The sequence below is a fragment of the Ochotona curzoniae genome, unplaced genomic scaffold (genome assembly GCF_017591425.1).
Source record: "Ochotona curzoniae isolate NIBS_2020 unplaced genomic scaffold, NIBS_Ocur_1.0 scaffold_4505, whole genome shotgun sequence".
In the NCBI taxonomy this organism is placed as follows: domain Eukaryota; kingdom Metazoa; phylum Chordata; class Mammalia; order Lagomorpha; family Ochotonidae; genus Ochotona; species Ochotona curzoniae.
The window spans coordinates 1,622,497-1,764,033 of record NW_024467118.1 but is presented as its reverse complement, the minus strand read 5'-3'; the positions used below and the strand labels follow the sequence as shown (position 1 = coordinate 1,764,033).

Below are 141,537 nucleotides of genomic sequence, written 5' to 3'. Positions count from 1 at the left end.
AGGTCTCTCAAGATAACCAAGATATAGAATCAACCCAGATGACCATCACCTAAAGAAAAAATGTAATCTGTACACAATGGAATACTAACCAGCCATAAAAACAACAAAAGCCTATATTTTGCAATAAAGTGGATTCAGTAGAGACCATCATGCTTGATAAAATCAACCAGACCCAAAAAGCCCCGTACCGTGTCCTTCCTTGGATTGGCTGCAGCTAAGCTACACCGCCCCGACTGTGTGACGAGCTGAGCTGACAGCCTGGGAGCTGGCTGCCGTCTGCAGCGCTGGCCCACCCCTGTGCTTCAGAGCTGCCAGAGGAGCACGGAGCCCGTGACCGTGTGAGCACAAAAAATCAAGGGAAAGGACGGAGGAAGGGGTGTGGCTCTGTACCCTAGTACTCTGTCTATGAAACTCACGAAATCTGCAGTCCATACGGCAATAATAAAAAGGTCACAAGATCGACGTTTACAGAAGGCAAGTGCAGGGAGCGCCCACCTTTGGCCGACTGCAGCCTCAGCAGAATGTCGGCTATCACGGCCTTCTTCTCCCTGACGGTCGAGGTGAGGTACTCATGGTCCAAGAGCTCCAGAAAGAGACGAAGTTCAACTATTAACTCCTCCATCGCTGCAGACAGAGGACACAAGAGGGTGTTAGGCCACTGGCCTGCACATTCACAACATCAATGTCCACATTTAAAACACTTCACGTTTAGCTTGATTACTGAGTCAGTTTTCTAGCATAAAAATGAAGTCTGCTGAAACCAGGCCAACTAAGATTCACCCATAATCTTCATTAAAGTCTTGCTTTCACTTCCATTCTGAGACAGCAAAATCTAGCTGGGGAAAGTTCCCAAGCCAGCTGCCAGCAGATGGTGCCATGCCCTGAAAGCCTGGCATCACCATTTGGCATCCATTGCACCACATTAGTCCTCAATGCCAGAGGCGGCAGAGGCACTGGGCACCCTTTCAGAAGGGCGCTCAACCTGCAGCCTGCTTCCTCAGGACTCATTCCACCTGAGGCGGGCCAGGAGCACCAGCTCGCAGGGGGTGCTGGGGCCCCAGGAGGGCATCAAGGCTCATCTGCTGGCTCCCCAGCACAGTTCTCCTTCTAGAATCACGGCTGGCTCTTCCTCTGACACCCACATGACAGGAATAGTGGACTATGTCACCAGCTTGTAAGTGACAATGTGAGTAGGTGGGGAATTCCAAAATCCTTTCAGGAAGTTCATGAGGTCAAACTGTTTTGACAATATTAAACCATCATTTGCCATTTTCTGTATAATGATGAAAAACCAAGACTAAAACAGCTAACTTCATAGCACGCACAAGAGCAGTGCCACCAGACCACACGAGAGGTCATGGGATTCTTGGCCAAAAAGTCACAGTAAAAACCAATACAAAGGAGCTGGCATTGTGGTGTCGTGGGTTAAGCTACCATTTGTGATGTGGCATCCCATACAAGAACCAGTTCAAGTTCCAGGTGCTCCGCTTCCGATGCAGCTCCCTGTCAATGACCTAGGAAAGGCAGCAGAGGACTGCCCAGGTGCTGCCCACCCCGCACACGTGTAGCCTCAGGTGCAGGTGTGGGTGCAGGGAGCGCTCACTGACCCTGCGCCGACTCTCTGTGCTTCGATTCTAACCCCTCGTGCCTTCTACCATTCCTGTGGGCCCCTGACCTGCCGGCCATCATTGGGTTTCGCATCTGTGGCCCTCTGGCACCCCTGCTCCACCTGAGCTGGGGTGGCCTAACCACAGCCATCCTCCAGGGCGCACTCACACCCACTCTGGCTTCCCTATCCAGCTGAGCCGCCTCCTCAGAACCTCTGCCACACCCCTCTTTTGGTCTCAGCATGCCCTATCCCTTAGAAAGCCTCGGCCTAGCAGTCACACATACTGGTCCAACTCTTCCTCATTGTGTGATCTGGGCTGAGGAACGCCCCAGGCCCACAGGTTACCTCCTCCTAAAACAGGATGAGTGATCCCTGGGTAGTCTGAGATGAGGACTGAACAGGCCAATGGGCACTTGAACATGGCCAAGCACTCAGCCCTGAGGGCCCTGCTGGCCTCTCTTGAGAACCTTCACAGCGTGGGAGCCAGGAATGCAGCGGGTGAAGCCGTTGAGCTATGGAGTCCTTTGAAGCCCCCACAGCAAGAGGCGTCCTGGAAAAGCCGGCTGCATGTGTCCATGCCAGCCACCCGGAGCAGGTGAGGGGTGAGTCCACGGGGGCATCTGAGAACATTCACACAGAGCAGCCTCCACAGGCATGCCAGGGGAAGGTACCAAGTTTTGTTGTAAGGAAGCAAACCAATATACGAAGGATCTTTCCTTCATGTAAATACATAAATACAACACATAAAAATATATATACTTTAAAGAAATCACAACGTCTTAACAAAGAAACACCTCAGGGATCCCCATAAGGTCAGAAACAAGTCAAGGTGGCCACTTTCTGTCACTTCGACTACTGTATTACATCAGCCAATGCAACCAGGAAACTGATTAGAAAGTTCAGGATGCAAAAGACAAAAAATTATCTCCACCTGCAGCTGCTGTGAGAGCATAGCTAGAAAATTCCAGAGAATCTTTGGGGAGGGGAGAGGGGAATCCCAGTGCCTATAAAACTGTCACATAATGCAATGTAATCAATAAAAAATAAATTAATTAATTAAAAAAAAAGAAAATTCCAGAGAATCAAAACAAAACACAAACAGAAAACGGAAACAGCGGCGGACAGGAGAAATGAAAGCTAGCTTATATACATGTTTATTTTAGATCCAACAATAAACACCTCGAAGCTATAACAGAAGACAAGATCCCATTTATAAAGCAAGAAAACAGCCAAACTCTCCTGACAGTGAAGTAACTGGACAAACGGGAAGTGTCCTCAGACGGACAGCCTGAGTGTCAGAAGGTGTCCCTTCTCCTCACGGGGACGGACACAGCCAACGACCCCAAAAATTCATCAGAAGATTTCGTTTCATTTCTGGACCTCGACTAGCTAACTCTAAGCTTGGCTAGCAGGGCAAGAGTGCAGGGACGCCTGACAAGGACGGCCAGGGACTAGCCATTCTCTCTGCTGAGACACGATGCTACAGGTCCTGTTACTGAGACAGGTGACAAAACCAATCACGTCCTAGAAGAAATGCAGGGTGAATGCCCATGACCTATGTGTGCAGAAACTGTCCTAGGACCCAAACCTGGACGTAAAAGAGAGACTGTTCCAAAAACCACCTGATGAGAACCCACATGCTGAAGCTGGGACTCCAGGTGCCCCCAGGGAGCAATCGCACTCAGGCCCAGGGCACCTCCCTGGCATCCCTGGGCAGTGGGAAGCTCGGGCCCCAAGCACCTGCTCCTGCTACAGGCTAGCCAAGGGCTGGGCCCAGGACAGAGCAAAAGCAGGACCCGAGAGAGAGAAATGGCCTCACCAAACCCCATCTCACACCCCCGCCCAGTGCTGGCTGCCAGGGTCAGGCAAGCAGCTGCTGAGCTGTGATCAGGCCCCACAGCCACCTCCTGCTTGCTCTGCACACTGGACCCTCCTCCGCAACTCCACTTCCTGTTTGCTCTGCTGCCAGGGGCCTCAACATGTGCTGCCAGGTATGTTAGCCCCTGGGCGGCCTGTTGCCCCCGATGAATCCTACAGGACCCGGCAGAAGGCTGCCCCGCCTGGTGGCCACCTTCGCACTCCGCCCAGGGCGCCGTGAGGAGGGGCTCCTGCCTACCGCCTCCGCCAGGCAGCAGCAGCTAGAGAGCGGGAGCCACCGCCCCACCGCTCTACCCTGAGCAGCACAACGCAGATGGAATATATTTCATGGTTTCATGAATGAATTCACCTGTGTGTTACTGTTTCTCCGGGACAAAGTCCGAGACAAAGGACAAAATGGAGGGCCCTCCTAACAGCCACGCCCTCACGACATCCCCATGGAAGTGACAGAAGATGAACTCGGCAGTCAGCCAGCCACCACCTGCCAGGGCCCTCTGCGGGGGGAGAGGGATGACATGAGGGTCAGAGGGACACGTGCCGCAGCGGCTCCTCCAGCCAGACACCCGCAGTTTCCCTTACAGGGCCACAGGCTCTGAAGGAACTGCACCAGCCCCTGCCCGCAGCTAACAGGCTGCTTAGAGGCTGAGCTAAGAAATGGGAGAACAGCTACAGTTTTGGACACCCTCAGGCTGGTGACTCTCGCTCTGCTGGGACACGTCTACAAGTCTGTAATAGCCGAGATGACCCAGGCCACAGGACGGCCTCCGTGTGATTCACTGAATGCCTCTGGCTTCCATGGGCGGGGATGGCCACAGCACGCGCCAGGCACCATCCTGGATTACACAGGGTCAGCCTGGAGTCCCCAAGGAACAAGGTCAACATTCACAGGACACATTTCGTCAGCACACAGTGCAACTAGCCCTGACACGTCAGACTAACGCAAGGATGGACAACAGAGCCCTGACAGCAAATAGCCTTCCAGTGCTTGGAAGAAAGTGGAAGACCAAGCCAGGTCTGGATGTGGATCTCTTTGAGATTTACTTATTTTTATTGAAAAAGCAAATTTACAGAGAGCAGAGACAGAGAAGATGATCTTCCATGCGCTGGTTCATTCCTCAAGTGGTTGCAATGGCTGCAGCTGAACCAATCCACAGCCAGGAGCCAGGAGCCTCTTCTAGGTCTCCCATGTAGGTGCAGGGACCCAAGGCTTTGGGCCATCCTCCACTGCTTTCCCAGACCACAAGCAAGGAGGTAAATGGGAAATAGAGCAGCCTGGATTAGAACCAGCGCCCGTATGGGATTCCGGCACATGCAAGGCGAGGACTTTAGCTGCTAGGTTACAGCACTGGGCTCTGAATGTGGGTGATTATATTAAGAAGCCCAATGTGACAAAGTGGCTGGCATTCCTGCCTTCCAGAGTAGGAGACGACTGACACACACGAGGAAATTCCTCACAAGCAGCACACCGCCACTAGGGACAAGCTGTCAACACCTGTGCTCAAAGTTTAAAGACAAGCCAGATGTCCGGGGCTTACGGCACAGGGCATGGCATGCATGCTGACTCTTAAAGCCATCATCTAGAACAGGGAGACTTAGAATTTTTTAAGTGGCTGGGGGTGGGGGGAGCAGCGCTATGGCATGGTAGGCTAATCCTCCCCTTGCAAGCACTGGGATACGCTATGGCACTGGTTCGACGCCTGGCTGCTCCAGTTCCCATCCTGACGGCCTGGGAAAGCAGCAGAGGACGGCCCGAGTGCTCGTATCCCTGCACCCACATGGGAGACCTGGAGGAAGTGTCTGGCTCCTGGCTCCACACTAGTCTAGTTCCAGCCTTTCAAATAATAAAATAAACATTTTTAAGGGGAAAAAAAGAATCAGCCCAGACTTCATGGTGCTGCTCAGTATTAAAAAGGAACCCAGCCCGGCGCGGTGGCGCAAGTGGTTAAAGGTCCTCGCCTTGCACGCCCGGGATCCCATATGGGCGCCGGTTCTAATCCCGGCAGCCCTGCTTCCCTTCCAGCTCCCTGCCTGTGGCCTGGGAAAGCAGCAGAGGACGGCCCAAAGCTTTGGGACCCTGCACCCGCGTGGGAGACCCAGAAGAGGCTCCTGGCTTTGGATTGGCATAGTATCGGCCCATTGCGCTCACTTGGGGAGTGAATCATCGGATGGAAGATCTTCCTCTCTATCTCTCCTCTCTGTATATCTGCCTTTCCAATAAAAAAAATAATAAAAATAAATCTTTAAAAAAAAAAATAAAAAGACAGCACTGATGGGGCTGGCATTGGGGAGCAGTGTTAAGCCCCCACTTGGCAGCAGTACCACCACTTACTGGAGTGCCAGTTTTATTGCCAATTTGAGTCCCAGTTGCTCCACTTCCAACCCAACGTCCTGCTGTGGGAAATGGCGCAAGCCCTTGGGGCCTGCCACTCATGGGAGATCAGACCGGAGTCCCCAGCTCAGCCCCGGCTGGATGGAGCAGCAGATGCAAGTCTCTCTCGAACCCCCTCCTCCTCTCTGCCCTCCCAAACTTTGTCACTCTGCATAAAAAGATTTTGTTGAAGTGGAACCGGCGGCTGTCGAGCTTTGAAGACACTTCCAGAAACTGCACCACAGAGGGACAGTGGCGTGAAGACCGGAGCGAGGCTAGACATGCTCAGCGGGGAGCAGAGTGGTAGGAGGGCGGAAGCAGAGCACGCTCTGTTGATGTGAGCTGAGTACGTACTAAAACAACAGCAACACACTCAGGGCACAGGATCTGCTCTCTAAGTGCTGGGTGTGTGACGATAAACAACACAATCCCACACACTCCAGTCACAGGGACCAACTGCAAATAAATAAGACAGCCAGAAGCTGCGACGGGGGCTGCGGAGTTAAAAAGCATGCGGCCAACAAATCCATGCTGCTGATTTCAAAGTGCCTAACAGAGCAGACAGACCCAGTTGCTTTTGTTCTGAATAGGGTTTGCAGCAGTGTGACACCAACGGAGCCGACACTGTGACAGTGCTGCGACGGCTTGCAGTGCGCACTGGGAAGACTTGGAGGCACGTTCTGGCGTCTGTGTTGGGGATCCCACACCTGCTCAGAACACACCCACATGCGCATGTCTTCCTGGCAATGCCAAGACACGTGGGAAGGTTTTCGTTTGGGGGGTCAGAACTTTGAGGGTCCATTTAACTGCACTACTTGTTTTCACCCCACAAAGAACAGCTATTAATTTTAAGAATACTTGACTTTAACACAAAAATCTGAATTTTCACAAGTTAGATGATGAGCCTCTACTTTAGGCCACAGAGCCCTGTACCACACAGGCAGCGTTCACACCACAATCCCCAAAGCAGCAGTCGCTTCACGCCCGCCACGCTGTGACCGCCTTCCAACTCCACGAGGCCACTGGCCAGTTCCTCCTGGATCCCTCCTCTTACTGGCATCAGCAGAAGACCCTGAATTGGCACCCAGGTGTGGATATCAGCAACAACCTGATGCCAAAAATTCAACAATTAGAGCAAACAAATTGTTTTAAGCACACAAAGTAGAAAAACAGAACAATGAAGTACTTGCTAGCGTGACAGCTCAACCAGCTAATCCTCCACCTGCAAATGCCAGCATCCCATATTTGTGTCCCAGCTGCTCCACTTCCCGTCCAGCTCCCTGCTGATGTCTGGCAAAGCGGGCAGGATGGCCAGGTGCTTGTGTCCTTGCACCCACAGGGGAGACCTGGAGGAAGCTCCTGGCTCCCAGCTTCAGATCAGCTCTGCCCCAACCATCCTGGCCATCCGGGAAGCAAACCAGCAGATGGAAGACCTCTCCCTGTCTCTCTCTCTCTCTGTAATTCTGACTTTCAAGTGAAAAACAAGGAGAAGAAGCAAGCTACCCAATGCGGAGGTAAGAGGACAGCATGGAGGTCTGACGGGCCTGGGTTCCGAGTTCAGCACAAAGAGGCACAAGCATTGCCAGGCAGTGCTGGGGTTAGGGCAGACAGAGACGGAGCGCAGCCCAGGGATGGACCCGCAGTGAGCCCTGCCAGCTCATCCATGCCCTCACTCTCCTCTGCAGCGGTGGGCACCCCAATTTAGCCATGGCCTCACCCCTGAACCCGCCCCTCTGGTCTGCTCACCTCTGCCCTGGGTGGTCAAGAAAAAAACCTCTAAAAAGCAAAACCTGAAAACCTAGACAAATAAGGAAAGCCTAACTGCTGCGCAACACTTAGCACCGTGTAAGTTTCAAGGTGGATGGACAACTGCTTCCACACTGATTTACTGATTTCCAAGCACTTAGAGAGATGGTGGGAGGGGGCTGCGAGACGGAGAGAGCTGCTGGTTCACTGCCCAAATGTCTGCAACAGCCAAGGCTAGGCCAGCCAGGAGCCAGGAGTTTCATCCAGGTCTCCCACGTGGGTGCAGGTACCCAAGCACTTGGACCATCTGCTGCTGCTTTCAAAGGTGCATTAGCAGGAGCTGGATCCGAAATGGAGCAGCCCAGACTGGAACCTACATCCTTATGGGATCGTGGGCAGCAGCACTTAACATATTCCCCACACTGCTGAGCCCAGCAACCGTGTTTTCCAGAAATCTTGGTAAAATCAGGGAGCCACATTTGCCACAGGGGCCTAATCCACTTGGCGTGTGCAATCCCTTTTCTTTAGGAACGCTGAACCTGCATTTTTCCAGACCCAAAGGGCAGGGTCTCCGTGGGGCCTCTGCTGCAGCTGTCTAGCCCGCTGGCTCTGCTGGGACCCCTTCCATCAGGCAGCCTATTGTACCCCATGAGAAAGCCTCAAGTGGGGCTCCCATCACTGGGGGTCAGGAAGGACAGAGAGGGCAAGCTTGGACCATGGTGTGTGATGGCGGCCACAGGCTGGAGGTTCCTGTGGGGCGTGAAACTAGCAGGCTGACCTCCCATACACCGCACCCTGCACCCCAGGCACACGGTGCCCACTACCATGCATGTGGGCACTGGAACCCAGGGGTGGGGCGGCAGGGAGCACGCTGGGCGTCACAGGACTCCAGACAGCTGCTCTTGCGGTCCCACCACAGACTGTGAGCACCGGTGTGTTCCTGTACTGAGGCAGCGCGGCCTGCGAAGCTGTGGGCCGGGTGCCTGAGGAAGCCTGTAGCTGCGACCACTCGTAACAAGGCTGCCCAGAGGCCTGAGCGCCGTGCTCAACACGTGAGTCCCCCAGGCTGCTCAGCAGCAGCGTCACGAGTGCCCGCGGAGTCTCCCCTTGGAAGCCCCACACTGACCATCCACTCAGCTCCACGTGCACAGCTGGCCCGCCAGTCTTCCCTGTTCATGTCACAGAACACCACCCAGCCCCACAAGAACAGCTCCCCCAAAAGCACCACACCCAATTTCCAGATGATACAGTCTGCGAGATTGTCACTGCACAGAGGAGAAAACGGACCAACTCCAGGATGACCAAGTGCTAGGGGACAGGCTTTCTCGGCAACTTCAGGGGGCATCAGCTCTGCCACCCCTGCTCCAACCCCTCCAGCCCACACAGAAAAGTCTGTGGCCTCTTAAAATGCCTAAGGGCTCCATTTCCACGAAGAAAACTTCCTCTGTGAAGCCTAAACTCCAGCACAACCCAGTAATGAAAAACGTGCTGCTGTGCTCCCCCAGCAGGGCCCCCCATCACCGTCACCCTCACTCAAGCCGGGGCAGGCCCTGGCAGCAGTTGACATGGCAGGCGATGCCATGCTTCTAGAAACAGCTTCTCTGCTCTGTCACTTCTGAAGGTCCAGCAGTCCCACGAGCTTTTATTCCGTTCCTCGTGTGATTCCCCACAACCCAAGAGGTGCAAGGCCTTTCTACAAAAGCCCCCCCCACCAATTGTGGTCTGGGGTGCAGACCTCTGCCCTCGGCCCTGTGTCACCTGCCTTCTGTGTGTACTGAAGTCACTCTCAGCTTGCTAAGAATGTGGAGGAGGCGACTTCTCACACGCCTGCATGCTGCCAACAAGCACGTGGTGGGCCCCGGGAAGCCATCTAAGAACCCGGGATCTGACACATAGAAGGGGAGCGCGGGTCCCTCAGGCTCACTTACACACACACACACACACACACACACACACACACACACACACACACACACACACACACACGTGTGTGTATGCATACATTTGCGTATGCCCATGTGCGTACACAGGCTCAGGAACTCAAGTCTGACAGACGAGTGTAATCAGGAGTTGACAATGAATGTAAAACAGCCCTTCATGTGCAGGGCCAACCTGCACCTGACCCCCAGGCTTCCCCTGCGGCTACGCCACACCAACAACTCCACCAGCCTGCCAGCAGCCTGGGCAACATACATCTGGCTGGAAATGCAGCAGTTTTTAGCAAATTCACATGGGATGGACTCTGAATTTTGACAACATGTAAGAATGACATTCTTGAGTCTACAGCCCCCAAGCCACACTGGTGCAGAGCACCCCGCAGCCTGCTGCGTAGCAAATGACCTGGGGCCTGCGGGCGAACATTAGTGATGCTGTTCTTTCCCAAGCATCTCTGCTAGATGGCCAGCCTGTCTCCCAGCCTGAAACTGCACAAGAAGTAACTCAGGAGGCCAGACAAATGCAGTTGGAAAGTGTGTGCACCACAACCAGCACCGCCAGAGAAGGCCAGAGGCTGTGGTTGCAAAGCGGCTACAATGGTCTCCCTGGGCCACGAGGCCTTCCCCTCAGGTCTGGGGACAGTGGTCATGAACTGTCACTTCCGTGCGCCCCTGCCCACAGACTCCAAGTGGGTTCTAGCCAAGTGGGCCTCTGATGCATCACCACTAGCACACAGCTTCTGAAAGGGGGTCTGCCACCAATGCCAAACCCGCACACGTCAGCCTTGCACATGAGGAGATGTTTCCGCCTGGACTCCACAGCACGGCTTCCCGGGACAGTGCAGGCACCCACTGTGATGGAAGAACGAGTGGCAGGACCCAGAGGAAGGATGGCTACCATCAGACCAGCAGGGCAGAAACGTCATGGCTCCCAAGGGATGGTGACCTCCCTCGTCACCAAGGCTCGCTGTTCAGAGCTGCGTACGCTTGGAGTTACGCAATCCCCACAGTGCAGCGGTCAGCAGAAGTTCCCTCCACAGCCTCCCCGGCCTCAGAACCGGCCCCCAGATGGGAGCCCGAGAGGACAGGCGCAGGCGAGAGGCCGTGCGCTCTGAGTGCTCCGGCTCAGGATGGAAGAGTGAGAGCACATGTGTGCGCTGCCGCTGCAAGACACAAAGTCAGCCGAGACACACGCACTCCCCGGCGTCGGTTCTGTCCCCGGAACACAAATCCCACCCCAGGCCTCACATTCTCGCACCTGGGAAAGTCCAGAGACTGCAGTGGAATACAGCTCCCGTTCCTGTTGGTAAGGTACACAGCCATTAAAGACCTTACGTTAGTGATGTAATGAAAGAAGAAAGAGCCCCAGATTGTAAAAACAGACAGCAGAGAGGACCAGCTCTCACTGGCCTGGCTTCAGGGTTAGACGAGAGCTGACTGGCCACAAAGGGACGATCCTCTGCGTCGGGCACGAGAGGGGCCCAGCTGGTGAGGGAGCTGCAACGAGGTCTCCATGGGCCTCCGCAGGGCCAGCTGCCCAGAGTGCCTGGGCCTAAGAGCCAGCAGGGACCGAACTTCAGGCCCTGGTCCCCTCGCCATCTGCTCTGCCATCATGGATATTCAAAATTCATCAGCCACCTCGGAGGAGCGGTCCGGGAGGGCAGATGAGCACTGCCCCACCAGCCTCCCCCACCCGGGGGCTGCCCCGCAGACAGGAGGCTGCAGGGCAGCAAGTCAGTGGAAGGGTCCGGTCTCATGTTCTGCCTTTTGCTAAAACGGCCAGCTCTACCACTAGCACTGCTGCCTCAATGTTCTATGAGAGCGGGAAGTGGGACACACTACACTCACCGCCCCTGGTCTGGAAGGCCGCCCTGGGAAGCATGACTGTCAGCGGCTGGATGTTCTCCACGCCCACCACCCTGACAGACCCATCAAAGGCACCCTGGAGACTGCTCACGGCCGTAAGCAGAAAAAAGCGCGAGAGAGAAGGGAAAGAGGTGCCCACCGTATTGCTTCCTGATACATGAAATTAAAGAGGGCATGGGATACCGACAGAAGAAGGGGAGAGGCTAATTTGGACAAAAGCTTTGTAAATTAATACTTCCCTCCCCACACTTCACTCCTCATAAGCAGCAAAAGATGGGGTGTCAATTACTGATGCCCAAGGGCAGCAGTCAGAGAGCCACACTCGGACAGGGACTGGGAGGAGAAGTCCCGATAAGCCACCTGCCCATGGTGCCATGTCTTAAATACAAGTAAATGTGTGTGTGTTTACATGCATGGTCTGCCCACGCAAGTGAAATCATGAGAACAGATTTTTCTGTTTTCTGAATTTGCCAGCTTGCCATAAACAGGCTTCCAAGTCTTTTCTTAATTAATTATAAATAGCACAAACACGCCAAAATGCAAATCAAGGCCAGCTGTCGCTCCAACTGCTGTGCTGATGACAAACCACGGCAGGCGGCGTGCTGGGGAGAGACCAGGGCCGCCAGACAGGCCCACAGGGCCCGGCACTGCCGACACCGGTAGGCGCACCCAGGGACCACAGCCAGGCCCGGCTCATCCCTTGCTTGTCACACGGCACGTGACCCCCAGACCCCCACAACACGGAAGTGCTGCTCCTATCTGACAGCAGGAGACCGAGGGCGCCACACCAAGCCCAGGCGAGGACAGCATGGCCAGTGAGACAGCCGCGCCCAGAGGCTTTCTGCAGCTGTCAGGAATCCGAGGGTCGGCCAGCGCCACAAACCAGCACGGTGATATTTATACTGCATTACATCATAACAACCGAGCAGCAGCCGTCCCCTCGGTGCGTGGGATGCGAGCCGCGCAGTCGTCCGCTCCACTGTCCTCACAGCCCCGCATACTCGCGACCACACAGCCCCAGAGGAGACTGAGCAGCTTCCATTTAAATCTTCAAAGCTATTGCTTTAATTAAATGTTTGAAAACTTACAAGCAATTAAGATCCATTAAACAATAAAACAGCAATGACAAAAATAAAAGTGATATGAAACAGAAATTGCCCCTTTACTGTAGTCTCCACTTCCATAGGCTTCCTGCCAGAGAGCCAGAGAGAGCACATGATATACACCTGCAGGGCTGCCTGTGCGCGCACACACACGCACACACACACACAGGAATGGGATGCTCCCTGTTACCGTTCATGACTTGCTTGGTTTTTCCCTAGCAGCAGCTGTTTCTGGGAGAGCCTGAGTGGGGAGCACTGCTGTTGCACACTGCCATCAGACCCTCTCATTGCACACTGCAGCCTACAGAGGACGGATTCATCCACACAGGTGCTCACCATCCTGCCCTCCCCAGCAAGTACCATCGCACACCGCTAGCCGTGGCTGCCTACCAGCTGCTAGAATGACTGCTGCGTGGGGCAGCACAGGGCCAGCCCAAGCCCTCTGAAGGTAAGGCTGTCCTATCCTGGGCAGCCTTGCACAGCACTGGGCTGGCATTGTGGCGCAGCAGGCAAAGCCGCTACTTGCAACAGCAACATTCCTTCGGGCACTGGTTTGTATGCTGGCAGCTTCCTGATAACGGCCTGGGAGAACTGTGGGGGCTGGCTCCAGTGCTGAGCAGCTGCACCTGGGGGGAGATCTGAGTGACGTCCTGACATCAGCCCGGCCCAACCCTGGCCAACACGGCCCTCTGAGGAACACACACACACAATGATGTTCAAACCAATAAATCTAACAAGATAAGGTTAAGAGAATACGCCTAATCTACGGGCTTGTGTTGCTCATCAGACTCCTGAGGGCTGTGCCAAGGCTCCAGCAGACACTGGACACTCCAGGGCCATCACCCTCTGAAAACAAAACATCTGCAAGTTGAACACTCTCGACCCGAGTATGTGGACTGTCACCAGAGTCACTGACGCAAGCTCCCCGGTGGCCGGAGGCCAGCGAGCACGAGGCGCCAGCCAGCATTGGTCCAACTGACAGTCTACAAGGGTCCCACCTGCTGAGGACTCAGTGAGTCGGTGCTGCTCACACAGCAGGGAATTCGGCATCTCGCTCAGGACAGCAGACAACCATGCCTTCCACCTCGGCATGCTAGAACACGGCCAGAAATGCATGCAGGTGTACAAACAAGGACTTGTTTTTATTTGTCACACCAAGACAAGCTGTAAAGCTCAGACATCCAGCACCACTGAACAGTCACGACATAGTTTAAGATAATTTTACAGCATGCTATAAAGACTACTTAGCACTCACTGGCTTTTATTTATTAAAGATCTCAAAAAATGTAACAACCACTCTACTACAAATACATACATATTTATCTCTGCTGAGGAGAAGCCTGGCTTTGGGCAGGGCTCCCAGAGACCCCAAGCCCAGAGGCTGGCACCGGCAGAGCCCACAGCCCCGAGTGTGAGGGTCTCAAAGCATGCTTTGGACAGGGAGAGGGGGCAAGGTCCAGGAAGGCCAGCTTGAGCTTCCGGAGTCCCCTCCCCATGGAAAGTCCAGCTACGAGCACTGACCACGCACAGAAAACGCTGCCCAGCCGCAAAGGCCAGCAGATGCACTGTGCGAGGTTTTATGGAGAGCTGGTCACGCGGGCAGCCGCTGCACAGTGTGTCCCTGGAGAACAGGTGCTCGGGCCGACTCCCATTGCCTAGACAAGCAGCCGAGGCTCGCAGAGCCCCTCCTTCCTTCAGGGAGGCAGGCACTCCACCTGGCATCCCACACAGCCTCGGCCAACTCTCTTCTGCACAAGACAGAGATGGGAGCCAGCGGGCACCCATGCCAGAGGCGGTCTCTGCCATTCACATGGGAGACCAAGGCCAACTTCCCTGCTCCCAGCGGGGACAAACAGGCAGTCTCTGTTTCTGCCTCAAAAACAAATTAATGTTTTTAAAACCTGTTTCACCGGTGATCTACATTGTTTTCAGATATCACATGGGAAAAACACCATAAACTTCTGTGACACTCAGAAATAACATTAGAAATGAACACAGATCTAGCTAAACAGGGATGCGTCAAAGTAAGGATGTGAGTGAAAAAAATTCAGAGCCACATAAGCATGAAGGACAGGTAAAAGATCAGAGACAAAAATGTGACCCCCGTCATCAACATTCCCAACTCCATCCTCCAAACAAGCCCTTCCGGAGGCCCAGCCTGTGCTGGGGGGCACAGCAGCTCTGGGCAGCAGAGAGAGCCCTGTTCCGTGTGCTGGGGGGCACAGCAGCTCTGGGCAGCAAAGAGAGCCCTGTTCCGTGTGCTGGGGGCACAGCAGCTCTGGGCAGCAGAGAGAGCCCTGTTCCGTGTGCTGGGGGCACAGCAGCCCTGGGCAGCAGAGAGAGCCCTGTTCCGTGTGCTGAGGTGGGGGGCACAGCAGCCCTGGGCAGCAGAGAGAGCCCTGTTCCGTGTGCTGAGGTGGGGGGCACAGCAGCCCTGGGCAGCAGAGAGAGCCCTGTTCCGTGTGCTGAGGTGGGGGGCACAGCAGCCCTGGGCAGCAGAGAGAGTCCTGTTCCGTGAGGACCCAAGCAGACACAGCGGGGCCTCTGGCTGTTGGGACTGCTCACACTGCTGCTAACCCGGCACCGCGCGGAAGACCGTGCACACTGCTTATGAGTAAGTCTAAAACAGACTGGAAACACTTGGCACATGTAAGAAAAGCTCGGTCTGTGGATCTACCATACAGAACGTAAACGGGTGTTTGTGCAACGGGCGGCAGCTCCTGCCTGCTGAACAGCTCCAGGCTCAGCTGACGAGATGGAGTTGCATACACTATCTCGCATTAGCAAATCCTTACATATCCCCTTCCTAACTTTTTTGTTGTTTTTACTTATTTCAAAGGTGAAGCTACAGAGAGAGAATGAGTAATCTACCTGTGGGTTCCCTTTCCAAAGTCCCCAGCAGCCAGGGCTGCGACAGGTAAAAGCAGGATGCCAGAACTTGACCTGCGTCTCCCATGGGGTGACAGGCACCCAAGTGCTGAAGCCATCAGCTAATGCCTCCCAGGGCGGTGTGAGCAGGGTGAACGAGGGCCTGCAGCTGGGACCTGAGGCCAGGCATGCAGCACCCCCAGAGCTTAACTGTCACCCCGAATGCCTGCCAACCTCCGCGAAAAGCAGGGCACAGGCCTGGGCCGGAGCTGGGCTCCGAACCCTACGGTCCCCATGCTGGCCAAGCGGCCCCCTTCTCCGGGCCTTGGGTTCTTGGCGACAACGAGGACAGCAACGGCAGGGCTCCAGTCCTCATGGTTGTCGCTAAGAACCAGACCATACAGACACTCCAAGTGTAGAGAACGTTTGCAGAGCGACACAAGTGGAGAAAGTAATGAGAGGAAGCAGGAAGGAGCGCCCACTCCCCACTGGGGCCAGCAGGGCCCTCCTCGCCCACCTTCCTGTCCCTGCCAGAGCAGTGTTCACACTTCAAATCCCACAGGCGGCAGCAGTGAACGGGCACCAGGGCAGGGCAAGGCAGGGCACAGCGTCCAAGCACCCACAGCTGGCCGGCAGCCAGCTCACAGCCACCTGCTGTTGTAGCAGAGGTTCAAAGGGCACGACACAAGGAAATGACAAATGTATAAGGGGAAGGAAGCGTTAACTGCCCTAACTTGTTCATTACACTTTTATAACTGGAGGAAACTATTTTAAGATTTATTTTTAATTTAGAAGGCAAAGTTACAGAGAAAAGGAAAGACAGAAACAGAGTAATCTTCCATCCACTGGTTCACTCCCCAAATGGCCGCCACGACTGGTACGGAGCGATTTGCAGCCAGCAGTCGGAGCTGCTTTCAGGTCCCCGGCAGGTGCAGGCTCCCAAGGTCTTGGGCTACTTGGGCTACGTTCCGTTACTTTCCCAGGCCATTAGCAGGGAGCTGCACTGGAAGCGGAGCAGCCGGGACACGAGCCAGTGCCCACATGGGATGCAAGCGCCACCAGGTGGAGGCTTAGCCTACAGAGCTGGCCCCGGATGAAACTTTCTAAAAATAATGACATATTCTTCAAAAGAACACATTTTTGAAATTTAAAAAACACAAAATTTTCAACATGTCACCTTATTTTAAAAGATTTATTGATTTGAAAAGCAGAGTGACAGAGAAGAAAAGGGACAGAGGGAGCCTCCAACCACGAGTTCACTCTCCAAGCAGCCGCAAGCACTGACGCCAGGGCCCTGGGGTCCCACGTCTCCCATGAGAGTGGCTCGGCTCCAAGCACTGGGGTCATCTCCCGCTTTCCCAGGTGCACAGGCAGAGAGCTGGACCCCAAGCGGAGCAGCCAGGAGTCAGACTAGGGTCTGGTGAGGGCGCTGACGTTGCAGGCCACAGCTTAATCTGATAAGCCACAATACTGGCTCACACACATACTGAGAAAACCACTTGCAGTGGCCCAGTACAGCAGCCTAGTGGTTAAAATCCTCATCGCGCATACACCGGGATCCCATGTGGGCACCAGCTCATGTCCCGGCTGCTCCACTTCCCATCCTGTCCCCTGCTTGTGGCCTGGGTCCAAAGTTTTGGGATTCTGTGCCTGTGTGGGAGACCGGGAAGAAGCTCTTGGCTCCTGGCTTCAGACTGGCTTGGCTCGAGGCATTGCGGCCACTTAAGGAATAAAGTTTCAGTGGATCGAAGATCTTTCTCTGTCTCTCCTTCTCTCTGTGAATTTGCCTTTTCAATAAAAATAAATCTTTTTTTTTTTTTTTTTTTTGGAAAACAAAAGTGCTTGGAGAGATGCTTTAGGGAAAGGAAGGGTCACTGAGTGACCTTGATCCTAAATCATGGAGGGGCTAGACACAAGCCAACAGAGCCCGGCGCTCCCGCCTGCTAGCACCCCACCTTCCCCGTGCCTAAGGGTGCACAGGTATGCCTCGCTCCTGGACGGGGTGAGCAGCAGTCACGCCGATCAGTGCCCAGATGGGGCTGCTCCAGCATGGAGCGCCTCCCCCGTCAGCCGCCCAGGCCGAGCCGGGGCCCAGGGCGGAGGCGCTCGGCTCTTGGCAGGTACTTTTGGAAGATCACCCAAGAAAATGCGTGTTACACTGCTCAGAAAGGAAGTGTGACTTTTATAGAAAAATCTATTCCATTTGGAAGAACGGTCTAACAGACCACAGAAGGATAATGTACTCCGAGCAAATGAAATTCATCTGTCACGCACTGAAACCCCACGGCCTCCTGGGCAAGCCGCTGCTTCCCGGGCTGAGCGTGAAGGAGAAGCAGGCAGCCGTCTGAGGAGCCTTCACTGGCAACCTATGACAGCAAGTTCCCTTCAACCCACTCGCCGCTTTCCAAACCGATGCTGCGGCCAGCCTTCCTCCCACGAGGGAGCCAGCAGCGAGTCTGTCTAGTGCAACTGAGAGAAACGGGGAGCGCAGCAGATGCATGCGGGCAACCCCGGACTCCACACACGGAGCCTCGCACAGGACCTGCCTCTCACGGCAGGTGGCCTCAGCTCTCTGAAGGTCCACCTCAGTGAAGAGGCTCTCCAACACTGCCCTCCAACGCTAGCGTTTGCACACTGCATGGCAGAGGCTGGTACAGGACAGCACACTTCTGTTGTCTAAGCCAAAGGATCCAAAGACGAAACCCGCGAGAAACGTGCTTAAACAGAGGCCGAAGCCCTGGCATGGCATACTGAGCCTCCACCTTCGGCAACAGCATCCCATACGGGTGCAGGTTCGTGCCCGGCTGCCCCACTTCCCATCCAGCTCCCTGCCTGTGGCCTGGGAAAGCAGTAAAGCACAGCCCAAAACCTTGGGTCCCTGCACCCATGTGGGAGACCCAGGTGAAGCTCCTGGATCCTGGCTTCAGATTGGCTCAGCTCTGGGCATTGCAGCCATTTGGGGAGTGAACCAGAAGATGGAACTTCTCTCTTTCTCCTTCTCTATCTTCATTTTTTAAGGTTTATTTTTATTGGAAAGGCAAGATATACAGAGAGAAGGAAACACAAATAAAAAGATCCTCCATCCACTGACTTACTTCTCAAGTGGCCACAATGGCCAGAGCCGAAGCCAATCCGAAGCCAGGAGTCAGGGGCTCCTTCTGGGTCTCCCACATGGGTACAGGGTGTCAAGGCTTTGGGCCATCCTCTGCTGCCCTCCCAGGCCACAAGCAGGGAGCTGGAAGGGAACTGGAGCAGCTGGGATACAAACCAGCACCCATATAGGATCCTGGTGCACGAAGGTGAGGACTTCAGCCACTAGGCTACTGTGCTGGGCCCCTAGCTCCATGTTTCAAGTCAACATAAATAACTCTTCAAATCAATGTACTCGTAACAAGGATCCAGTGAGTCCTGCTTCAAGCTTCGGAGTGACCACATCCGCCCACCTGCTCCTCCCAGCCAGCCTCCCAGACACACTCCTCCACGCACCATCGGCCCCCCAGTCCTTCCTGCTCATCTGGGCACGGATGTGCGAGCAGCAGTTCCCAGGGGTCCCTGCTGACAAAGCACGTCCCTGCCCCAGGCTCCTGGCGCGCAGGGCATCCTCCCTGGATTGCTGCTCCTGGATTACGGCCCTGATATGTTCCTGAGGCAGAGCTCATGTGTTCTCTTCCCGTACTTGACGTTTCACCTGTAAAAGCCTCAGTGAGCAACAAGCCCAGTGAGCTCCTAAACCATTTTAAACTGGGATTAAAAACCGTGAGCAGTGGATGCGGTGGAGGGGGAGCCGCTGCTGGCTGGGACGCACCCTCACAGAGTGCCTGCCTCAGGCTCCTCCACTTCCACTCCAGCTTGCTATCAACGTCCAGCCTGGGGCAGCAGATGGTGGCTTGGACACGTGGGACCCCGCCACATGGAAGCCCCTGCGGAGGGGCCGGCTGCGGCCTGCAGCTGTCGCAGGCCTTCAGGAAGTAAACCCAACAAACAACCTCTCTGTGCCCATCTCTCGCCCACCCCCACCCCATTATTCTGCCTTTCAAATAAAAGCGTTTTCTATTTGAAATGATCTGACCAATTTTGCCAACGCAGACTTCGGGCCAGGGAGCTTGAATCTCAACCCAAGACTTAGCTTGTGTTCTGCCAGATTCTCATTGCTGAATGTCCGGTGGGAACCCGGTGCGTGCCAGACCTTGCTGGGGGCTGGGATGCTGCTTGTCACACGAGGGGACAGCCAGTCCAGGCCGGGAGGAGGGAGGGTGCTGCCACAGGCCTGGGCTTCGACGGCACAAGAGTCTGTCTCCCAAGGAGCTGGCCAAGTGCTAGCAATGCCCACAGTACCAGAGCTCAGCACAGGGAGCACGCGGCCACAGGGCTCCTGCTTGGGGGGCAGAGCACTGAGACTGCTGACACCCACAGACAGGGCAGGCGGGCTTCAGGGGCAACGGACCAACCGGCAGCAGCTGGCTACACTCACGGGAAACTCAAGGCACAGAAGAAGCCAGTATTCTAGGGGTATATTAATGCTACAGGTTAAAGCGAAAGTTTCTGAATATTTGAATCAAGCATTTATGTTTAAAAGATGCTAACAATGATGAAGACAGCTTTGCTGAGTGGGTGTGAGGCACTGTGCCAGGCACCTGCCACCCAGGTGTACACTCACACCTCGCCACAGCCCTCGGACAGGACACTGTGCCAGGCACCTGCCACCCAGGTGTGCACTCACACCTCGCCACAGCCCTTGGACAGGACACTGCCAGGCACCTGCCACCCAGGTGTGCACTCACACCTCGCCACAGCCCTCGGACAGGACACTGTGCCCTCTGCTACAAGAGGAACAAAGGCAGATTCACACCAACATAAACACTTGTCTAAAGTCCTACGGCGAGCAAGACTCAGAGTGACCCCACTCACATTCACAGAGCACAGAGTGACCCCACTCACACTCACAGAGCACAGTGACTCCACTCACACTCACAGAGCACAGTGACTCCACTCACACTCACAGAGCACAGTGACCCCACTCACACTCACAGAGCACAGTGACCCCACTCACACTCACAGAGTGACCCCACTCACACTCACAGAGCACAGAGTGACCCACACTCACACTCACAGAACACAGAGTGACCCACACTCACACTCACAGAGCACAGAGTGACCCCACTCACACTCACAGAGCACAGAGTGACCCACACTCACACTCACAGAGCACAGAGTGACCCACACTCACACTCACAGAGCACAGAGTGACCCCACTCACACTCACAGAGCACACCGCTGGTGCAAAGAGCAGCATGCGTTCCTAAAGAACGTTTCCTACCATCACTTCATCACTTCATGCCAGTCACACTGTGTTTCTGCATATCTAACTGTTACATTGCTGTCCCACCAAGACAAGGCAGAACGGGTCAGGAGCAGTATAAACAGAGGGACTAGCAAACACTCCTTCCGGCAAACTCAGCTCACTCAGCTGGGCGGCATCTAGCTAACTCCCGCTCTGCCTGCATGATATTCTTCAGTCACCACCAAAGCACCCAAAACCCACTGCCAGTGAGCGGGAACAGACGCACCTCTGCTGCCTGGCACTCCAGCCCATCTCCAGCCGCCTGGGGTCTTGGGGAACAGCTGCACCTGCTTTGTAAGCAGTGGGCACGCCTTCTGCAAAGATGCAGCTGGGGCTTTCAACCACCCGACACACAAGCTCTCATTGAGATTCTGAGCACTGGGACTGAGCCCGGAGCACCGCGTCAGCTGTCCCCCACAAAGCCTGGAGCTCTCTCTGCCTTCACGGGAAAGAAATCCAAAGCAGAGACTTACTCAGGCCAAAAAAAATAAGCACTCAGGTAAGCAAATATGCTGGTACAAGTTTGCACAACGAGCAGCTTCCTGCATCTGCCCTGGCAGTGGCCTAGGGGAATAACTCCGGGGAATTCTGAAAGGAAGAAAATTTTAAGTCTACAACCATGGGCCCTAAGGAAAGCGCACCCCTCCCGCACTGCCCAAAACAACACATAGCTACATCCGGGACTGCTAGGCAAGGACAGAAACGGGCAAGGCAGTGTGCAAGGGAGCACAGCTCTGTCGGAGGGTGAGAGGCCGTGAATTCCAGTCCTCGCTCTGCTCCCAGCTGGCCACGTCGTTCCCTGGACTTAGCTTGGGAACAGTCCAAGGACAAGGGTAAAGAAAAAAATAGCTACTATGCCAAACTCCAATCCCTAATATCAAGATAAAAGAATAAAAGGCAATCCCACGGAATTTCGGGTACTTTTCTGTTCTCAAGAAGTCAAAAGCGAAAGAAATTCTGTCAGCAGCACACTGAACAGAGGCCACAAACACTGCGCCTGCCCGCCCGTTCACTCACAGGTCCCCAGGAGGGGAAGTGACCGTGCCGCGCTATGAGGGCCCCCATGCCCCCGGTGACGCCCCTTTGCTGTGGGCGATGCTGCTCCTGCCCCACCCTCCCCGCTCTCCCGCAATCACTCCCCGCGGGGGATTGCTACCCAGCCCTTCTCAGGCCCTCACTACCCCCGCATCCGCCAGACAGTGACCAGTCCTGCCAGCGCCGTCACTCACTGGTCTGGGGCCACAGAATCATGAACGCACTGGCTTACTGCGGCGGCCCTCTGTCCCTAACCGATCCTGTGCTTGTCATGCTGGTCACTCCTGCGAGCAGACGGCGAAGAAAGGCCACCCTGACACCACCGCCCCATCTGCCAAGCAGAGCAGCTGGACTGGCAGACAGCATGGCCAGCCTTCTCCGCTGTCACTCCCTATGCATTCCTGACCCCGCAGCCCTCGGGGACAATCCCACCCAACATAGGCAGGAGACAGCCTCCCGCACCAGCAGCTGGGGGCGGGCGGGCTGTCTCAGGCATTGCCAGCTCGGCATTCAGACAACCCGGAGCTGTGCCGAACAGGCCCAACCCTGTCGCAGGGTCCCCTGGGCAGCGTCTGGCAGAACCACGGAGGAGCCTTTGTCTAAGCGCCACTGAAGAACCTAGGCGTTTCCTGCCTTTTGTGATTCTGCCTCAATGGCTCGGCTGGGGGCTGTGTGAACACCCCGCAGGACACCTGGCAGGTCACCAGGCAGACCACTGCTCAGGAAGGAGGTACCTGGTGTTTGATAAGATTCACAGCCCAATAGCTCATCAATTTGTGCTTTTTGAAAGTTGCTTGTTTCAAACCCACCAACAGAAGCCTGCTAAATCATGACTGTATAATTAATAGCCTGAAATGTATAAGAACTGGGGGGCTTGGGCGCTCTCTCTCTCTCTCTGCTGGCTCGTGCTTCTTTTTGTCCTCCCTGTGGGATCCTAGCAGCTGGGCTGGGGGAGGTGGCTGGGAGACCTAGGTTAACCTGAATAAACCACCTTTATGCCTTAGCATTGACTTCACACTTGATGATTATCTGGGGATTTCGAAAATCCAGCACAACACCACCTCCTCTGCTCCCCCAGGCCTGGCTGCTGGTGCACCTCACTGCCTCCACCGCCGATGATACTGAAACCAAACTGCTCAGCAGTCAGGGACACACAGCCAGCATTAGCAGCAGATGTAAGGCAGGTCACTGACTTCTAGAACCAGTGCATTTGCCAGGGTTCCGCGTGGTCCTAACAGGAATTCTTATTTGGCCTGAGAAATGTAAGCCACGGAGACAGTGTTGTGGCACGTCAGGTTAAACTGCCACCCGCCACACTAGAATCCCATAATGGGTGCTGGTTTCAGTCCCAGCAGCTCCGATCCCAGTCCGGCTCCCTGCTAACAGCCTATGAAGGCAGCAGAAAATGGCCCAGATGCCTGGACCCCTCCACCCACATGAGACACCCAGGTAAAGCTGCACGTCCCTGGCAGGTGCCTGGCCCGGCCCTGGCCATCACAGCCGGCTGGGGAATGAACCAGCGCATCAAGATGTCCGTTTGCCTCTCCCACTCTCCCTGTCGCTCTTTCAAATGAGTAACTCAATCTTTACACACATACACACACAGTGCACACACAGGCTGCGTGGAGACCCAGGGCACTCTCGCCGACAGTGCCAAGCAGCCCTCCTGGCAGCCGGCCACAGCCTGCAGGTGTCCCAGCCTGGGGCCTCCCCACACAGACACGCCCGCACAGGTTTCTGCACATACACAACTCCTCACCTCCCTGGGGAAACGCCACAGGCACAGGCCTGCCGCGGCTGCGTGACCAGATCTTTCAGAAACTACCCCACTGCGTCCCAGCATGGCAGGGTCACTTTCCATCGCCACCAGCCACGTGAGCCGTCAGGTGCCCCACCTGACTCCAGTACCAGTATGGTCACTGTTCACCCCAGCCACCCTCACATACATCATGTCCAAACCAACCCAAAGTCAGAGGCCGAGAGAACATTCTGGAATCAAACAACGTGTCTGACTCAACCTGTGTTTGGCCTGCTCTACTACCTCCTAACTGGGAAGTTTTCTCACCGCTTTGGGCCTAACTTCCTCAACATAAACTGGGGATGGATGCCCCCACCTCCACGGTTCACAGCGAAGACAGAAGGAAAGGCTGCGAGGAGCCGCCAGCATGTCTGACGCATGCCAGTGCCTCCGTCCAGACTAGTGCAGGCGTTAATAACACAATAACTAGTCCAGATATTTAATAACTAGGGCAGAGATTAATAACAGAATAACTAGTCCAGATATTTAATAACTAGGGCAGAGATTAATAACAGAATAACTAGTCCATATTACTAACAGAAGTTGAGAAAAGCTTGTTCTCTCTCCCAGGCTCATCTTGTATTCAATCAGCAAAGAACAGCAAACAAGGCAGCCCAAATGACTGTTCAGTTCCTAGTAAGAGCAGAGACATGAAAGGGGGCGAGGACGGAGGAGGGAGAGGGCCACGGCGCCGAGCCCAGGCGCCTGCCACCCCGTCTCCACGGGGACGCTTGTGGCCGCCTGAGCGAGGTGCGGCCCTGCAGCTCGGCTCACTGCTTGCAGCCTTCTCTGCAGACGGCTCTAAGTCAGTCACCCCTGCTAACGGGCACTGCGGCCTGGCAGGGCAGTTACACACAATTTTCCCCTGGAAACCACAGCACAAAAGTGACCCACAGGGGAGGGACACACTGCTATAAAAGCTGATGGCAAGAACTGATGTCACACCTCCTACAGGAGCCACTCTAGAACCTGTGCAGATACAGAGGGAGCACACCACAGAATGAACCTGCCAGAGCTAACACGCCACAGAACTAACACACCACAGAACTAACACACACAGAACTAACACACACAGAACTAACACACCACAGAGCTAACACACACAGAACTAACACACACAGAACTAACACACACAGAACTAACACACACAGAACTAACACACCACAGAGCTAACACTCCACAGAACTAACACACCACAGAACTAACACACACAGAACTAACACACCACAGAGCTAACACGCCACAGAACTAACACGCCACAGAACTAACACACACAGAACTAACACACACAGAACTAACACACCACAGAGCTAACACGCCACAGAACTAACACACCACAGAACTAACACACACAGAACTAACACACACAGAACTAACACACACAGAACTAACACACCACAGAGCTAATACACACAGAACTAACACACACAGAACTAACACGCCACAGAACAAACACGCCACAGAACGACCACACCACAGATGAGCACTCCACAGAGGAGCACACCACAGAGGAGCACTCCACAGAGGAGCACACCACAGAGGAGCACACCACAGAGGAGCACACCACAGAGGAGCACACCACAGAGGGAGCACACCGCAGAGGAGCACACCACAGAGAAGGAGCACACCACAGAGGAGCACTCCACAGAGGAGCACACCACAGAGGAGGAGCACACCACAGAGGGAGCACACCACAGAGGGAGCACACCGCAGAGGAGCACACCACAGAGGGAGCACACCACAGAGGAGCACACCACAGAGGGAGCACACCACAGAGGGAGCACACCACAGAGGGAGCACACCACAGAGGAGGAGCACACCGCAGAGGGAGGACACCGCAGAGGAGCACACCACAGAGGGAGCACACCGCAGAGGAGGAGCACACCGCAAAGGGAGCACACCGCAGAGGAGCACACCACAGAGGAGCACACCACAGAGGGAGCACACCACAGAGGGAGCACACCACAGAGGGAGCACACCGCAGAGGAGCACACCACAGAGGGAGCACACCACAGAGGAGCACACCACAGAGGGAGCACACCACAGAGGGAGCACACCACAGAGGAGGAGCACACCGCAGAGGGAGGACACCGCAGAGGAGCACACCACAGAGGGAGCACACCGCAGAGGAGGAGCACACCGCAAAGGGAGCACACCGCAGAGGAGCACACCACAGAGGAGCACACCACAGAGGGAGCACACCACAGAGGGAGCACACCACAGAGGGAGCACACCGCAGAGGAGCACACCACAGAGGGAGCACACCACAGAGGAGCACACCACAGAGGGAGCACACCACAGAGGGAGCACACCACAGAGGGAGCACACCACAGAGGAGGAGCACACCGCAGAGGGAGGACACCGCAGAGGAGCACACCACAGAGGGAGCACACCGCAGAGGAGGAGCACACCACAAAGGGAGCACACCGCAGAGGAGCACACCACAGAGGAGCACACCACAGAGGGAGCACACCACAGAGGGAGCACACCGCAGAGGAGGAGCACACCGCAAAGGGAGCACACCGCAGAGGAGCACACCACAGAGGAGCACACCACAGAGGAGCACACCACAGAGGGAGCACACCACAGAGGAGCACACCACAGAGGAGGAGCACACCACAGGGGAGCACACCACAGAGAAGGAGCACACCACAGAGGGAGCACACCACAGAGGAGCACACCACAGAGGAGCACACCACAGAGGAGCACACCGCAGAGGAGCACACCACAGAGGGAGCACACCACAGAGGAGCACACCACAGAGGAGGAGCACACCGCAGAGGAGCACACCACAGAGGGAGCACACCGCAGAGGAGGAGCACACCGCAGAGGAGCACACCACAGAGGGAGCACACCACAGAGAAGGAGCACACCACAGAGGAGCACACCACAGAGGGAGCACACCACAGAGGAACACACCGCAGAGGAGCACACCACAGAGGGAGCACACCACAGAGGAGCACACCACAGAGGAGGAGCACACCGCAGAGGAGCACACCACAGAGGGAGCACACCGCAGAGGAGGAGCACACCACTCCCAATGGAACAACCTCACACCCCAGATCCCAGCACTGACACAGCAAGATGCAAGACAGTTCTGTCACTAGATCTTCATTTCGCCCCTGACACTCACACCTGCTAACTGCCTGCCTCTCAATCCTTTTGAATTATGGGCAATCTCATGAGTGAAGCATCCCAGGGGTCCAAGTGAGCACAAGGCTGTGTCACCCTGCGATCACGCCCAAGGGTGCAACCACGCCCACGGGTGCAACCACTGAGTCTTATAATAGCTGCATGTTTACACTCAGGAACAAAACATGGAAAACCCCCAATCTCTCCCAGAGCGGCAGTGTCCCCTGACGTGTCCCCCAGCAATGGACGGGGGATTCCACGGCCTGTGCCCTGGCCAGCACTTGGCCTTAGCCCTGCCTTCTCCTTTAACCACCCGGTCCTTTGGCAGGGATGTTTCCTAACGTCTCCATCTACATTTGCACGAAGACCAAGGACGCTGGACACACTTGTCCGTGTTACTTGTGATTTGCACTTCTGAGTTCTAAACTTTCACAGGGTCCTCCGATCTCCCCTCTGCTAAAGTGTGCTGGCTTCGCCGGAGTTTAAGTGTGCTCTTCACTGCTCACCGAGTGGTGCTTACACTCACCGCTCCAGTCTTTGTTGCCCTGCCTGACGTCCTGGCCTCTGTGCCTCTACTGACCACCTTCTGCCACTCAGGCTGGCATTTCCTGTTTATTGACACCTAGATGGTTGGGGTTTATACCCTGAGACACTGGGTCTTCCTTGTAAGGTCTCTGCTGTGGTGGCCTGCCCCTGGCACAGCCTGAGCCACGGCAGTGGGTGAGAGCTGCCTACTGCAGTGCCACAGGGGAGCTTAGCAGCTCGGGTTCCTGCCTGCCCTCTACTGACACCAGCCAGGTGATGAGACACTTTCCATAAGCGTACAATTACTCCCTTTATGAATCACTCAGGGTTTGCGTGATTGATTCCTCCAGCATCTGAGGGTCCAGCACTCAGTACCACTGCTGTGACAGCACAGACAAGGGGACGGCCTCCTCCTTGGAGGAAATGCCAGTCCTGCCTGTGACCACGCTTGGCACTGGCAACACCGCCACTCCAGGGACAGCAGCAGCACTCACACTGGGCTTTGGTGGACTCCCTGGTCCTGTCCTGCAGAATGGGGAGGTGCTTTCCTAGCCTCGCCAGGGTGAAGCTTCCTTTCATTGGAGTCCTGGTCATGAGCGGAACAGCCGACTCCACCAGCAGAACAACTCCTTTGTCAAAAGATGACGTGCAAACCTAGAGAGCGCGGCGTTCGGCTGCCAAGCAGCGCGGCCCATGAGCTCACACAACCCAAGACGCAGGGCGGGCTCCAAGGGCGCGGGACCAAGACTGGGACCACTACGGTCAACGGGCCAAGGGGTGCCCACGTGGCCTAGGCTGGACTAGAGGCTGCTGTGTGCCTTAAGATGAGAGAGGGCAGGGCCCAGCGGCGTGGCCTAGCGGCTAAAGTCCTTACCTTGAACGCCCCGGGATCCCATATGGGGGCCGGTTCTAATCCCGGCTGCTCCACTTCCCATCCAGCTCCCTGCTTGTGGCCTGGGAAAGCAGTCGAGGACGGCCCAAAGCTTTGGGACCCTGCACCCATGTGGGAGACCCGGAAGAAGTTCCTGGATCCTGGCTTTGGATCGGCATTGCATCGGCCGTTGTGCTCACTTGGGGAGTGAATCATCGGACGGAAGATCTTCCTCTCAGTCTCTCCTTCTCTCTGTATATCTGACTTTCCAATAAATAAGATAAATCTTAAAAAAAAAAAACAAAAACATGAGAGAGGGCACACAGACCAGCGGTCATCCTGCACCCCAGTCCATGCAAGCTCACCTTTCCTGTGCTTTACAGGGAGAGAGACATCCCTTCACCTGCCTAGAAGACTGACAAAACACTTGGGAACTCACTGCACTGGCAAGGCATTCTTAGAAAATAGGCCGGCACTCTTACCAGGGCAATGAGATGGGAAATGATGCAACTGATGCAGAGAAAGCCAGTGAGACTAATCCAAGTTCAATGTCATTCCACCTGCATGGGCTTGTCCAGAGAACACATTCACAGAAAGCACAAGGCCGCCCAGTGCCACACTGCTTAGCATTCTAAATGACTGCGGCCCTCGGCACTCGCTCAGAAAGAGAGGGTGGAGAGAGGCGCCGAGACAGGCCAGAGACAGGCCAACGTCTGCACCTCCAGCAACACCGTCGATGTGGGCAGCCAGGCTCGGCCGGCAGCTCTAACCCTCGCACCCACATCAGCACCATCTGAGTCCTGGCGACTCCATTTCCAGTCCAGCTTCCTGCGAATATGCCTGGGAAGGCAGCAGCAGACAATGGCCCTAACTTGTCACCCACATGGAAGACTCGGGTGGAGTCCCTGCTCCTTGGTTGCAGCCTGGCCCAAGCCTGGCTGTTGCAGCCATTTGGGAAGTGAACCAGCAGGTAGAAGATTGTGTGTGTTTGTGTGTGTGTGTGTCCTTCTAACTATGTCATTATACCTTTCAAATAAATAAACTTCAAAAGAATTATAAGCTTATAGCCGGGGGGGACTCACTGTTGTGGCACATCAGGTTGTCCACGTCAACAATGGCATCCCATATGAGCACTGGTTCAAGTCCCAGGAGCTCCACTTCTGTGTTAATGCACCTGGAAAACAGAGAAAGATGGCCCAAGACCTTGGATGCCTGAACCATGTGGGAGACCTGGACAGAGTTCCAGGCTCCTGGCTCCATCCCTAGCTGTGGGGGCCATCTGGGACGTGACCAATTAGGAAGAGGTTAATCAATTCTCTTCTCTTTCTCTAATTCTGCCTTTTAACTAACTAAATACTACAAAATAAGTTCATGGGAAACAGAAGAGAGCAATTTCTTTGGACACTAAGCATGCGCGAGCCGGCCCATTTCTCTCACAGACGCACTTTCCATGCTGACCCACTGAGGTGCCTGTTCATAAACCCACCGCACATCCAAGCTTCCTAAGAACAAGAAAACTCGAATAACTGACCTAACTAAAGAAAAATCTTAACTAAGCTGTGAGCTCTAAGTGCATGAATCTGAACTGACTGGAAAGGGGGTCCATGCTCTCACACTCAAGGTCCGCCTGGATGTCCCACACTTGTGTTGTCACATCTAGGGTTAAAGTCACCAAGAACCAGACTGTCGGCCCTGTCTGGGGAAATCCCTAACAGCTTCAAATGTTGCTCGGAACGTATGGCACCACAGTGGACATTCGGCACAGGCATAAGATGCCACTCGGGGCAACTGGCACCCAACTCTGGGCTCAAGTCCTGGCTTTGCTGCTGGTCCCAGTGCCCTGCCGAGGCATACCTGCAGAGGTGATGGTAAAGCAGCTGGGTCCCAGCCACCCAGGGAGAAGACCTGGCTCCCAGCTCCAGTGGGCACCTGAGGAGGGGCCCAACCTGAGTGCCTGGCTCCCAGCTCCAGTGGGCACCTGAGGAGGGGCCCAACCTGAGTGCCCGGCTCCCAGCTCCAGTGGGCACCTGAGGAGGGGCCCAACCAATGGCACAAGTGTTTGTCCCTCACCCCTCTGTGTGCGAGTGTATGTGCACACCCAGAAGCTTTTCAAATCAGAACCTTTTTTGTATTTTAAATGTAACGCTCGGGGGTGCTCCTCCCCTCCGCTCAGGGAGCACTCAGGAGACACGTGTCCAGTGCTGGAGAGTCCTCTAAGTCAGCCTGGCGGAGGCAGCACACCAGACAACAGCCACGGTTCCAATGACTCTGGATCCTCACAGTCTTAGACCTCATCATCCCCTCGCTTCCCTCAAAAGGAGCCCTCGGCACTACCTGTCCGTGCCACCACCAGGAGGAGCGAGGAGCGCCAGCAGGCTTAGGGACAGAGGGACAGCCACTCCCAGGCAGCCTTCAGGTGAAAGGGGACAGAAACAGCCACAAGGAAGCGAAAGGGCCAGAGAGACTGCAGACTGGCTGCGGGCTGGAGCCTCAAGCAGTCACAGGTAGCTCTCCTTTCCAATCGAGCACTCTCAGCCAGCCAGCCAGAAAGCTGTGAAACTAAAGCTCACGGGCTGACGCATAGCACAGAGGGTCGACCCACTCAGTGCAACACCCGCATGCCACATCAGAGTACCGGCTCAAGTCCTGGCTTCATACTCATGACCCAGGTCCCTGCCAGTGTGCCTAAGATGGCAACACAAGATGGTTCAAGTGCCCATAGCCCTGCCACCCCTGGGAGACCCATGTGGAGTTGCTGGCTCCAGCCTGGTCCAGCCCCAAGTATTGCGGCTCTGTCAGGGAGTGGACCAAAGGATGCAAGATGTCTATCTGTCACTCTGCTTTTCAGACAAATAAATCTTTGCAAAAGAATATTTTAAAAACTTTTTTTAAAAGCAAAAAGGAAAGCCTTCCAGGACAAGCGGCACAATAAACCAAGCCTGGAGCTGCACGGCAGAGCACAGGGACTACAGCTGATAGCGACACATCATGCCCATGACCACCTGCCAACAGGGCACAGACACGTGAGCAAACCACACACTAATTAACCGAGCTAACCACTCCGGTGTGCAGAACGCCACGTCGGCTGCCATAGACACACCCCAGGGGGTCAGCACTGTGGCACAGAGGATGCGGCCAGCTGACACACTGGCATCCCCTGCGGGTGGCGGGCACAATTCCAGCTGCTCCCCATCTGTGCTCACGTGCCCGGGTAACAGCGGAAGAGGGCCCAAAGGCCTGGACCCCTGCACCCACACGGGATGCCGGAGCAGAGTCCCAGGCTCCTGGCTCTGGCCTGGGTCAGCCACCACCGTGGCTATTTACTTGGGGAGTGACCCAGGACGGGGATCATCTGCCCGCTGGGTCTCTGTCGCTCTCTGCTTTTCCCTTTGTGTAAATCAGCCTTTCAAGTTTCTAAAATGATGTTCAAAAGGTGTTCACAATTTTTATCAACTAAAATATAAAGTAAGAGCAGGCATGTGGCTCAGGGGTTAGGACACTGCTTGAGACCTGCACTTTCCATGCCAACAAGCCTGGGTCAAGTCCTGGCCCTGCCCTGGAGGCTGGCCTCTGCGGAAGCACCCCGCGGAGGCAGCACCTCCAGCTCCACCCGTGCGGAGGCCGGGAGGCAGCTCCTGGCTCAGGGCATCTGGGGAGTCCAACAGTGGACAGGAGGTCTGTCTCTGTCTCTCAAATAAAAATCACAATTGTTAAAAATAAAACCGTTCTTAAAAAAAACCCAAGCCTGACCACATCCTTGAAACAGGAAGCACAAGGTTTTTAAAAAATCCTTCCAGGGACTATAAAAAGGAATTCTTGAAATTAAAAGTATTACAGTAACAAAAAAACTCACACAGGGTCTAGAAAAATTGTGGGCGAACACCCTAAAATGGGAAACAGAAAGACCAGAGTGTGTTGGTGCAGCCCATGGGGCACCAGTGTGTGTCCCGCTGCTCCACTTCCATCCAGCTCCCTGCTGCTGGCCTGGACAAGCAGCAGATGCCCAGGTTCTCTGACCCCTACACCCAGCATGGAAGACCCAGAAGAGGCTCCTGGATCTTGGCTTTGTGTCAGCTCAGTTCTGGCTGTTGCAGACACTTGGGGAGTGATGCAGCAGGTGGAAGATCTCTCTCTCTCTAACTCTGAGTTTAAGTTAAGTAAATATTTTTTAGAAAGAGAGAGAAAGAGAGGAAGGACGCAAACAGACGCAAACAGTTGCAGACATTTCACAGGAACTCGTGTTCTCAAGGTTAGGAGCGGACAGGTGAACAGACCCGCTGGCTCCCAGCACGAAGCCCACAGGAGACAGTGTGACACTCGGTGGGGCTTCACACCACGGGGACGGCAAGGGTGCCCTGGGAACAGGTCACACCCCAAGCGGGGGCTTCCCACACATCCCTCCCCACGCTGACGACAGGGTCAGCCTAGGAGCAGCCCCAGAATGCCACACCACAGCAAGGAACCAGCATGCTGTGCCCACATCCCCCCCGAAGTGCCCAACCTGCAGTCCTGGCAGGGACCCCATCCCAGCTCCCTCCCATGAAGCAACAGCCATGGCTCACGTACCTAGACATCCAGGCTGAAATGTGACTGCCAGCCTTCACCTCGACCCAGCCCCAGCTTCTGCAGGTGTCTGGGTTAGCAAATCAGCAGACGGCAGCTATGTGCCTACCAAATACATTTTTTAAAAAAACTAATTCCACAGAAAATATATTTATCAAACCCCAAATTTTACTCAGCCATATGTACTGACCGAATGTAAGAGTAAAATATTCAAATGGTAAATGCTGAATATACTCACTCAAACCGTGGCGAGCACCCAAAGAGGAGTTGGGGTGGGGAGCCCTGGGGGATGGCAGATCCTAGGCAGGCTAAGGGGGTGGGGGGAGCCCTGGGGGATGGCGGTGGGCGATGGGGGCTAGGCTAGAACCAAACAGGAGAGAGGGGTAGCAGGGGCCACAGGAGGCAGGCAGCTGGTGTAGCTCTGGGATGGGAGCTGAGGCAAGACACCACATGCAGTTCTGCCCCGCTGCATGTCAATCAAAACGCCCTTCCCAGGACGCACCTGCTTCGTGCCTGCGACGGGATGCCGTGAAAAGATGGACAGTGATTCCCACGCACAAGCACAGTTCCGGGCAGCTTCCCACCTGGAGAGGCACCCCAACCTCAGGACGCGGCCAGCAGCTGGAAGGTTCTCCCTGTGCCACGGGCCAGGGCTGGAGAGCCACTCTTGCTCCCACTGCCTACTCGGGATGGGCAGTCTCCAAGGGGGCAGCCCCGCCTCACACACAAGCCCACTTTCTCACCTTCCAAATGGGGTAGTTTGTGTCTGCACTTGGAACGCTTGGGAAACACGCACCCCAGGCCCACTTCACAAAAGGCCACCTGACGGGGCGATGTACCCAGAGGGGCGGAGTAAATGACATGGATCAAGAAAACCAGGCCAAACAAAATAGAAAACACTAGAAGAAAGGAGATCTAATCCAAACAGACTTAATATCTCATCTGTAAAAATACTGACGTCACCGTCCTAACGGCCGCTTCCCGTTTACCCAGCAGGCCTTGCATAGGAGGCCACCGAGCCAGCCACCCAGCGGGCCTGCAGGAGCTCCGCAGGGCCCCCACCGTCTAAGCGCTCAGCCCACGGCCTCCCCGGCCACTCCACAACAAACTTCTGACCCGTTAGCCAGCCCTGCGGGCTCCACCACCATCTCCTCATGTCCCCTAATTTACTGTAACAGCTTTCAGAAAACAGAGCAACGCTGCACCTCCTCCACTGCTCCATTTCCATCGCAAACACCTGAGGTCACTTTAGGACGAGGCCTCCTGAGCTTACTTCTGGGGGCTCAGGGAACTGGGGCCGGCATCAGCTGGGCTCCGATGAGGCCCTCATGGCGGCTGGCACCACCACGGCGAGGGCCCATACAGAGAGATGCGGAGAGGATGGGGAGGAGCGAGGCGCGTTCCAACAACCCCTTCACGAGGGGACACACACTCAGGACACCCCACTAGGCCCCACCACATGGGGGACCCAGCTCCCGACATGAGTCCCTGGGAGACATACTCAGACCACACAGAGCACAGAATCCACTCAGCAACAGCCCCATGGAAGGCAGGCCCAGAGCCAGGTCTGGGAGGTACGTGGCACTTCCACGGGCACTTCCACGCAGCACCCTCCTGCCCTCACACACCTGGAAGCCCGGGGTCGCTCAGGGCTTGGGGGCGGGGCTGAAGCCTCTAACCCTTCCAGAACCCTGGGTCTCTGGGGCAGCCAGCCCCCACCTCCCTGCAAAGGAGACCTCACACAGGAGGGCCTCCAGGCCTCTCTCCCACCGCCCTTCCCCCTCTCTTGGAGCCCCTGTGGAGGTGCAGAAGGGCAGGGCGCTTGCTATTTTTCTGTTCTAAACCCTGCAGAACTTTCAGTTCTTAAAACTATGTGCTTGTATAACTTTGTTAAAAATGAGTATTTAATGTTTAAACAAAATCCGACACTTGACCAACGAGAATATCACATAAAGTGGTGTGCTCTGAAACTTCTTGGAACCAACCACTCTGGAAATCCTGTCCCTGGGAGGCGGCCAGGGGCTGCGGGTGGGGACGGCGAAGAAGCTTCTTGCTGGGGACCTGGGGCTGGCAATGTCTGGTCTTCATTTGGGTGTTACTTACAAGTGTGATCAGAGGACAAAAAAAAAATTTAGCCGCATACTTATGGACATTTCTTGGTATTCACACATTTTAATAAAATGTTAACAAAAAAATCCTCTCCCAGCTCATGACACATCGCCCAAGAAACATTTCTACATTCCTGAAGCCTGAAACCAAGTTTAAACTCCTAGGAGTGTATTCTGGGCTTTTCGTTTGCTTAAAAATCTATTTATTTCTATTGGAAACGCACATCTACATAGAAACAAGAGAGACAGAGAGGAAGATCTTCCATCCACTGGTTCACTCCCCAAGCGGCCACAACCACCAAAGGCGAGCCAGTCCGAAGCCAGGAGCCAGGAGTCTCCTCCAGGTCTCCCACGCGGGTGCAGGGTTCCAAGGCTTTGGGTCGTCCTCCACTGTTTTCCCAGGCCACAGGCAGGGAGCTGGGTGGGAAGTGAAGCAGCCTGGATTAGAACTAGCGCCCATACGGGATCCCAGCACATTCAAGGGTAAGATTAGTCAATTGAGCCATCACACTGGACCCCAATAATGTATTTTTGTCTCTCACAGAAAACTCATTTCAAATCAGAGCTTGTTATTTACTAGACAGAAACAAACATTTTAACTCTCATTTATTTTCCACTTAGTTAAAGGCAAAGACAGACAGACCGTTCATCCGGCGGCTCACCCTTGAAACACTCCAAGAGCTGGGCCTGGGCCAGGCCAAAGTCAGGAGCCCGGCACTTAATCCAGGCCTCCCACCTGAGTGAGGACGGCTGGCTACTGAGCCACCAAGTGACGCCTCCAGGAAGTCAGCCAGGCTCCAACTAGGACAATGCCCGCTACAGAGGCTGCAGGAGTCCCAGGCGGTGGTTGCCGGCAGAAACAGTCTTCCTGAAAAGCTGTAAATATCCCCGGGAGCAGGGAAGGCCACCTGACCGGCCGCACCTCTGGGTCCCCTGCACAGGAGCAGGGAAGGCCACCTAACTGGTGGCACCCTTGGGTCCCCTGCCCACAGACATACCTGCTCCCAGCCATCGGTGCAGGTACACATGCTAATAGGACCTCTCTTCTAAACCCAGGCGTGGGAGCCACGGGAGGGCAGGGCGGCGTCAGGCTGCTGCCATTAGACAAAGGCGACGCCCCCAGTCCCCGCAGGGGTGTTATGGTATGGTCTGGCCACTCCAGTGCCACAGTATTCAAGGCTCAGGTCCCCTTCTGGCCACACCACCAGCTCCACCTGGTCGCAGCCTTCAGGGTCTCCTGTTACATAATGTACCTGCTAACCGAGCGTTAGCAGCAGCCTCAGGGGATGTGGTCCTAAGATCAGAACGATGGGCAAGCCTGGAGGGCCGTCACACGCCAGGACCAGATAGCCTGCCTGGCATATTTCGAGCAGGGACTAACAGGCCCAATTTAATCACACCAGCCTTTCTCTAGGGTACAGGGAAGAGGGACTTGGGGGACGTCCTGGTGCTGGAGCCGAGAGGCAGGCAGCTGGACGGCTGGCGACCTGACCTCTCGGCTGTCCACTGTTTCCCCGACCTCAGGGCAGGTCACTTCGACTGCACCACATTCGGATGGCAAGGCTGGGCAGAGCGAAAGTCCCTGAGATGGCAGCGCCGAGAGGACTGAAGGCCACAGCCACTCGGTCGGACTTCTGCTGAGAGACCTGCGCTTTCCCCTCATCAGCAAGGTCTCACCCCCAGCTCAGCCCCCCTCGCTGACGGGGCTGAGGGGCTGAGGAGCAGGAAGCACTGGGGCACAAGAAAAGCCTTCAGAAGGCCAAGTTTCTAACTTAGGTTCTCATCCAAAAGCGCTGCAGCCAACTCTCCTTAACATGCTGTGCACACGCACCTATGGCTTCATCTCCAACACGGCACCTGCACAAGGACAAGCTTGATGATATCAAACACTGCAAGAAAATCTAGCTAAAATTCTACTGGAAAATAACACTTAAAGGAAATGAGATTTACAGGATCATCATTATCTTTTAGAAAAAAGAAATAACAAGTTTTCTAAAGATGTATTTCATTAACTTGGAAGGCAGAGCAACAGACAGAGGAAGTGCAGAGTGATCTTCTACCTGCTACCAAACAGGAGTCATGGCCAGGGCAGGGCCAGGCCGGACACGAGCCTCCCCCAGCTCTCCCCACGGGTGGCAGGGCCCTAAGGACCTGGGCCAACTTCCTTCTGCCGACTCACCAGGTACACTGCAGGGATGGATGGCTGGGGCAGCTGCCCCAGAGCTCCATTACAGCCTTGAGTTTTAATAAATGTTGAATTCAAACTGAACTGGGATATGCTTGTTTTGTCCTGAGAATGTCCTTCATGGCAGGACTGATGAAAATAAATGATTTATGTTTTCAGCTGAAAAGGTGAAGAGCGAGAGCGCCCTCCCACCCGTGGGTTCTCTGAGACACACTTTCCCAGCTGGGCCTGGGCAAGGCTGAAGCCAAGGTCCCCTGTGGGGTGGGAGGGACCCTGGTAATGCAGTCACCCCTGCTGCCTTCCAGGGTGAGTGTAAGAAGCAGGTCTGGGCTGAGCTTGGGCACTCGGATTTGGGCCAGTGGGCATCCCCGGGAGCACGCGTGGAATAAAAGGGAGGGCTGTGCCTCCCAGCAGTGAACTGGGACCCAGCAGCCCTGTGCTGAATGCTGGGGTGGCTCCTGGCCCCGGCAGCCTGCAGGACCTGAGCTTGGCAGTGCTGGAGCACGCCTAGGGCTGACCCCTCTGCTGGGGGATCCTGAGGGGCTGCAGTGGCGGTGGGAGTGGATGGGGTGCTGTGGACAGACCCACAGGTCCCCCACAGGCTCCCTGCCTTCCTGCTGATGCAGAATGAATCGGGCTCAAAGAATCTTACCAGTCCTTCTTTTGTCACCTCATGAAAACCGCATTTGGAAAGAGCTGTGTGACGGTGAGCTGTGGGTGTCGGACAGGTAAGTGGATGGAAGAGCCGTCTCTCCCTCTCTCTGTTTCTCATACACTCCCCTTCCCATAATCAAAAGAAATCTTCCAGAAAGAATCTCAGTGGATTTTGAGTTTTGCAAAAAGCCCCTAAAACAAGTTGCCCTTGCAAAGGAACCCACACAGGGCCCACAAGCAGGGGCTTCTTAAAGAAAAAGATGGACGGAATCCTGCTGAGTCTAGCCAGGACTTGAGCAGCCGTCACCTAGCTCTAGCCTCTTCTCCACCCAAGTGACTAGGAAGGGCAGCGGGTTCCCAGGAAGAGCACAGCAAGCCCACCTGACCAGGCAGGAAACTGCAACGGGGTTAGTAACTCCACTTCAAAGGGCTGACTAGGAGCCAGCTTCCATGGAGCTCACTTAACAGGGCATGATTCTTTACAAAGATGTATTCATTTTGACTGGAAAGGCAGATCATATTTACAGAAAGAATGGGAGAGAGAGGGAGGGAGGGAGAGAGGGAGGGAGGGAGGCAGAGAGAGAGAGAGAGAGAGATCTTCCACCTGCTGGTTCAATCTGCAAACAGATAGATGTAATGATTGGAACTGAACCCATCTAAAGCCAGGAGCCAGGAGCTTCTTCTGGGTCTCACACATAGGTGGTCTTGGACCGTCCTCCACTGCTTTCCCAGGCCACAGGCAGGGAGCTGGATGGGAAGTGGAGCAGCCGAGATATGAACCAGTGCCCATATGGGATGCCAGCACCACAAGTAGAATTTTAGCCTCCTATGCCACAGCACTGGCCCCATAAGTAATAATTCTTAAACTCTGTTGCACATCATTGTTCAAAGCCAAGTATATCTCCACAAGGCACTCCCCAAATTCCATTTATTTCAGATACTCCAAAACAAAATATCCATCAGACTGTGTGACGTAAGAGAGCCCTACATTTGGCAGACACCCAGGACATTTCAAAGAGCCACAATGCTCCTGAAAAGAAAAGGAAAGACCAGCATCCAGGAAAGTTAAGGCCAAAACGGCTTCCGAGGTGAAACGGAACTATGAAGAACGTGTGAGACAGTAGCACACACTTCCTGCAGCCCGTGGCCTTAACCCTGACACTGACACCACAAGCAAGGCTGGACAGCCGCCACTCAACACACCTGCCCCAGTGTGACTGGGTGGGCTCTGGAAGGTTCTGGGCGGGCAGCCGGTTCGTTCACAGCGGCGAGGAAACCCAGGCGCAGAGGAAGGAGCCAAACTGTCCAACTGCGGAGTCCAAGTCAGATTCGAACCCAGTCACAGCACAACCCCACAAACCTTGGCGAGGGCTGGCCACCTGCTGTGGGCCAGCGCCCTGAAAGCGCCAGGTGCCTGCACAGGGGGGTCTCCTGGTCCTGCACACTGCAGCTGCCGCCTCCGGGGTCCCACCCTGCCACATGAGCTGATGCCCCCGGGTCCCACCCTGCCACATGAGCTGACACCCCCGGGGTCCCACCCTGCCACATGAGCTGACACCCCCAGGGTCCCACCCTGCCACATGAGCTGATGCCCCCTGGGTCCCACCTTGTCACATGAGCTGATGCCCCCTGGGTCCCACCCTGCCACCTCAGCTGATGCCCTGGGAGTCCCACCCTGCCACATGAGCTGACACCCCCAGGGTCCCACCCTGCCACATGAGCTGATGCCCCCTGGGTCCCACCCTGCCACCTCAGCTGATGCCCTGGGAGTCCCACCCTGCCACATGAGCTGACGCCCCCTGGGTCCCACCCTGCCACCTCAGCTGATGCCCCTGGGGTCCCACCCTGCCACCTCAGCTGATGCCCTGGGGGTCCCACCTTGTCACATGAGCTGATGCCCCTGGGGTCCCACCCTGCCACCTCACCTGATGCCATGGGGATCCCACCCTGCCACCTCAGCTGATGCCCCAGGGTCCCACCTTGTCACATGAGCTGATGCCCCTGGGGTCCCACCCTGCCACCTCAGCTGATGCCCCAGGGTCCCACCCTGCCACCCGAGCTGATGCCCTGGGGGTCCCCTCTCTGCTGCCCCGCCACGCTCACGGGAGTTTCCTGCACTCATGATGAGCTCTGCTTTTCCAGATGCCCCCCCCCCACTTCTTCCCAACGCTAACGGAAGGCAGACATCCAGCAGCGCCTCCCATCGCGGTGACAGCGCGGCCGACACGCTCACGGCGAGGCCCGCCGGGCCCACGCGGTCCCCCCGCAGGACACACAATGGACCTGCTCCACACACACGGACCCCCACGGCGGGCGCCGGTCACGCGTCCCCCGGCCCAGGCACTTCAGGCCCCCGGCCCAGCCCGAGACCCCCATCTTGTCCGAGAGCTGCGGTCCGTGACCAGGTCTCCGCTGCTCCGGGTTCGAGAACCCGCCCGGCCGCCTCACCTCAGGCCGCCGCCTCCCCGTCGGGCCGTCCGGCAGTGTGCGCTCCTCCTGGCCCGAGGCGGGTCGCGCCCAGCAGCCGGCAGAGCCGCGGCCTCAACAATGGAAGCCCGGGGCGGGGCCGTCGCCGCCTCAGCCGCCGCCTCACCCGCTCGGGCTCGGGCTCGCTCGGGGACGCGGCCGGACACACGGCGCAGGCGCCCAGCGCGCAGGCGCACGCCGCCCCGCCCGGCCGCCCCGCCCCGCGCAGGCCCCGCCCCCCGGCCAATGGGGAGGCGGCGGGGCCGCGGGGGCGGGGCCAGCGGGAACAAAGGGAGCCGGGGCGGCGCCGCCCGGGGGTCGTCGGAGGTCGTTGGGCCCGCCTGGGGGTCGTGGGGGTCCTGGGGGTCGTGGGCCCCGCCCGGAGCTCGCGGGCGTCGTGGGGCCCGCCCCGGGGTCGTGGGGATCGTGGGAGTCGTGGGGCCCGCCCCGGGGTCGTCGGGGGTCGTGGGGCCCGCCCCGGGGTCGTCAGGGGTCGTGGGACCCCCCCCCGGAGCGCGCGGGGGCTGACGTGCCCGGGCGCGTCGCTCGCAGGCCCGGGAGGCAGGCTTGCAAGGGCTGAGCACGAGGCCGACGTGCTCAGCTGGAAGGGAAAGCGAGGCCTGGGGTCGCCTGAGCCACTCCCTCGCGCTCCTCTCCACCCCTCACCGGGATGCGGGTGGCAGCTGCCACGGCCGGGACCCGCGCCGGCACCCCCACGTGGCCCCACGTTTGGGGATGTCCACCCCCGATGGTGTGCATGCACTACCCATGCCCACCCCCCGTTGGGGAAGGGGACGCCAGCGCCCTGTCAGTCAGAAACCTCTCCTTTCCCCAAATGGCCCTGCAGCTCGCGGGCATCCGGGCATCCGGGCATCCGGGCCCCTAAGCAGCAGCCCCAGCCCAGCTTGCTGGGTCACATTCCTGTCCTGCTCTGTAAGCTCCCTCAGCCCTAAGGCTCCAGACAGCTCTACTCACAGGGGTCTCCACCTCAGGGGCACTCACTGTCACTCACTGACCCCCACTCACTCACAGTCACTCACTCACTGATAGTCACACTCCCCCCACTCACTGACACTCACTGTCACTCACACTCTTCCCCACTCACTCACTGTCACTCACACTCCCCCCACTCACACTCACTGTCACACTCACTCCCCCCACTCACATCACTCACTCACTGACAGTCACTGGCACTCACACTCCCCCCACACACTCACTCACTCACTGACAGTCACTCACACTCCCCCCACTCACACTCACTCACTGTCACTCACACTCACTCCCCCCACTCACTGACACTCACTCACTGACAGTCACTGGCACTCACACTCCCCCCACACACTCATTCACTCACAGTCACACTCACTCCCCCACTCACTGTCACTCACTCACTGATAGTCACACTCCCCCCACTCACTGACACTCACTGTCACTCACACTCTTCCCCACTCACTCACTGTCACACTCACTCCCCCCACTCACATCACTCACTCACTGACAGTCACTGGCACTCACACTCCCCCCACACACTCACTCACTCACTGACAGTCACTCACACTCCCCCCACTCACACTCACTGTCACTCACACTCACTCCCCCCACTCACTGACACTCACTCACTGACAGTCACTGGCACTCACACTCCCCCCACACACTCATTCACTCACAGTCACACTCCCCCCCCTCACTGACACTCACTCACTGACACTCACTGTCACTCACACTCACTCCCCCCGCTCACTGACACTCACTCACGGACAGTCACACTCCCCACTCACTCACTGACAGTCACTCACTTTCACTCACACTCCCCCCACACACGCACTCACTCACAGTCACTCACACTCCCCCCACTCACTGAGCCTCACTCACTGACAGCACCTGCTCCCACAGTCACCTCAGTGACAGAGCCTTCCCTTGGCTGGTTCACCCCCCGAATGGCCGCAATGGCTAGGGCTAAGCTGTGTGTCTCCTGTGTGTCTCCCATAGGAGTGCAGGGACCCAAGTACCTGACCACCTTCTGCTGCTCTGCCGGGCCACAAGCAGGGCGCTGCGTGACCCACAGCCTTGGGACCCTGCACCTGTGCGGGAGAGCTGGACTCCTGGCTCCTGGCTTCAGATCAGCACAGCTCCGGCAGTTCTAGTGCTTGAGGAGCGAGTTATCGGACCAAAGATCTTCCTCTCTGTCTCTCCTCCTCTCTGTATATGTGACTTTCCAATAAAAATAAATAACAACCAAAAGAGCTTCTTTAAACGTGTACAAGATGCTTATTTCTCTCCCAAAGCTGTAGTCAGCTGCGTGCCAGGATCGCCGCTGGATCCCACGTTCCTGAATTTCCAGTTTCATCACAAAATTGCAAGGAAGTAGGGGAGTGTGTGGGAGACACTGCCTGTCTCGCCCAGAGCTGCCTTCGGCCAGAGCGCCAGCCTCTGTCTGGGCTCCCCAGGCGGCTGTGAAAGGTTAGCGTAGCAGCTCCCAGTGTGCCTCGCTGGCGGCCTGGTTTAGAGCAAGCTACATGACAGTTTCCTCTCGGCTCTCTGACTGTTCGCTGCTCTTTCACTTTTTTCTCTCCAACAATTATGCGTAAGATTCCAGCTCTATCAGCTCTCCTGAAACTTCCTGTGGCTGCAAGTTGGACTTCATGAGTCTCACTTGACTCAGCAATTTGTCCGCACATTCTCCTTTTGTGTGAGGCAAGCACTGTGCTTTCTTGGGGTTTGCGTGGGATTCCCTCGGCAGTACGGGACGCCGCCGCTGCAGAAGGCAACTCCACCACAATGCTGGATTTTTGCAAATCCTCCTTAAACACACTCATCCCTTAAAGATTACATTACATAAGGTTGTAATTTATGTCAAAAACACATTAATATCTTTACATTAAAATACATTAAAACACACTGTTTCTGAATTATCCGTTCATAGGGAACTTAGATTTGTGTGTGGTGGAAGTGCCACCCCGAGGCTGGCCATGCTACTCAGGACTCCCTTGCGGTCCACACCACTGTCTGTGTGGCAAAGTACCCATGGAGTCAGCTTTGCAAGCACAAGATGTGTACTTCAGGGCACTGGTGCTGTGGCTTAGCAGTAAAGCTGCTGCCTGAAGCATTTGGGCTCCAGGTTCAAGTCCCGGCTGCTGCACTTGGGCGGGCAACAGAGGATGAGCCAGGTCCTTGGGCCCCTGCACACCCGTGGACAGCTGGAAGACACTCCTGTCTCCTGGCTTCAGCTTGTTTCAGTTCCACTTGTGTGGCCATCTAAGAAGTGAACCAGAGAATCAAAGATTCTGTCTCCCTACACTATGCCGTTCAGATAGGTAAATAAACCATAAAAAAGAGACCACAGCACAGGGATTCCCCAGTGCAGGCCCTGAAATGTTTTCTGACAACACTGGTGTGCAAGGAAGAGACGCAGCGGTCTGCTCTGCAGCAGCTGGGCTGGCGACCCGGGACACACCTGTGATACTTGGAGGAGCGGCAGCCAGGTTGCAAGCACAAAAGTAAGAACTAGGACACTCTGGCCCCTGCATCGTGGATCCAGTGAAGCAAGCCCGGCAGTCACCCAGCCCCACACTCCTGTGAGGCAGAAAGCAACAGGGGCTGGCTGAGTCCACACCTGCAGAGGGTCCTACCCGAAGCACCTTGGAATTCAGTGAGAACTCAGCCCCTTAACTTACGATGGCATCACATCCCAGGTAACCCATCAGACGCTGAAGACTTCACGAGCTGACCCTGAGTTCAGCGTGAGTGACCCACCAAGCAAATCACACTAACAGCGTGGTCCGGTGCAGAGGACCCGTTGTGACCCTTGAGGCTGCAGGTGGCCACTTAAGGCCACAGCTGGCCATCACCAGGGGGGACTGCCCTGTGGCTTGCTAACCTGAGTCCTTCTGTGGCACGGCATGGTTCAGAAATCACAGGACAAAGGTGACCCCCTTATGACACCCAGGGCTGACCAACCAATATGGGCGGCAGAGCACCGTCAGACTAGCAGAAGTTTTCCTTTTATGAAAGCCAAACTAACCTCTTGAGACCCCAGGCCCTAAGCCACACTTGTCTTCTCCGCCACAGCCCCTCTGGTGCACACAGAAAAAAGGCAGGCCCACCATTCCAAGAGTGGGGCCAGATGGATTCTGTAGAAGGTGAGCTGGCAGCGCTGGGGACGGGAGAATCTGCCCACACGTTTCCAGCAATGCATCTCATGAGGGAAGTATTAGCGTTCGCTTCATTTCCATGATCCTCTTACGAGGTCACCTAGACTGCGGAGACGAGAGGGAGCGAGGCTGGGCACCTGGGGAGAATTCTGAGCCAGGTTTAGGATGTGATCTCAATCTCCCAGGGCCATGCAAGCCCTGCACAATCACCCACCTTCACCCCAGAGACTAGACTAGCGTTCATGAACTCAAAGTTTCCAGCTTGGCTCCCCCAGGCCCCTGCGGCTCAGTGAGGCCCTCAGCTGGGACTGGGGCTTCATGGGGAGTCCCATGGGGAGGAGCTGTTTCAAAACTGGCTCTCATCAGAGACTGCAGACCTCAGCTCCTCGCCAACCGTCATCTCCCTCTGCTGCTTACCACAGGGGCCTCACCCAGAGCAACTCAGAGCAGAGCAGCTGACACCAGAGAGGGTGAGGCAGCAGGAGAAAGTGCCCACGAGGCAGCCACAGTTCCTAGGCAATCCACTCCAGGAGTCACAGAGGACCAAGCCTCCACCTGCAATGTCGGATCGTGTCCTGGTGGTTCCCTGCTTGGGAAAGCAGCAGAAGATGGCCCAAGTCCTTGGGGCATTGCACCCACGTGGGAGACTTGGAGGACGCTCCTAACTCCTGGATCTGCTCAGCTCTGGCCGTTGTGACTATATGGGGAGTGAACCAGCATATGGAAGATCTCTCTCTCCTTCTATTTATGTAACTCTGCCTTTCAAATAAACAGAATTCTTATTTTGAAATGACTTATTTGTTTTTATTGGAAGTCATGTAAGTCAGCAGACAGTCTACACTCAAAGAGAAAGGGCCGAGGATGAGTGGACCAGGAAGTGGTGTTCATCCCCGAGGCTGCCTGCTGAAATCCAATGGTTTTGTATGTCTTAATCTTAAACGTGACTAAAAGCAAGCAAGCATCCCAGTCTGGGCCCTAGCAAGAGGAGTGGCAGACACGCCCACCTCTCTCCGGGAGCTTCAAATCCATCGACCTTGGTGTCCTTACCCCATGCTTCCTTCTGGCTTAGATGCCACTCACCCAGGTGGGAAATGGGGCAAGGGCGAGGCCTCCATGTAAGCCCCTGTGGAATTTCTGCTCACACTGTGTCTGGTCCAGCCCCTGGGGCAGGGGGCCTCTCTCCCCCAGGCTTGGAGTTTGGGGTGGCCTTTTCCTTGGCCCTTACATCTGCCCCCTGCTGACACTGGCTGGACTGGGAGGTCTCCGGTCGCATGGCCACTGTGACGCTGCTGACCTGGGATGCGCACGATTGCTGAGGGCAAGCTGCTGGGCACCGATTCATCCATCCACCTGGCCACACGGTGACTGGCGTGGCAGGCGAAACGGGCTCTTCACCCAAACTCCCGGGGCCACGGAGACTGTGTGATGGGCATGTCCCAGTTGTAGAGAGGAGACAGAGGAGTCCTCAAAGGCCAGATCACACAGGGTCCCAGAGACCCTGGGCCTGGGCACAGCACCTACCCCCTTCAACCAAGCTCTTGATGTCTCGGTTTGCCTAACTATGGTAGGGGTTGGTAGATGAGGTACAGACAAGGCCTGCTCAATTCTCAGACTCCTAGGTTCACATCCAGCCTCTGCCCATCCCTGCCTCAGTTTGCTCATCTGTAGAATGGAGTCAGAAGCACCTGTAATGAGGATGAAGAACTTGACTGTAACCTCTGGGGGTCCTCTCAGCTCGGCCTTGTCTCAGTGGAATGCTTCGTGTTGGGGCTTTCTTCCTCCTTCAGTGCTTCCTGTCAACCAGTTCTCCGAACCAGTATTCCCAGTTCCGTGGAGCTCTCCTAGCCAGCATTCCCGGTTCCGTGGAGTTCTCCGAGCCAGTATTCCCAGTTCCGTGGAGCTCTCCTAGCCAGCATTCCCGGTTCCGTGGAGCTCTCCGAGCCAGCATTCCTGGTTCCGTGGAGCTTTCCCTGGGGATGGCTGCCGAGGCTGCTGGGCTGGGGGCCGGGTGGGCTTCCTTTCCTCCGTGTGGACCCCTCCCCACCTCAGATGCAAAGAGAGCAAGCCCAGGGCCTGGGGCTGCTGGGGCTGCTGGTGGGAGGCCCAAGGATGGGGAGAGACAAACAGCCCCAGGTGCCCCTGGCTAGGCCTGTGCACCACCCCGACATAGCCAGAGCTGGGAGGTCACCTCAGCTGGGCAACCTGAGGTGTGTGTGTGTGAGATGAAGGGACAGGTAGGCCCCACTCATGTGTCTGGCCCCTCCACGGGTCCAGGGAGGGTGACAACCCTCCCCCACACCAGGTTCCACGCTGGGCCTGGCACAGCTACCACAGCCAGCACCCAGGCCAGCAATGCATCTATCACAACCCAGAATGTGGCCCCCCCAGTCAGACTCTGCACTGGGCAGTCCTGGTTGAGGCTTGAGACACCTGTGCCTCTCTGTGCCGCAGGGACCCCTCTGCAAACCAGGGTGCTGGACAACCCTGCCTCTCACAGCACCCCCAGGCGCTAGGGATCCTGGGGCAGGCCCAGAGCAGGCTCTTGGCACGGGAGGACCCTGTGTCCACCTTGGGGGACCCAGGCCAGCAGTGAGACGGGTCACCCCGTAAGAGTTCTCTGGCACTGGTAGGCTTTTTTAAAGATTTATTATTTTTTTTTATTTATTTGAAAGGCAGAGTTACAGACAGAGGGAGGGAGAGACAAAGACAGAGAGATCTTCCATCCACTAGTTCACCCCTCAAACGGTGGCAACGGCCGGAGCTGGGCCAGGCCGAAGCCAGGGGCTTCAGACCCCGTCTGGATCTCCCCGGTGGGCGCAGGGGCCCAGTCAGCCTGTCCTCCGCAGCTTCTCCAGGTGCATCGGCTGGGAGCCGGATGGGAAACAGAGCAGGACTGCAGGGACTGCCCACTCAGCCGCAGCTCCAGCCCCTCTGCAACTGTCTGACTGAACACCCAAAGCAGTATCCTCCATAACTCAGCTGCTCAGAAGTGCCATATGTGTCAGGGGTGGGGGACGGTGTGGGATTGGGTCCTGCCCTCAATGTGGGGGGGGGGGGGTGAGCGTCAGCCCTGCGCATGGCAGAGATATGGAGGGCCTGGTGGTTGGTCTGAGGCCAGCACATGAGTCATCTGCTGGCCTGGTAACAGCTGAGGAGTGACCACAGGCTCACGGGGCAGGCCACAGATGGACCATGGGCTCACAGGGTAAGCCACAGAAGGACCACGGGCTCATGGGGCGAGCCACAGATGGACCATGGGCTCATGGGGCGGGCCACAGATGGACCACGGGCTCACAGGGCGAGCCACAGAAGGACCACTGGCTCATGGGGGAGCCACAGATGGACCACGGGCTCACGGGGCGAGCCACAGATGGATCACGGGCTCACAGGGCGAGCCACAGAAGGACCACTGGCTCACGGGGCGGGCCACAGATGGACCATGGGCTCACGGGGCAGGCCACAGATGGACCACTGGCTCATGGGGGGTGAGCCACGGAAGGACCACAGGCTCACGGGGCAGGCCATAGATGGACCATGGGCTCACAGGGTAAGCCACAGAAGGACCACTGGCTCATGGGGGAGCCACAGATGGACCACGGGCTCACGGGGCGAGTCACAGAAGGACCACGGGCTCATGGGGGTGAGCCACGGAAGGACCACGGGCTCACGGGGTGAGCCACAGATGGACCACTGGCTCATGGGGCGAGTCACAGAAGGACCACGGGCTCACGGGGGGTGAGCCACGGAAGGACCACGGGCTCACGGGGTGAGCCACAGATGGACCACTGGCTCATGGGGCGAGTCACGGAAGGACCACGGGCTCATGGGGCGAGCCACGGAAGGACCACGGGCTCACGGGGGAGCCACAGATGGACCACGGGCTCATGGGGGAGCCATGGAAGGACCACGGGCTCACGGGGGGTGAGCCACGGAAGGACCACGGGCTCATGGGGAGGGTCACGGAAGGACCACAGCAAGCAGCTCAGGCTGTGTCTAGTTCCTGTCCTCTCCCCTTCTGGGACACTGGGATGCCCACGCCTCCCAGATCCCATAGCACCAGGCAGAGTCACATGACCTGCCCTGGACAGTGGGCCTGGACTCAGGGTAACACGCATCACTGCTGGGCCAAACACAGAGGCCTGTGTGGACCCTGCCTGGCCTACTCCCCGCTACCAGGGCATTTTAGAGAGGGGCCTGGGAGTGACCCTGCAGTCTCTGCCCCCCGGCTCAGTCCATCTGTCCCCATATGGGGCAGAGCCTGGCACAGGGAAAGTCTGAGTCTTGGGGGTGGGTAGGACCTTGGGACGTTTGGGTAGGGGGTCAGGTGGCAGACATGGTACATCTGGAGCCTTGGAGGACATCCAGCCCCTTGCACACCCCCAGGGCCGGGCCAGGCATGAGCGTGGCGGCAGCAAGGCCACCCCAGTGGGGCCTCCCAAGGGTGATGGGTGCCAGGGCTCCCTGTGGTGGGTCCCACAGGGTGGGGGCCGCAGTAACGCTCAGCCCCTGCAGTCAGCATGTTGGCACTTGACGGCAGCTCCGGGGCACTCATGCCATGCTTTGAGCACTGGCAGCTGCCACACTGGACAGTGTGCACACAGCGTTTCCCTCATCACACAGCGTGAGGGGACCCAAAGGCTCCAGGCCAAAGCCTCAAGGACATTCCTGTGTGCAGAGTGCTGCGACGAGAGGGAGGGACAGGGACGCAGCAGAGGAGAGGGGTGCTGGCATGCACGTGCTGGAGGTGCTGGACACCTTCCAAGGATGGGTGGGCAGAGCGGGGAAGGAAGGCAGGCTCAGCCCCTAGTAGGAGTACAGAGTGACACAGGCAGTGGCAGGAAGGAGCAGGGACAGTGCGTGGGGCCACGGCCATGGAAGACGGTGTCAGAGCGTGGCCTGATTCACTCTGGCTGCTGGTGGGGCATGATGTGTAAAGCGGGGGCTGGGGACAGGCGGAAGGGTGTTGGAAAGCTGGATGGTGAGAGAAGGAGGGGCGCACATCCGCGTTTGCCCAGGCTGGGCTAGGCTTGCGCCTGCATCCCAGGGTCAGAGACCATTGGCCCTCCGAGCACCCTGTGTGTGCCCTGTATGGCACCAGGTACCAGGCTCCTGGGGAGCCGCAGACTGATGTCGACCGGGGGTCCCCAGGTCGCGCTGCTGAGAGGTACCTCATCTTGTGGCTCTGCTTGCTGCCACTGAGAGGGGGCATCACGCCAGCCCTGCTGTAAGTGCGCAGTGCTGACACACACAGGCCACAGCCCTGCTGTAAGTGCGCAGTGCTGACACACACAGGCCACAGCCCTGCTGTAAGTGCGCAGTGCTGACACACACAGGCCACAGCCCTGCTGTAAGTGCGCAGTGCTGACACACACAGGCCACAGCCCTGCTGACACGGGCCCTGCCCTGGGCAGCCGTGCACATCGGACGTCCGTGGTTCAAGCATGTAGCCTTTTGTTTTCTTGGCCTCCCTGGGACGGCATGGGACGTGGCGCTGACAAGACAGCGGGGCCTTCTGGGCATTCAGGGCAGACACTAAGGGGCTACCGACTGCCCGGCTCAGGGGAAGCCAGGCCAGCCAGGAGCCGAGAGCCAAACAGGACACTGAGTAAGGTCCCTTTGGGGATGGGGACTGGGGCCACACACACAGAGGCCTGCAAAGCTGATGTGGTGGCACCACCTGTGCCCCGTGCGTGATGGGCCTCCAGATATAACCTACTCGCTGACTCCCCCTGGCCCCCTGCAGTCCGCCAGCCATTTCCACACCACTGCACTAGGCTGTTTCAGGGCTATGCTGGGGCTGGGCAGGGTAATAGCCACATGTCAGGGATACCCTGGCCCCACTCTAAGTATAGAAAAGAACCCTGGACACTGGGCCAGGAGCATGGCAATCTCAGGCCTGTGGCCACCAAGAGATGATGTGGGATCACCACGGTGAGGAGGATGGCAGGACAAATGGGCCCTGTCCCCGGGGCACCTGGGTGACGCGGGCAAGACACTGGACACGGAGGCCTGGCTGCAAGGGGCCCTCCGGGAGCTGGGATACACAGATTCATACTGGGAGGTAAGGCCACGCCCCTTCGCAGGGGCCCGAATGTGACACGCTTCATTAACGCCCTTGCACCCTCTGCTTAACAAAATAAAAACCTCTGTGTTGTGTAAAGACAATGTTTAGGCAGCTAGTGGGTGAGTTGGAGGAAGGACACAGCGCATGAAGGGCACTGCTGGGGCAGAAGCCATCCTTAGAGACCAGCCCAGACCCAGCTGGCAGCAGCAGTTGCCCAGCCACCTACCTACCCACGGGAGACTGCCACAGCGCCATCCCTGCTGTCTCTGTCTCCGGGGCCTGGGCGACTCTGAGGATACTGGCAAAGGTCTGCCCAAACTCCTCCCTGGCCATAAGCCATGGCAGGGGAGGGGTGGCGGCAAGCGAGGGGTGGCAGCCCTAAACTACGGTGGGAACGCGCATCACTGCACCTGCTGGGAGACCTCCTATAGACCAAGGCCCTGGCACAGCTTCCCTCGGGCGCCCGCTGCCCACCCCCACTGACATGGGTGCAGGAGAGGCCTGCCCAGAGCTTGGTTTGTACGTGGCACACCCAGCAGGGCCGTCAGAAGAGCAGGGCCTTCTTCTTGAGGTCATTCCTCTTCCACAGCGCCAGGCGCTCAAACTCCTCGGCATTCATGCCAAACACCTCCTGGAACTGCTCAGGCGACAGGTGTCTCTGCAGAGAGAAGGCGGGCGGGGGTCAGCAGCTCACCAGGCCCCTGAGCCCGGGGTCTCTCTTTGGGTGCAGCAGTGAGACATAGCAGTGACTCACCAGAGCCCCGGACTCCTACACATGTGTCTCCCGGGGCCAGCAGGTCCACTGACACAGCCCCAAAGTCATGTCACATGAGCCAACTCAATTATCATACTGTGCTGTTCCACTGCTATCAAGTGGCCAGAACAGACAAATCCAAGAATGCATGGCGGGGGTGGGTGGGGTGGCGCCGGGCTGGGAACTGGGGGCACAGGATGGAGCAGGTGGTGGGTGGGTAGGGGGACCGACTCATCCAGATAAGCTCGTCTGGGGGTGATGAGGTCTGGAGCCACAGCAGGGTGATGGCCACACAGCATATGCAATGTAAAGACACCACTGGCCACACAACGAACCCCGTGCCACCGACCACGCCACACACTGCACTGGCCACGTATTGCACTCAGCACTGCACCTGGCACCACCAACGCTAGACTTTCAGAGGAGTTAGAAGGAATTGTGCCTTATGTGAATTTTGCAATTAAAACTCTTGTTAAAAACTGCACTTTCGGAAAAAAAAAACCCTGCACTTTCCTCAACTTCAAAACAAAATTGTTATCACTAAAGGTTGTTGTGTCAATCAAGAGAGAAAAGGATGAAGAGCCACTGGGGAAACTCAAAGTCATGCCCACGCCAGCCACTGTCTTCACATGCCACCCACACACCAGCACGGCCACACGGTAGGCACAAGACTGGAGCCAGATGGTGGTGATCTGAAGGGAGGGCACACCAGGCACCCTGGCAAAGGGCAGCTCTGAGGCCTCCTGACCACACTGGACAAACACACACAGTCACACACACACACTCTATACCTGGGGCTTGGCAGTGCATACACACACACACACAAAATACCTGGGTGTGTGCGCATACACACACAATACCTGGGCCTGGACAGCGCGCACACACACACACACACACACACACACACACACACAGAGTCACAGACACACTTACTATACCTGGGCCTGGACAGCGCGCGCACACACACACACACAGAGTCACACACACACACTTACTATACCTGGGCCTGGACAGCACACACATACACACACACACACACACACACAGTCACACACTTACAATACCTAGGCCTGACAGCACATACACACACAGTCTCACACACACAGTCACACACACACAATCACACACACACACACACACACACACACGATACCTGGGTCTTCCCACCACACATCTGCCTCACTACTCCACAGACTGCCTCCTCCTGCAGGTGCTCCTGGGTTTTCACAGCCAAGGCGTGTGCTGTGTGCTCACTCAGCCCCGGGGAAGGAGAGCAGGTGTCCACACGGCCTGCACCCCTGTGCCTGCCTGTTGGGTCAGTCAGCTTCCTCTCACAGGCAGCCACTTGACCTTGCATGGACCTCTTGGGATCCCTGTCAGAGGCCCTCTCCACTGCCCAGGCCCCCACAAAAGCTCTTCCGGGTCCCCTGCTGTCTGCCAACGGGGCACCCTGGACAGACAACTGCATGGCCCACACTCTGTGCCTGCCTGGGGCCTGCTCATGCGAGCTGCCTGAATGGGTGGGCTCTCTTCCTCCTCCCCCTCTCTGTCCTTCTCTCCCTCCCTTCCTCTTTTCTCTGCCTCCTCTCTCCCACTCCCTTCCTTATCCCCCACCTAGGGCTCAGTCTGGACAGGTGCTCTCAGGGACGAGGCCCTGAGGGACGCCTTGCCCCTCCCACCTTGCCATCCCGCTGCCAGTATGCTGTCTCTCCTTCCTTCTCCCGCCCTCTTGCTGTCCCTCCTCCCTCCTCCTTGGTTCTGTCTGCACAAGTGCCAGTGCCTTCTGGCCAGTGCCCCGCCCCATCTCACCTTGCTACCCCGCTACTGCACTGTGCGGCTCATCTGAATTCTCCCTGGTGCCAAGACAAGCACCTCCCCACCCACCTGGGCAGGCAGATCCGCCTCATCGGCACGGCTAGTGTGCAGGGCACGGCCGGACGCCAGCTGCCTGCCGGGCACGTGCCCCGAGGATCCACCCCGGGATTCGCTTTTTGCCGTGTCTGCGCCGAGCTTTCGGGAAGCAGGTCAGCCAGGGTCAGTCAGCTCCAGACTGGTGGGGGAATTCCGAGGATTTGTACGTTCCTTGTATTTGCCCGGCCTCTTCCAATAGGCAGGGTTTGGTTTTGTATCAGAAAAGCAACCTGTTTCTCCTGGTAGAAACACCAGGGGCCATCCCACTGTCGCCTCAGAGTCGGAGGGCAGCACCTACCAGGGGATGTGTCTGGCTCACTCCTGGCCGGCTGCGCTGCAGGAGGAGGGCATGGGTGTGTTGGGGGCCATCCTAGGCTGGGGGACAGACTTCCTGCCCCGAGGTGTTAACAGGGGCCTCCAGGCTGCCCCGGAGTAGCTCTCACCTGCAGCCCGAGGCTTGGGGTCACGTGCTCAGCCCTGCTCCTGGGGTTCCCTGCGGCCAAAGCTGATGCCCAGCACGGGCTCCCTGGAAGGCTCTTAGTCATGTGTCCCCGTCGCCCCGGCCCTGGGTGTCTCCCTGCCCCACGTGGCACACCTCATGTCAAAGGCTCAGGGGTACTTGATCAGGGGACTCCCTGTGCGAGCTGCCCACCCTCCGGGGACATGCCTTGCCCTTGGCTCACAGCTTTGGCCTGGGACACCTGCTCACTGCCACCCTCCCTTGCTCCTCCTGAATGCAGACAATTGACAGGCCCAGCTGTTGCCTGCCAGGCCCCCTGTCTCAGGTCAGTCAGCAAGCCCTGGTCTTGGCTCAGCCTGCCTCCCTGCAGGCCACCCTTCCTGATCGCATACAGTAGGAGCACGCACTCAGATCTCTGCCAGCCCTCCTCAGTACTGACCCCCTTCTCTGGAGCCAGCTGCCCACCGCTGGGCTGTCACTACTGATAAGCTAAGTGCATCCGCACGGGGGCCCGTGAAGTTTGGCCCCTTCTGGAGGCTGTGCAGCTGCTACCATCAGACAGACCCTCACTGCCACCCAGCCAGCGCACCATCTTGCCAAGCGGCCACTGTTGACCACATCTTGGTCCCCCGGGAGACTCTATGGGCCTGACAGTGGGGCCCTCGGTTGAGGTGCCGGCAAGACTCACACAGCAGAAAGTAGCCCTGCCCCCCAGACCCCCCCACCCTGAGTACCTCCAGTCTCGTCCGGTCCACGTCCTTGGGCAGCTTCACGCGGATTCGGTTGGTGACGATGAGGGCGTCATAAGGGTAGACCTGTCCGGAAGGAGACGGTGGGCTCACCTCGGGGTGCAGGCACATGCTGGCACCAGAGCAGAGGTCAGCTCGGGTGCACACTCCCACAGCAGGGAAGCACGACAGAAGGGGCCTGGTCACCAGGGCAGGAGCGGCAGGGCGCATCGAGGTCTTACCTTGTACTCTGTAAGACAAAGAGCCAAGGCAGGTCAGAAGTGCAAGGGATTGTCTCAAAGGTGGGCCTTCCCCACTCCCACCCCTGCCTGCCGGGCCAGGCAGCACCCCACCCGTTACCCCGAGCAGGCTCTAGTCCTGGGCTGCAGGGCGGGGAGGAGGGTCAGGAGGCTGCAGGCCAGATGGGAAGCTGACATGCCCTGCTCAGCTGTGACATCACCGCCTGGTGGTCAGGGCCACCCGACCAAGACGCTTCCTGCTAAGCGCTTAATGTCCAGGCCACTGCCTGATCCCCTGTCCGCTCCTTGCTAAGCTCCTGAGCTCAGCAGCCCACTGGTCACAATGCTGTCTTCCAGATTCAGTGTCTTCTTAAGGTGTCAGGGAGCCCACAGAGCACAGATGGCACACCCCACACCGCATGTGCCCCTTGAGCCAGCTCACGGGCATGTTCATGCAGAATGCCTCAGAGGAGGCAGTGCCTGTGGGCAAGGCTGCTGCACGCTCCAGCAGCGAGCAGGCGTGCGTGGCTCAACCCCCGGCCCCCTCCAGCTCTGGAGGCCACAGTACTACTGGACGGGCCAGGGGCCACCTGGCAAGCAGAGTAGAACATGGTCTGGCCTCATCTGCCAGGCTCACACCCTGTGGCTGCGCCCCATGTGCCGAGTGAGGCACTGTGTTCCTTGGGAGGAGCGGGCGCCCACGCAAGAGGCAGGTAAGCGAGCCGACCTCCAGTGGCATGGCCCGCATCAGAGGAGGCTGAGGGAGCCCTGACAGGCCCCTGCCTCAGCGAGAGACCCTCATGGGTCCCCAGCGTGTGTACCTCGTGTGCCCCAGCTGGAATCCAGGTCTGCTCCACAAGGGGCCAGATTGGCATTCTGGAAGAGAAAGAAGACAGGATGCAGAAAGCGAGAGCAAGGGGCTGGGGTTAGGCAGCGACATCCCCCACGTCCCTCACATGGCCAGCAAGGAGGGAGCAGCTGTATGGTGCCACGCCAGGTGCCAGCTGGGATGGGAGCTCCTGGGTGCCTGTCTCTGTGCTGTCTGCTTACAGTACCGCGTCTCCATGGAGGCTGTGGTTGGGCCTGCTCCAGCACCAACATAGTGGCCACAGGTGGCTGCCTCACAGTTAGACCGGCCCAGCTCTACCACACACGTCCTCTGGGCCCTGCAGCATGGCAAGTGGACACAGGGTCCTGTGTAAGTGACATCCACTTCTGTGACTCTGTTCTCCAAGTCCCTGGATTGCAGCCACAATGCCACATGGAACTGCATGTAAAGACAAAGCACCTCCCTGCTGAGCTCCAGATCGGGGTGGGGTGGCCTCCTCCCTGGGGACCAGGGACACCAGATCGGGGCGGGGTGGCCTCCTCTCTGGACACCAGATCGGGGCCGGGTGGCCTCCTCCCTGGGGACCAGGGACACCAACCGCAGCTCTGAGGAACGAAAGCCCTTGGCTGTGGAGAGTCCCTGGCACGAAGCTAGGTATGCTGCTTTTCAGACTGGCTGGGGGCCAAGTACCCCCGGCCCACCCGTTCTGAAGCCTTCCTCCTCTGCCCGCAGCATGGTCAGCCAGCACTATCACAAAAGGACCACCTGTGCATCCTGCACTCCTCCATGGAGGCCCCTATGCCACCCTAAGGCTTCTGCGTGGCCCCACTGGCTCCTGCTGACCAGGCCCCACCTCTGCTTGCAGCCACCTCCCTCCACCCTTGGTGCGGGGTCTGAATTGGGGTCAGGGATCTCGGCCAGCGCCTCTGACATCAAGTACCGGGCTCCTGTTTCAAGGGAGGGAGCTAAGCAGCCAGAAGGGTGTGGGTGTGTGGCAGTCAGGGGAGGGCTGAGCCTGAGAGGGGCTGAGCTCGAGAGGGGCCAAGCCGCGGGTACTATTACAGAGAACAGCTCTCAGCAGTGGAGAGGCAAGGAGTGGGGCGTCACGGTGCAGCAGCCGGTCTACAGTCCAGCCGCAACAGCTGCGGCCCGGGGAGCAGTCGGCCCTCCTCCTGATGCAAACACAGCCGGTGGAGCCAGGCGCCCAGGGGTGAGTGTGCAGGGAGGGCTGGAGTGGGTCTTTCTTCATGAGTCTGCTGCCTCGCTCCTCACCGAGTCCTGCCCGACTCGGGGGTCTCTGCAAAGGCGACCTTGGCCCAGAATGCAGCCTTTGGGTGCCTGCTGCCTTGCTTTAGCCCTGGACCCGTGCCCTGGTAACCACGGCCTCTCGCCTCTGCCACTTCACCTTTAGAGTTTTCAAGAACGACTCCTGAGGCATTTTGTGCACAAACTCACATCCCCCCCTGGGGGGCGGGGGGCGGGGAGGGGGCTGTTGTCCACTTGCAGGAAGGCCCGCAAACTTGTCCTGGCAGCTTCCTGGCTGCAAAGGAAATGCTGCCCCCTGGTGCCCACTGTCCTGACTCACAGGCTGACCAACTCCAGGTCACCACTTGCACCCTGGGCGGCTGGAGAGCATCTCCCAGCAGCAAAGCCAGCTTCCTCTGGGCTTCCAGGCTGACAGAGACGCCAGGGGGAGTAGAGAAACGAGTCCACTTTGATCTCTGCAGCACCATGTGGATACTGCATGAGCTCTTGGGAGCGGGCAAGGACCACCACATGGTCACCAGCCGAGGCTGGGAGGGCATGAGGCGCTTGCCCAACATCCCAGAGCCAGCACACGGGCCTGGAGGCCGGAGCCCCACTGCACCCTGCTGGAAGTGCGGCAATTGCAGCCTCACACCTGCAGCAGACGGGGGGCCACGCTCAGACCTCACAGCCGGGGACTTGGGGCTGTCTTCCCCGTGTGACACTGACTTAGGAAGATCTTCATAGCCACACACACAAACATGGCTGTGGATGTTTCAGCAACACGTGGAAAGCCGACTCAGCAGGTATCCATTTTCCCATATGTGACTGACCACTGTTGAGCCAGGGGTTGGCACTGTGGGTTAGCCGTTGCTGGCATTGCCTAGTTGCAGGCTGAGTCCTGCTGCTCTGCTGAGGGCCCGGGAAAGCAGCAGGTGACGGCCTGGGTGCCTGGGCCCTGGACACACGAAGCAGACCTGCAGTAGCTCCTGCTCCCTGCCCCGGCCCAGCCCCGGAGTCCAGCTGGAACAGCTGTTCCTCTTTCTCTGTCTCTCCACCTTTCCCTCTCTTCCTGTCAGCCTTTCAAACGAATTAACCTCCTTAAAAACATGTTTTAGGATTACTTTTTCATTGTTGTTCACAGATTCACATGTTCAAAAGAGTGGCATTCAAGTCATGTTCTTGTTTCCCAAGGTAGCTGGCATCGGCACGTGGCATTTCAGATTTGAGTCCTGCGACTGCATTCCTTGATGGTTCCTTCACCCGGAGCATCGATGCCCTGTCCACTGCGAACTCTGCTCCTCCCTCCTGACCGCCACCAGTCGGCCACGGCGCCACGCTGCTTCCCCACCTGCTGTGAGCTTCCCCTCGTCCTTACTGGGATGCGTGATCCTTTGCCAGCAGTTTACTGACTGTGCCGGCAGCAGCCCGTGCGACTCGCTGTCCCACATCTAACCCCAGCCTCTGCCTTTTCCTGGGCAGGGCACACTGAGGGGCAGACTGTCACGCAATGACACTCACCCTGGGAGTTGGCACAGCGTCCGCCCGAGCCAGGGCCCGTCCCCTTGTTGCTGGAGCAGCAGCCGGCTGCCTCAGCCACAGGGAGCGGCTCCCACATTCCAGGTCAGGCCTCTGGGACATGTGGGGCTTAGAGTGACATCCTGGGAACAAGCCAGGTGGTCCTGTGTCTCCCTGTCTCCATCCCATCACTGGCCCTGGGTCCTTCTGCCTTGGCCACCCTGGGGGCTCTTCTCACCCACGGCTCTTTCTTTCCCTACAATTCCCTCCTGTCATTTCCTGCCCTGTGACTCCTGTGTGAAATGGTGCTCACAGGTTCCTTGTCCCTGTGTCTCCTGTCGCCCTCCAGGCCATTCAAGCATCCGTTCCCGAGGTACAAACGGAGAAGCAACTGGATAGGAACTGTAAAGCACCCCAGGCCAGCGGCAGGACCATGGGGACCAGCACCAGGGGCTTCCCGGGCCAGGGCCAGAGTCCAGGGCCCATGCCTCAAAGGTCACTTGAAATACCAGCTGAGAACTAGGCAAACAGCATACAAGGCGGGGACGGGCTGGGCAAGGGATGTTGGCTGGGACAGGAATCCCAACGCGAGGTCATCAGAAGCCCCCGGAGTCCCCCAAGCACCCTCGTGGTGAGCACCCACATGCTGGCCAGCACTAGCTGTACGGTCACCTGGCCCGCAGGGTGGCACTCTCACAGGCTGTGGCTCCCAGGGCTGTCACCAGCTGCTGTCTCCCACAGCTGCAGGAGGGGCAGAGCCACCACCCTGACCCAGGCTGGCCCCAGCTGGCCCGGCTGAGTCTGGAGGCCAAGCCCTTGGCTGGGACACTGTAGGGACAGCCTGTGTCACCAGGAGACAGCCACACAGATCGGAAACGTGAGGAACCCCAGCCTCGCCCTTTCCTCCCGTGCCCAGAGGAGAGCGTCCAGGCCTGGTCTTGGGACAGCGGGGGTTAAGGACTGTGGCTTGGCCCAGACCACTGACCCCCAGGTTAGAGAACAGGCATTCCAGGTGAGGACACTCGGACCTGGGAGCGCCTGCCACGCGTGGAGGGGCAGGGTCCTGGGCACACTGGCCAGCTTCCCAGCCGCTGTGTTCCCTGTGGGAGGGGAAGCAGGCGAGCTCCCGCATGCTCCTCCCCTTGGGCGCAGGGTCAGCGGGTGGGAGACAAGGTTTACCAGGACCCAATCATCCAGAGGTGCCTGTGCCATGGGGTTCCAGGGACCAGGGGGTGCTGGGAGCCAGGCTCTGAGGAGCAATAGGGGCAGTGTGGCGGAGCCCATGGGACGGGAACAGACAAGCGCTGGCCCCCATGGGACACACCACACCTGGAGGCTGACCCCGTTGACCACAACGGCTCAGGCAACCAGGGGCCTCGGTTCTGAGGGCCTTACTGGAGAGGTAACAGGTCTTGGCTCACACAGGGAGACCTAGGGGGCCTCATGATGCTTGAGAGGGGGTGTTTCTGGCCCCACAAGGCTCCCCTCAAGGAAGGGCCTATCGGGGTACAGGGCATAAGGGAGCAGCTCTCCATGGGACAAGCTCTTCCAGGCACAGGGCTGGCCCCCGCAGTACCTGACAAGGCCTTGCTGAGTGGAAACAGGTGCCAGGCCGACTGGGTCCTGGCAAGGGAAGGAGCCGTGCACCCTCAGGACCGGGAGAGCCGGTCCTCCAAACACTTCTGACTTGGGGCTAGTGGGGTCTGGGGACATCGGCCCCCAGGAGGAGGGGGGGCACCCCGCACCCCACACCCAGGCCTCCGTGGGGTCTGTGGCTGGAGCGGTGGGGAGCAGTGGAGGGGCAGGCAAGGACAGGCGGGTGAGCATGGCCACGTGGGCACACACACATGCCCTGACTTGGCGGGTGTGAACAGCACAGCATGGCTGGGGAAGGGTCAGGTACCTACCCTCTGGTCCAAGCCATTCCTTCCATCTCCTGGGAGACAGTCAGATTTGGAATAGGCGAAACCTGCAACAGATACAGCAAGCTCTGTCACCGGGCCCAGCCTGGTGTGGCTCAGGGCTTCCGACCAAGGGAGCAGGGCCGGCCGGGGACTATCAGCCACCTCCTGTCCCCAGGGCAGGAGGAGAGTGAGGGCAGAGTGAGGGCATTGTCCTGAGCCCGCCTGCCTGAGCCCAGCCCCGCGGGCTCCCCTCCCTCACTGCCACCAGCAGAGCAGGGGACGAAGGCCAGGCAGGTGGAGCCGAGCCAGCCTCTGCAGGGACAGCGGCCCCAGGGAGAAGACTGATTGCTTCTAAAATCATACAAGGCTGGGGGCAGTCATGGACTCGGGTTAAAGCCCTAACCACTAGCTTCCTTTGAAGCAAAAGGGCCGACCTGGGCCCACATGGGGTGCAGCGCATGGCAGAGCAAGCAGGCATAGTGGCCTCTGTGTGTCCTCACCGGCTCTACCCCTCCACTTCTGTCCAACGCCCCCCATGAACACACCTCTCCCAACACCCCCGATGAACACACCTCCCAACACCCCCATGAACACACCTCTCCTAACACCCCCATGAACACACCTCTCCCAACGCCCCCGATGAACACACCTCTCTCAACACCCCCATGAACACACCTCTCCCAACACCCCCCATGAACACACCTCTCCCAACACCCCCCATGAACACACCTCTCAACACCCCCGATGAACACACCTCTACCAACACCCCCATGAACACACCTCTCCCCACCCCCGATGAACACACCTCTCCCAACACCCCCATGAACACACCTCTCCCAAACCCCCCATTAACACCTCTCCTAACACCCCCAAAGAACACACCTCTCCTAACACCCCCGATGAACACACCTCTCCCAACACCCCCGATGAACTCACCTCTCCCAACACCCCCCATGAACACACCTCTCCCAACACCCCCGATGAACACACCTCTCCCAACACCCCCATGAACACACCTCCCAACACCCCCATGAACACACCTCTCCCCACCCCCGATGAACACACCTCTCCCAACACCCCCATGAACACACCTCTCCCAACACCCCCCATGAACACACCTCCCAACACCCCCCATGAACACACCTCTCCCAACACCCCCATGAACACACCTCTCCCAACACCCCCCATGAACACACCTCCCAACACCCCCCATGAACACACCTCTCCCAACGCCCCCGATGAACACACCTCTCACCACCCCCATGAACACACCTCTCCCAACACCCCCATGAACACACCTCTCCCAACACCCCCGATGAACACACCTCCCAACGCCCCCCATGAACACACCTCTCCCAACACCCCCCATGAACACACCTCCCAACACCCCCCATGAACACACCTCTCCCAACACCCCCGATGAACACACCTCTCAACACCCCCATGAACACACCTCTCCCAACACCCCCATGAACACACCTCTCCCAACACCCCCGATGAACACACCTCCCAACGCCCCCGATGAACACACCTCTCAACACCCCCGATGAACACACCTCTCAACACCCCCATGAACACACTTCTCCCAACACCCCCGGTGAACACACCTCTCCCAACACCCCCAATGAACACACCTCCCAATGCCCCCATGAACACACCTCTCCCCACCCCCGATAAACACACCTCTCAACACCATGCCAGGAAGGATTGGGGACGGAGAAGCACCCTCAGGAGGTTGTCCTGGGTCCCTGAACTGTCCCCGGCAGCCTGAGAGCTCAGCGAGGGGGTGTCACATCCTCTCCACCTTGCGTTCCTGTCTCAGTACTGGCACACAGCAGGGCTCGCCACGCACGGGGCCGGTGTCCCGCAGCTCCTGGAGCCACCAGGCCGCCCCCTGCACTCGTGTCACCCAGGGCTCGCAGGCCTCGTACGTGTGCAGGACTGACCTAGGATCGTGCCTACCTAGGTGGGGCAGGTAAGGCTGTGCATACAGCTGCCCCCACCCTCCCAGGACGGCCCTGCTCCCAAGCCAAGGTCCCCACAGCTGTCTTGAATTCTGGGGCTCTCACACACCAGGACACAGAACAAATTCTATGAAGGTCACAGTGGGTACAGCAAGGCCCATGGAAAGTCCTGGAAGTTTCTGGAAGGTTCTGGTTAGGCCCTTTTTAACATCAAGGTTGGGTGTTTCATTTCTCTTGCCACAAAGACTACGCCCCCCCACCCTCACATCATACACACTCAGCTGAGAGCTGGGAGGCTGGGCAGGCAGAGGGGCTCACAGCCAGAGCTGCATGCTGTCCTTGAGTAGCTACTCCTGGCAGATGGCCCAACCAGCTCTTCTCACTCTACTGAGAGGCACAGCGGCCAGTCATGGGCAGGTACTGGCCTGAGGCCACCCAGTGGCAGTCCCTGGATGCCTCCTGACCTGCCACCCCAGGGGCCCTCTAGTAAAGCCCTGCTTGCTGGTTTGTACACACAACGAGGACTTCCCTGGAATCTGGAGACCGTCCTGCTGAGCCACTGGACCGGAGCAGGGTGTCTCAGGGTGGCCGTCAGGGCACTTCCCCGAGTGACCCACGCCGGGCTCCTGAACCGGGGTCTGCTGTGTTTGAAGCCCACAAGGGCCTGGGAGCCAGGGCTGCCCGGCCTCTGAGCCAGCATGTGCCCAGCTGCATGTGCCCCCATCAGGTCAGTGGGGGTCGCCTGACACAGGGCAGGCACCTGCGCAGCTTGGAAAGCCCCAGTTGCCCTGACCGCCTGCTGGCCTTGGCACTGAGCCACCTGGTGTGCAGTATGGACGCCTTTCCACCCCGGAGGCGACTCTGTCCTGTCCGCCCACTGCGGGACTGTCAGGCACGTTTTCTGCCTGCTCAGCACACTGCATCTGTTGCACCTGCTGCTCCAGCTGCCACCTGTGCATCAGATGCGCCCCGCTGGCTCTCACCAGAAGCTCCCAGTCTCCTCTGGTGTCCATGTCCTCCCTTAGCCGCGTTCTGTGTCGCTCTAAGTCTGTGACTTGCTCCTCCGGCAGGAGGGTTGGGAGGGTGGGCTGTGTCTCCTCGCCCCTGCTGCCTCCGGGACTTGGTGTGTGTCCGCCATCCACACCTGCTCACATCCATCTTCTCTGCGCTCCACCCCATTCTTGAACTTATGGATTTATGCCTTTTGAGCCAAAACTTCCTAAGTTTCTAGCTGTTACTCCTTTGAACATAGTTTCAAGCCCATTCTTTCCTCTCCTTTGGGAACCTGATGATAACACAGTTTTATCTCATAGGTCCCTAAGGCAAGGTACAGGTTTTTCTATTTTATCATTATTTTTTAATTTATTTTTTTGAGCCCAGTGTGATGGCTCAATGGCTAAAGTCCTTGCCTTGCAAGCTCTAGGATCCCTTGTGGGTGCTGGTTCATGTCCTGGCTGCTCCACTTCCCTTCCGGCTCCCTGCCTGTGGCCTGGGAAAGCAGTCCAGGATGGCCCAAAACCTTGGGACCCTGAACCTGCGTAGGAGACCCGGAAGAGACTCCTGGCTTTGGATTGCCTCAGCTCTGGCCACTGAGGCCGTTTGGGGAGTGAAGCAGCGGGCAGGTCTTTGTGTCTCTCCTATCTGTAAATCTTATTTTTTTTTCTTGGAAAGGCAGATTTTTATAGAGACAGGAGAGACAGAAAGAAAGCTCTGTTGTATTTCTCAGCTCCGTGCGTCATTTCCATTTGACTGCTGGCTCCTGTAATCCATCCCAGCAGCCTGCTGCCCTGTCTGGCTGAGCATGCGGGGCCTGGGTTCCCACGGGCTGTGGATCCAATACAACCTGGTGTTCAGAACTCTCGTGTCAGTGCTGGCTGGAGGAGACATGCGGCTCACAGCCCCACGTGCACACGTCCCCTGCAGTGCTGCTCCGCACAGCTGCCGAGCAAGCCAGCCCAGGGCCCTCGCTCCCCGCTGTCCTGGGTTCTGATCACAGCTGTGAACCTGGGCAGGCTCAGCACTCTGAGCCTCCGGCCACGAAGGCAAAGGCTGGGCTAGCCCTTCCCCCTCCAGCCCTGCTCTGGCCCGTGGACCAAGCAGGAGGGAGTTCACCAGGGAGTACCAAGCTGGGACTCAACCCTAGGGGAACAGCACCCCGGCCCACCCCTCGGGTAAACTGCAGGCATTTTCTTGGCGCCCCAACCCATGGAACCGGGGGGGGGGGGTGGGAACACTGGCTTCCAGGAGGGAAGGAAGCTGCTCACAGTGACAGGAACTCAAAGCTCTGGTCAGTGGTAATGAGGAAGAGGCTGTGACATGGCTGTGGGGGCCACAAGGGGGACCCACAGGGAGAGAACCTAGAAGGTCATGGGCGAAGCTCAGGCCTGGAACTGGGCGGAGGGGACGGCGCTTCTGGCAGTAGGGACGGTGGCATCTCAATGCCTAGAGGCTCCAGCCCATCACCCTCACGCGGACACCACCTGGGGCTGGAAGCCCTGCCCTGGGCTTGGTGTGGGCGAGCCTCTTGGGCACTGTGAGACATCAGGCCCTCCAGCCAGCCTGAGTCCACCCCAGCCTCCGGACTGGCCCCTTGTACACATGTCCCCTGAAGTGCTGACCGCTTCAGGCTGCCAGGACGCACAGTGGGCCTGGGCAGAGCAGCACCCATTCCATCCTCCCCAGCTGACTCTCTGCAAAGCTGCCTGTCACAGGGGGGGCACAGATGAAACACAGCCGGGTCTCCTGCTGGTGGTGACAGCTACTCCCAGCACTGACGCAACATCTTAGCTACTCCCAGCACTGATGCAACATTTTCTCAGGCTGCCCTGCTGTTCCCTGCACCCCGCAGCATCCTCCTGACAGCCCTGCTGCTCCCTGCACCCCGCAGCATCCTCCCGACAGCCCTGCTGCTCCCTGCACCCTGCAGCATCCTCCCGACAGCCCTGCTGCTCCCTGCACCCCACAACATCCTCCCGACAGCCCTGCTGCTCCCTGCACCCCACAACATCCTCCCGACAGCCCTGCTGCTCCCTGCACCCCACAACATCCTCCCGACAGCCCTGCTGCGCCCAATCTGCACCTAGCTCTCTGTTTTCCCACCACTTCCTTTGCCCAACGCACAATCCCTCTGAGCTTCCTCTGTGCCACCCAGGATACAACCCCAGCCTGGAAGATGGCAGGAGCCCCTCCTGCCTCCCTGCCTGAAATTAGGCTCCAGTATGGAGCAGATCATGTCGGAACCCTTTTCAGAACCTTCTCGAACCTTCTCTTGCCCTTGGAGGCCAGGTTGGGACACTCAAAGGCTGTGGCCAGCTTGTCCTGCCCGACCCATGCACACTGCATTCCCCAGCCATGCGGGTCCCTCGCCATTCCTTAGCCCCCCAGCCACAGCTGCAACATCCTTCGCACTCCACACTGTTCCAGACCCACTCACCCCCAGTCGTGCCAGACACCGCCCTCCCTCCACGACCTGGATCTCAGCTGCATCCTTGCCCAGGACTGCCTCAACCACATGCTTGTCACTCCACGGCACCAGGAGGGACACTGGGCGAGTCAATGGGCTGTGCCCTCTCATAGGCCCTGGTGGGCCTGTCTACAGGGGCATGGGCTCCTCCTGGGCCCTCATGCTGCCCCTCAGCAGAGGCGTGCACCCCCACAGGCAGTGCAGTCCTGAGACCAAGAGGTGGCAGACACAGAGTGACACTTTCCAGAGACAGCAGCAACTTCCCACTGCAGCATGCCAGCAGCTCACAGGCAAGCAGCGAGGCCGTGTCCCCCGGCTTTCCTCCTGCAACCAGGAGGAAACATTCACAGGGACCCTGGCTCTGGGACCCTCCCTCCTAACTAGGCCATGCAGTGTAGGGTCACAGAGTAGATGGGAGCATCCACAGAGCCTTGCAGGCCAGGGCACATGGGGATCTCATAGGCTGGGACACACGGGGGCCTTGCAGACCAGGACACATGGGGACATTGCAGGCTGGGGTGTGGCCAAGTGGCCATACTGGGACATCCTTCCACCCCCTGCCTGGTGCTGCCTTGGCTGCTAATTCAGAGCCTCTCCACACACCTCTGACTATCCAGGGAATGTTCAAGGCAGGAGCACAGGAGCTGCAGGGTCAGGAGTGGGGGTCCAGAGGCAGCTGTAAGAGCCTCACCACCTGGCTGGGTCAGGAGTCTCACCCGTGTGGCCCTGAGACTGCTGCCATGAGGCTCGCTGGCGTGAGTTCTGCAGAGGAGACCTTTGGGGCGTTGCCAGGGCGAGGACGGAGCCCATAGCAGAATGGATTCCTGCCTACAAGCTCCCATCTGGAAGGCGTGGCAGCACCAACGGGAGACACCCCATCGGACAGGGGTGCCACACTGGCCCTGCTGGGGCTGTCTTCACCTCCCCTCCCCGGTCCAGCACACAGTAGGTGCTCAAGGCAGCAGGCCGGCATGGGAGGCAGACAGGAGGAATGGAAAAATGACTGAACGGTGAGTTTTGCCCCAGCCGGCAGGCGCGGACGGCGTCTTGGATGGGGTACCACTGGATCCCAGCCCTCACAGCGGGCACAGAGGCGCCCAGGTGGGTGCTGGCAGGGGGCTGCTCCTGCCAGCATGTCTGCCTCGCACGACTCCCTGCTGGCTTCTCCAGCTGAGGCTGTGCTCGTCTTGCGCCCCCTCGACCCCCGATGAGCGTCTGGCACAGAGCGAGGGCTCAATAGATACCCGTTGAATTCAACGCATCCCAATTCAACCAACACCTACTGAGCGCCCGCTGCTGGGCGTCGCCATCCTGCCGCACGTGGCCGCCACTCTGCTCCTGAAGTGAGGTGCAGGGGGAACCCCACTTGGGGTGATGTGGTGAGGCACGGAGGACCTAGGCAGAAGACGACGCAACTGCGCGCGCTCACTTCCTGCTTAGCTTGCATACACTGGCAGGCCCCAGGGCTCAGCACGATGGACCCCGCACCCACTGAGATGAGCTGAGGCCACGGAGCACTCCTGCTCAGGCCACCAGCAGGCCCCGCACCCACGCCATCCCCACGTGCTGTGATGTGAGCTGAAGCACATGGTGGCTCCCCCCAAGTGCCACCAGCAGTCCTAGTCATAGCTCTGGGAAGCAGACGCTGTGCGGAGAGCACGCACACACGGCTTGTCCCGCATAGGCGGGGACATTTGCGGGTCAGCCACACGTGCAGCCTGACGATCCGAAGGCCCGGTCTAGCCACTGGACACCACAGGGCTGGCCAGCTCCATGGCCCTGTGCCTGGCACTGGCCTAGGTCCCCTCACAGGCATTTGCAGAGGAGGAAGTGTGCAGAGGGCACAGGGAGGGTCCCCAGGCCAGCCCACCTCCAGCCCAGCTTCCCCTGCACATGGCCCCACTGGACTCTTCCACTGGACATCACTGGGGTAGCTGTCAGTCTCCTCTAAGAGCACCCAGAGGTCAAAGGTCATGGGGCCAGGCTTGCGGGTGAAACCTGCCTGGCCAAAAGCTGGAAGATGCTCCCCTCTGTGCCCATACACTCCCTGCCTGGCCCCCGGGGGACTGCTTGAACACTGCCAGATCCAGCGTGCGGCCAGACCTGAGCTCACAACCAGACACACAGGCACCGCCAGGAACAAGCACAGGCCAGCACAAGGCCACTGTCCCTGCCAGTGACCCAGCATGGCGGCAGCAGGGGGCAGAGCGGGGCTGGGGGATAGCAGGGAGATGCCAATAGCCGCACCCTGCAGCCTTGGCCCTTCCAGACCCTCATGGAAGCCCTTTCCAAGCTGACCTCAGTTCTGAGACATGTACCCTAGGCAGAGCTGGAGACAGCCAGGCACATGCAAAGCAAGACACGTGAGCCAAGTTGGTCTGCAGCAGTGTAATCCCCTGGGCTTCTCTCCCAGCAGTGTGCCTCCAGCGTGACGGGGGAGGGGTGACAATCACAGCTCCAGACGGCGCGACCCGGTGACCACTGCCCACAGATGTGGACATGGCACTGCCCCCCCCTTCTCAGCCCCGCATCGTCCCTCCTTAGCTTGGCCCCAGTCTGGACCCAGAGGCTACTTCAGGGAGCTGTGTGTTTTCCTTCAGCATCTTAAGCAAGTGACATCATCTGGAACTTTCTCACTCTGCTCTCAGTGATCCCGTCATCCCCAGAGGCAGGCAGGTGGCACTCCTGTTCCCCGTCCAGGCCCGCAGGGGACAAGGGCAAGGCTGTCAGCGACACCACATCTGGACTTGCCCACCTGGACCATGCCTCCCACTCGAGGGAAACGGACCCAAGTCCCGACCCAGCAGTCCGGAACTACCTGGGGTGCCTGCTCCCTGGCCCGCTCAGGGAGGTCCCTGGAGATGGTGGCGGGGCGGCTGTCACGTGTGCCTAGGACTCAGCAGTGCCTCTTGGCTCCCCCTCAGGCATCCTAGCTGCCTGGCCACGGGCCTGGGGCCGCCCAGAGCTGCCCTGTGCCTCAGAAGAACCACTCACGTGAGCAGAAATGGTCCCCGGGCATCCTCGGGATGGGCTCTCGCTCAGGGCCGCTGCCGTGGGACAAGGACTGGCTGTCCAGGTCCGGTGAGTTGGTTCTCGTGTCCGAGTCTCCCTTGAGCAGCAGCCAGCTGGTCTTCTGCAGGGGTGAGGGTGGGGGATGTGGAGGCCGCTTGGGGGCCAGGACCGACCCCGCTGGACACACCCCTGCTGTGTGCATTTCTCATGGGGTCACTGGTGTCAGCCCGTGTGCACCAACCACCTCAGCCCCGGGGCACTGCCCGGTGTTGCCCCATTTTACAGGTGGGGAGCCAGAAGCTCAGGGAGCTTGGGTTCTGGGGAGGGGGCTCAGCAGGGGAGAATGACACCAGTCTGCCTAGTCCTGGGTTCTCTGCATGACAACAGGCGGGAGCCAGAAACAATAGGCTAAGCTCTCAGGAGGCTGGTGAGTGCTGTAAACCCTGTGGGAGCCCCCCCAGGGTGAGGGGGGAATGGATGAGGGGACTGTGGGAGCCCCCAACCCAGGGTGAGGGGGGAATGGATGAGGGGGGTCAGCGCTGTACCTTCCTGCTGTCCTGGTCAAAGCTGCCGTCCTCCCCATCCCAGTGCCTTGAGGCTGGAAGGAAAAAGCCCATACATGAGTGAAAATGTCCTGTGCTCTTGGCTGCTCTCTGAGACAGGAAACCCTCTGGGGAAAGGCCCAGAGGGAGAGAACCTTCTGGAAGGCAGGCCAGAGATGCTCCAGAGGAATACAGCCCTGGGGGGGGCGGTGGTTAACCAGTCGTCAGGGAGCGTCTGTGGTCAGCGGCAGCCACTGAGAAGCACACCCTTCACCTTCAAAGGGGAACTTGGAAGCAGCAGGTGTTAGGCCCAGGCTACCTGCCTTACCTACCCTACCTACCCGGGGACCGAGGCTGGGCTAGAGGGTGGGCCACGGCTGCCTGTGCCACCTGCCCGGGGACCGAGGCTGGGCTAGAGGACGGGCCATGGCCACCTGTGCCACCTGCCTGGGGACCGAGGCTGGGCTAGAGGGACAGCTGACCTAAGGTCCAGGGTCTGGTGGTGGCAGAGACCACAGAGGTCCTTCCCTGTCTGTTCCACCCTGCTCCTGGCCGCCCATCAAACTCAACATGGTGACTGGGCTCTGTCCTCGGACATGGCCCACGAGGAGCAGGGATCAAGTGACAACGTGTGACCAGATGGTCCTGGGGACAGCAGTGCCTGTCAGGAGGGTCTGTGTGCTCCTGCCATTTGTGGTGTGCACACGTACACATGCGTGTTATGGGCGTGTGTTCCCACACGTGCATATGCACTCACAGGACAGGCATGCACATGTCTGGTGCGTGTGTGTGCTCATGAGTGACACATGGTACATGTGTGCATACGTAATGCATGTGCGTGGGTGAGTCATTCATCTTGGCTGAGATGACCTCTAGTCATCTAGTCACCTCTAGTGACCGACAACTCCCCACGAGGCTGCGCTGACCTTCAGCACCTGCCTCAGTAGGTAAAGACCCCTGAGCCATACTTCACATCCACACTGCCCCCATGCACAGAACAGGCAGCAAGAGCAGCCCGGCTCCTTCCCCAGCCTCCAGCGGCCCCGGCAGGGCCCCGGCCTGGCTGGCGTCTTACCTGCACCTGCCGGGCCTCTAGAGCGCCCTGTGTCCTGCACCACCAAGGCCAAAGCTGACACCAGGCCCGAGAGCTTGGAAAATGGGGACTGTGCTACAGGACCTTGATGGGATAAGGCCAAAACCAAGACTGAGCAATGCTGTCCCACACAGCCTCATGTCCCTCTTCTCACGGCCGCCTGGTCCTCCCTCCTCCAGGGGAGTCTGACTGCCACCACAAAGACAGAAACCCTGCTCTCTGCATGGTGGCGGGAGGCAGGAAGAGGGGGCAGGGAGCCACCTGCCCACATGACACCTGTGGCTGGCAGCAGAGCCCTGGAAAGAGCAGCCGCATGAGCCAGGTCACCGGAGCATGGTCAGGCCAGAGGCTACCCTGGCAGCTCCCAGGACACTGTCCTGTGAGAGGAGGCCTGGGCATGAAAAAGGCAGCCACAGTTCTAAAGAGCCAGGGAACTGTGCAGGAGCATCCCCACAAAAACTGCAAGAGGCAGACAACAGAGAGCTCTCGGGGCACAGCTCCCCCTTGGTGTCCAGGCCACCGTGACCTGGAGGCCTTCACACCTCAGGACAGGCTGGCCAGACTCCCGGGGCTCCAAGCTGCCCAGGTGTCCACAAGCAGGGCAGCGAGCCACTCCGAGGGCCTTCCGCATGCAGTCACTGCCGTCAAAGCATGGCAGACTCTCTGGGAGCTGGCAGCTTGATCCACACACCACAGGCTTGATTCCTCCCCTGCTCGGGGGTGCCCCTGCTGTGAGGACCCCAGGGGATCCCTCTGTGCAGGGCAGCCATGGACACAACTTGGGAACTCCAAGGCAAGCTGGAGGATGGACTGCAACATGCTGTGAGGGGATAGAGGGCTGGAGAGGGAGCGCGCCTGCAGTTTCTCTACCCAGCAAGGCAGCTCCCTCTGAGCCCAGATGCACCTGCCAGTGAGCAGCCCCGGGGAAATCCCTGTGGACGCGCCCCATGAAAGCCTGAGGTCTCCAGCCTTGTGGACAGCCGGCTGGCCCGCCTTTCTGTCGGCTCCGCCTTACAGTTCATTCCTATCTAGTCATCAAGTCATCCACCTGCCAGTCAGCTATCCATCGAACCCCTCACCCACCTGCCCATCTGCCCTTCCTGCCTCCTGCCCTTATCCAGATGCCACCCATCTACCCACCTTTTCTTCCCTCCCTTCCGCCCCTTAATCCCTCCTCTTATCCACCCACTCTGGTTCACTCCTTTGCTCTCTGCACCCCCCCCCCCGTCACCCCTTGCTTGCTCCAGCCTGTATGGCCCTGCCCCGCAGAGGGCCTGGGACAGGCAGAATCACACCTGGCAATGTCCCTGGTCTTTCAGAAGCCTGTAGGCCAGAGCAGTCGAGGCCGACAGGAGCCCAAAGAAGCTCCTGTCCTGGGGGCTCAGCACAGTGGCCTAGCAGCTAAAGTCCTCGCCTTGAATGTGCCAGGGTCCCATAGGGGTGCTGATTCTAATCCTGGCAGCCCTGCTTCCCATCCAGGTCCCTGCTTGTGACCTGGGAGAGGACGGCCCAAAGCTTTGGACCCTGCACCCTCATGGGAGACCTGAGCTTTTGGCTCCTGATTGGCACAGCTCTGACTGTTGCAGTCAGAGTGAATCATCAGATGGAAGATCTTCCTCTCTGTCTTGGAAGGTTCTGGGTAAACACTCCTGCAAGCGCTGATTCAGTGCAGCACACACTCCCAAATGAGGCCCCAACGCCGGCCAGCCCCCACTGTCCTCTCTGGCCCATGGGGACAATGAGATGCGGCATCACCATCCACGCCGTCTGCTGGGATGACTCCCGTGGCACAGCCAGGGGCTGCAGCTGCTGGAAGCTGTGCCTGGCAAGTTGACCTGCTGTGCGGTGTGCACGGGCACTGGCTGAAGACAGCGCACGGCTCCTGGCCTGCTGCAGTGATGCCAACCTCCAGCGGCCTCCTGCGGGTGTGGCTCCAGGGCACTGGCCAGCGGCCTGCAGCTGGAGCCATCTGTGCTGCGTGCTGGCAGAGCCACTGCGGCTTGCAGGCAGAAGCCCTCCCGCTAACACCCAAGTGAAGCTGGGGCCAGCCTGGGCTCCGGCTGCAGTACCCAGTGCCAGCCCCGGAAGGAGCTCTTTTGGAGGAAGAACAGAGCTTAACTCCGGGGCTTTACTCCTCAGGCCCAGGAAGAAGAAGCTCCTGGCTCTGGGTCAGCTCAGTCCTGGCTGTTGCAGCCATTCGGGGAGTGAACCAGTGGATGGAAGATACCCCTTTCTGTGTCTGCTTCCTTGTAAAGTTGTCTTTCAACTAAAAATAAGTAAACCTTTAAAGTATTTCTTGGGTCACTGAGTGGAAGGCACTGGATGCCCTAACAGCGGTCTTCCCCACTGGGTCAGACAGAGCACAGCGCTGGCCTCTCCGGCCCAGCCAGTGGCCCAGCTGCCCCTCTCTGTGACTGACCATCCTCTCCGCAGCCCCCACCACGGGACCAGCGCTTCCAGAGGCTTCCTCTGGGATTACTTGAGTTTCAAGGCTACTAACACACCCACCTGGGGAGTCTATGAAGGCCCCCACCTGAGCCCAGGGGACACAGCGACCCCTCCTGGCGGAGGAAGTGTGGTGCAGGAGAGCCCAGTTCTGGGGCCGGAGCCCAGGACCCGGTCTGAGCATGCTCAGTTCATGCGGCCTGCTGGGTCAGGTGCGGTCTGTTGTTTGATTTCTTAACCCCGCCAGGCACTTGGCACCTCCGTAAAACCTATCTTGTAAGAGAATCCAAACCTCGACGTGTGGAGTAGGGAAGGTTTTGTTGCTCACTCGGGATCAGTGAAAGGGAGCTTTGATCTGTGCCCCGGACAGCAGCGCTCACTCAGGCCTGCTGCCCTGACTGCCTGGCCCCTTCCCACGCGCACAGGACGACTGAGGCTGCCTCCGTCCTGGCTCCTCTGGCAGGACTGCGACAGGAAGGGCTTATACGTAGCTATGTCCTTCCCGCCTGCAGCTGGGGCTGGGCTTGGGGCACACCCACCTGCCCTGAGCAGTCAGGTGACCATCCTGTACAACCACCAGGCGCCATTCATCCTTGCTGGCAAGAGGAAGGAACGCACCCAGCACAGGGCTTCCTTCCGCCAGCAGGGCACCGACGCAAAGCCCTGCCTCACGATGACAGTGCTGACCTATCAGCAAGCAGTGGGGTTCCCCGAAAGTGGCTGTCCAGAGGCCAGCGTGGGGCAGGCCCTTCTCTCTGGGAGTCCTGCCCAGAAGGCCCAGATGGGCGCCGCTCTCCCCATCTCTGGCGCCATTGTGGCTGTCCCTGGCTGGCATGCAGCCCTACGCAGAGCACTAGCTGCTCCGTGACCATGCAGCAGCCCCGGGGTCCTCACAAGCAGCCCAGGCAGGCGGGGCCAGGGGCTCTGTCCTGTCCCACAGGGAAGGAAGCAGGGTCCCAGGCCAGCCACCTGTTACCATGGCTGACTCCTGCCCCAGGTCCAAGCAAGCTGCTCCCTGCACGCCTGTGACAGGTAGGCTCCCGGGCAGCAGAGGCGGGAGGGCAGAGGGCTGAGAGACACCCTCCCACCCCTCGTACGAGCAGCCCATCCAGACCGTGCGAAGCCTGGGCCTGGTTGCTGGGCCAGTCCTCCTTTCCGAAGCTCGGGCCAGGCTCAGGCACGCTCCTGGCTGCTTCTCCCACAGCAGGAGAGATGCGGTGCCAACCCCGGCCCCAGGGCACCTCTGTGCTCACTGTGTGTGCAGGGAAGTGTCTGTACTCTTGTGTACCTGGCCTGTTGCCGCCCCCTGCCCCTCCCCGCTCCAGAACGGTCAGGACAGGACAAGGGGTGCATGCGGGAACATGCGGGGCACACCGCAGGCGTGGGAGGAGTCCAACTGTACCATGCTGCTTGTAGATGGGGGGCCTCCTATAGATGTTATCTCTCATGCCAGAGTCTGGGGAGAAGAGAGAAGAGAAGGGGGCAGGAGGGTAAGCAGGTGTGCTGTGTGGCCGCTGCTCTGCTGCCTCCGTCAGCAGCTGTCACACAGCCAGGGGGACGGGAGGCCCAAGCCCACCCAAGCACCCCCTGCAGGCACTGCCCTCCATCCACAGGGCAAGGGGAGGGAGGAGGCCAGGGCAGGCACCAAGCAAAGCCTCAAGGCCACCCAGGGGTAGCCAGCGCCGTGTTCCCTCCCTATGTGCCCGGGAATGAGAAAACGTGCCCCCCGTGTGTGGGGAGCAGGTGGCACCCCTCCGTCCGGGACCATGCAAACACACCCTGGGGGTGGGGACAGCAGGCTCAGTGGAGAGCCAGGCCTGCTGAGGCACGGCGCAGGCCTACCTGGGATGTGGAAGTGGCGTGGCGCCTGCTGGTAGGTGGAGGAGGGGGGCCTGCTGTCGGACAGCATCGAGAGGCTGGGCGTACTCCGGCCACTTTCACTGCCTCCAGACGGAAGGGCAAGGGCAGTGGACAAGGGGAGGGGGAGGCAAATGAGAGGTCTCAAGCACACGAGTGCAGCCACAGGGTCCCCTCCGCCACCTAGGAAAGCAGCCCAATGCCCTGCCCAGCAGTGGGGCTGGCCCAGTGACCTGGTAATCCAACCTCGAGTCCAGTTCTGCTCAGCGGGACAGATGTGTAGGCCTGGGTCACCTTCCCTCGTGTCTCTGGGCCATGACCAGTGCCAGGCCCAGGTCTCCCTGCGCATGGCAGGACACTGCTGTCTCCGAGGGCCAGCGGAGACAGGATTAAGGCACTAGCAGCAATCCAACGGCCCCTCTCAGCCCGCTCCAGGAGGGCAGGGGACCATGCCACTCAGCCCCTTCGCCCCTCCTCTCTCACGGACTAAGTTGGATTACCATGTCACACATCAGGCACCTGACTGAATGCCCACCTGCCCCCACACACCGTCAGGGAGCAACAGGATGGACAGGACGCAATGGCCACTGAACACGTTGATGAGGGGTGCACGGCACATGTCAACGACACACTCCTGAAGCCCCAGGTCCCCCCTTCCTGGGGGAGGGGGCAGCACCAGTGGACAGTCCTCAGGTGACCTTGCAGTGACACAGAGCACAGCAGGGGTACACTGGCCAGGCCTGAAAGTAGATCTGCCCGGGGCAGCCCAGTAGACTAAGGGGGAGGTATCCGGGAGCCAGGCGGGGGTGGGAAGCGGGGTGCTGCAGGGCAGGAGTGGGACATGTGGGGGCTAGCGCTCAGCTCCAGCAGACCACACAACCCACAGCACCTGTCCTGCTTGGCACAGGCACTGCCATTCCCTGCCAGCACCACAACCACTGCAGAACTGCTTCGCCCTGGAACAGTCCAGAGCCTGAGGCAACGGGCTCCTACAGCTTGGTACCAGGCAGCAGGGCTCTCGCACCGGGAACACCAGGCCCAGGAAGCCAGGGTCCCTTCTGCCCACTACGGCTGTGCCCACCCTGTCCCAGAGCCAAGCGAACCCCTTCACAGAGGCCTTCAGCACGTGCCCATATGGGATCTAGGGTTGGGGGACCCTTGGGTGGGGCTCTGGGTGGGGCCTACTGGCCCCCACTGGCCCATCTCCTTCTCTCCAGCTACAGATCACAGCTCTGTTTTTCCTGAGGGTGTGGTCGCAAGGTCAGGGTCGCTGAAGTGGCTTGATTCTTTATGTCTGCAGGAATATCTGTCTGAGGGGGCCATAGCCATTTTAAGATGCCTGGGGCGCCCGAGGCCAGGGGACTCAGGTCTAGCCTTGGTAGCCACGGTGGCCCCTCACACCTACCCCTGGGAGGTCTAACTTAGGCTGCCTCCTTCTGCCACCTTGTCCCAGCCTGAGACACGGCTGCATCCCTCCCTCTAGCTTCCCTGCCTGGGAAGCTCTCGCCAAGGCTCCAGGGAACCCTCGGCCGGCTACGTGCTGTCCCTTCTCCGCACTGGTGGCTGCCCCTTCCTCTGCCTTCCTGGGAACTAAATGCATTGCTTGCGGTCGCCAAGCAGGTGGAGGCCAGGTCCCTGTCAGCAGGTGCAGCTCGGCTTCCTGCTCCGTGGTAAGCCTGGCTGGGGGCGAGGTGGCTTTTGACAGCCACACAGCCCTCAGGATGCGGTTCCCCGCTCTTCCAGAGGGGCTTCTGTCTGACTTCTGCTGGCACCCACTGGCCGTCAGCATCAGCGGAGGAACGTTCCAGCAGTGTGCTCCCCGACCGGACAGTGTCACCTCCGTGCCAGCTCCAGGGGGTTCACCTGCAGGCATGGACTTCCCCTTCTCTGCACTGGGGCTGTGAAGGGACCCCTGGGACTTCCAAACGTCCGCTCTCCCCCGCTCCCTCACTGGGACACTTCTGCAGCCCTCCGTCGTCTTTGCTAACTACGCAGTTCTGGGGGGCACTGGTGGAGCCACTTTGTGGAAGGAGCCTCAGGAGACCCGTTTGCTGCTTCTCTCATGGTGTCACTGCGGCCAGTGGCAATCCACGGCCTGGAGGCCACTGCCCCCACGGGTCTCAGCAGAGGCGGGAGGGGGTCATGCCTCTTGCTTGTGGACCACTCCGGTTATGGGTTCCTGCATGGAGCCTGCCGTTCCTGCCGGCCCCTCCTCTGCGGTCACTCACAGCAGCTGGCCTGCGCATGCCCGGGTCACCTAGGGCCCACAGTCCTGCTCCATGGCCGTCCTTCTCTTAGTCTCATGCTCCCCACTCCAGCACTAGGAGCTGTCTGGGTTGACACCTGCTGAACCTTGTTGAGGCAACCCGGGGAGAGGTCATCTCACAACCATGGCCACTGGGGCCGTGGCCAAGGCGTGGGGTGGGTGTAGCCCATGACAGTCACCCACGCTGGACGAGGCTCCTTCCTGAGGGCTGAGGAGGCGGGGCCTGGTGCGCGGTAGACTGCTAGCCTCCAGCTGTTCTCACGCTGGTAGACCCTCAGAAAGCAGCCATGGAGGACAGGGCTGCCAAGGTCGGTTCTGGCTTGGGGCTGCCCGTGGAGCCAGCCAAGGCGCAGGGAACACGTGTCCACTGCCTGTCCTTGCCCCACAGAGGGGTCCCTGAAGTGTCCACTGCCTGTCCTTGCCCCACAGTGGGGTCCCTGAAGTGTCCACTGCCTGTCCTTGCCCCACAGTGGGGTCCCTAAAGTGTCCACTGCCTGTCCTTGCCCCACAGTGGGATCCCTGAAGTGGGGAGAAGCCATGTGCAGTCTCCCACCTTCTAGACAGAGGGAGGATGAGTGGCCAACGAACAGCGGGAGGTAAGTGCCCCCTGGTGAGCCCTGCCCGCTGTGCAGGGGACCAGCATCCCAGGAGGGCATCTAGGTGGGCTGTAACAGACTGACACCCCACTGTTGGCATCAAGGGTTGGAGATGTGAGTGCAACCCTCAGGGCCCTGGCAGAAACAGTCCCCTGGGGGCTAGGGCTTCCGTGGTCCGTGTTTTGGGAGCCACAGTTCAGTCAGTCCCTGTGGGAGCCTGCCAGCTCCTGGCAGGGCGCTGCTGCAGGTGGGAGCAGCCCAGGCCAGCCCTGGGGGTTCCGCTGGTCAGTCCCAGTCCTGCCCACCCTCACTGGGCCACAGAGAGACCGCGGGCACAGACGCCTCAGCCTCAGCCCCTCCCCTGCTCCTTTATGTGACAAATGACCTGTGTTTGTTCTCCTGGGGACACTGCACGCCGACAGTGACGGGGCCGGATGCACACACACACACAGCGCGAGGGGCACACAGGGCGTGCGACAGAGGGCTCCATGCGGTGGACACAGGATGTGAGCACACGGACGCTGGCAGCGGGGGCCGCCCCGTGCCTTACCTCGGAAGTAGGGGATGTAATGATGTCGGAACACGGAGGTAGGGCTTGGGTGTTGGGACAGGGAGAGGCAGCTGCTGGTACCCACACTCACAGTACCAGCTGCAGGGCGACAGAGAGCAAGGTCCAGTCAGCCTGCATCCGCTCACACGGCAGGGCACAGCCCAGCCCGCTCTGCCAGCCACAGCCACACCTCTCTCTCAGAAGCCACTTCCTCTCGGGACCCTAAAGGGGGCCACCAGACAGACGTGGAGGGAGGAGACTCCCCGCTGCAGGACCAGAGGCCGGGGCCGGCTGGGCACCCAAGCCCCCTGTACTGCTCCACTTTGGGGTCTCGTGGGGACCAATAGCCAGAGGCCAGGGTCGGCTGCTGCTGCCCTCTCTGGGGGTCCATGCCAGGGGGCATGGTCAGCTCCCCAGGGCTAGCCCAGACCACCCTGGCCATGCAGTGGGCAGTAAGCAGCTCAGCAAAGGGGTTGTGGGAAAAGGGCTCAGTCCAGCTGGCCACTGCCCACCCTGTGAGGCACCCACTCCCTGCGCCCTGCCCCACACACTCAGGTGCACGCCTCTGGGCATTCACCTCTCTCTCTCTCTCTCTCTCTCGTACTCCCACAGTCATGCGTCCACTGACCCTCCCACTCACTCACGCAGCCACTCGCCCACCATGTACTGGCAGCACAGGGCAAAGGAGCCATGGCCATGTACATGGACCAGGCACAGGGCAAGGGGACCATGGCCATGTACATGGACCAGGCACAGGGCAAGGGGGCCAGGGATACGACTGCGAGTGGGTGGGTTTGGTTTCTCCAGCTGCAGAACCCAGAGCTGCCGTGTGTGGGCATGAGTGGGCTCATGCACAGCAGGCCAGTCGAAGCAGCGGGGGGACATCCCCGGATGGGACAGCGTCCGCGTGGTGTCCCTGTGGCTTCGAGGCAGACGGGGCGGAGGAGGGATGACGGTGACGGGGGCAGGACAGGGCCGGACATCAGGAAGAGATGAGTAGGGCACAGTGGACCTGTGTGGGGCTACTCGCTGCCTGGGGCCTCCTGCCCAGTGTCCCTCCAGGCCATGGGTGACAGGGCGAGGCCTGACCCTGTCCTCAGCTGCCCAGCCCAACCTGGGCTTGTGGGGGCCAGCTCACCTCCTGACACTCCCTCTACTGAAGCACCTACTAAGTGCTCAGAAGTGTGTGCCCCACCGAGAGGCCCCTTTACCCGGCGGGCCAGCCAGCTGCCCCTGGCACGAGGAAGACCCAGTCTTGATGTCACCAAGCTGATGGGTTTTCCCCGATGCACTGCTGGCAAGGCCGTGTTCCTAGGACACAGGTCACCCCCCAAAAGGGCAGCTTCTGCAGGGGGAGGAGGGTGCGGGGGGCAGGGGTGAGTACCTGGACCACTGTAGTGCTGTGGTGAGCGCGAGGTTGGGGTGCAGCGACCCAGGCTGACCGAGCCGGTGGAGCTGGGGCTGGAGGGCCGGCCCTGCTTGTAGGACCTGTCATCCTGGTCCCCCTGCAGGGAAGACACGCTTGTCAACGCCCAGGACGGGAGCACCGCACACCCCTCGCCCCCGTCTGCCTCCCCCATGCACTGCACGTGCTCAACACGCAGAACAAGCCAGAACTCCAGTTGCCTGCCCTCCTGGGAGCACAGGGCGGGAGGGGACAGGGTGCAAGCCCCGAAGCAGGACGGGGCACCCGTGCGTGGGGGCAGTGGGCAGGTGGCGGTGCTCAGATGGCCCGGCTCGCCCCAGCCCGCAGGGCTCACCCTGGGCACCTGCCTGGGTGCTCTACTCCCAGGCCGGCCCTGCAGCTCTGCAGGACCTGTGGCTGCTGCCTGCCAGGGCTAGGCGCCAGGCCCCAGGAGCCACGGGGGCGGGGGCAGGGGCGGCCGCACTGGGGGTCGCCGGCCCAGGCAGAGGGCAGCGGGCGGGCGGTCACGGCGGACAGCATGCAGGCCCGGAGGGGACACATATGGGCTTCCTTCTGGGAGGACGCAGGCCGGCGTTACCTCAGTCGGCGTGGGCGACAGCAGCTGAGGCGACTGCGGGCACAACACAAGACAAGAAGGGGTCCCTTGAGTGCGCGGCCTGGGACCCGCGGCCGACACCCCGGGGAATCCTCAGACAGAGGCCTGGGACCCACGGCCGACACCCCGGGATGGGCCCTCAGACACGGCCTGGGACCCGTGGCCGACACCCCAGGATGGGGCCCTCAGACACGGGGCTGGGACCCGCGGCCGACACCCCGGGATGGCCCTCAGACAGGGGCCTGGGACCCGCGGCCGACACCCCGGGATGGGCCCTCGGCCTGGGACCTGCGGCTGACACCCCGGGATGGGCCCTCAGACACGGCCTGGGACCCGCGGCCGACACCCCAGGATGGGGCCCTCAGACACGGGGCTGGGACCCGCAGCCGACACCCCGGGATGGCCCTCAGACACCGGCCTGGGACCCGCGGCCGACACCCCGGGATGGGCCCTCGGCCTGGGACCCGCGGCCGACACCCCGGGATGGCCCTCAGACACCGGCCTGGGACCCGCGGCCGACACCCCGGGATGGGCCCTCAGACACCGGCCTGGGACCTGCGGCCGACACCCCGGGCCGGCCCTCACAGCGCCCCCTGCTGCAGAGACTCCCACAGCCTGAGGACCAGCACCTGGACCGCTCCTCTCAGGGAGGGCGGGGAGCAGGCGGGGCTGAGGCTGTGACTCCTCCCCAGAGTGGGCGGTGCCTTGGGGGGCTCTGAGACCGCGACTCCTCCCCAGAGTGGGCGGGGCTCCGAGACTGCGAATCCTCCCAGAGTGAGCGGGGCTCTGAGACTGTGACTCCTCCCACAGTGGGCGTGGTCGTGAACCTGTGGTCCCTCCCCTACAGTGGGTGTGGCCCTCTCCCACAGCAGGGAGTCCTGCCCCTGCCTGGGTGCCTGGCTGGCCAGCTTCCTGGCCCTGCCACCCCCGATGGCCACAGTGCTGAGGGGAAGTGAGGAACTCCATGGGGCAAGTCTGGCTGCACCCCCTGCCCTGCCAAGCCTGCCCCAGCTCTCCCACTGTGACAACTGTTTATGTGAAGGTGCCTCTTCTAGTTCCTTCCCTGATCCCAAGCAGGAAGGCCAGGGTCTCCATGCCCCAACAGTTTTCCTAGGACCAGATGGAAGGTGGTCAGCCCATCTTACCATTTTACAGAGCAGGAGGCTGAGGCGGGGGAGTAGCTGGGTCCCTGTGCATACAGCTGTCTGCCCTGGGTCAGACCCCTGCTTCTGAGTGCCCAGTGCCATCTGGCCCCAAGGCTAGGGCCTGTGGCCTGGTCCCCTGAAGCAAAGCGCCCTGTGCCCACTGTCGCGTAGGTCCCCAGCAGAGGCTTGTGGGGCGGGGAGAGAAGCCATGGAGGCCTCTGAAAAGTGAGGGGACACTCAGCTGCCTGGGCAGCAGGACATGCCGTGACTAGAGTCGGGATGCTGGGGCCCTGGTTTTAGCTCCAGGGAGTGGTCCCCATTGGAATGGGGCACGAGGGATGCCCACGCCATGCTGCTGCCCAGGAGCTGAGACGGGCTCAGTCTGCAGCCCGGCAGTGTGGAAGGACGGCTCAGAGCAGATAATTGAGGCCTGCCAGGGCTGTGCACTCCACGGCCCCAGCACCCACCTGCCTTCACAGCTGCCACGCCCTTCTCCAGGCTCCCAGGGGCACACAGGCCCCTCGCTCAGGCAGAGGGTGGACTGGCAGGACTTGGGCCACATGCTGGCTGGTGCAGTCCCACCCTGGACGCCCTCAGCCCAGCCTCTCCCTGATGGTCCAGCCAGGGCAGAAGCAAGTCAAGGGGCCACTCCTGGGCACTGGGCCCCTCCCTAGCTGGTCCTCCCTTCCTGCAGGCATGCCCGGCGGCCATCGCCTGGGCAGCAGTCAGGACCTCAGCAGGGCCACGCTGAGCTTCCTGACGGTGCTTGCAGTGGCCGCCCAGGAGGAGGGCCCTGCACAGGAGTACTGTGGGCCCCTGAGCACCTGTACGCTGGGGCTTGCTGCTTTGGGGGGACCGTGCACGTGAGGGGCGAACGGAAGCTGAGGGTGGCGCCCATGGGGTACCTCCATGGGGATGGCCCCGAGGGCTGGCACCGGGGACGGGGCGGGCCGTACCTCGCCGTAGCTCTGCCTGTCTGCCGAGGAGTGGCTGATGTAAGGTGAGTAGGAGATGAGGTCGGGACGGTCGATGTTGTAGATGGCTTTGTTTTTGGGGAGTGCGGCCAAGTCCCTGTAGTCCAGGATCTCATCGCCAAGCTTTGCCTGTGAGAGGAGACAGAGGCGAGGCACGGCAGGATGCTGAGAGCCACGTCCCCATGGGCACAGACCCCACAGTGAGGCCCCGGAGCAGACCTCAGCAGCCCCCAGTACGGCTGCACCCTGGGCCTGGACACCAAGGGCCATGGTGGCCTTGGGCAGCTGGAGGGACAACCCCTCACCCGTGTCACACTCTCCTGCCTGTGAGCACACACCTGGACACACACAGACTCAGGTACGCACCACACACTGCCAATGTACACACTTGCACACACACACCCTGCGCGTGCCTGCCTCCCGTGTGTGCCCTCAAGCATCCGTGTGCACACACAGCCAGTGTACACGCTTGTTCACGTGCTTGCACAGCACTTCTGAGTGTTCACATTATGGCTTTTTAAGACTTATTCATCTGAAAGGCAGCGAGAGAGAGAAGGGAGGCTCCTGATGGCAGAGGGAGGGCCCAGAGAGACTGGACAACATGCCCAGGGAGGCACATGCTGCCGGCCTGGGGCTCCTGACTCCAGGGCCCTGATCCCCACCAGAAGGCTCCCCTTTCCAGGCCCTGCTGTGGGGACAACATCCCCTAAGTTCCAGCTGCATCCCACTGTCCCAAACCCACACCTCCCAGCAGCCTCTGGCCTGTGTCCGCTCCTAGGCAACAGCACCCTGCATCCTGTCCACCAGAGGCAAAGGCCCTTCTGGTGCCAGAGACATCTGCACTTCACAAGTGCCCGCCCACCTGCTGGCTCGCCTGGCTTTCTTAGTTCAGTCCCAGGGGCAGCTAGGCAGCTCCCATGGTCCCCCTGTACCCTGGCCAGCCTCATTAAGACAGCAAGGATCTGGACGACGCTGGCATCCCCGTCCAGTTGGCTAAGTGACCTTGTGGATGCCTTCTTTCCTGTGCCGTGGCCTCGGGTGGTTGTCATGACAACAGGCCACCCTGTGTAATTGGCGGAAGGCCCCTGGTATGGAGTTGCTCCCATTCTCTGTGCTCTTGCCAGCCTCCTGTGACGCCATGGTGCCAACATCGTCCGTCAGTGGCAACAGACAGTGAGGCAGCCCCTCTTCCTGACGTGCGCCCTGGGCAGTGGCAGTTGACAGCCCAAGGAGACCCAGACTGAGACCTGGCCCAGCTTCAGCCTGCGCAGCCCGAGGCCTCCGGCACGTAGGGAGGGACAGAGTGCAGGTCTCTGTCTCCCTCTGTCCTGGCCTGGGGACGCTGTGGCCCTGAGAGGACGTACGTGGCCTCAGGCCGTGGCTCCATGTCCATGTCCACATGTCCCTAAGTGGCCTCAATGCAGTGGGCACAGGGTGTTGGGGTCCCTGGGAGACCCCGAGGCTGAGAAGGGGGAGCAGGTGCATGCGGGGCGTGAGACCCCTCTCTGGAAGGCCCTGGTCGAGCTCTCCTGGTGGGGACGGGCCAGGGAGCGGCTCTTCAGAGTCAGGGGACCAGGGTCCCCAAAGTCTTGGGGGCCGATTTGGGCATCTTACCACCTGCAAACACAGGTAGCGTGGGCATGCAGAGCCACGTGGGGGGGCGGGGCACAGGCCACATCTGTCACTCCGGGGTGGGGCAGGGCCAAGCTGCCCAGACACAGGCTCCTGTGCTTCTGCACGCCTCGGGGCCGTTTCCCAGACAATGAGTTTGGCACTTCACGCAAGAACAATCTTCCACTGCCAAGCCTACCTTCCAGGCGGCCTCCTGAATGCCTTGTTAAAGCGCTGACACTTTGCACATGCCTGTGTGGGCACACACACACTCACACCCTTTAACGAAATCGGGATCACGAGGCGCCTGTCGCCCTCACATACTTCTCGGAGCAGTTCCTGCCCACGCGCTCCACACCCAGAACCACACAGACACGGGAAGCTCCACCTGGCAGCCACAGGTGGGACCCACGTGGGCACAGAGCCCATGCTGACCTGTGACTGGGAACAGGACGGCCAGGACTAAGAAATCTGCTCACATCGGCACAAGTCCCAAACTCTCCTAGACGGCCAGCACTGCCCTCTGCCGAGGCCATGGCCAGAGCGTGGCACCACCCCCTGTGACGTCCATGAGTCCGCCACCCACTCCCCCACAGGAAGACCCACTTACATAAATCACACGGCTCGGAGACCCCGAGGTGCTGGAGGCTGGGACAGAAATGATGCTTTCCGATGAGGTTCTGGTCTCCTGGAGGTGGAGACGGCAGAGGGAGCAGCTGAGTGGCAGAACCCAGCATGCCACCACCTGCCACGCGCCAGCACCGGGCTGTCTCCCCCTGGCCTGTGGGTGCCAGGCGTCCTCAGAACCCCACACAAGCTGGAGAGGACAGCCGAAGAGCCATGAGCAGATGGACACAGCAGGGACACGGAGGCCACTGCCACATGCCCATGCTTGGCTGCTCACGGACCACAGAGCTCTGGGCCCCGGGATGTCAGGTGACCTGATGGCATCCCCGGGTGCCAGATATCAACCAACCAGCTGTGTCCGTGTAAGAGATCCCCATGAAAACCTTGGATATGCATGGGGTCAGTGGTGAGGTGACTGGGCACGGGGTCAGCGGTGAGGGTGACATGGGCGTGCACGGGGTCAGTGGTGAGGTGACTGGGCACGGGGTCAGCGGTGAGGGTGACATGGGCGTGCACGGGGTCAACGGTAAGGGTGACATGGGCGTGCACGGGGTCAGCGGTGAGGGTGACATGGGCGTGCATGGGGTCAGCGGTGAGGGTGACATGGGCGTGCATGGGGTCAGCGGTGAGGGTGACATGGGCGTGCATGGGGTCAACGGTAAGGGTGACATGGGCGTGCACGGGGTCAGCGGTGAGGGTGACCGAGGGCGTGCACGGGGTCAACGGTAAGGGTGACATGGGCGTGCATGGGGTCAGCGGTGAGGGTGACATAGGTGTGTATGGGTCAGCAATGAGGGTGACCATGGGTGTGTATGGGTCAGCGGCGAGGGTGACATGGGCGTGCACGGGGTCAGCGGTGAGGGTGACATGGGCGTGCACGGGGTCAGCGGTGAGGGTGACATGGGCGTGCACGGGGTCAGCGGTGAGGGTGACATGGGCGTGCATGGGGTCAGCGGTGAGGGTGACATGGGCGTGCACGGGGTCAGTGGTGAGGGTGACATGGGCGTGCACGGGGTCAGCGGTGAGGGTGACCGTGGGCGTGCATGGGGTCAGCGGTGAGGGTGACATGGGCATGCATGGGGTCAGTGGTGAGGGTGACATGGGTGTGTATGGGTCAGTGGTGAGGGTGACATGGGCATGCATGGGGTCAGCGGTGAGGGTGACATGGGCGTGCACGGGGTCAGCAGTGAGGGTGACATGGGCGTGCACGGGGTCAGCAGTGAGGGTGACATGGGCGTGCATGGGGTCGGCAGTGAGGGTGACATGGGTGTGCACGGGGTCAATGGTGAGGGTGACCATGGGTGTGTATGGGTCAGCGGTGAGGGTGACCATGGGCGTGCACGGGGTCAGCAGTGAGGGTGACATTATTGTTTTATTGGATTCTTCTATGTTTGCGTCTGTTCCCCAATTCTTGCAGCTGTGTAATAGTTAAAGAAACCGGCAGTCACAGTCTCTGTGCCCTGATGCCCCCTGTTCTAACCTGGCATCATGGCTCACCTGTTCACACCTGGTCACCTCCTTAGCCACTGACCATAGCTCAGGAAAGGCCCTGGAGACCTAGCAGCTGCACCCACTGCCTGCCCTGTCAGACAGGTGAAGAGGCGTGAAGAGCACCCACCTTGTTCTTGTCCTCAGTCCTGGCTGCCTGTCGGCACGCCGGATGCCAGATGGAGGAACCTACAGCAGAGGGAAGCGGTTAGTGTGGCCCTCATAGCGCAATGTGGGCCTGTGGGGAGAGTCAGAGCCCAGATGGTACCGATGGTCACTTCTGCACCCCACTGTGGGGGATGCCTGTCTGTGCTGGGGTCGGGGCTATATGTGGAGCTCAGCGGTGAGGCAGGCTTGGGGCACAGGGAAGAGCCTCTGCTGTATGCTGGCCATGCCCACAACTGGCATCTCAGGGCGCTGAGCAATGGGGCTGGGGGAGCCCCTTTGCTGGCCTGGAGCAGCCTTTGCAGGCAAGGGTGCTGAAGCAGCCTCAAGTGCAGAGGCAGCAAGAGCAAAGAAGTTCCTGGCCGTTCCCACCCCAGGGCGCTTGGCTGCCTGCGTGTGGACCACAGGGGTTCATACTGTGTGGAGGACAGGGGCTGAAGCTGTGAACCCCAGGGACAGGGCTCTGGGTCAGCAGGCAGGCAAGGAGCCCCTTCAGTGGACACTGGGTCCGAGCAGGCCAGGAGCTCCCTGGGTCTCTAGGCTCCCGAGGGGCCCTCCCCAGCAGAGGCTGTGGTGGAGCAGGCGAGAGCGGGGGGCTCCTGGGGAGCAGACACAGCATCCCTCCAGCGGCACGCCCCCAGGGACCACAGGCCTCCTGGCAGATGCAGGGCTGCCGTCCTAAGCAGATCAAATCAGCACCCTAATCCATCATCCATTAGCATGAATCCGCTGACCTTAACCTCCAGGACTTAAATGTCCCTGAGTCTGGGGAATCCAAACCCCGTTTAATCCATAACATGGGGGGGGGGAGGGTTTATAAAACACTTAGTTGTAATGTTTTTTTAATATAAACATAACAGGATTTTGTTTTCAAAAATGACAAATTTAAGAGCCAGCGTTGAGGTGTAGCGGCTTAGCCACCTCTGATGCTGACTGCCCACAGGAACACCTGTTTGTGTCCCAACAGCTCCCTACTACATCACCGGGAATGACCCGAGTGCTTGGGCTCCTGCACCCACAGTTGGGTCTGCCTGTTGGAGCCCTGGCCCCCAGGATGGGTACATGTGGGGGAGGGGAGGCAGAGCTCCCAGCACATGCCCTGTTCTTGGGCTGGGAACCTTGTGTCCTGTAGGGGGACAGGCCTGGCTTCGACACCCACACATGGCCCCGAGGTTCCCCTCCAGTGACAGGAGCTGGCCCCAGGCCAGCATCTCAAAGGGCGTCTTTGTCCCCTGACTCAGTCATATCTGACGCAAGCGTGTGTCCCCCCAGCTGCCATCTGCACCCTGGTGCTGGGTGTCCCTCGGAGCCCCTGGCCTGAGGGTGCCATTCACGAGGGCCAGGCTCCTGCAGGACACAGCAGGGGACAATGGAGACGAGGCTGTGCTGACCTCACCCAGCAGGCTCAGCCTCAGAAAGGGAGGGCTGTCCGGCACACAACGCAGAAGCTAGCACGGGAAGTCACCGGGCAGCCCATGGACCAGCCTCAGCCATCTGCCAGTTGTCCCAGGGGCCTGTCCCCAACAGAGCACCGTGCACTGGGGAAATGGGAGAAGGGATTTTTCTGGAAGCAGCATGACCCATGCTGGACAGTGGCTGGTTTCTTCTAGAACATTCTTTCAGCCAGCACCCTGCCCACATTCAGTTCTTCCTTGGCTCTGGGAGAAAGCTCGCTGCTGCTGGGGTGCAGCAGGCCGACAGCAGGGGCAGGAGACGCCCGACTGCAGCTGGGGCCGGCTCCCTGGGCTCCAAGCTCCCCTCCAGCTCTATCTGTGCTGTGGTCTTCCCTCGGGCTCACACCCAGGGCAGGCTGGCAAAGACAGCCGGGTGTGACAGTGCCGCTCCGGGACAGGCAGGGACCCCTGGCCGATGGGAGGCACCAGAGCCCTTCCCAAGCTTACCTTGCAGATACATCTCCTCGCCCTCCGCGAACATCTGGCCGCACCTGACACATAGCGCACACGCAGGGTGGTAGTGCTTCTCTCCTGCCTGCAGAAAGTACAGACGTGCGAGTGGCTGTCGCTGCTGGGCACGGGCTGGTCCCAGCACTGAGCCAGGGTGCACTGGGCCACAGCACAGCAGGAAGAGAAGAGAGCAAATGCTGTGGGGCCTGGCAGGCGGTGCCCAAGCTGGGCACCAAGAGTACAACCAAGCAAGGAGGATGCACGTAGCATGGAACTCAACCCCATCAAGGAGCAGACAGGCTCAGAGGGCTGCATGCCCCGGGCCAGGCAGGGAGCAGGGCACACAGCCCTGGCATGGGCACAGAACCAGGGCACACAGCCCTGGCACGGGCACAGAATGGCCTGTGCAGTCCCGCTTCTCCAAAGAGACATAGTGACTCTAGTGGCACATGGGCGTCGACAGGGGCACTGTGGCACACCCACAGGGCAGCCGGGACGTCCCGAGCCTGCCTGTTGGTGGGGAATAAAGTGCCACCATGGGACACCAGCTGGTCGGCGCTCACAGGCTGCAGAACAGCCCACAGCCACTACCCCCACGGCCACTAGGAGGATGAGCAGACACAGGAGGCCCTGTTTCACAGGAACAGGCATATCACAGATAGGCGGCAGCTGAGGGGCTGCCAGGACGGGGAGGAGGGTCTGGGGAGACAGCGCTGGGCGTGGTGTGTGTGGGGAGGATGAGCGAGGTGGAAGAGGAGAGAACTGATCATGTGAACACAGTGCAGCTCCTGGGTCCAGCATCCATCACTGAACAGTGCAGAGCAACAGCGGGCACTTCCGACTCCACGGTCCAGCACTGTGGCCAGCGCCCTGCGTGTGACCCAAGGGCACCCTGCCTCTGTGCCCACCCCACAGGAGGCCAGCAGGCAGGGGGAGCCAGGACTCCCACCAACTGGGCTGAGTCCCCATCCTGGACAGGACGCTTCCTCCTGGGAGAGGCCTCATCCCTCGGTTTCCCCATGAGGACCACTGTGGCTGAGCGCCTGGGCTCACTGTGCACTCAGCTCACCAAGGTGACTAGGCAGGAATGGGGGCGGAGGAGGGCCACACAGCCCCATAGGCACTGGATGCAGAGACGGGCACCGGGATCAAAGGGCCACACAGCTGGAGGCAGGGTCAAGTGTGGGCCAGCATCGCCACCTCCCCATGAAGGTGTGGAAGGCAACAGCAAGACACACAGTGTCCGTGTGACCTGGAGGGATGTCAAACAGGTGACATCACAGGTGGAGGGCATGTCCTGTGGTGATGTCACGGGTGAAGGGCGTGTCCTGGGTGACAACACAGGTGGAGGACGTGTCCTGGTAATGTCACAGGTGGAGGGTGTATCCTATGGTGATGTCACAGGTGGAGGGTATATCCTGTTGTGATGTCACAGGTGGAGTGTGTATCCTATGGTGATGTCACAGGTGGAGGGTGTGTCCTGTGGTGATGTCATAGGTGGAGGGTATATCCTGTGGTGATGTCACAGGTGGAGGGTGTGTCCTATGGTGACATCACAGGTGGAGGGCGTGTCCTGGTAATGTCACAGGTGGAGGGTGTATCCTATGGTGATGTCACAGGTGGAGGGTATATCCTGTTGTGATGTCACAGGTGGAGTGTGTAGCCTATGGTGATGTCACAGGTGGAGGGTGTGTCCTGTGGTGATGTCATAGGTGGAGGGTATATCCTGTGGTGATGTCACAGGTGGAGGGTGTGTCCTATGGTGACATCACAGGTGGAGGGCGTGTCCTGGTAATGTCACAGGTGGAGGGTGTATCCTATGGTGATGTCACAGGTGGAGGGTATATCCTGTAGTGATGTCACAGGTGGAGGGTGTGTCCTGTGGTGATGTCACAGGTGGAGGGTGTATCCTATGGTGATGTCACAGGTGGAGGGTGTGTCCTGTGGTGATGTCACAGGGCCATGTCTCTGACTACAGAAATGTGTCCTTTGGTGTCTGGACCTCTCGCAGCTCACAGCCAAGGTCACGGAGGTGCCAGGTACCAGCCCGTGGCCCTTGCCTCCTGACTTTGCCAGAGGGCCCCAGCTGAGGCATCACCCAGAGGTTCTGTGTGGGGAGCAGCTTCTGGGTCAGCCCACTCCTCTGAGGTGGCAGGGCAAGAGTGGGGCTGGGGCTGAGGGCATGGGGTCAGACCACTCTTGTCAGCACCGCCTGGTCCCCCTGTCCCCCTTCACCCTGAGCTGGGTGGTCCCGCCATCATCGGTAGGCTGGCCGCACCCTTGCCCCACTGTGGTTCTCCCACCCAATCCCCAGCCAGGAAGGGCCTAACTGGGCATCTTTGCTGCTGGAAGCTTCAGGCTGAACATGTGCAGCCTGCAGCCCCGCTGCCCACGTGGGGGATGGCCCAACTCCTGCCCATGTGGCACTGAGACAGCTGTGATGGACAAAGTGCTTTAAGGGCAGGTGTCCAACTCAGCGGCTACGATGCCCATCCACGCGCATTTCCCTTGCTGGACTTCCTGGGCTGGGTCCCAGCTCCCTGCTCATGCCCACTGGGGGCAGTAGTGGTGGCCCAGGTGCTTAGGCCCCCGCTGCCCACATGGGAGACCAGGATGGAGCTCCTGGCCCCTGGACATGTCTTGTTCCAGCCTTGGTCGCTGCAGCAGACCCCCAGTGAAGCAGCTTCCTGTGCCTCCTGTGCCCTCTGGGCTCTGCAGGGTGCCCAGCCCAGGGCAAAGCACCAGTTTCATTTCTGAATTTTCAGAACTGACCCCAGATCTCGAACAACCTCAGTGGTCCAGAGCACAGAGGAGATGGCCTCCCCAGGGACTAAACTTGGGCCTGCGACAGGCGCCACATGGCTGGAACCAACATGGGATCCCCCAGGAGCCGCAGAGACGGGTCTATTCCCTTGGCACGATGGCTGAGCCATGGACTGTGCCGAGGCCCCACTCCTGAGCTGCTCACCAGTCCCCAGCCTAGCCCTGTCTAGTCGGTCTCTGCCTGGCCCTGAGCTCGGGCCACGAAGCAGGAAAAACAGGCTTAGTCATAGCAGGTGGGTACAGCCACAGCTGTGTGTGCACAAGCCTGCGTGTCTACATCTGTGGTGTCTATGTGCACACACTTACAGATGGGTATGTATGTCTGTGTGTGTGTCTGTGTGTCCCTGTGTGTGTGTGTGGATGTGTGTGGATGTGTCTGTGTGTCCCTGTGTGTGTCCCTGTGTGTATGTGTCTGTGTGTCCCTGTGTGTGTGTGGATGTGTATGTGTCTGTGTGTCCCTGTGTGTGTGGATGTGTCTGTGTGGATATGTGTGTGTCCCTGTGTGTGTGTTTGTGTGTGTATGTGTGTGTCCCTGTGTGTGTGTCTGTGTGTCCATGTGTGTGTGGATGTGTGTGTGTGTCTGTGTGTCCATGTGTGTGTGGATGTGTGTGTGTGTCTGTGTGTCCCTGTGTGTGTGGATGTGTCTGTGTGGATGTGTGTGTGTGTCCCTGTGTGTGTGTTTGTGTATGTATGTGTGTGTCCCTGTGTGTGTGTCTGTGTGTCCATGTGTGTGTGGATGTGTGTCCCTGTGTGTGTGTGGATGTGTCTGTGTGTCCCTGTGTGTGCGAGCACGGTGAGTCTTTGGAGGACACACATACCCATGACTCCTAACAGCTGGTGCGTCCTGGTGCCCGGTGCTGGCTCGCTCTATGTTTACTCATGGCACCTGGGGCATGGGGGTCTCGGGAAACTGCCACCCCCTTACCCACTCAGGAGGTGCTGGTTTTGGAACTTGATTTGCACACTGCCCAGTTGCTGGGCACCCTGGCTCAAAGGCTCAGGAGAGGGGACATCTCATGGGAGAAGGGGACAGCTTGGGAGCCAGCAGCCGACAGCAGGTTCCCTAAGTGCAGTCTCCATGGAGGGGCCTGGTCGCCTCCAGACCTGGGCACGCAGCCAGCCCAGGGTGGACACACAGCAAGCCAAGAGAGGGCTTCTGAGGTGAGGGACAGGATGAGCACGGAGACTGACGGACGGAGGGAGGGCAGCGAAAAAACATAACCAGAGAAGGAAAGAGTGGTCCCAGAGGGATGCAGTCCTTCCTGTTACCATGGAGACAGCACTGGCGGACCTGCTGCACCTGGCAGCGCCCCCCCCCACAAGATTCACAGTGGGAAGGGCAAGAAGTACCCCACCCCTACTCCCACCCCTGCAAGGGGCCCCAGGGAACCAGGAAGAAAGTGGGGGCAGGGCTCTGGGGACACAGTGACTCCCACACAGGAGCCAGAGATGCCTGTAACACCGACTCCCTATGCAGGACCCAGCACACACATCCTGTGACACCAGAACCCTGCGGGAGCTGCTCCTGCTGCGCCATGCCCACCCCTCCCCTGCCCTTCTCCGCCTCTCCCTGCATGCCGCAGGACCCCAGCCTGGAGCCGGCTCACAGGCAGAAGGAGTGACGGGGGATGAGCACAGGTCCCCCCCCCCCACCAGCCAGCCCACATTTCCTGGCACTTCCATCCCAGATGGCAGGAAGCTGGCCTGCCCACTGACCTGGTTCAGCTGCCCCAGGGTGCCTGCTGCACGTTCAGTGGGGCCCTAAGAACGTGCTAGCCCCTCCGTGGGGTGCTCTCACCTGGTTTTCAAACTGCAGCCTCCAGTCCCAGCAGGGCGCCTGCTGCCTGGGGCAGCAAGGTCAAGACCCTGCAGCCAGCATCTAGGCCCTCTTGTCACCTGCCACCGCCAGCACAGCTCGCCCAGGAGCTGCGAGCTGGGCCGTCTCAGGCAGTGCCTGCTGCCTGCACGGAGGCAGCTCCCCGCATGTCCCCGCCCGCCACCGCACCTCGCCTCCCCGCAGAGGCGAAAACAAAAGCGTTCTTCCTCCTAGTGGCTGCCAAGGAGGCAACAGCTCCCAGTGCACCCTGAACACGCTGCACCCTCGGGTCGGCTGCAGGGGAGCCCCACAAAGGCCCCTACCTGTCCGTTCCTGCGTGGGCAGCATGGCTGCGAGGAGCCCGGTGGGGGCGCAGGGATCAGCAGGGGCATTCTTGCTGCAAGGGCTGGGTCTGGTTGGACCCTTCCCCAGACCAGGCCAGAGCTGCTCTGGGGCAGGGCAGGCTCAGCTCTCACATCTGTCAGGATCCAAGAACACAGACAGGCCCCCAGGGATGCAGGGGAGGGGTGGGAGCCTTGGTGAGCACTGCAGCCCAGCGCAGTGGGCACTGGAGGACAGGGCCTGGCCAGGCAGCCCAGTGCAGTGGGCACTGGAGGACGGGGGCCTGGCCATGTCTGCTTGGTCTTGGAACCTTGCTGCCTAGGCATGGGATCTAGCCCACCTATGCTGGGCACTCTGTGTCAGGTTCTGCTCACGCTTGGAGGAGAGAGGATGAGCAGTGCAAGATGGTAACAGCTGCAGTCCGGGGTTCCTGTCTAAGGCTGATGAGGAAGCGTTCTTCCTCCTAGTGGCTGCCAAGGAGGCAACAGCTCCCAGCGCACCCTGAACACGCTGCACCCTCGGGTCGGCTGCAGGGGAGCCCCATGAAGGCCCCTACCTGTCCGTTCCTGCGTGGGCAGCATGGCTGCGAGGAGCCCGGTGGGGGCGCAGGGATCAGCAGGGGCATTCTTGGTGGTGGGGAAGAATGCACCAACCAGGAGCCATTGCCTCGGCACCGTGGAGGAGTCATGTGGGCGTGAGCTGGATCTCAGCGGAGCTCTCAGTGAGAGGGGCCGGCTGAGGCACAGCGTGTAAAGCTGCCACCTGCAGCACCACCACCCCAAAGGGGCACTGGTTTGAGTCCTGGCTGCCCCACTTCTGCTCCAGCTCCCTGCTGTTGCGCATGGGGAAGCAGCGGAGGATGGCCCCAGTGCTTGGGCCTGCACCCACAGGAGGCCACATGGAGCCCCTGGCTGCCGTCCCGGCCCTGGCTGCTTCAACCATTTGGGAAATGAACTAAGAATGAAAGGCCCCTCTCTCTCTCTCTCTCTGGGTCACTTCGCTGTTCAAATAAACAAACATTTAAAAATACACCCACAATATCAAAACAGAATGCCTGTGTGGGACTGCTGGCTGCCAAATGAGATTAGGACTTGTCAGGAGACGGACAACACATGCTGGGAGTGGTGGGCAGAGCCTGGCAGGAAGCTCTGCCCCCATGCAGGCCACTGGGGCCGGGTACCCTTCCCCCAGGTCACACAGGAGACCTTGATGGGGGCCACTCCCACACCAGCCCCCTGGAGCCTCTGGTGGGGAAGAGGAGCCCATCTGGGAGGCAGTTGGGGCAGCCCTGAGGTCTGGGCAGGAGAGTGCCCAGGGGGCAGGGCTGAGGCCCATGCAGCTGGACCCTGACCCAGGGGAGGGTCCCAGCTGGGGGAGCTGGCACAGGGGAGCCTCCTCGCACCTGACCAGGTCTCTGTAAAACGCTGATGGGGCCCCTGCAGCCCCTGCTTCATGCCCATTGCCAGCAAACTGCTCTCTGCCCCACCCCACCCTGGCAGAGGCCCAGGGACTGCTCCTCTGTGCCACCCCCAAACCCCTGGAGAAGGGCACCCAGGCACAGCTCCCCCCAGGCCCCTCACTGGCCTGGAGATCCCTTTGGCCTGCCCCAGCACAGAGCACAGTCACGGGGGGGGGGGGCGGCTGGCAGGTGAGCTGGGGGGGGTGATCACTGCTGCCAGCCTTGAGAAGCAGCACCTTCATTATCACCAGGACCCTCTCATGCCAAATGCCTGAGTCTGGTGCCTGGCAGCAAGTGGCTGGGTTGAGCAGATCCCAAGTCCCTCCTGCCTTTCAACTCTGCACAGAAGTGGCATCCCAGGAAGGTTTCCTGGAGGAGGCAGCACAGAGCAGGCTCTGGACAGACCACAAAGGCATGCTGTGGCAGCCTGGGCACTGCAGACCCTTGCACAGTCACCAAGGCCTGGCCCCATGGCAAACTCCTGGGCGGCAGCTGGACCCAGTGTGCTGGTTCCAGCCCAGGAGGCACCTCACCTCCAGCACACGGCCTGTGATGTACTTCTCGCAGCCGTCGCAGCGGATGCCGAACTCGCCATGGTAGTCAGCTTCGCAGTAGGGCAGCCCGTCCCTGCAACGAGGCGGCTGGTCAGGACCAGTGGCTCACCCCAAGGCCGGCCCAAGATCCTACAGCCTCATCTGTGTGAGGGCCTCCCACCACAGCCAGCCCACGAGCAGCACTGCCTGCCCAGCCCACTCCCAGATGGGAAGACAGGTATGGAGGCGGGACCACCCCTGGGGCGGAGCGCGTGCGGCAGGGACCCAGCAGCCCTGGTGCTGGGGGAGGCCTGTCCCTCCTGTTGTACTGGGGATGCCCTCTTTGGGGTGCCTTGGATGGCCCAGGAGCTTCTGGCCACTGGACATGGAAGGGCCTGTGCTGTGCAGGGCGGCCCCAGGCATGGCTCCCTGGCCAGCTGCTTGGACACGGTGCCAGCACTCAGGGGAAGCAGCCTGTCGGGGGTTGGCAGGACACAGGGGGTTCAATGCCCGGAGCATTGTGTCTTGTGTTGTCATTGCTGCTGGCACCAACGCAGCATGGGGTTGGGCTTCCTGGGCCACTGCCCAACTGTGTGACCCCAGTCACACTGCTCAGTCTCTGTGGCTCACATTCGCTCTCAGTGAGGCAGAAGGAGCAGACAGGAGTGGTGGGGCAGTGCCCGGCTAGGCCAGCACGTGCCCCTGGTGGCCCAGCTGCTAGTAGCCATCAGGGCCCTGGGGCTCTCTGTTCCCCAGCAGGAGTGCGCGGGGGCTGCTGGGCTCAGCACACCCTTCCCCAGCGTCATAGGAGTTGCTGGGGCTCCAGCCTGGCTTTGTTCTGGGTGTGGCTGGGCAGCAGGGCACCTGTGCAGCTAGCAGGGCAGGGCAGGACCAGCATGGCGATGCTCCTTTCTCTGCACCTCTGCTGGGTTCCCCTAAGTCCCTGGTAGCATCAGCAACCCTGGACTGTGCCCACCTCTGGCTATACCCTTAACCCACGACAAAGCTCAGGTGGTCAACACCCCATGGCAGTCCTCTCTCACACGCTGGGAAATCAGGGCCCCCGCCATCCCCCACAAACCCAGCATATCAAGGCACTTTCTCCATGGCAACGCAGACACACCCTCCTCCCTGGTCTGGCTGCTTAGTAACAGATGTGTGGTGTGGCGGGGTGGGGGGGAGGCAGCCTCCCAGGGGAAGGGGACCTTGCATTTTTCAGAAACTGCTCAGTGCACAGGCTGGGTTTGTCCCGCTGCCTCTGTGGCTGGCTCTGCTGTAATGAGGCGGGGGCCCAGGCTTCCTCCACAGGCCCATTCCCTGAGGAAGGGGGCTCATCTTGGTCTGGCGACCTCTGTCTCCAAAGTGTCACTCTGAGATGGCTACGGAGGCACCTGCAGTTGTAACAAACAGCAGAGACCCCACACGCCCTGAACCAGGACTGCCCTGGGACAGGATATACAACTGGCATGCAGAAAGTAGAGGTGAACCCAGGAACAAGGCCAGATTCTGTGTGAGTGCAAATGTGTGCTGTGCCAGTGAGGTGTGTATGTGTGTGTCCCTGCATCTGTGAGGTGTGTGTGTGTGTCCCTGCATCTGTGAGGTGTGTATGTGTGTCCCTGCATCTGTGAGGTGTGTGTGTGTGTGTCCCTGCATCTGTGAGGTGTGTGTGTGTGTCCCTGCATCTGTGAGGTGTGTATGTGTGTGTCCCTGCATCTGTGAGGTGTGTATGTGTGTGTCCCTGCATCTGTGAGGTGTGTATGTGTGTGTCCCTGCATCTGTGAGGTGTATGTGTGTGTGTCCCTGCATCTGTGAGGTGTGTGTGTGTGTGTCCCTGCATCTGTGAGGTGTGTGTGTGCGCGTCCCTGCATCTGTGAGGTGTGTGTGTGTGTGTCCCTGCATCTGTGAGGTGTGTGTGTGTGTGTGTCCCTGCATCTGTGAGGTGTGTATGTGTGTGTGTCCCTGCATCTGTGAGGTGTGTGTATGTGTGTGCTGCATCTGTGAGGTGTGTGTGTGTGTCCCTGCATCTGTGAGGTGTGTGTGTGTGTGTCCCTGCATCTGTGAGGTGTGTGTGTGTGTCCCTGCATCTGTGAGGTGTGTATGTGTGTGCTGCATCTGTGAGGTGTGTGTGTGTGTGTCCCTGCATCTGTGAGGTGTGTGTGTGTGTGCTGCATCTGTGAGGTGTGTGTGTGTGTGTCCCTGCATCTGTGAGGTGTGTGTGTGTGCTGCATCTGTGAGGTGTGTGTGTGTGTGTGTCCCTGCATCTGTGAGGTGTGTATGTGTGTGTCCCTGCATCTGTGAGGTGTGTGTGTGTGTGTCCCTGCATCTGTGAGGTGTGTGTGTGTGTGCTGCATCTGTGAGGTGTGTATGTGTGTGTCCCTGCATCTGTGAGGTGTGTGTATGTGTGTGCTGCATCTGTGAGGTGTGTGTGTGTCCCTGCATCTGTGAGGTGTATGTGTGTGTGTCCCTGCATCTGTGAGGTGTGTGTGTGTGTCCCTGCATCTGTGAGGTGTGTATGTGTGTGTGCTGCATCTGTGAGGTGTGTGTGTGTGTCCCTGCATCTGTGAGGTGTATGTGTGTGTCCCTGCATCTGTGAGGTGTGTGTGTGTGTGTCCCTGCATCTGTGAGGTGTGTGTATGTGTGTCCCTGCATCTGTGAGGTGTGTGTGTGTCCCTGCATCTGTGAGGTGTGTGTGTGTGTGTCCCTGCATCTGTGAGGTGTGTATGTGTGTGCTGCATCTGTGAGGTGTGTGTGTGTGTGTCCCTGCATCTGTGAGGTGTGTATGTGTGTGCTCCATCTGTGAGGTGTGTGTGTGTGTGTCCCTGCATCTGTGAGGTGTGTGTGTGTGTGTCCCTGCATCTGTGAGGTGTGTGTGTGTGTCCCTGCATCTGTGAGGTGTGTGTGTGTGTGTGTCCCTGCATCTGTGAGGTGTGTGTGTGTGTGTCCCTGCATCTGTGAGGTGTGTGTGTGTCCCTGCATCTGTGAGGTGTGTGTGTGTGTGTCCCTGCATCTGTGAGGTGTGTATGTGTGTGCTGCATCTGTGAGGTGTGTGTGTGTTTGTCCCTGCATCTGTGAGGTGTGTATGTGTGTGCTGCATCTGTGAGGTGTGTGTGTGTGTGTCCCTGCATCTGTGAGGTGTGTGTGTGTGTGTCCCTGCATCTGTGAGGTGTGTGTGTGTGTGTCCCTGCATCTGTGAGGTGTGTATGTGTGTGCTGCATCTGTGAGGTGTGTGTGTGTGTGTGTCCCTGCATCTGTGAGGTGTGTGTGTGTGTGTCCCTGCATCTGTGAGGTGTGTGTGTGTGTGTCCCTGCATCTGTGAGGTGTGTATGTGTGTGCTGCATCTGTGAGGTGTGTGTGTGTGTGTCCCTGCATCTGTGAGGTGTATATGTGTGTGCTGCATCTGTGAGGTGTGTGTGTGTGTGTGTCCCTGCATCTGTGAGGTGTGTGTGTGTGTGTGTCCCTGCATCTGTGAGGTGTGTATGTGTGTCCCTGCATCTGTGAGGTGTGCAATTGTTTTCCCAGTGCTGGCCCTGCCTCTTCCTGAGCTTTTGAGGTCACATCTTCCTGTCTCTTGATGGGCACCGCACCCCCACATCACCCCAGGCTTTAGGCACCCACTGATCTGCTCATACCCCCTCATCCCTGACACCAGCCACACCACACCCCAGGCCGTGGGTCTGAGAGGAGTATCACGAGCCAGCAGGGGCTGCCACTGGGGTGAGCACCCGTGGGTGCCGCCTGATCATACCCTGGCAGCCATATTATTCCCTCTCTCTGAAGGACATCCAGGCACCAGGATTGTGGCATGGGACACCCAGGGAGAGTGGGTGGCTGGCAGGAAGGTGGCAGGGGACACCCAGGACAGGGCGGGCGGTGGGAAGGTGGCAGGGGACACCAAGGACAAAGCGGGCGGCAGTGCACGAGTCACAGTAGGAGCCCTGACACGTCTGCATCAGCTCAGTGGAAGCTGCAGTTCAGGCCAGGCCTGCCTGAGACAGCCTGCCCGGGCGAGGCTGAGGCACCTTCCTAGCGGGAGGTGGCACACGGGGCGCCCAGCGATGCTGTTCGGTCCCACAGCCCCGAGCAGCGCGGGCCGACGCTGGGCTGGAGCCCTGGCCACACTTACTTGCTGATGTATTCAGCCGTCAGGAGCTTCCCGCAGGTCTTGCATTTGAAACAGCCCAGATGCCAGTGTTTGTCCAAGGCCACCAGGGCCTGGCCGTTTTTGATCTCCACCCCGCAGCCCCCACAACCTGGGGGGAGAGAGAACAGGTCACAGATGTCCTCATCGTGGCAGGGTCTCGGTCACACCACAGCGGGCGCAGGTGGCAATGGCACAGGTGGGCTCCTCGCTCTCAGCCTGCGGGAGCACCTGCGACAGAGGGATGGGAGCACGCACAACACACGGGGACGTATGCCAACTGCTCGAGGCCTGGGCCTCGCCTTGCAGAGGTCAGGATGGGAGGCCCCCATGGCGGTCAGCAGGGGGCTGGTACAGCGGGCAAAGCTGCTGCCTGCAGTGCCGGCATCCCACCACGGCACCACTTCAATCACTAACTGTTCTACTTCCGATCCAGCTCCTTGGTAATGTGCCTGGGAAAGCAGTGGAGGGTGGCCCAAATGCTTGCACCCCTGCACCCACGTGGGAGACCCAGATGGAGTTCTTGGCTCCTGGCTTCAGCCTGGCCCAGCTCTGGTCATTATGACCAACTGGGCAGTGAGGTCAGAGTGAGGTCACCTGAAGGACAGGGGCTCCCCCACTCTGTCTCCTCCTCCCTCTCTTTCTTCCAAATCAATTAATATTAAAAACAAAAGCAAAATACAGAAGTCCCCCCACGGGGTTGCAGAGCCTGGGCTGTGAGCCGCTGCCCACTGCTCGCACCCTCCCGGCGGGCGCCCACAGCCAGCGTCACGCACTGTCACGCCTTGTCAGTCACTGAAGGAAGAGTGGGTGCCCTCGGCAGGTGCAGTAGGCAGTGGGGTGTGGGGGGGGGAGTCTGCAGGGCTGGGCAGGCGTGGGTGTGGATGTGTGCAGGCGTGTGCGCTGTGTTGAGGCGTTGCACATCCTTGGGGGACTGCTCAGGGACCCCCAAACCCTAGAAGCACATGTTCCTCACCCAAGGTAGCCACATTTGCCTGGAGCCCCCTCAACACCCAGCACCCCGCAGAGGCCCTGTGGGCGCCAGCCTCCCACACATCTCAGGGAATGTGCACAGGTGATCAGCGCGGGCAGAGCGTCTGCGGGGGGTGCACGAGCTTGTGTGAGTGGGAGATGTAGCCGCGGGGCGGGGCCGGGAGGTCTGGGATGTGCCCACAGGCGAGGTGCCGGGCCTTAATGGGGGGCAGGTGAGCAGGGACCCTGCTCAGCCTCAGCAAACATCCACCCACAATGAAGAGAACACCCCCCCGGGTCTGTGCTCTCGGAGCCCTGGGGTGGGGTGCTCAGGCTGCCCACGCCCTGCGGAAGCCAGCTCAGCTGCCCTGCTCTGCTGGACGCGCAGCCCCACTGCTTGCGGGCAGAGCTAGCCCATGCCCAGGCCCCTCCCCTAGTCAAGCTCCCTGAGTTCCCACTCCTGGTCACAGCCCCTTCCCAGAGACACCCACACTCCTCCTTCGGTCCCACCACCTCCGCCGTGCAGAAGGCCACTGTGGGTCCCGGAGCTCATGGGCTGGCCTCGCCTGGCAGTGGCCTTCTCCATCAACTGTGGTGGGCACTCCACTAGCTCCAGTTTGGTGGCTCTCAGTCGGGGTATCCTTCCCCAGGGGGCACTTGGGTATTTGATGGTCAAGGCTGGGGCTGCTACAAAGCACAGCCCCACACATCCCCTGAGCTGCCACCCAACAGCACGGTTCCAAGCCTCCAGTTCCGGTTTCCGCAGCTGCTGTCAGAGCCCCAACGCCCTCCAAGGAGAGAAGTGTGATGTGGCAGCCCCCAGCCTGCTATGAAGGCTGCAGGACCCCCAACCTCACACCCCCTGCAGAGACCAGCTCCACCGCTCCGCATGGGCTCCAGCTCGCCCCTGTCACCCCCCCATGGGGCTGGAGTGTCACTGAGCTGGGGTGGTGCAGAGAGGCAGGTGTAGAAGGATGCGTTGTCATGGGAACACCATCATCGCTGTCTCCATGTTAAGTGTTGCCTACCACAGCGCCACTGGCCAAAGCCCTGAGTGGGTCCCGGATGGTGCCGGTGCAATCAGGCCGCAGCGTCCCCCTTGCCCCACACCCTGGGCCTGGCTCTGCCATGATGGTCCACTGCAGCAGAACGGGTCTGGGTTCCTCTGGGGCATGACCCTTCTAGAACCTTCCTACTTCTTGCTCCTCCCACAGTCCCTCCCTCTTCCAAAGGAGGCTTGAGTGGGCTCGAACCCTGGCTGTGTCGCAAACTCCTGGGGCCCAAGAAGCACCACGCCTCCTCCAGAAGCCTCAGATGGGCACTTGGAGGGGGTGCCAGAAACCATCGGCGGGCAAGAGGCTGCCCTGCCAGAGCCCCTCTGTGCTGGGATAGGAGGCCAGTGCCCGTAGCACGCAGGGGTCACCCTGCCAGAGTCCAGAGACTGCTTGGCAGTCTGGTGGCCTGGGCCCCTCAAGTTCCCACACCCCAGGCTGGGAGAGGCCACCTGAGCGTCACCCCTCCCCACAGCAGCAACCCCTGATGCTCCGGCTGATCACTGCCTGTCCACTCGAATGCATACGCAGCTCCCTGTCCCCCGCACACAGCAGGCTGAGCTCCCGGGGCCAGGACAAGGACCTGGAGAGGACCTGGCCAAAGAGCCCATAGCTTGGGGAACCCTCAAAGGGCTTTTGGGGGCCTAGGACTAGCACAGGGAACGGAGAATGCCAATATGAAGGTGATGGAGAGGACAGGAAGTCAAGAAGACTTCATGGAGGAGGCGGGCAGGGCTAGAGCTGGACCCAGCAGATGGATCCTGGGCGTGGAGGCAGGCGGAGCTAAAGCTGGACCCAGCGGATGGATCATGGGCGTGGAGGCGGGCAGGGCCAGAGCTGGACCCAGCGGATGGATCATGGGCGTGGAGGCGGGCGGAGCTAAAGCTGGACAGAGTGGATAGATGATGGCTGTGGAGGTGCACAGGGCCAGAGCTGGACAGAGTGGATGGATGGCAAGGGCTGGGCAGCACAAGAACCCTGTCCCTGGCAGCCCCCATCATCCTTGTCCAATGAGGTTTCCCAGCTGCCGCAGCTGGGCTGCTACCAAGCCAGCACTGCCTGCTGCCCGCTCCAATTTGGTGCACTTACTGCGGAGGCCCTGGGTGGAGTGCACGCTGCCACCCCCTAACGTGGGCAGGGAACACTTCTGGCACACGCATTCCTTGCCGTTGAAGGTCACACGGTCCCCGGGTGGGAAGGGCAGCCTGAAAGAGAACAGGTTGTGTTACCAGCCAGGCCCACTTCCAGGTCTTCACTCAGGGACCTTGCTCCCCAGACAGACGTGGTGGGCCAGGGACCTGGGCACCCTGCTACCCAGGGGATCTTGGTGTCACTGATTTGAGCTTTGGTGTCCTCACCTGTACCAGCAAAATCACGGGACCTCAGGCCATGGTGAGCCCGAGCCTGGCCCGGGGAGGCCAGGGCAGGGAGGCCCGGCTGGGCCCGGGGAGGCTGGGCCCGTAGCAGCACAGCTCTAGTTGCATGGCACTAGAGGGACCCCCATTTTAATTCACAATTCTGGCGTTTTGCTCTAGTGGATTTTTTGAGGATGGACTTCAGTTTTAAATAAACAGTGCTTTAAAATATCTTGTCTGCAGGAGCTGGGTTTTTGGTGTTGCCTCACACTGCAGCTGAAGGGAACGCCTGGGGCAGCACATGCCCTTCCCGTCCAGCTCCAAGGGTATGGTCAGTCTGAGGGCGCCAGCGATCCCCGGAGCAAATTGTGCCCTGTGTGACCCAGGGCAAGTTTCTCAACCTCTCTGAGCTCCAGCTCTTTTGCACACAGGCCTAACAGCACTCGCCTGATAGGGCTTTTATGCATTGGTTCATCCACACATCCCTCAGGAACTCCTCCTGGGTGCGGGGGCGGGGTCTCTGGCAGCTAGCCTTTATAAAGCTGAGCCCACACCTACGGAAACACTCCCCTACCGCCAGCCTCCGGTTCCTACAGGTTAGATTCCTCTTTTCTGGAACTTTCCATCACGTGGCCATCTCAGAGCAGGCATGTGTGGAGCTGTGCTCAGTATCTGGCAGGTGCCCAGAGTGCCGTGGAGGTTCCTGTGTGGGGCTGCAGGGCAGGGGTGGGGCGGGCTGCTGGGAGGGCTGCAGGGCAGGGGTGGGGCGGGCTGCTGGGAGGGCTGCAGGGCAGGGTCTCTGCTGTGTGGGGCTGCTGAGTCCTGCAAGCCCCCCGCCCAGCTCTGTGCCCCAGGCCTTGGGCAGAGCACACGGCTCCAGCCCCAGTGAGCGGCTCCCACGTGGCATCACGGACACCGTCCACGGCTCTGCCTTCAGCCCGCCTTCCTGGCACCTCACAGCAGACTGGCGCCTGGTGGACGTCGTGGTGACACATTTACATTTGCATTATTTTATCCGAGAGGCAAAGCAAGAGTCGGGCATCTTCTATCTCCTCCATTGGCAACCGGGCTGGGCTGGGAAGAAGCCAGGAGCTCTGCCCAGGTCTCCCACGCGGGTGCAGGGCCCGAGCACGTAGCCCGTCCCCTGCTGCCTTCCCAGGCACATCAGCAGGGAGCTGGATCAGAAGTGGAGCGGCGGGGACTCAATCCAGTGCCAAAGGGGACGCCGACCTCACAGGTGGAGGCTCAGCCAGCAGAGGCTGGCCTCAGCGGCTTGAGGAGGATGTCCGGCAGGCTTTTCTCCTCTTACTCTGTGGTGGCTCCCTGGGCATCTCGGATTGTCGGAGTTCCTCACATTCCAGAAACATTTGGCCTTCATTTCTGCAGCCCCTCCCACTCGCCGCACCCAGAGAGGCAGATCTCCTCGTGTCCTTCTGACCCCCTCTGCGGGCTTCTGCTCCACACCTTCGGGCTCACCCACCCACCCCTCTCCCAACAGGCCCCGACAACCACCAAGGCCTCAAGGAAGCTCTACCCTGAAGGTGTGACATTCCTCAGTTCTAGAAGGTTCTAGAGGACTCCATTCCTCTCAGCACTCTTGCAGCCCATGACAGCCATCTGAGAGTCACTGTCTGACCAGTTTTTCGCAGGTGTCCCCAGCTCTGCTCCCAGGGGCTGACCTTCCTGGACCTGGAGAGTCTCGCCTGCCCGGGAGCGTGCTGGCTGTAGCTCTGGGGGACAGCTGGTGGGTGCTGGGGCCTGCAGGACCTTCCTTGGCGAGCCGGGCCCAGCAGGCCCAGCTCGCCCCCAACCCAGGGCCCTCTGGGGTCCCCACGATGCACCCTGGCTGCTCACCCAGAACCATCGCTCTGCCCAGGAACCACGAGAGGTGTGACTAAGCTCGCATGAGCCCCTCTGTGCCTCAGGGTATGTCTCTGGCCCTGGACTCAGAGGCCCTCTGCTCTGCGCTCCCTGGACCACGAGGCTGGCCTGGCTTGTTCCCCTCATGGCCCGGCCCCTCTGCCTCTGCAGCCACCATCTATCCCGTCACAGGGAAATGCTCGCTCCCTGGGGTCCCCCTGCTTACGGTTGGCTCCGGGAACCCCTGCATGTACAAAGCTGCCCTGTGCCCCATTCTTGGTCACTCTGCATCTGCCTGCTAACCACGTGTGAAGTGGTCACTTCCCAGGTCTTGTTCCACGTCCTGCTCGTCCACCAGGAGCCAGCAGGATGGCCAACTCCAGCCCCAGTTGCTCAGTGTGACGCTGGCCACCTGCTGCTGTTTTGTAAAACACAGCGTCCAGTGGTGACCTTCCCAGGAACCCAGCCCTGTCTCCAAGCCACAGACACGGATGTCAGACATGCCAGGGACCCCCAGCCCAAGCCATACTGCCCCTGACACACGGGGTCCCCTCTCTGGCAGTGTCCTGTGCTGGAAGCTTCCTGTCTTGGACTTTGGACATGACCCCGTGAGAGGCCCTGTTCACCTGGGTGTGGTGAGGCCAGGAGAACAGGATGGAACACCAGTCTTGTTTCCAACTCTGCTTCTGTGTTCTAGAACATTCCCACGAGCAGAATGTGCTGGAAGCTATGGAGGGCAGGAGGATGGGTGACCCATGGGACGCGGCCAGCTGGGACAGGCCATGGGCAGGGCCCCGTTGCCATGTGAATCCTGAGTGCTGCAGGCCCCCCACTTGGGACTGCAGAGAAGTTGTACCCGGCCTGCTGCGGCAGCCGCAGTCACGGTCAGAGGGCTGGACCCAGGGATGGTGTGGAGCGCGAAGGCTGCAGCAGGCCGCTCAGGGCCACCACAGGGACTCACCTGCACACAGCACAGACGAAGCAGTCGGGGTGGTAAGTCTTGCCCAGCGCCGACACCACCTCGCCTTCGATGAACTGGTCGCAGCGGAAGCAGCGGGTTCCATAGAGGCGCTGGTAATCAAGTCTGCAGATGTACTCTCCCTGGCGCACGAAGAAGCCGCCCTCAGCCAGGTCGCAGCCGCATGCTGGGAACGGACGGCAGGTGAGAGTCAGACGTAGGGGATGCCGTCCCCTTGCATCCCTCAGGTGCCCGCATCCCGGCAGGCCAGTGTCCCACCTGACCCAAGCCTGGCGCCTCGGTCAGTCTCAGGTGAGTGGTGGGCTCGCCGGCAGCCCTGGACCTATGGCAGAGCAGCTTTTTCCTGCAGAGGCTGGAGCGAAAGCTGGGATTTGCGAGGGGCTGTTGAGCACCCTGGCATGGAGGATGAGCCTTGCTGGCCGCCAGCCCTGCCCACCTCCAGGAGCCTGTCTCTGTCTCTCTCGGAATGAACCAAAAGTGGACGCAGCTTGGTCTCTGCCACAGTGCAGAAAGACACTGAGGTTTCTAACAACCCACACACCTCTCAGGAGAGGTTCAGGAGAGGCAAGATGCCCACAGGGCTCGGGAGGGGACACAGGGCACAGGTGGGCACATGGGCAGTACCACTGGTGCCTGAAGCAACGGACACTGCTGAGTGGCCATCAGAGCCACCAGGGAAGGGTCTCCTGACTGCTGACTCCCGGCTGGCGTCCACACCGCTCACGTGTTGAGCGGCATCTGTGCGCAGTCACACGTGCGGCTGGGACGATATCAGTCATCATTTTAGGAAGTGGACATGGCATTGCGTCATCAAGGAAGGAAGTCAAGCAGGAGGAAGAGCAGGCCGTGGGCTGCGTGTCTGTCCACACACACGAACAACGTGTCCACGTATGTGGCATGTACATGTGCTCGTGTGCGTGCGTGTGCGTGTGTGTGCGTGCGTGCATGTGTGCGTGCGTGTGCGTGTGTGTGCATGCGTGCGTGTGCATGCATGTGTGCGTGTGCGTGCGTGCGTGTGTGTGTGCGTGTGTGTGTGCGTGTGTGTGTGTGTGTGCGTGCGTGTGCGAGGCCCTGGGGATGCTGACAAGGACAAATCGATGCGATGGCCATTGGCCACCAGGGCTTGACATTCTGCTTCAGCAACTTGTTTGGCAGTGCAAAGCTTCTGAACTGTGTGGCAGCTTCTCGAGAAAGCGTGACTTCAGAAGCTGTGTGCACCAAGGCGGAGGACGCTGCAGGCCGAGGGGCCGCACAGCCTCGCGCCCACACATCCTGCCATGACTGCCAAAGCACACAGGGAGAAGGCGTCTTGGGCAGGAACCGACCCCGGTCCTCCCTGACGCCTGCATCCCAGCCAGGCCTGATGAGAACAGAGGGGGAGCCCACAGGGGCACAGGGCAGCTCGGCCTGCAGCTTGAGGCCCCCCTGTCCGGCACGGCACGGCTCATGGTTCCCTTTGGTTTGCAGACTTCTCACTGTGCAGTGTGTCCTCGGTGTGGGAGTTCCTATGACCGCTGTACCTGCTGGACTCACATGCCCACCTACAAGATGGAATTCTGTGATCAAACACAGGGTATGATCAACTTGTGTCCATTTGCCCTGCATGGCTGCTGGGTCCCTCGGGCCTGCAACTCCTGCTGCAGGAAGGACACAAGGTGGTATGGAAGCTTCCGGGGCCTTCGGCAGACGGGGTAGCATTGCACAGCCGTGAAACGATGTCAGGACACGGAAGTGTTCACAGAGCAGACCTGCCCAAGTTAGGACACAGTCCAAGGAAAAGACCGGAAGGCTGCAGGCATGAGGATGCTGTCCCGTGATCCCCAGCGTGGTCCCGTCTGTGCCCTGCTAAGTGTGGCAGGGCCAAGTCTGCTGGCCATAGTTCAAACATGAAGCCATGGTGCCGGCATTTGGCACAGCCATGAAGACACCCCTGGGGTATGTGCTACCCCAATCCTGTGCCTGGTCTGTGTCCCCCTCCAGTCTCCTGATGCTGGACACCCCAGGAGGCACTGGATCCCTGGCACAGGGCAGTAGGAGGGAGATCCTGTCTTCTGGCTTCAGGATAGTCCAGCTCTAGCTGCCGCAGCAACTGGGGCACCGTCAGCAGATAAGAGACCTCCCTCTCTCCTCTCTCTGTCTTTCCAATAAACATCTGTAAGCTTTAGAAACAAACCAGAAGCAAGACAGAGAACTTCAAGGTATCAATAGGCCCTGCCTGGGCCAGCCTCAGGGCCAGCCGGCACTCTGTTCCTCTCCTTACCTGCAGAGAGCAGGACGGAGCCCCTGCTGTGGGGCCACAGCTCTCCAAGGGCCAGCACTGGCTGATCCCGGGCAGGATGCACTCCTGAGTCCAGTCCCTGCTCACTTGCACCCCACGAGACACCAGATGAGGACTCAGCCGCCTGGGCCCCTGCCAGCCATGTGTGAGGCTCAGACCAAGCTCTGGCCTCCCGGATTTGACTTGGCCAGGCTTAGGACAGGAGGCACTCAGCAGGTTAAGTAGCAGATGAAAGCTAGGCCCTTCTCTTTCTCACTGTGCGGCTAAGATCCCCAGCACCCCCTTTCCGGGCCTGCTCCATGCCCTTCCTGCGACTTGGACTGAGGGTTCCTGAGAAGTCGGGGTCTGTGGGGGCATCATGGAGCTGAGCCAGGCTGAATCCACAGGAAACCCAGGGCCCAGAGTGGAGCTGGGGACCCAGCTTGCCGTCACAGCGCTGATGGCAGCCACTGCTTGTACACATGGGCAGGGCACCCTACTCCCTGCCAGCAAGGCCTCAGCGGTGGACAGGAAGGCAGGGTGGGAGAGTGGGGGGCTCAGCCGTGCTCCTGGCTCCCTCCTCCCTCTTACTCAGCCACCTTGTGGCTCATCTGACCACTTACAGGGAAGGCCAGGCTGTTTGCATGAGGCCCCACTCCACGAGGCAGGCGAGAGGCGCCTTGGGACTGTGGCCCAGGGTGGGTCTCATGTGCCCCACTGCTGGGCTCACGCCGCTGACAGGGACACTGGACCTTCCTGGCCTCGCTGCTGCGCCCGTGCGCCCTCCCTCCTCTGGCTGCAAGGCTGGGAACCTCCGCACAGCCCCAGCAACACAGACCATACTGCGTGGGTCGCACTGCTGTGGGCAGGGGCTGGGTTTCCGGGGACCCCAGCATTAGCCAGAAGGGATGCCGAGGGACGAAGAGGGCCACAGCGGCCCGAACCCGAGCCGAGCGCTCACCTTTGCAGACGAAGCACTTGATGTGAAAGTAGCGGCTCTGCACACGCAGCACCTCGCCCTTGCACACGCTCCCACACGTGCTGCACAGGATGGCCGAGCTGGGCGGCTTCTCCGGGGGGCTGTGTGCAGCCGGGGGCTCGGACACTGTGGGAAACATGGAGCCGTGTCAGACGGCGGAGGCGCTACTGCCCGGGTTGAGCCCAGGGACCATGCACCCCACTTCCCACAAGCCAGGTTAGACGTTGGCTCTCTTCGTTGTGGGGGGAACAAGGGGGCTCGTGACAGGTGACAGCCACCTGGGAGCACCCATGCTGGAGCTCCCATCCTGGCAGCCCCGCCCCAAGTGTGGTCCGGTCCCTGTGTGATGCACCTGCTGGGGTGAGGGTGAGGCAGAGCCATTAGTGACCCTCTCGAGGGCGAATGACCCCTCGGCCTGCCCAGCTCCTTCCAGGGTCCCCAGAGGCCTTGGTAGGCCAAGACCGAGCCGTGCCCTGCACGGCATAGACTATGCTGGCTGTGGACACAGCTGAGCAGCCAGCAGCAGCCACAGTGTGTCCTGGGGCTGGAGTGAGGACAGAGCCGCAGGCTTGGCCAGTGAGAGCTGGCTGGCAGAGAGAAGCCGGCCCCAAGGGCTGATGGCTGCTGGAGCTCGGGGCCTGCACGGGCACCCTGGCAGGGGGCTTAGAGGCAGGCGGCAGCAGTGGACAACCGTGGCCCCCAAGCCTCCAAGCCTCCGCTGTGGCCAGAGGCAGAGGGAGGGGAGGGCCATGGCAGTGCTGGCTGTGAGGCAGAGTGTGGGTGTCCCTCCCGGTCACCCCCAAGGCAGAGGTGGACAAGCAGGTAGGCACCAACTGCATCACCGCCACCTGCAGTGGCTCAATGACAGGCAGGTCTGTGGGCCCAGCGAGGCCCCTGCAGCCGCATACACCTGGACCAGCACAGTGGGCCCCTGCTGGCACCAGCAAAACCACCTCTTCCTCTGTCACCTCAACTGTCATTTAACACAGCTGATGGGAGAGGCAGAGGGCAAGGGGCCTGAACCTGAACGCTGCGGTGGGCAGCCTAGACAATGCTGGCCACGGCGGCTCCTGCAGGGGACACACCAGGATGTCAGCCCGTCCCTGCCCGAGGCTCGCAGTGGGAGGGCAGGCGGCTCTTCCTCTGGCCCTCGGCTCCTTGTATCATCCAGGCACGCATCTGTGTGCAAGGTGTGGCGTCGGGGTCCAGGACACATCTGCAGCCACACCTGCTCTGCAGTGCGACCAGGTGGGTCCAGGAACAGCCGTCTCCATCACACTACCTGCCCACCCAGTCTCTTCACCTCAACTGACCCCAGGCGATGCAGGCTGGGCAAGGCGGCTGGCTGCACAGCCCCCAGGAGAGACGGCGGCCGCTCCCAAGCTCCCACAGCCTGGCACTGCCAGCTCTCAGGTTGAGCTGAGGGTGGGGAGGACGTGCAGGCATCCACCCCAGGCCTTGGGCAGCAGTGCCTCCCCCTTGGGATACGAAACAGAACCACACTGCAAAGGCCGGGCTTGTGGATCGGAACCTTGGGCCCCTCGAGGGACTGCTCCCTGTGTCGGGGACAGCAGGAGTGGCCTGTGGCCACGGCCATACCCTGCTCACTTCCCTGGCTGCGGTGGGGGGACAAGGGCCAGGGGCCCCAACCAGGATTCTTCCCTCAAGCCACACTCCAGACAGACAAGCTTGAAGCAAGCTGGTCCACCAGGTCAAGGCTGCTCAGTGGCCAGGGAGGACACCGAGACTGAAAACCAAGCTGGTAGATGACACATCAGCTCCCGGCAGGGGTCTCCCCAGGCAGGGGTCACCCTAAGCTGTGTCCTAAGCAGGACCGCAGTGGTCAGACAGCCTGCACTGGATGGGACCACGGGGCCAAGGGGTGGCCCAGGACTGAGGGAGCAGCACTCTCAGCTGGGGGGAGATGGGTGTGCCAGACACACGGTGTGACAGGTGCCAACAGCAGGTGCACAGCAGGCTGAGGCTGGGTGCAGGGGGAGGCCCAGGGCATCACAGCCAGGAGACATGCGTGTACAGTCAGGGAGGGCTTCCAGGAGGAGGCAGCTCAGTGGGTGGACAGGCCTCTCTGGGACAGCTCCAGCACTGCCCCCCCCCACAGTGCTCAGCTGGCCCCGCGCAGCACCCTGACTACACCGGGTGTCTGCTGTCCACCTCTCTGCCCTCCCTGGCTCTCAGGGGCCAGGCCTGTGGGACCCCAGCATGCTGACCTAGGCCCCATCCTGTGGCTGTCATCAAGGTCCTTGTACCAGCTCTGTCCTTGGCCACGTGCGCCTGGTGTCCACACACAGGGCCCCTGGGCAGAGGGGCTCCACACACAAGTCCTCACTGCCCCCTGCCAGTCTCACTGCCCCCATTACACAGTCACCCCTGGGCCTCGAACAGGCTGCTGGGTCGAGGCCCTGTCCCTCAAGGTGACTTGTTGGAAATCAGCCAGGCCCCTTCCTAACCTACTTTAGCACCGACTCCTAATTATAACCGTGGCCGAAGTAGCTGTTCTCATTCCCGCCAGGCTATGGCCGCCCAGTCCGGCAAGCAGCCCTGTGGGTCTCTGACTGCCCCCACCCCTTGGACCCCCCTGGCTTGGACACACTGGGTCCCAAGCTCTCTGCTGCTTCTGGGCCCTGTGATGACGCCGACTCATCTCCATCCCCAAGGAAGCTGGTGGTCAAGGGCTGCTGGGCACATTTGCATATGTGTGAGGGAGGTGCTTCCCAGGAGCCACCCTCCCTGCCCTGCCATGTCACTGCCACGTGAACATGGGGGCACCTCCAAGACGCCTGCCCCACCCCCAATGGGACCCATTCCCCTCCCCCGCCTCAGCTTTATCCTGGGTGCTCACACTAGACCTGGCCTACACTGGGGGGATACCCCTGACCCCCTACCCAGGGCCCTCCTCTGTACAACCCTCACCCTTCGACAGCCGCCTGCTCAGAAGCTGCTGCCGGGGTCCCATGCGTTTCCCCCACCCCTTTCATGCGCCAGGAACTCGGTCCTCAGGGTGTTTGGCTGGCGTTGGCGTCAGCGGGGGGCTGGTACCTGCTCCTCAGGCTGGGGTGCCCCCAGCCATGCTCCACACAGTAGCCTAAAGGCCCTGCAGGACACACCCTCCAACAGCCCCACCACCTAGGGCTCTGACAGGAATAAACTTTCACTCTTTGCAAACAACCCAGTGTGTGGCTTCAGTTTTCACTGGGTGTTGGGGACTGAGTCGGCAGAGGGCCCAGGGCCCTCCAGCAGCAAGCCGGGGGCGAGGCCTGGCTGAGCTCTGCTTCCCTGCCATGTCCATCTGCCCTGGCCTTCAGCATGGGGTACCATTTCTGCATTGCCACAGGGTCTTTCTGGAACCTTCTCCCTCTCACATCCCACACGCCTGTCCATGATGGCTCAGCATTCCCCGAGGAAGTGTTGGGGTGGAGACCTCTCCCTTGGAGCCCCAGGCAGAGCTGCTGTAACAGAATGAGGTGGAAATGACAACAGGTGACGTCCAAGCCAGCTCACAGGACACCGCCAACCTGCGTTTTCTCAGGATGCTGGCTCCTGGACCCCAGCGGCCTTGCCATGGGGAGGCCCCAGCCACCTGCCGCGTGGAGGAGGCCATTGAGGTGCCCTGCTGCCCACAGGCACTGACCACCAGGGGCGTGAGCAGAGATGCCCATCCCGGCCCGCCAGTGCCCCAGTCTGCAGTTGCACACAGACACGGCAGCCTCTGCCCTCCCTGTGCCAGGGCCCTCGGATTCCACACGTGACACGACGCTTGGTGCCAGCACTGTATGAACCCTGCGTCTGGTGGGAGCCTAGCGTGCACTTCCCCGCCCCACAACGCACACACACATGAGCACCCCAGAAAGGCCCCCCGCCGAAAATGCACGCAATGGAAACAAAACCTCATCAGAGTAAGCCTATATGTCACGTCCAGGACTCCGGAAGTCTCCTGCTACAATCCCCAGGGCCCAGTGTGGGAATTGGGGGCCCTTGCCTGGCTCCCGCGAGGGGCTTGTGACGCGCTGGCCAGTGCCAGCCCCCTCTCGCCTCCCTGCTGCTGCCCGGCCCAGGGACAGCAGTGCCTACCCCCTGCCTGGCTCCCGTGAGGGGCTTGTGACACGCTGGCCAGGGCCAGCCCCCTCTCGCCTCCCTGCTGCTGCCCGGCCCAGGGACAGTGGTGCCCACCCCCTGTTCGGGGCTGCCTGGCACTGCAGGCCTGGGTGAGCTCATTACCTCCTGGGCAGTGTTCCAGAAACCAGTCCGGCTCACTCCAGATTCAGCCTGTCCTCGCTGTGTCCCCTGTGGGCAGCTCTGCTGCTACCGCCCACACTGTGCCTGCTGCGCGGTGGCCCTGTTGTCTGGAGCCCAGAGGCATCCTTCCCTGGGCACCAGGCAGTGTCGCCTGCAGCCCCTCACGTGCCAGTGACCGTGGGCCCGCCAACTTGGGTGGCTTTCTATGGTCAACACATGTTCAGCCCCCAAGCCCAGGTGCCTGACTTACCTCCCACTGCTCCAGGGTCCCCGTGCCCTCCCCAGTGGCGTACTAAAGGGCTCAGCGTCCTTGGCTCCCTTGGCTCTCTCCTAGACAAGCTCTCACAACCTAGCTCTGCCTGCAGAAGCCCTCCTGGCATGGCTGGCCTGCCCTCAGGGCCTCCCCGACCCCCATCGACCTCCGGGACAGTGCCCCCACCTGCCGGGTACACCCCGCAGCCTGCCTCTGGCTCCAAGGCGAGACCTGTTCCCACGGCCCCAGGCCCTGTCTCCACTGCAGGAGCCCAGCCAATGCCCTCAGCCCTCAGGACAAGTGCCCCCTCCCCAGCTTGACCACGGCTTCCTGTGGGGCAGGCAAGAGTAGTAGGGGGTGTTGGGCTGGCCTCCCCCCAGCAGGAGACAGCTCCTTAACACCATCCTTCCCTCACCGAGGGCCGGGCAGGGCAGTGTCATTTCACAGCCGGATGAGGCCTTCCTGGCAGGAGGGATCTCACAGAGCTGCCCCGGAAGGCTCGGGCACAGCGGGCATCTGTGCCACCCCCACCCGCACACACAGGAAGCTGCTGGGGCTGGATGATGAGTGGCTAGGTCCTCGGCACAGAGCCCTGGACGGGAGGGAGATGTGCCAGGGCGGGGCCTCCCAGCCTGTCCGCCCCTGGACTCCCCGGCTGGCCCTTCCACAGCCAACGCCCATGGCGCCACCCTGCCGCCCCACAGAGACTTTTGGTACCAGGCCTGTCCAACCCCTCCCCAGGGCACAGCTGGACGCAGGCATGCTAGCAGTCACCCAAGCCAGGGCAGGTGGGGGCTCTGTGGCGACACCCCAGCTCTCACGCACCTCCAACCCAGGCTGGCACAGCAGCGTATCTCCATCCCACCCAGGATCAGAGACCGGTGGCATCCCTGTCAAGGGGACTGGGTGAGGGCACTTCCCGTGACCCTTGCTTCCCCTCCCCCATCACTCCTGTGCTCCTCCCCCATCCGTGGGGGCAGGAACAGCACTTCCTGAGTTATTAGTTTCAGCCAAGCTGGCGTGCACACTGCAGGCCTGCGGCCCCAGGAGCCATGGGGGAGGGGTGGGGAGGAAGTGCTGAGGTGGACACACTCGGGCAAGGCCACCCTCCCCCCAGGGGCACCCTTGGGCATGCAGGGCCTAGCATACCGTCCAGGCAACTCACCACAGGGTCGGGGGCCAGGCAGGGGCTCCGCCAGACCCAGTGCCCCATGCCCCCTTTTCCAGTCCTTGGCTGGTTCCCCTTAGCTGCCTGCCCCGTGGGAGGCATCCCACTTCACTGGGGTCAGGGGCCCTGTGTGCCACGATTTCAGAATTCCACCCTACAGTCCCACACGGTGTTGCCAGTTGTGCCATTTTGTTTGTCTTGTTGCCAGGTGGTGGTGCCTCCCACAAAGCAGCTAGGACATCCCCAAGCACAGTCATTCCCCTAGAGTCTATACCCGGGCTGGGCTGGCTAGCAGCTCCCCGAGACCACTGCAAGTTTAAGTTTGGGGGAAGCTGCCCCAAGGGATTAACATCATCATGGCTAGGAGGACACTTTCCAAAATCTATGGAAAAGGGGAACAGGGCCCAGCACCATGGCTCAATTGGCTAATCCTCCCCCTTCAAGCACTAGCATCCCATATGGGCGCCGGTCCATGTCCTGGTTGCTCTACTTTCCATCCAGCTTCTCCCAGGTCTCCCACGCGGGTGCAGGTCCCAAGGCTTTGGGCCGTCCTCCACTGCTTTCCCGGGCCACAGGCGGGGAGCTGGATGGAAGTGGGCCGTCCTGTCTGCTTTCCCAGGCCACAGGCAGGGAGCTGGGTGGGGAGTGGGCCGTCCTCGACTGCTTTCCCAGGCCACAGGCAGGGAGCTGGGTGGGGAGTGGAGCAGCGGGACACGAGCCAGTGCCCATACAGTGTCCCATGCCATCCTGGTGTTTCAAAGTTAGGACTTTAGCCACTAGGCCATCATAACAGGGATCTTTCTCTCTGTGACTCATTCTCTCTATAATCTTGACTCTCCAATAAAAATAAATCTTTTTAAAAAATGACTTGACTTGGACACAAAGACTAAGACCTGAGCATGGTGTTCCAGTGCTGCATTTTCCATGATCTCCTGGGATGCCCTGCGGAGTGGCAGTCCAGGGGAGTGACCTCCTGGGATGGCGTGGGCAGTGGCCGGCCTGCGGAGTGGCAGTCCGTGACCTCCTGGGATGGCGTGGGCAGTGGTCAGCTGAGGAGTGGCAGTCCGTGACCTCCTGGGATGGCCTGGGCAGTGGTCAGCTGCGGAGTGGCAGTCCAGGGGAGTGACCTCCTGGGATGGCCTGGGCAGTGGTCAGCTGCGGAGTGGCAGTCCAGGGGAGTGACCTCCTGGGATGGCGTGGGCAGTGGCCGGCCTGCAGAGTGGCAGTCTGTGACCTCCTGGGACGGCGTGGGCAGTGGTCAGCTGCGGAGTGGCAGTCTGTGACCTCCTGGGACGGCGTGGGCAGTGGTCAGCTGCGGAGTGGCAGTCTGTGACCTCCTGGGATGGCGTGGGCAGTGGCCGGCCTGCGGAGTGGCAGTCCGTGACCTACTGGGATGGCATGGGCAGTGGCCGGCCTGCGGAGTGGCAGTCCGTGACCTCCTGGGATGGCGTGGGCAGTGGCCGGCCTGCGGAGTGGCAGTCCGTGACCTCCTGGGATGGCCTGGGCAGTGGCCGGCCTGCGGAGTGGCAGTCCGTGACCTCCTGGGACGGCGTGGGCAGTGGTCAGCTGCGGAGTGGCAGTCCAGGGGAGTGACCTCCTGGGACGGCGTGGGCAGTGGTCAGCTGCGGAGTGGCAGTCCAGGGGAGTGACCTCCTGGGATGGCCTGGGCAGTGGTCAGCTGCGGGGTGGCAGTCTGTGACCTCCTGGGACGGCGTGGGCAGTGGTCAGCTGCGGCGTGGCAGTCTGTGACCTCCTGGGACGGCGTGGGCAGTGGCCGGCCTGCAGAGTGGCAGTCCGTGACCTCCTGGGATGGCGTGGGCAGTGGCCGGCCGCAGTGTAGCAGGGAGCTGTGGTTTATGACCCCATCTCCCCAGCGGCCGTGGGTGGCAGGTGTGCTCCTTAGAGACGTCTGCCCAGGACCTGCCTGCTCCACCTGTGGCACTACCCTGTGTCCCAGGCCACACACGTTAGCTTTCAGGACACCCAACAAACCAGCCTCATGCTGTTGTCATCACCGGCGACTGCGGTGACACTTCTAGGAAGCCACTGACCGACCCCAGATCACCGAGACGGACCCCACACATGCTTCTAGGACTAGTACGGTGTTCTCTAGCTCAGTGTTTACTGCGCATGAGCAATTCCCCAGACACGCTGACAGCTGGGCACACGAGTGACGCAGCCGAGCTAGACGTGATCAGGGGCAGGGCTGATCCCAGCTGTCCCATGCCATCAGCGAGCATGACAGCACCCCAGCGTGGCAGAGGACATCAGGAGCCCAGCTGGGCAGGGGACCCCACTCACGGACACCATTCCAGGGACTGGGCACCATCACAAGCCCACAGCCTCTCAAATCCACAGGGACACTGAGAACATTCCAGCACACAGCCCATAGCCAGGATGCTACCTGACCCCGGCCAAGTCACTCACCACAGGCAGGAGCAAGGGGTCTGCGCTCAGGCCAGGTCTGGCCATGGTGGAGTGTCCCCACAGCTACCTGTGTTCTGAGCAAGCCAGGCACCTGCTGTGTACCCCCAGGCTGTGTTTGAGGCCCCTCCCCGTGCCCCCTTTTCTTCTCTCCCTGCGCCCTGACCCTCCGGGCGACCCCACTCCATTCTGCAAGCCACCTGGCTGTGACCAGGTGGGACTGGAGTCCCAGTGAGGTCACTGACCAGTTCTCCACTCAGCAGTGGCCAGGGCCTCTTCTCCCTTGCACCAGAACATGTGTTTCTGTGAGGGGCTGCCCAAGACACCAATGGCCCGGGGCTGGGGGCCCTGCCACACCCTGACCGCTTCCCATGGGCACATTTTCGTCCCTGGGTGGGACAGCACCTTGTAGGGAAAGGAAGGAAGAGTGGAGAGGGCAGCCAGGTCAGCGGACACCCCTTCTCCTTGTGTCAATGGGGGCCCCTCCCCTCCCCCGCCCCGGGGCAGGCAGGGCCGGTCCTGACCCCAGCATGCAGCTGGCATCCGGCGCTGGCACTCACCGCACACACCTCCCCCTTCACGCCAGCCACTCAGACCTGAAGACTCAGCTCCCTCCTGGGCCCCAAGGGGCTGTGGACTTTACCTGTCCCTCCCCCGGGCGTCCCCATGGGTAGCAGCCTCTTCCACAAGGTCCCCAGCTCCCGCTCTGGGCCAGGCCCAGCTGTACAAGTGGCAGAGCTTCAGGACATGCCCAGGGTCACGCGGTGGCCGCCACAGCCCCTGGCCGGGGCGGGCCTGGGCACAGGCTTCCCGGTAATACCGAAATAGATTGCAGCGTGCCCCACGCAGCAAGGCTGCACCTGCCACCAGACACCCAGAACAGAAGCTGAACAAAGGCACCCACTTCCTGACCGCTGCCCTCCCCCTCCCGGGAGGCGACCTAACTGCCCTCCGCAGCTCAGGTGAAGAACCAGGGCAAGGGCTGGGGACCTGGGACTGGGGCCCTAAGAACCCACAAACAGCGCCAGAGATGTGTCCAAGCAGGAATAGACCCCCTGTGTCCCCATTTGTTCCTCCTGCAGCTGTCCACTCCCTGCTGCCCTGTGCCCAGCCAAGACTGTCAGGGACGAGGACCTTGACCACAGCCACCTGCTGGGCACTCAGCGAGCCCCACCCATCACGCCACAGCCAGGCTCTCTATGCCCCTGGCAGGGCTGCAGGCCAGCAGAGAAGATGGAGCCATTTCCAAGGAACAAGGGCGGGGACAAGGGACAGCTCAACGGAGGACATGCCAGGAGTGACCAGAGCTCCTCACCAAGGGTGACGCCATGGAGCCGCCCTGCAAGAGAGAACTTGACGGAGTACAACAGGATGGGAGAGCTGGCAGCACTGGTCACAGCTGATGCCCATGGGAGGGTGCAGGGATATGGGGCCAGCAGGTGCCAGGACACTGGCAGGGAGTGAGGGGCATGCCCTGTGACGACAGACAGTCACAGGGGGTCAGAGTGAAAAGCACCCGTGCCAACACTTGCTGTACCATGTGCATGTGGGAGACACGGATTTCCATACAGGGACGTGGCAGCCATACGAACCTGGCAGAGGCTGTGGGGGCGTCGTGTCCCTCCACTGTCCAAGCGGGCACAGGAAGGCCAGCCTGGAGCACCAGTGCCCACCTATTCCTCGCACCCCACCCTGGCCCACCGTGGGCCTGTGCAGAGCTGGGTTCCCAGACACAGCCCTGAGAGGTGCGAGCTCGGATTCCAGGCTGGGCGTGGTGGGGAGGGGCCCCCGACTCCCCTTCAGACACTGCCAAGACTGCTTCTGGAAGAAGGGGGCCCTCAGCCCCCACCTGGCATCACAGTGGCCACAGGCCACTTCCCTCTAGTGTTGGAATGGTACTGTCCAGTCTAGGAGGCACCCTGAGCCAGAGGAGGTGGAGGGGCATGGGAGAGAGGAAGGAGAAGCAGCGAGAGGGCAGAAGTGGAGATGAGTGCCCACCTGCTCCCTGCCCGGGGACACCGGAGGCACAGCAGGACCAGTGTCCCTGGAGGAGGCGCTGTGGCTCCCAGCCTTCTGGGCGGGAATCATGAGGCCCTGGGGTTCCTAAGGAGGAGCATGTGCCTTGGGGGAGGGGCAGGGCTGCCACCTACAGCACCTGGAGGGTCTCCTTGCCTGCCCTCTCAGCCCCTCTCAACACCCACCCAGCCAGGCTCCAGCCTACCCTCACTGCCAGTCGGTGTCACGCAGGCTGTAGAACCTCTGAGACTAACACTGTCTCACTCCGTGAGAATCTGCTGACACCTAACAGGCTGCCACAATCTGCACACGTTACATGGAGGCTGTCTCCTCGCCCCTCCCCAAAGCACCCCAACCTGCCACCCCTGGGGCTGGGTGCCACTTCTTACTCTCCAGTCAACACTGACCTAACAGGAGCTGCAGGGACCCACTGAACTGGTGCTGTGCCCCTACCATGTGGGGGCAGGGAACTCCAGCTGTGCCCCTCCCAGCTGGGGGCAGAGAACTCCCAGCTGTGCCCCTCCCAGGTGGGGGCAGGGAACTCCAGCTGTGCCCCTCCCAGGTGGGGGCAGAGAACTCCCAGCTGTGCCCCTCCCAGGTGGGGGCAGGGAACTCCAGCTGTGCCCCTCCCAGGTGGGGGCAGGGAACTCCCAGCTGTGCCCCTCCCAGGTGGGGGCAGGGAACTCCAGCTGTGTCCCTCCCAGGTGGGGGCAGGGAACTCCCAGCAGTGCCCCTCCCAGGTGGGGGCAGGAAACTCCAGCTGTGCCCCTCCCAGGTGGGGGCAGGGAACTCCAGCTGTGCCTCTCCCAGGTGGGGGCAGGGAACTCCAGCTGTGCCCCTCCCAGGTGGGGGCAGGGAACTCCAGCTGTGCCTCTCCCAGGTAGGGCTGGGGAGAGGAGAGAGCCTTAGGGCACATGGGACCGGGCAGAATCAGAATGTCCTTGAAGGACCCACCTTGACTGGCCCCCTCTTGGGCCCAGGCCTTTTCTGAGGAGCCACCGCACCCTCACAGGTGCCTGGTCCAGGAGACCACCCAGGCCTGCTGAGGTCTTGGCCACACCTTCAGGCGGGCAGCACCAGCACTGTCCACCCATTTTCTCACTAATTAGGAGACCACCAATGGGGAACATCTTACCTGCAGGTTCCCCACCCAACAAGGAGGGTTCAGGAAGGCTTAAAACCCCAAGACCCTTCCTCAAACCTTTGGTGTCTCCCTCCTCTTTCGAGAGGCCCCCCACCTCCGGCTTCCTCTCCGGGGGTGCTTCCCCTTCCCTCCCTTCCTGCTGCCCTGGTCCCTTCCCAAATAAACTTTTTCTGTCTGCAACAGATTCCCGGCTGCTTATCTTTATGCTAAGCTGAGGAAGGAACCCATCGGGCATTTCTGGTAACAGTCCACGCAGAGGGGGTGGGGAGTTTGTCAGGCCTGCAGACCCCGGGCTGGCCCCTCACGTGGCCCCCAGCGCACCTACTGCACAAGCTTACCACTCCACGCGTTTTCCACCAACCACACGACCTAGGTGGCGACAGGTGAGGCCCTCCTGACCCCCAAATGCCAGTGGAGCCAGAACCACTTCAGATTCTGGGTTTTCTTCCAATTTTTCCACATCTAAATTTTCATAGAAGCTAGCTGGGGAGAGGGCTCCTGGCCCAAGCGTGGAACTGGAGTGTATTTTACATGCACCCCACACAGGAGCTTCAATGTGACTGAGCACACCATTTGAGCAGAGTTCTGTGGGGTGGATTTTCCACTCAGGGCATCGTGCTGGCCCTGAGGCTCTGGGGGTTTAGGGGTTTGGATTCTGTCACCGGGGGGTGCTGAGCCTGCACCTGCAGCCTCACTCCGCATGGAACGAAGCAAGGAGATGGCGGGCTGGCCACTCAGATGGCAGCAGCGGTGGTAGAGGCTGCCGGCGTGACTTACAGCAGGTGGGACAGCTGACCACCCTCAGGGCCACATGGGGAGCTGAGCCCTCATCCAGTCCCCAGGGAAGATGCACAGCGCATGGCCCTGGCCTCGGGAGGACTGGAGCCATAGCTACAGCCACGGGCTGGACACCTCCGCCTGGTGTCCCCAGGGGCCCAGCACGTGAAGCCACTGTCCCCTGAGACACCACCATCCTCTGTGTCCCAGCTGCTTTACACACATGCCAGCCCCATGCCCTCCTGGCATAGCACACACATGCCAGTCCCATGCCATGCCTGACACAGCACACACATGCCAGCCCCATGCCATGCCTGGTATAGCACACACATGCCAGCCCCATGCCCGCCTGGCATAACACACACATGCCAGTCCCATGCCCGCCTGGCATAGCACACACAAGCCAGCCCATGCCATGCCTGGCATAGCACACACATGCCAACCCCATGCCATGTCCGGCATAGCACACACACACATGCCAGCCCCATGCTCCCCTGGCACAGCACACACACTCCAGCCCCATGCCCTCCTGGCACAGCACACACACATGCCAGCCCCATGCCCTCCTGGCACAGCACACACTCATGCCTGCCCCATGCCCTCCTGGCACAGCACACACTCATGCCTGCCCCCTCACAAGAAGTGACCACACAGGGGTGAGGCAGTGTGACCCTCACAACATGCTGTCCCTGGACTTCTGCCAACATGGTGGCGGCCGCGAGTGCCCCCTGTGGAAACCAGAGGCAGGACAGCCATCCCAGGCCCAGTCCAGTGTCAGCAAAGGCTTCCTTACAAAGCTCCTGGGATCTAGCACAGTCACCCCTATGCCACAGTCGGGGTGCAAGCCAAGCCCTCATCCTTTCCCCAGGTGCGTCAGAGGCGGCCCAACTTCCTGGGGCGCCATGGGAACCTCACTTCTAATGCCAACTTGTCTTGTTCATCATGACAATAATTCCACATCACCCCGCAGCCTGGCAGCCACTGTACCGGAGGCCAGTCAGCTGCCAGTTCTCCCTGGTCCCCTCCACTGGTCCCTCCATGACCCCTGCACACAGCATCACCTCCAGGGCACCACCGCTGTGCCAGCCAGGGCCCAGGCCCACTCCTATTCCACGTGCCCAAACAACTCAGCCTAACTGAGCCTTTCACTTCAGCCCCATCCTCCCCACGTTGTGCTCTGCATCTGCCAACAGCTGGACCTCCACCTGCTCCCCTGCTCTGGCTCCGCCCCCGCCGAGGTTCACCTGCAGCCAATGTTGCCCAGAGGCCCTAAGGGGTTGGCACACAGCTATACACAGTGCCAACAGCCTGGGGGCCTGAGCCTGGGCTTGTAAGCCAGATGTCACCATCCATGCCCCGGGGTTCTCAGTCCCTCTGGACAAGGCCATTGGGCCCACGGCAAGGAGATTCTGACTGGAGCCAGGCCTGGTGCCAGGGGCACAGGGAGCCAGCATGCCAACCAGGCGACAGCCAGCAAACAAATCAAATGAAGCAGGCAGGAGCCAGCTCCACAGCCGCCGCGGGTGCAGGGGCCCAGGTGGTGTCATCTCTGGTGGGGAGACAGGAGCACTGGGGGAGGTGGCCCAGCTCGCTGGCCTTAGCTCCCCGTGTGCACACCACGTCAGAGCGCCAGGTCACAGGTGGTACAGGGCCAGCGAGGTGAGGCATTGGCCGAGCAGTCAGCACTGCGAGCCTGCCCCCAGCCCCATACCGAGTTGCCTTCCCAGAGCTGCGCCCAGGATCCCAGCCGGCAAAACCACGTATGTGCACCTTTCACCACCATGAAAAGGTAAAACCAGGTCCGGAGTGGTAGCCTAGTGGCTAAAGTCCTCACCTTGCACACACCAGGATCCCATATGGGTGCCAGTTTGTGTTCCGATGGCCCCGCTTCCCATCCAGCTCCCTGCTTGTGGCCTGGGAAAGCAGCAGAGGACAGCCCAAAGCCTTGGGTCCCTGCACCTGTGTGGGAGACCTGGAAGAAGCTCCTGGCTTTGGATCGGCTCAGCCCCAGCCATTGCGGTCACTTGGGGAATGAACCAGTGGGCAGCAGATCTTCCTCTCTGTCTCTCCTCCTTTCTGTATATCTGACTTTCCAATAAAAATATAAAGAAATCTTAAAAAAAAATAAAAGATAAAAGCAAAGAAGGCAGAAGGCACACGTGTAACAAAGGCAGCAGGAGGGAATGAGGCCTGCTGAGCAGGACTTGTGGCTGCTGCTAAGCCTGGTCCCAGCCTAGCTACAGGGTGTCCCCACAGAGCCAAGGAGGGTGAAGGCGCCTGGCAGGTGACACCTCAGCACCTCCCGGGCACCGGCCCCTCCACCTCTCAGCGCAGCGTGCGTCTGGCTGGCACCGTGGGACAGGAGTGCACAGTCAACTCCCAGGGGAAGAGCCCAAGGGGCCTTCCTGAGCACCTGTCACCTGTGCGGGAGTCAGACATGTGTGGGTCAGGGGCTCGGGAAGCGGCAGCCCACGTGGTCCCTCCTGGACGTGGGCGACCCAGGGGCTGCTCGAGGTTTGACTGCTGTCTCCAACATGAGGACACAGGGTACCCGTGTGCAATCATTGCCGTGCCCGAGGTCTGGGGTGCTGAGGGGGCCTAGGGAGCCCTTTACAGAGCAAAAGATCTGGGGCCTTGGGTGACATGACAGGTGGCTTCAGAAACACCAAGGTGGGCGCGTGCATCGTTGAGCTGGGAATAGGCCGGGTCAGACATCCCGTCCCATGTCGGGGAGCCTGGCTCCTGTCTCCTGTGAATGTGTGCCCTGGAAGGTGGTGCCAAGGGACAGGGTCCCTGCCACTCCCACAGGAGGCCCCGGGGGAGTGCTCAGCTCCTGGCTTAGATCCATGGCCCAGCCCCAGCCCTGGCTGTGGTGGGCAATTGGGGACAGTGGATGAAAGCTCTCCCTCTCTCAAAAATTAAAATCACAGCAACACCGCAGCCCCCCGGGTCACCTCCAGGACATCCTCCGGGGTCACCTGCCCGGTGGCTTACAGCTTGCCCCGCCCCGGCAGCCCACATCTGCAACTTCACGCTCTCCTGGGGCAGTGGACGGCGCTGCAACCTCCAACCACGATTACCCTGTGTCCTGCGGCGACCCTGGGGAGGGCCAGGCAGCCCAGAACAGTGCACGAGGTCACAGGCATCCCAGCGTATGGAGCCCACAGTTCCACACATGACCGGCCGGCAGCCCCTCCCCCTCCCCCTCGCTGGCTGTGGCCATGGAGCACCACCACCTGCCTGGGCCCGTCCTGGCTCCGGGCCCTCTACCAAGCACAGGGATGTGATCTGGGTCAAGGAACCTGCACCTGAATAATTCAGCCAGCACAGACGGGAGGGTGTGCCGTGCGCGAGGCAGGCAGGCGGGCCCAGGAGACCTCTGTGCGGGGTGACACTGAGCAGGGCTAACAGGGGCACTGCAGCAAAGTGTGCCCAGCCACTCGACGTCTGGGGTTCTGCTAGGACAGGGCCGTTGTCTGCACCGGATTCCACCCCTGGGGTGGGGGGATGTCCACGCGCTCCCTGTGTGCCCACTCCTTCCCACGCCAGCCGTGGCCCCCACGCAGTCTCAGCCTGGGGCCAGGGAGCAGCTCCACGGACCCAGGGTGAGGCATCTTGGACTGCTGCTTCGCTCCCCGCTGGGAGTCCTTGCTGCCTGCCCCACCTGCAGTGACGGCCACACTGCCCCTGGCCCTGCACTCCAACTACTGGCCTCCCGGGCACCTCTCTGCAGCTACATCACCAGACTGTCCTGCCCTGCCCTTTCCTACAGCTCATCCACCCTGGGTCGGAGCCTGCAGGGGGCTGGCCCCCATCACCCTCACAAAGGGGTTGAGCAGATGGCCGCCTCCATGGAACTCCCACCCGTGTGTCCAGGCCCCCTCCAGGTCACCTGCTTTGGGGACTGCAAAGCCCGGTTCCTAAGTCACCCCAGAAGCTCCCCATCCCATCATGCCCCAGGGCTCTGGCTGGAGGGCAGGCGGCATGGAGAACGGAGGTGTGCCATGGCATGTGGCCCCACTGTCACCCGGGAAGCTGACCCGCATCCACATGGGAGTCCCACATGCAGCCTGCGGCTTCCGGGTTCTGTCCGGCCTGGCACCGGCTGTGGAAGGAGACAGTGGAGCGGAGCGCCCTGCCCATGCCCTTCAAATTGATCAACTCTATTTCAAAAAGAAAATGAAAGAAGGCGTTGTTAAACACACACACCCCTAAACGGCTCCAGGGTTGAAGGGATGTTTTCCACCCGGCACAGCGGCCAGCCCACGGCCCCATCTGCCTAGGGCCTCGGGCCAGCTGGCGCAGAGGACACTGTCCGAAGCTAGGACACTCTCAGGGCCGGGCACCGCCCAGCTCTGGCAGCCTCCTGGGCCCCCCCGCAGACTGCCCCAGTGGGGGGCCACTGAGCACTCCCCGAATGGCAGGTGCTGGCGCACCGGTCACTCCCCTGGCTCCTAGGGCCACGGCACACATGGGGTATATTTAGCTCTCGGCTGGGTCCCTGTGGACACCAGCATTCCTGCCTAGGACACGGACTCTTCGAGCAGCAGCTGTGGTGTTTGCTCCAGAGAAGCAGTCACTTGAGCGCATGCCACACACACGCTTGCTCACACACGCACATGCGTGTACTAACACGCTTATACATGCTCTCACTCAGTCACATACACTCACGCCACATGTCAACACGTGCTCACAGACAAGTTTACACACGCTCACACGTGCACACTTTCCACACTGCCCTTGCACCATGCCCACGCATCCCAGGAGCCGGCGCTGCCCGCACTCTGCCTCTTGGCTGTCCTTGCAATGAGTGAGCGTCACAGACCAGCAGTGCGCTCCGCACACAGGCGGTGGTCCCGGCCCCACCTCCGTGCGCCTCCTCCTGCCCACGTGTCGCCGCAGCTGTGTGCTGCTTCCCTCCCTGCTGGCCTCGTCTCCCACGCCTCCCCATGGTGTCCAGGCTGTCTCATTCCCAGCACAGCCCTGGGTGTCCCCCAAGACCCACTCGGGGGCTTGTTGAGGTCAACTTCATGCTCACGGTAAGATTCCATGACATCACACGTGGCCAGGAGCCTCCAGAACCCGGCCGTCGTCTGCTGTGCGGGACCTCCATGAGATCTGCACAAGTACGCAGCCGGTGCCGCCGAGGACGACAGGTGCAAAGGGCTGTTCCTCAAGGAGGGAGAGACAAACTGAGACCCCAAGACTGGTAGCTCCCCCAACTCCAGGCCAGGTCTCCCATGTGGGCGCCAGCGTTGGTATCAGCAGGCAGCTGGGGTCAGGCACAGAGCTGTGAGCGGAAGCCAGGGGCTCCGGGACACCACCCAGAGCCACCCAGAGCCTTAACTACTAGGACGAACGGCTGTCCCCAAAACATACTTTCACAAACTGGTTAACGAAACCTACAAAACCGCATCACAGAGCCATGAGGCCAGCATCCCACGCGAGTACCAGCACAGGCTCTGGCTGCTCTGTTTCCAACCCACAGAGCAGCAGAGGATGGCCCGCACACTTGGGCCCTGCACCCGTGTGGGAGATCTGGAGCAAGCTCCCAGCTCCTTGGCCTGGCCCGGCCCAGCTGCTGCAGCCGTTTGGGGAGTGAACTGGCATATGAGAGATTTGTGCCTCCCTCTCCCTGCTACACTGCCTTGTACATAAATAAACCTTTTACAGGACGGTCTGTTTTCACTTCTCACAGGGTGACAATCATAAATACAAGCACACAGCCACTGGGGGCTTTGGGAACTGAGCCCTGGGGCACCACAGAGGCGGCACCACTGCCTTGGCACAGCCACTGGGGGCCCTGGGAACTGAGCCCTGGGGCACCGCAGAGGCGACCACCATTGCCCTGGCACAGCCACTGGCGGCCTTGGGAACTGAGCCCTGGGGCACCGCAGAGGCGGCACTACTGCCCTGGCACACAGCCACTGGGGGTCCTGGGAACTGAGCCCTGGGGCACCGCAGAGGCGACCACCATTGCCCTGGCACAGCCACTGGCGGCTTTGGGAACTGAGCCCTGGGGTACCAGAGGTGGCACCACTGCCTTGGCACAGCCACTGGGGGCCTTGGGAACTGAGCCCTGGGGCACCACAGAGGCGCCACCACTTCCCTGGCTGGGCTCCCTTGGTGCTCTGTGGTTGGACACTGGCCGCCCACAGATGCAGAGCCACCAGCCCAGGCTTCAGAGGTGTTCTGGGGAGACAGGCCCTGGCCTGAGCACTCTCTCAGAGACGCCACGGAGCAGGTGCTGCTGGCAGCACACAGAGCCACCACAACGGCTTCAGGGGGATCGACTCAGCTCCATCACCAGCAGCGAAGCCACCCTCAACGCCAGCTGATGGTGGTGGGGAGAGCATTGGGGATACCCCCTCCACCCAGCTTCCTGTAAGGTCAGGGGAAGCCGTGCTGGGGGCCAGCCCAGGAGCCACACAGGAGGTATGGCCGAGTGCTGCCTGTCGTGCCTCCTTTCCTGGCAAGTACCCAGGAGACACCTGCTCCAGCCGCCTGTGTGGCTCCCAGGCAGCGACAGGCAGCACGAGGCCCCAGCTTGGCTCCTGGCTAAGGCAGCAGCAGCAGCGTGAACCTGGCACGCCGTGCTGGTCCGGCTGGCTGGAGTCAGGTAGCAGCTTCCCGTCTCAAAGTACTCTCTCCCGACCGGAGGAAACCCAAGCCCCAAGCGGAGAGTGGAGATGTGCGCAATGGCTCGGCAGAGCACAGCAATGCGGAGACCCGAGCTGCACGCCTGGCTGGGACACGACCCAGTCGGGGCTGGTGGCTGAGGTGTGGACAGGGCAGCCTGAAGTCTCCAGGGAAACAGGCGGAAAGCTGCACCTGCACCCTGCTTACACTCACTTGCTCCACCCAGAGCCCGGGCATCCAGAGGGCTCCTGGTCACTGAATCAGAAAAGGTCCCCAAGTCCAGAGCCCTCCTACCACCTCAGCCACCCCACAGAGCTCCCCCACATGTCAGCTTCACCAGCGAGCCCATTTTAGAGACAGCTACACTGAGGTGCAAAGTCTCACCCACAGCCACACAGAGGTAGGTGAGGGGTGAGGAGAAGGACAGCAGGAGGCAGGGGGCTCATGGCTAGAGGCACAGAGACAGCAGGTGGTGAAGGTTGCAGGGACGCCGGGGGCCACACAGTGACCTCGGGCAGGATGCCCCACAGAAGACAGCATGCATCTGCCCCCGGTGACAGGCCAGCAGGTGCCGCACCTGGTCAAGGGGCCAGGGCTGCGTGCTGCAAGGACCCCCACCAGCTGTCAGGCCTCATCCAGAGGAACCCCGCCCCCGAGGTGAGGAAGGGCGGATGAAGGACATACACAGGCGGCCACAGCCCACAGGCCCACAGAGGCTGGCAGGACCCTGGGGCCTCCAGCACCCTGCCAGCAGCCCCGAGGCTCCTCAGGCGTGCGGTCAGGGACCCAGAGGACACGTGTGCTGAGCTGAGCCACAGCTGCTGTGACATTTAAGCCTGCCCCACCCAGGCACTGCCCAACACCCTAGACACCATAAGCCCCCAGGAAATGGAAAAAAGTCTCCAGTAAACAAGGCTGGGAGGCTCCTGCTCCCCCTCCGGGTCCCAGGGGCAGCTGCGTCACCCCACTGGCCTGCAGCAGGCTGAGCCTTCAGGGGTTCTGGGACCCACATGATCAGCAGGGAAGGCTGCCTCTCACCGCCCCGGGCACCGCTGGGTCTTCCCTCCATGCAGGAGCTACATGGCGGGAGGCAGGGGCCATACGACAGAGAGCTGGGACTGCGGTCCCCCTGCGCCAGGCACTGCCACAGAGTCGGCAGAGAAATGGCCATAGATGCCAGGCCCCTGCGTGGGCATCAGGCCAGCAGCCCAGACTGCCTGCAGCTGCTGATGTTAGCAACGGGACCCGGCCGAGCCTGAGGAACATGCAGTTGGAAGGGTCAGGCACGGGACAGACCCCTCCCAGCGGCCACTCCTGCCCCTGCCCACCAACAGCGGCCTTGGCATCTTCCTCCTGGCAGCTCCGAGCAGCACGGAGAACGGGGCTGGCAGTCGGGTGGCTGCTCCGGACACGTGCCCTCATCCTGCACCATGAGCCTGAACTTCCGCTCCAGGGCAGGGTCAGGCTCAGCCCGGGCGCATGGCTGTCCCTCCCACACAATCCCAGCCATCTCCCTGGCCGGGAGGACTGTCTCCACGGCTCCTCACACAGAACGGGGTCACACAGGGCCAGCAAGCTGCAGCACAGCCTCCCGTGACATGGGGAGCTGGCAGACACCCCTCCCCACTCGCCTTTCTCCTGCCCCTCCACTGCAGATCAGTCCTGGGCAAGCCGGGGGCACAAGTCAGGAGCTTGGTCCCGCCCCGCCCCTGGTGCAGCCTCTGGCCACGGTGGGTTCCATCCTGCCTTGGGTCCTTCTGCACCGACTGCGAGCCCAGCTGGGCACACGATGCCACCCTCATTCAGGCTTCAGGCTTCACACTGTACTTCTCCCAACCATGTTTTTCTTTATATTAAAATTTTGTCTTGGTGCTGGCATTACACCGCTGCTGGCAACACTGGTGTCTCATGAGTGCTGGCTCCAGCCCTGGGCGCTGCCTCGGACCCAGCTCCCTGCTGACCTGGGGAGGCGGCAGAGGACGGCCCAAGGGCCTTTACTCACGTGGGAGCCAGAAGTGCACCTAGATCTCATGTGTGGGGGTCAGGGCTGGCTCCCGTGTCCACCCACCCTTCACGGGCCCCTCCCCCAGCCCCCGGCCAGCTCGGCGGGAGGGTGGCCGTGGGGGGACCTGCTGCCCACGGGTGGCTGAGGTGGCACTAGAAGGCCCTGCCCCAAGCTCAGGAGCTCCCTGCCCTCCACCGCTGGGACCACCATATGCACTGCACACATACAGACAGGCACCTCTCCGTACAACTGGGAAACTGAGGCATACCTGCCTCCCCACCCCCCGCAAGCATGTCAGGTTCAGACTCAGGCCTCTGACCCACACAGCTGCCTCCCCAGGAAACTTATGTCTCCGGGCACCCACAGGCCACAGGTGGTCTGGACTCCCACTTCCCTGAATCCTGCCATAGCCCCAGCAACCCCAAAGAAGGAGGAGCCGCTGGCTGGGGAGGCCCCTGGAGGCCACAGGGGACTCCAAGCACCCCACCTCTGGTCTGCTGAGCTGGGGGGAGCCCTGCCCTGTCCCTGACCTAGCAGGCATGCAGTGACCAGAACTGGGACACCAAGCGACAGGTGCGTGGGGGAGCAGAGGGCTGGACCAGCGCAGAAGGCTGAGGCAGCCAGCTTGAGGGGGAGGGGCAGGGGGTCTATTTCCTGGGGTCCTGCTCAAACACCCCCATGAGCCAGCGCGGCAGCGGGCCCACTGGGAATTACAGCCCCTGTGGCCCAGGGGCCACACCAGCGCCTCCCCCTGATTACAGGAGGAAAGCAGCCAGCAATTACAGCGCGGAAAGCATAAAATTACCCTTACGCACCCTGCCATTAGCCCCACCCGCCATCAGATCCGTCGGCAAGTCTCGGGGTGCCCTGCTCCCCACCACTCCCTGACCATGGGCTGCCCACGTCAGAAATTCTCCCCTCTAGGGATGGACATCCTGTGGGCATCCTGTTCACTCCCAGCCCGGGTCTCGGCCCCCTGCGGGGTGCGCTCCTTCCTGGGGGACCCTGAAACCACAGCCCCGCCCCCACAGACCAGCGGCCACCGTGGGCACTGACCAGGAGCTCGGCCGCCACTGCTGGTCTCTGCATCGTCGACACAGGACGTACTGCAGTCTGGCCAGGCGGGCTTAGCGGACCCGGACACCTGTGTCCGTGGTTCGAGTCCCCGCCCCGCTGCGGGAACTCACCCAATGACTCAGGCCGCACCCTGAAAACGGGTGTCAGCTCCTCCCGGCAGGAGAACGCAGGGACTAACCCCCCCGCCCCGGGACTCGCCCCACCAAGAACTCCCCAACGCAGACTCCATCTCCCCAGCTGCAAGGTGCGGTCAGGGTGCGGTGACGGGGATTTTCCAGCACCGAGGCCCGCACAGAGCAGCGGCGGCGACTGCCACCGGAGAGACCGGGCCCGCAGGCTGCAGAGGCCAGACGCGGGCTCTGAGTCCCCAGGTCCGCCGCGGCAAGCTGGGAGCTGAAGGTCGGCCTGCCGCCACGCACTCAGGCGCTGCGGGAACGGGGCAAGGGCGGCAGCCCCTGCTTCCACCCTGCGCCTGCCTCCCACCTCGCTCTGCGGGGGCCCCAGGGCCCTTCTGCAGCCCGCAGCAAGCCGGCACCCCCAGAGAGGCAAACGGCGCAGCGCCTTCCACGATAGCGCAGCGCCGCCGCTGTCCCTGCTACCGTGCGCGCCCAGGGCGCAGGGGCTCAACCGCAAAGGGCAAGCGGCCGCCCGCTGGACCCCTGGGACCGGAAGACCCGGAGCAATAGTTGTGTGCGTCCCGGGGGCCACTGCGCGCCGCGTAGCAAGTCAACCCGATTCACGCCACGCAGCGTCCTTGCGCCGCGACCCAGATCGGGCGCCGGTGCCCCGGCCCCAGCGCCTTACCTCTGCTCATTTCAGCGGCCGCCCGAGTCGGGCGGTGCCGGAGCCGCCTCCAGACGCCCCGGCCGCAGGTGCCGCGTCCGCACGGTGCTCAGCGCCCGCCGGCCGGCTGAGCGCGCCGCCCGCGCCGCCCGCAGCGCCGCCGCAGCCCCGCGCCCCGCCGGCCCCCGCCCGCCCCGAGCCGCGCAACCGAGTCCCGGCGCCGGGGCGGCCGTGCGCGTGGACGGCGGGGCGCGGCGGGCTCCGCGGCGCGCGCAGGCGCGGGCGGGCGGGGCCCTGCGGAGCGTGCCCGCCGCCCGAGCGAGCCCGGGCCCGGCGAGGCGGGGCGCGGGGAGCGGCGAGCCCGGGCAGCGGTGCCCGAAGGCCTGGCGCCGCGACCCCCGCCTCCTACTCGGCGCGGGCAGGGTTTGGAGGCTGGCGCGCAGAGCCCGAGCAGGTGGCGCGCCCTGCCCCGGCCCCCGCTCTGAAACACCCAGCGCCCAGCGCAGGGCGCCGATCTGGGTACCGGGCGGGAGGGAGGCCGGCGCACCTGGGCGTGGAGCGGGCCCGGGCCCTGCGAGGGGCGGCAGGGGCGGGCGCTGGGTGAGAACCGGAGGTGATGGAGGCTTGGCCGAAACCCACGGAGCCCGAGAGCGGCGGGAGGCGCTGCGGGGTCCCTCGGGCCAGGACGCAGGGGCTGGAAGGGACCCCCACAGTCAGTGTTTCGCCGCTTCGGTGTGGCGGTGGGCGGCCCGGTGCTGACGGTCTGGTGGTCTGACTTCCTTGCGCTCCTGCCAGCTGCTCGGCTGGCTCCCTAGGAGCCCAGAGCGGCTCTGGGGTTGGCGGCCAGCGTTGGGCTGCAGTAGAGTCTGAGGCGCTTGCACGACCCAGCAGTGGCTGGAAGGGCGCGGCACCTGGCTCCCAGTGGCACCTGAGCCTGGTATGTTGGTGGTTGGAGCGGCCAGGCCCCCTGAGAGGCTGTCACTCCAGCAGCCTCCAGGGCAGGGGCGTCACCCCGTCTTCTTCCCCCAGTGTCCTGTGGGCTCCGTTCCGTGGCACAGTGAAGCCAGCAAGGACCGCAGGCACACCTGTGAGTCAGGGCCTGGTCCCCAAGCTCAGGGGGCTCCCCAAGGAGCCAGCCCCCTGAGGCGCCCAGAGGGCCCTTGTGGTCTAGCACCTTCTCTGGCCAGAGCGGTCACCCTGCAGGCTAGCAGCCAGGGTGACAGGCCCGGGGCCTTCTCCTCCCTGCAGCTGGGCGGACAGGGCTCCCAGGCCCTGCTGCTGGACGCGGGTGTGACCTAGGGCCCTTGCTGGCCTGCTGCAGGACAAGCCTCCTCAGGCACATTTCCTGACCGAGTGTGCAACACGCATGTGCCCAGCCCTGTTCCCGTGAAGGGAATGGGTGTGTGTCCCCGAGTTGTGTGACTTGTCATGGCAGGACTGCCACCTGCTCTTCAGGGAGGGGCTTGTGGACACTGGGAGGCCAGGATTGTCTACATATTAGCAGAGCTGGGGGGGGGGGAGGCCGTGGGGACCCTCCTCCTGCCCAGCTCACACCCCTCCGACTCCCCGGAGTCGCCCTGCAGTCACCCTCACGGCAGGCAGTGTTGGGCCTCGCCTGCACCACCCCAGCTCTCCTGTTTCGGCTGCTCGTCAGGTTTTGTATGGGAGGATGCTGGAGCCCCAGGTCCTGGGCACCGAGCCCCTGACCTGCCCTCACCACCCCAGGGTTCCTGCCTGTCTGGGACCACCACATCCTGCGGCCTCACAGTGGGGCTGCCATAGGCCCTCCTCGGCCTCTGGGACAGCAGCCCTACGTATCGGGCCCAGCTGGCACAGGCAAAGAAGGCGCACTCCTCCGCTCTGGACGCGTGCGGTGCTGGTCGGGGTGAGTGGCCCTGCTGGTGACCCAGCTCTGCAGACACTTGTGTCAAGGCTGCAGCTTCCGCCGGCTGCTCGTCAGCTCCCAGTGCGGCCCCAGGGAGGATCAATTCACTGTGCGGCCAAGTCGGAGAAGCAAATGAAAGGTGATTTCATTGTGGGATCATTGCCGCTGCTCAGTAATTGGAAAGCTTGCCCTGTGGAACCAGGAGGAGCAGAGCCATGTCTCTCTTAGCTCAGAGGCCGGTAAGGACACCCCCACATCTGCTCCCCAACACAAACCCCACACGTCTCCCTCCGCCTCGGCCCACCAACACACCTGCTCTCCCCCACACACCCACACACTCTCTCAACGCACACACCTGCTCTCCCCCACACACCCACACACTCTCTCAACACACACACCTGCTCTCCCTCCACACACACCTGCTCTGCCCCACACAGCCTTGCTGTGCCCCCCACACCTGCTCTCTCCTTGCCACACCCACTCCTCCCCTCCACGCACACCTGCGCTGCCCACATATCTGCAAACCCTGGGCAGCCCTGGAGGGGACCCGGGAGTGCCCGGTCCTCCAACAGCTGAGCTGCCTGCAGCAGCCCCTGGAGCTCGGCTTGCTCCGAGGGACGGAGCTGGCCTGGATCCGTGTGTGACTTCTACGCGTGGTTTTCCTGAAAGCCCAGTGGCTGATGAGTCCTTGAGTGCGCTGAGCTCCCGTCTCTACGCAAGGTGCCGCAATCGTTGAGCACCTGGAGGGGACCCGTTTGCTGGAAATGGTGTGGGCCCCCAAAGTCCAAGTGGAATTTGCCTGGGGCTGGGGGTGCGGCAGGGACCAGGCCCTTCGGCTGCAGTCAAGGTGTATGTAATAAGACAGAGACAGGGAACAGCAAACCAGGGCCACAAGCTCCATCCTCACATGGTGTGCACACACACAACTCTTCACACATATCCACCATGCTCCCCCAAAACTACACACCCTCCCCTTACACACACCACACACACACACCTTCTCACACACACACACACCATCACACACACACACCATCACACACACCACACACACACCATCACACACACACACACACCATCACACACACACACCACACACACCATCACACACACACCATCACACATACACACACACACACACCATCACACACACACACCACACACACCATCACACACACACACCATCACACACACACACACACCATCACACACACCATCACACACACACACCACACACACCATCACACACACCATCACACACACCATCACACACACACACCATCACACACACCACACACCATCACACACACCATCACACACACACACCATCACACACACACACCACATACACACACCATCACACACACCATCACACACACCATCACACACACCATCACACACACACACCATCACACACACCATCACACACACACACCATCACACACACACACCATCACACACACACACCACATACACACACCATCACACACACCATCACACACACACACCATCACACACACCACACACACACACACCACATACACACACACACCATCACACACACACACCATCACACACACCACACACACCATCACACACACCATCACACACACCATCACACACACCATCACACACACCATCACACACACACACCATCACACACACACACACCACATACACATACACACCACATTCACACATACACCATCACACACACCATCACACACACACACCACACACACCATCACACACACCATCACACACACCATCACACACACCATCACACACACACACCATCACACACACACACATCACACACACACACCATCACACACACCACACACACACACCACATACACACACCATCACACACACACACCACACACACACACCATCACACACACCACACACACCATCACACACACCATCACACACACCATCACACACACACACCATCACACACACACACCACATACACACACACACCACATTCACACATACACCATCACATATCACACCCTCCCCTTATACACACCATCACACATCACACACACACTTACCACACACCTGCCAGCTTCCCCCACTCACACCATTCTCCTCAGACACAGGCCCAGCCTCCATCCTCATCACTCACTCGGAGTAGAGCTGCTGTGGCCGCAGACGTCTGCTGAACTTGCTATGCCACAGTGGCCTGGGGTGGTTGGAACAGGCCTTGGAGCCCGAGGGACCTGAGTCACTGGGCCCAGGTGACACCACGGAGTGGGGGCCGGCAGGGGGCCTCCTGGGCTCAGCTCTAAGCTGCACGAGCTGCAGACCCCTGCCAGGGGGTGCCACAGCTGGCTCCAACCCGTGTGCATCCTCACGCGCCAGGCCAGAGTGGGCCAGCGTGACTGGTGGCCAGCAGTGACCCCCACAGGCAGAGGCGCTTCTGTGCAGGGATGGTGACTGCGGGCACCTGTGCCCAGGCTTGGGCTTTGCACAGGACAACATTGGCTTTACTGGTTTAAAAGGAGTGGGGGTTGGTGCGGCAGCTCAAGGGGCTGCACCTCTGCCTGTGGTGCCAGCATCCCAGGTGTGCGCTGCTTCAAGTCCCTGCCGCTCCACTTCCCACCCAGCTCCCCGCCTGTGACCTGAGAAGCAGTCGAGGACGGCCCAAAGCCTGGGGACCCTGCACCCATGTGGGAGACCCGGAAGTAGCTACTGGCTCCTGGCTTCAGACCAGCCCAGCGCTGGCCATGGTGGCCATTTGCGGGATAAACCAGTAGATAGATGTCTCTTTCTTCTTTTCAAGTAAAATAATAAATAAAAGGAGTCAAAGCTGGGATGGGAGATCACTTCCACTCAGGGCTCTGCTGCGAGGAGGAGGGAGCTGTGTTCTGGAATGTTCTCAGGATGGCAACAGTAGCCTCCCACCCAAGTCCTGCTCCCAGGTCCAGTGCCTGCCGTGCTGCCCTGAGAAATCACGCCCACGGCCTCATTCAGGGACCCTCTGGCACAGGGCAGGAGGTCAGGCGCCGACCTGCCAGCCAGCCTGGCACAGGTGCCGCTGGGGGTCGTGCTGCGGTGAGGGAGAGAAGCACCACTCCCAAGGCCTGGCCAGGTCCTTCCCCTGCCGCCTCTCCCACGGTCCCACCCCCACTGCCTGTTCAGGCTTTCCTGGGTCACAGCAGGGGTGGCCTTCAGCCCCACTGGGCGCACAGCTGGGGAAGCCTCAGGCCAGCTTCCTCTGCAGCCTCAGGCTCCTCCTCTAGGAAGTGGGCGATGCTGGCCCCCATGGAAGGGGTAGGTGGCACATGGGCCTGCAGGAGCTAGAGGTCCGGGATGGTGGTCGGGTGGTCTGTACTTTACCCCAGCTCAGCGGGGGCGAGGGCCCTGCCTGCGGCCACACCCCCTGTATGGACACGGCAAGCTTCTTTGTTTGTTTCCGCAGGAGCTGAATTTGGGAGAGTCGTGCAGCCCCTGTTGCCCCGGTCACGCGACACAGACCTGACCCTGGAGCTGCTGCACCTGCTGCCTGGCCCCGCTTCCCTGCCAGGTTCACGGTGCAACTGACGTCCCGGCCACACGAGGGCACGCACGGTCTCCCCAGAGGGCAGAGCCGGCAGAGGGCAGAACGGGAAGTGACTCTGGGCTCCGGGACCTCCTCTGTCCACCCTTAATCACGGTCAGTGCCTGGAAGTGAGCAGTGTCTGTGGCTCAGGAAGCAGGATGCCCTGGGCTTTCTAGATGTCTACATGGGGGCTGGAGCACCTGCCTGGGGTCCTCACTGGACGTCCAGTGGAGTGGACTAAAGTCGAGACTTCAGAACCAGCCCCTGCGCCAGGACACTGTGGAGGCAGGTGGGCAGACTGGAGGGCCCAGAGCATGTAGCCCAGGGCACCACCTGTGACCCTCGGTGACACCCTCTGTGCCAAGCCAGAGACCTTCCCTTTCAGGGCTGCGGTGGCCAGAAGAGGCAGACGCCTGCTGAGGACAGGGCCTCCATCCGAGTTGTCCCTACTCAGAGACTGATCCAGCTTGGGCCAGCCATCAGCCATGTTCTCTGGTGGCTATTTGAAGTAAGTCTCTTGCGTTTCCACTAGGCGGCAGTGGTAGGCCAGGACAGAACCTCCAGCCTGGGAGCCGGTTCTAGTGCAGGCGTGGGGGTAGGGGCACCAGGCCTCTGCCCCCTGCGGTCAGGACTGGCCCAGAAGCCCCTTATCTGTCAACGGGCATGCTTGTCACCCATGGTGGCGCTAAGGAAGATAGTGCAAGTTGATTGTCTCATGGACAGCAGCGGGGTCTCAGGGATGAACAGCCCAACGCTGTGACTGCAGTGCAGCCTCCACTGTCCCCCGCACCACCCACTGCGCAGCCCAGCGCTGTGGCCGCAGCCTCCACTGTCCCCCGCACCACCCACTGCGCAGCCCGACACTGGCCGCAGCCTCCACTGTCCCCCGCACCACCCACTGCGCAGCCCGACACTGGCCGCAGCCTCCACTGTCCCCCGCACCACCCACTGCGCAGCCCGACACTGGCCGCAGCCTCCACTGTCCCCCGCACCACCCACTGCGCAGCCCGACACTGGCCGCAGCCTCCACTGTCCCCCGCACCGCCCACTGCGCAGCCCGACACTGGCCGCAGCCTCCACTGTCCCCCGCACCGCCCACTGCGCAGCCCGACACTGGCCGCAGCCTCCACTGTCCCCCCGCCCCCACGACACCCACCGCAAAGAGCACACTTACTCATTTTTTAAAAGATTGATTAGTCTGTTTGAAAGAAGAGTAACAGAAAGAGAGCGAGATCTTCCATCTGTTGTTTAATCTTGAAATGGCAGGTCAGTGTCAGACTGAGCCAGGACCGTCCAGGCTCCCGCATGGGTCGGGGCCCAAGCCCTTGGACCACCTTCCACGGCTCTCCCAGGTGTCTTAGCAGGGAGCTGGACTGGAAGTGGAGCAGCCGGGACTTGAACTGGTGCCCATGAGAGATGCCAGCATTGTAGGTGGCGCTATCCCTGGCTGTGCCATAGCGCTGGCCCCCAAACAGCATTTGTGAGAGCCAACTGTGGGCGCAACAGCGCAGGGTGCTTCGAAACACAGCCCCAATCTGACCCTCACTGTGGTGCTGTGGCAGCCACAGACCCCCAAGCCCCAGGCAGGCAGGTGCTGGCCTCGGGATGGTGGGGCAGGGAGCAGTCTCCAGTCCTGCAAGGACAGCCCAGGCGGCTGAGGCCAGGAACTGACTCCAGGCAGGAGGCCTCCTGCCAGCCGCTTCCCACTTCCCAGTGTGAGGCTGTCACTGGCAGACAGTGGGGCCTCTGGGGGTTGGGGGGCTGTGCAGCTCTCATGACCCCCAGCAGCACCCCTTCGTGGTCCCGTTGGAGCCACCTTCCTCTCCCAGCACCCTGTGGCTGTGAGCCCCTTCCTCCTCATGTGTTCACAGTGTGAGAGGAGCTTGTCTGGCACGTGCAGGCACCAGGGGGTGGGGTATTGGAATCAGGTGCTGTGGGCACCATGTGCTGGGGACACAGGGCTATGGGGTCACAGGGTCAGGTGCCATGAGCATTAGCCACATTGGGGCAAAGTCAGGGCTCTTAGAACTAAAGCAAAGGCAGATGTCCAGCACCCCTAGCAGCTTCATTCATTCACATGGGAAACAGAACTGAGCCCAGCCCAGGCCCCTGACCCTGTGACCAGAGCAGCCCAGCATCTCCCACCTGCCAGCTGGCCAGTTCTCCCCGTGGACTACACAAAGACCATGCCTCACACACCCATGCACCCGTGTGTGCACACACACACGCTAGATGGGAACACACGTGCCCAGGGGTCACCCTAACCCCTCACAAGATGGCCAGCACAGGGGCCGCAGAAGCTTGCACCGGCTCACATGGCTTGGGGTGGGGGCCCTGACCCTGGGGAGTCGGGACGGCTTTTGGGGGGCCCAGCCCGCTCATGGTGACAGTGGCCCTGGCCCAGAAGATCCCCCAGGGAGCAAGGAGTAGGGTGTGCAGCCGCCCAGATGTCCAGGTGCTGTCCAGTTAGGGACTGGGGTGACCATGCCCCACCCCCCGCGACCCAGACCTATGTGTATACCTGCAGAGGGCCCTGCTGCAGGGTCGGGCGCAGGCTGGAGGGGAGGGGGTCTATCTAGACACCCCCTACCATCACCATGCTGAGGCTCCCGGCAGGCACCAGGCCCTGCAGCCCTGCTCCCCACCCTGCCCGGGAATGCTGGCCCTGGCAGGCGGAGCTGACCTGTGCGATAAGGAGGCGGAGGCGCTTGGCCCCTTCCTGGCAGGGCGGGGCGGGCCAGCCTCACCTCTGATTGGGGCTGCAGGGGCCAGGCTGGCTGAAGGCGTGCACCTCCTCGCTGGCCTGGCCCAGCCCGGCAAGACCCTGAGCCCGCGACCCTTCCCTGCAGTGGCTGCTGAGCTGCCAGGGTGAGTGCTGGGCCACCCGGCCACTTGCGGAGACAGCGTGGGGGGTGTTTGGGCCAGAGCAGCGGGTGGGCAGGGGCAGGGTGGTTCTGGGTTGGTCTGGGGAAGAGTGGGGGGTGATTCAGGGGAAGGCCCCGCCCGCCGAGCCTCAGGGTCCCCACCTGTAGCATGGGAGCCTTCCTGTCTGGTCCCACGCTGTCAGGGTTGGCAGCCCCTGGCCCCAGGCCAGGACTGTGACCCGAGAGGGGCTGTGAGCAGGGACTAGGGGCCCGGTCAAGGACCCCTCTCCAATCTCCGCTGTGGGTCCAGGGCAGTGAGGCAGCTCCTCCCAGTCTCTTCCAAGCCAGCCCCCTTGCTCCGGGCTGACTCCGCCTTCCCTCGGGGCTGGGACAGGCTGGACCTGGGGCCAGCAGTGCGAGGGCCTGAGGGCCGGCCCAGCTCTGGACTTTGCTCGAGCTTCCCCGGGGCCAGGTCACGGGCTCTGTAGCTGCTGGAGAGGCCCTCTGGGATTCCGGGAGCCTCAGCTGCGCCCTGCCCCCACAGGAAGGGCTCCTGGGCCAGGCGCTGGGGCCACCTTCCCTGGGTGCAGCAGCAGGGAGCCGGTGCTGGTCCAAAGTGGAGCTTGAGCTGTCACTTTGGTCACGGACAGCAGCTTCACCTGCTGGGCCCAATGCAGTCTGTTTTTTCTGGTTTTTCCAGGGGTGCTGGTGGGGGACTCCAGCACAGCTCTCAGGCTGTAGGTGGGTGCTGCCCCAGGGCGGAGTGGCCACAGCTTTACCCCGACCCCAGCTCTCCCCAGTGGCTGAGCCTTTGGGCACCCATGCACTCACGGTATGGGCCATGTATACCGGCTAGTGTCCATCAGCCTTCCTCGCCGTGGAAACACAGCCGTGGCTGCAGCGGAGACCCAAAGGAGGCAGGGGTGGGGCGGGGCCTCAGCTCACCAGGCATGTGTGGGGACGGGGCGGGGTCCTGGCCTCTTGGGCGGTGCACACACAGGGCTCAGTTGGCATCCAGCCCACACCGGGGCAGCCCCTTGTGCTATCTGAAAGGAAGCCCAGTTCCTGGTGTGAGGACAGCAGCTGCCAGGCCCCAGGCCACAGGCACACATTCCAGTTGCAGCACACGTTCCCCTGGGGCCTCCTGGGAGCTGGGCCTGGAGGGAGTGGCTGCTCAGGGGTCAGAGGCCAAGAGGGGCCTGGAACTGGAGAGGCTGGGGTGCAAGTGAGGGGGTGGAGCAGGTGGCTGGGAGGGGGCTGGGTGGGGATGGTGCAGGAACCCAGTGTGGCCAGCTGCTGGGAGACAGGAAAAGCTGGGTGGGGAGCCCAGTGTCCTGCTGTCTGTGGGCCGCTCTGGCCACATGGCCTCAGCACCCTGTCTGACCAGTGTCCTGGTGTCCCGCTGCCGTGAGCCTGGGGGCAGGTGAGACCCGCTGCGGGGGAGGGTACGTGCCGAGGGAGGGAGGAGCAGCTGGGGAGGACAGAAGGCAGGGACAGGGCAGCTGGTGGGGGTGGGGAGAGGGGAGCAAAGGGGTCTCATGGCAGCCTCACCTACAGCTGTCAGCTCCCCCATTCTAATGGCGAGGCTGTGGACCTCACATCCTGAGCGCAGGTCAGCATGCGGCTGGATGCTCTGGTTCTGTGAACCCCGGGAATTCTTGCAAGGCCCCCCATCACAGAGCTTGGGGCCTTGGTGTCCCCATGGCTCCTCTGTGGGCTGGGCTGTTGGTGAGAGCAGCAGTGGAGGCCGGCCGGTACAGCCCGACTCAGGAGTCCCAGGCCTGCCGTATCCCCCTTCCTCCCACTACCCTAGTGGCTCTGCTGTAACATGGATGTGGCTCAGGGTGCCCTGTGCGGCCAGCCTGCCCCAGCAGCTTGCTGCATTTTGCCAAACCGTTCCCTCCGCAGTGTGGCCCGAAGCTGCTGTCTGACCAGAGCTGGGCTTCAGGACCGCCCAGGCACGTGCAGGGCCAGTCAGCCTGAGAGGGTGGCGGCAGCCTTCCTGTCTCACCTGCCGTTCACCCGTGAGGGTGCTGTGAGCCGCTGGTCATGCAGCTGGGGCCAGGCTGCGCCCGTGTCACATGGCACCCAGAGCTGGCCCTGGAGGCCAGGGAGGGGACAGATGGGGTGGGAGCCTTCGGGCTGCCCTCTGGCAGGTGGACACCGGACGCGGCCTGGAAACCCCCCACGCTGAACAGGACCTGCTCCAGGAGGTTCCCGGGACCTCTGGCTGCTGGCCTCACCCTACAGGGCAGCTACGGTGACAGCCACGGGCTGGGGTGCTGGCACCACAGGGTCAGCCGGTCCTGCCTCCTGGGAGCCTCCTGCCTGAACCTGGGTGGACAAAGCCCTTAGCTGCTCTGCCCAACGGATGGATGAAGTCCTTGGAAAACCCCCTTGGCTCTGGGCCGAGATCGCAGCTGCGAGACAAACAGGATGCAGGGTCCTGGCCCCCGCGGGGTCCTGGCCGACAGGAAAAGCCTGGCGCCCAGAAGGGATAGAGTCCTGTGGGGTCTCCGGGAAAACAAGCGAGGGCCGCCCAGTGGCCTGGCGCCGC

The 141,537-nt window shown here is 60.5% G+C and overlaps 2 protein-coding genes across 3 annotated transcripts in view; both read right to left on the bottom strand.

Annotated features, from left to right (window-relative positions):
* The window catches only part of AFAP1 (actin filament associated protein 1), a 66,650-nt gene extending 65,945 nt beyond the window's left edge, over positions 1-705 (bottom strand). For both annotated transcript variants that reach the window (XM_040965890.1, XM_040965891.1), the window contains exon 1: positions 496-705. In XM_040965890.1, coding sequence (XP_040821824.1) covers positions 496-622 — 127 coding nt within the window. In that variant the 5' untranslated portion in view covers positions 623-705. The remainder of the gene's footprint in view (positions 1-495) is intronic.
* A 49,643-nt stretch (positions 706-50,348) lies between these two features.
* Positions 50,349-117,145, bottom strand: ABLIM2 (actin binding LIM protein family member 2). Its single transcript, XM_040965837.1, has 21 exons — positions 116,884-117,145; positions 108,124-108,267; positions 104,888-105,071; positions 101,801-101,916; positions 98,673-98,799; positions 94,550-94,643; positions 87,574-87,661; positions 85,638-85,696; positions 84,003-84,080; positions 81,764-81,910; positions 79,026-79,146; positions 77,642-77,740; positions 74,215-74,316; positions 73,775-73,828; positions 68,838-68,890; positions 68,275-68,413; positions 59,857-59,918; positions 55,179-55,233; positions 54,361-54,368; positions 54,125-54,205; positions 50,349-50,923 (listed from the first exon to the last, which is right to left on the bottom strand). Exons 1-21 carry the CDS (start codon positions 116,906-116,908, stop codon positions 50,810-50,812), a joined length of 1,950 nt encoding a protein of 649 aa, XP_040821771.1. The 5' UTR covers positions 116,909-117,145; the 3' UTR covers positions 50,349-50,809.
* Positions 117,146-141,537: the final 24,392 nt, after the last annotated feature.

Excerpts from the sequence above, each read along its gene's own strand:
- ABLIM2 (XM_040965837.1), bottom strand. The coding sequence starts at position 116,908 with ATGGGGACGCCCGGGGGAGGGACAG. Across the intron at positions 87,662-94,549 it reads TCACAGGCCGTGTGCTGGAG|GCAGGAGAGAAGCACTACCA; the intron begins GTGAGGTGCCTC and ends TACTTTCTGCAG. Across the intron at positions 73,829-74,214 it reads ACGCCACTTCCACATCCCAG|ACTCTGGCATGAGAGATAAC; the intron begins GTAGGCCTGCGC and ends TCTTCTCCCCAG.